Below are 144,179 nucleotides of genomic sequence, written 5' to 3' on the forward strand. Positions count from 1 at the left end.
AAAATGATGTATTTTTTCTGTGTTTTTTCCTATTATAGATTCACTGAAAAAGAATGAAATAAAACATGGAGTCTTCTAAACTGGAATATGTTTTGTGGGCCATAGTTAAAAGGAAAAAGAAGACAGAAGGAAATGAGAGAACAGGAGTATAATGCCTGTCAAGAATTTTCTATTTTTGTGATATGTCTAAACTCGTGACATAATATAACCCATGATTTACAGTAATACCTTACTGATATCTGTGGAAGGAGAAGACAGTTACTGTAGACCTTTCTTGAAAATAACTTTTATTCTAATAACTTTAGCTCTTAACATATTTTAAGTTTAACTGGACACCATATTTTTATGTGTTTTTTTTGTTTGTTTTTTTCCTCTTTTTAGTCCCAGAGTTAAAAACTTTGTGTGGCTTTGCTTTAACTGACAAGCTGTTTCTGATAGATGGCCATCAGCTGCACATGGAATATTGACTTAAACCTCTGAAATGGTTACTGTGACAGAGTTGAATGGAATGCCATGACTTCAGAGCAATACTTTGCTTTGCACCCATCATATCCTTAAATATTTAAGTGTAAATAGTGCAACTCTAAAATCTAAAAAATAATGGCATGGGTGAAATTCTTAAGAAAACCTGGGGGTAACCTTGGAAAAGTTTATCAGCCTGGAAGTATATTGTCCCTGGCCCCCACAAAAGGCTTATTAAATGAACCAGGACAAAACAGCTGCTTTCTTAATAGTGCTGTTCAGGTAAGAAAATACTGTCTTTTAATTGGAGTTATTAAACAGTTCTAGTTTTGTAGCAGCTTACATGGTCATAGTAAAGAAAGTGCTCGCTTGGAAATGCTGTTTTTTACCATTTGTATTGCAGTATGTGTATTTTACAGAAAAATACATCATGCTTTTCAGTAGTTTGAATTTGGTTCTTAGTTCATTAAACTGTTTAATGATGCTATATGAGACAGTATAGCTTAGTTGAAAATGACTTTCCTGAACAAGAGATGGCTATTATAGAAACAAGAAGACTGTGTGGAAGTAGTTTTATTTGGCATTTGATTTTAAAGAATTGATTGTGAATGATAAATACTTATAGTTCTGCAAAAGGTGACAGTTTAAAAAAAGCATTTTGTTTTGCTTGCATGAATCAACACTAGCAAGAAAACGTTCATGTTTGAAAGCTTGCTCTTATGACTTTAAAACTTACTGCTTGAATTTTAAAGCTAATGTTTCTGTCAAATATAGTAAGCATTTTTATTACTTGGCAAAGCTTATAAGATGCTTCTTAAAGCGGGGCAGCCAGTACTACTATTATATTGAATAGCATATGATTTTTATTAAAATATTATTTTTTTTAGAATTAGCACACAAATCTGTGGGTTTTGGGTATATCAGAAGATGCAGATGTAGCTGAAAGCCTGTATTGCAGTCTTAGGAAAGTTTATGGGATGGGTAGAATATGAAATACACTTGATACCAAAGAAGTATGAGTTAGGATTCTTTTTACAGTTTAAATGCGTGTATATTACAGAGTTACTTCTTGAACATATATCTGCTTACACAATGTTCTTTTTTACATGAACTGTAAATGAAAATGTTGCCTCTTTAGATCTCTGAAGTATATTTTAATAGTATGATGGTGGTAGCACAAAAAAATTGAGCTTTTACAAGCCTTACTTATGACTGGGAATATGGGAATCTAATTAATTCTGTGACAGAGAAATGCTAACCTTTCAAGTTTTGCCTGTGGGTCAGAATATCAGCTGCAGTTTAATTTATAGTATAGGGTTTTTTTAATCTAAAAAGGTAAATTTTCAAATATTTTAAGATTTCTAGGATGTGCAAAAAAAGGGCGCAGAACAATATATCGTGTTGTAATGCTTTTTTTGCCCTGATTGAGAATTGTACAGAATTATTTGCCAAACTGGCAGAAGGCTTAATAGATAGATAGACTTTCTAAAAACCTGTAAGTCTTAGAAATGGTATACATTTAAATATAGATATATATACACACTTACGCACACCCCGTGTAACTATGGTGTGTATATATATTATGTTTAAAGCAAAAACAAACAGTGGATTCTGTAGAATGAATTTGCTGTTTTACATTGAATGGGAACAGCATGACCTATATTCTGTTTTAGTTTTACTGTTTTCCCTTAGGGTGCCCTAAAATTAAACTGTAAGTCATTTTTAGCTATAGTTTTAGACAATCCTACTCCTTCGCAACCTACTGCTGTTTATCAAACGGTGGCTGATAGGCTTCCTCCTTGTAAAAGGGCAGTCACAATTCCTCCTTGTGCTCCTTTCTTTTCTGTCCTTTTCTCCTCTGTTTAACCTTCAGAACTGAGGTTCTGACATTCATTTTCTAATATATCCTAATTCATTTTAGCATTTATATTTATAGATAGGATTTTTATTTTTCTGGATTTACAGCTGTTGTATTACTAGGCCTTTTGAAAACTGATTTGGGGGTTTGTTTTCTCTCTTTCTTTCTTTTTTTCTTTTTTAATGTGGTGACTATTTGAACTACTGCACTGGTTGTGTACCTAAGACAGTGGATACTGGAAGCAGTATACTGCAGCCAAACTGACATTACCTTTATATAAGGTAGTTAACACAAGGTAGAAACTCAAAATTGATAAAGCAGGAGTGGATTATTTTGATTTGTGAAAAACAAATATAATTCAACAATCATTGTAGTAAGAGAGCATGAGTATAGTGCAGGTTTAAGCTGCAATATTGTTCTCATTTTGCCTAGCAGTTCAATTCCCATGTCTTCATCTTTTTCATTTGAATGAAAGCACAGAGGAGGGAGGGAGGGGTAAAAATGAGGTAGAATCCATAGCCTTCTTTCTGTTTTAATTCCATAAAAAGAATATTACAACCTCTGCATGCAATTTAGCTTGCTGCTTGTTTCATTAAGAGTACTTCAACTTTTTCCACCCAAAACCCATTATTTTGAAGAAATTAAAAATGAGATCCACGTTTAATGAGTGGTGAATGCAAACCTTCCACTTTTGCCTCCACAATTTGCGAGACTAATAGAAAAGGACTGTCATTCTTGTAGTAATCATGGTGCTTATGTTGTACATGTTATGTGAAAATAAAAAAAATCAAAATTCTACTGTATGTTGTGGTGTTAAACTTTGAGAACCTTCAGAACACAGTCCTTATATTCTATGCAAATTTATTTTTATAGGTGTTATGGCAACTTGATATATTTCGGCGGAGTTTAAGAGGTTTAACTGGACACGTGTGTCAGGGAGATGCTTGCATATTTTGTGCTTTAAAGGTAAATAATGAATAATAATTTTCAGATAAGTCTTCATGTATTTTTCCTGTAAAGATCCTACAAAATGAAGAAAAAATAATTTTACTGAAAACTGATACTTTTTATATCCTGATCGTTCCTATGTCTGGGTGACTCTAAATGATTCTTCTAATAAAAAAAATATTTTCAGATTTGTAGACGTTTAACAGATACTTGGAAAAACTTTCTTCTGTTTGCAAGGTGCGCAAATTTTACAATCTGATTCTTTAAACCTAAAACTTTTGTATGTAATAAGACAGTGTAACCTATTTGAAAATTTCTAGCTAGCCTCTTAAAATTTTTTTTGCTTTTCTTTGCATGCATATATTTTTGCTCTTTCCTATAGTGTTTGCATACAGCTCTTCTATAACAACATTTCTGACTGATCAGGTCTCAATACATTTTTTTTTTACTCAATACTTTTTTTTTTTTTTACTCAGTAGCTGATGGTAACTGTACTGAACTTAATTGTTCAGCTTGTTAGTAGTGAAAGGTACCACAGCTACTGGAAAATTAAAGAAAGCTGGTAACACTTCAGTGTTTGAAAATATGTCAAATCTACGTGTCTTAACTAGTGCATAAACCTTGCACTTCAAACAGTTCTGTAACTCCTCTGAGTTCTGTAAATGTTGAATTCTGTTAGCTTCTTACTGCTTTTACTGCACTGTTATTTGGCTGCCTGCAGTTACTGGGTAAGTAACTGTAAACAAGAGATATCTGTATAAGTAATAAAAATCCCAGTGAAAAACATGTGTGGGGTTATTTTTAAGTAATATGCACTTTTGCTTTCAGCGAAATTTGACAATAAAGCCACTCCTGGGATTCCAATACAGGACTGTAGATTATATAGTCAAATACTGTAGTAGATAGTCATAAACAGAACTGAGAATCACTCCTCTGGAGATGGAAAAGCAATTCACTGATGAAGTCTTTTTTGACTATGCTACATTGTAGGCAAGGATAAGCCAAATGCTTGTCAGGTGTTGCCACTTAGAGTTTATTTGTGCTATTTGCAGAGTTTCACAGACCAAAACATTTTACTGAGTGAGCATTTTGAGACAAGACCTGTTTTCAGTGATAATTATTTAATCTTTCAGGGGGTGTATAATCTATGTACTATGTGCAGTTCTTTCAGCCATTCTGAGAATTTGCCGTGGTTGCAATATAGCATAGCTGTTTTAGAGTGGGGAAGATGATGACTGCAAGTTGGGTGCTGCAAATAAGTTGTTGATAATTATGTTTACAGATATGGAAGGGTTTTCTACAAAGTGTGTTGGTAGTGTATGAGGAGAAGGGAGAGGGCAAAAGAAAGGATTAATATAAAAGGCAAATGGGAACTTACTATATTCTGGCAGTTCTGAGGATTTTTTTTTTCCCCCATAGTTTTTTTTATAAGATACCACTTTATTTCTTTTGTCTGGTTAAAATTGTTAATTTCAAAGAGCCAACATGACAAAGTAGGTTGTGGTACAACTACATGTATTCAAACCAACTTCCAGAGGCTCTTATTTCAACCTCTTCATAAGCTCTTGACTCTGCAGAACTCATTGGGGCTTTTTGTTTCACCAGTGTCTTGATGCACTTTGTGTTGTTCTGTGTGCTAAGCTGCACATTTGTTCTTGTTAGTACATAAAGTCCTGTATCTCAGGCATACCTCTGTTTTCAGGTGTAATCTTGTGTCTATCTTGGGATGGTAGTTCTTGTTCTTGGAATCTTGTTTGTGTGCATATTCACGTACGTATCTGATGTCAGAATGTAGAGTAACCTTTGTGGTCTGTTCCTTTTGATTTGACCCATGTTACATGTGAGGTTGTGGTCATAGAGTCTTGTTCAATGCTACATTGGAACTGCCTTTCAGAAAGATAGAGGTATTGAAGGGTGACAATTGCTGGACTGTATGTTTTGCACTACATCCTCTTAGTGACTTTCCTGTCTAATAGCTCATTGGTGAAATCACTGTAATCGCCTCAAGGTGTTCAGAAACATGAAGAAGGTATGCTGATGGTTTCTTGTAATTGAACCTGTTGAAAGGTGAAATAATGAACTGTTCCACTCCAGTGGTGCACTTATGCACACCAGTTACATTTTTTTTTTCTTTCAAGCCAAACATACCACTTGCTGTACTCTAACACCCTGTCCTCCTTCCTGTGCTAATTGAGGATCTACTACAAAGTCAGATAGGTTTTGCATTGCTTCAAGTCACCTCCTAAAGCAACACACTAGCTTTAGCTGCTTCATAAAGCTGCTGTAATTTAGGACTTGTGATTTTCTTTATTCTTTCAAATATTTATTCTTGAGGGTTGTATTATTCCTGTGATGCATCTTCTTGTGCAGTATGTTTAAATGGCTCACCTGGTATTTTGAATTGCCCTGACTGTCAGGTTTTTCTGTTCTGATACTGCTTCTTATCAGTATTCTTGGGAATGCATTGCTGCCTGTTCCATAATTGGCTAGAAATGAACTGGCCACTGATTTAATAGTATAGTGGCAAACATTATAACTGCATGGCTGGCAGTCTGTGTATTGAACCAGAAACACTGCAGTTAACTTATTTGGAATTATCTGTCCTTAATCGTTATGTATACTACTGGTTTTGCTTTCTTGGATTATTAGAGATACTGGTTCAGTGATTCTGCTTGTTCTGTGTTCAGAACCTGCGATATTTTGATTTTTCCCGCAGTGTACCCCATTATCTCTTTTTTTGATTTTGTTCTGTGAGTTAAGTGTTCTTTTCTTCTCGGAATATCCCTAGAGCAGGACTTGGAGAAGTGCAGGTTGCTAAAATGAGTACATATCTGCATAACTCTGCTTATCTGCACCTTTTTTTTTTTTAGCTGAACATGTAATGCTCTGTTGCATACCAAAAAAAAAAAAAAAAAAGCTAGCAGCCAGAATGAGACTTGTTAAATATTTCAAAGCAGAGTTCACTTGTTTAGTAGATAATTATTATTAGATTACTATTAGATAATTACTATTAGATTAGACTTATTTTTTAATGTTTATACTGAGATACTGGCTGTAACTTTTATCAGTAGTTCCCATGAGAGGGAAGTTTAAACATTTGATAGTCACTTATACTGGTATGCATCGTGGTAAAACACTACTTTCTGTTAGCACTGAAACTTTGCATATCTGTTGTTTCTTTGTTTCCTCTGTCCAAAAGAATTTGTTACTTAGGACTATGTAAAGAATGAATACCCTCATTTATATTTTACATGATTCCTCTTGATTTGCTTTTTTGTCTGTATTTCTCTTTATTTTTCTCTAAAGTTTGTGACTTCAGAAAGTTCTTGACAATGGAATTCATCCTTTAACCTCTTCAAACTTTCTTTCATTCATTTAATAGCTTTTAACTTTGAGTTCTGTTAAAACTGACCTCTCCTACTTGCTAAATAATGAGGTCACTTGCCAACATACCTCTCTGCCAAAATGAAGTAGCCTGTCTGTCCTGAGAAAGGAAGAAAAAAAATCAAATGCAATTTATTTTAATGTTCTGGAGCTGCAGATATTGACCTGTTCTCTTGTCTTGCTGCAGGTTCAATAGATTCAACATTCTATATAACTTATAGGAAGCTTTTTTGCATATCTATCATTTCAATAAAGATACATTCAATTTGAAGTAGTAATATAAATGTTGTGTCATTTAATGAATGATAGATATAATACCTCTCAGATTAGTTTAACATGCCCTATGAAGTGCACACTATCTGTAAGGAGAAGATACTTATGCATGAGTGGCTATTCCAGTGGCTAGATTTTAAAAGCTACATAATTACAAACTGTGGCTTGTGCTGCTTCTGTGAGCTGAATTCAATCGCTTGCATTTTTATATACTTCTATGTTTTTTTTCTACTGGATTGAGGTTCAGTTTGGTAACCTTTTTATAATGGAACAAGTAACAATGACAACACAGAACTTGAGTAACTTTGGGAGAAATTAATCTATTTATACACATTTTATGTATTTGCTGTTTGGGCATGCTACATAAGAACTGATGTATTTGAATATAACAATAGTGTCTAGCCAAGTGGCTAATGAAGCTAGGTAACCATATTTCTTCCTAGGCAATTTTTTCACAATTTCAACACAGTCGAGAGAAAGCACTCCCATCAGATAATATGAGACATGCCCTGGCAGAAAGTTTTAAGGATGAACAGCGTTTTCAGCTTGGATTCATGGATGATGCAGCAGAGTGCTTTGTGAGTATTCTTTGTGATAGCCAAGTAAAGTCATGCTAGTTTTGTGCCAAGAATGGCAAGCTGGGCCATTGTTTTGGTAGCTCCAGCCTCACAGGTGGGATACAAGTGATGTAATACTGTTGGTCTTACTGGCGTTGGTTTATGGGGATATAGATATATGGAAAAGTGTTTGGCAGCATGGGATGGAGTAATCTTGTGTTTGCTCCATACTTTCCTCCCTAGATCTGTAGCTCAGGCAGAAGGATATGTGAAACATCTCTATAGGTCAGTGAGGATGAGTTATTAATTGCTCCCAAAAGTTTTTTGATGGAGAGAAGGGTTATCTTCTCTGGGAAAAGAGTAATCTATAAGTTTGCATATTTAGTGTACCCCTCCAAGTATTCTCTCATCACATACTGAAAGATGTTTTATTGCAACTAGTCACCTTCTCTTCACTCTCTTCTGAAGAAGCCTCTAGTAAGAATTCCATTTTCTTATCTGAGAATGAATGAGTACTGGATTTTGAGGATCTTGCCTCTTGCTACAATGGCTTTCTGCTCTTACTAGGAGTCTTACTGAAAAACACGAACTGTCAATATGGATATAAAAGAATATTCAAGATAAAATAGAGCTTGGGTAAAGAAGCTTTTCTAGGAAGCCCTGCATTCAACCCTTTAGATTTAGACAATGAAAATTTTTCACCTTAAAGAAATTCAATGTCATTCTCCAGAGACAGTTTTGAGAGCCAGAAAATATGGTTGTTACTTTGATTACTTTTAGCTTTGGACATCCTCTGCAAAAGACCAACAAATGAATACTTGCCTGATGCATTTTCAAATAGGTGGGTCGATACAGTCAAGGTCTCCTCAGAGGTGGCATCCTCAGTTCTCACAGACAGCTTAATGGACTGCAGTCACCAAAGAGAATCTCTGATTAGTGCTCCATCTTACCAGAATGTGTTTGGACCTCTGAAGGAATCAGCTTCCTAAATTACCTGAGTAGATGCACTTCTTCCAACTACCTCTGGCATTTTTGATAAAAGAGAACAATTGGCCATGCTGATTAAGGGAGCCAGACTGATGACAATCATAGTACTATTTAGAAAAGAGTTTTAGTTTTAAAAAGTGAGACTTGGGATGGGATCAGGCATGTGCTATTTCTGAGCTTTTTCCAGGCCTCTGTCAGCAGTACTCCGATCCAAAGAATTTTTCAGGAATTGCATGCAATGTGATTAATATCCTGTCTTGCTATAATAACTCTATTTCTTTTTTCCTTGAAAATTCATTTCCTTTGAAGGAGAACGCACTCCAGAAGAACAGTTGGATAACTTTTGTCTAGTGCTGTTTTGCTGATGTTTGGAAACCTTTAGGTGAAGAGAATTCACACTCACTTCACTGTGAATAGAGACAGAATTAAATATGTTTTTAGCTTATAGGTGGCCCTTTTGGAGCAAAGGTAAACAGTTGCTGGAGTATTAGACTGTAGTGTTGATTGTGGATTCTGACTTCATCAGTTCACTTCATATTATTTCTATTTAGGAAAATATCCTTGAGAGGATTCATTTTCACCTAGTGCCAAACAGTGAAACAGATATGTGCACTTCAAAATCCTGTATCGCTCATCAGAAGTTTGCTATGACGCTGTATGAACAGGTCAGACATTTATTTCATTGCTTTAACAGATAACTTATTTTTGCTGTCATGAGTAAATAAAAACTAATGAATTTTATTTTTGTAGTGTGTATGTCGCAGTTGTGGAGCATCATCAGACCCATTGCCTTTTACGGAGTTTGTGCGTTATATTTCTACCACAGCCCTGTGGTAAGAGCTTTTAATCTCCTTTCCATCTCATTTTTCTGTGTACACCCTCCCAGTAATAATCAAAACGTGCCAGGCAAATTCTGCAAATGTTAACATGAATCACTTAATTTTTGCTTGTTAAAACGTGCTTTGAGATTCTGTTCAAAAATAACATTTGGATTTCAAAAGCAAGTTATCGAGCTTGACAAAAAGAATATGCATTGCTGCTGTTTCATATTGTCTCTGAATTTTTTCCTTTTAGTCATAAGATATAGTTGAGAGTTAGCTGAAATCTGTTTACTCTGAAGAGTTATCTACAGAGAATTTATTCCCATTTCTTTTTTACAGTAATGAAGTAGACAGAATGATGGAAAGGCATGAACGTCTCAAGCCAGAAATGTTTGCAGAATTGCTGCAAGCAGCAAATACTTCTGATGACTACAGAAAGTGTCCTGTAAGTAAACAAAGACGTTGCATTACTCTGGTTAAGATACAAGGGAGGATCATCCAGGATATTAAATCAGGCTTAAATTATTCCCCTAAAAGAAGGAGAACCAGCGGCTACTTCAGTGCAGTCTAGCTTAGGGTAGGAAAGCCCTTAAATTTTTATTCTATGCTCCCGATAGGGATAAACTCTGTATTGTAGGTGCAAGGAGCCAGTTAGAAAATCAGGGTATTAGATCCTTGCTTTATTCTTCACTCTATGTCAAATGTATAGCTAGTTGTCTTTGATTAATCTGAATAGGTGCATTGTCTGAGTGAAACTGCTTTAGTTCTTATATACTGTAGGAGCAACAACTTGACAAAATAGTCTTCCATTGGAATAATATTGTGCATATATTGACAAAAATAGTCTCTTTCAGGTGGTGATTATGCTTCATCCCTTTCTTCCTTAAACAGTTCCATTTTGAATACTCATAGTTTAGGAAACATAGAAAAGTACACAAGAAAGTACAGAAATAAGCTTAAATGATGAAAATGGTGTGTGGGGGGGACAAAATAAAAATTGTAATAGTGACTTACAGTTTTTAGAGATTTCTATTTTAAGATGATTATTGGACATAGAAGTTTAGCTGTCATCTTCATCAGTGTTTTATGGTATTTATATAAAAAAGTGATGAGGAATGTTACCTTTGAATTGTTAGCAGCAAACAGAATTAAATTTCAGAACTGGAAGTTATGGAATTATTTTGTTCTATTTTTTTTTCTAGTAACTCAACTTTGAATTTCCAGGGTTTTTGCATTTTTTTTTTTTTTTTACCCTCTACTTCTTTTCTTTTCTTCTAGAGTAACTGTGGTCAAAAAATAAAAATTCGTCGTGTTCTTATGAATTGCCCTGAGATTGTCACAATTGGTTTAGTCTGGGATTCAGAACACTCTGACCTGACAGAAGAGGTTATGCGGAATCTGGCAACACAACTTTATCTTCCTGGGGTATCTGACCTAAAACTAAATGAATGAACTGCTTATTCTAGAATTTCATTATATGTTTCTAAAAAAAAAAAAAATTAACTTCAAAGCTTGTCTGCTTCTGGTTTCCTTTACAATGTAATTCCTGATGTAGTTTTTGTGAGAGAAAAAAATAGTGTTGGTCTGAGACCTAATTACAGAGGTGAACGTAGGTGAGTTTCTGGTTGAAAATCTAGGAGTGTCTTGTTCAATTTCAAATTTGTGGAATTATTCTTGAGAATTATTGTTTTGCCCTATTAACCATGTGAATATAAATGTTGTAATAGACCTAATAAGTGCAAAAATCATTATTTAATTCATTAAAAATTATATAACGCAAGAGGATATTTAATACCAACTGCCTTGGTGAAATTCCAATAGTAGTTCTAAATGTTAATGCTAAGTGTTTTACACATATTTGAAATTACGTAATCATTTTTACAGCTCTTCTATAGGGTTACAGATGAAAATGCCAAAAACAGTGAACTTTTTCTTGTGGGAATGATTTGCTACACAAGCCGACATTACTGTGCCTTTGCCTTTCACACCAAGAGTTGCAAGTGGGTGCTGTTTGATGATGCTAACGTAAAAGAGGTAAATTTTGTTTTTACTGCTACCAGATCTTTACTTTCCTAGAATGCATTCTTCTGACACTAAACTTGAATCAAATAAATATCATTATTTTCATAAGTCTTTATTTTCATTAATCAGTTTTTACAAATCAATTTTAGAACTGAATGCACCACTTTTCTATTCTCCAAATGCTGGACGTTTTTGATTGTTAGTATAGTTCTTGTTTACTTTTGAATTTGTATTCTTCTTTAGGAAAAAGAAGAAAAAAAAAAAAAGATTATTGATGGCTATATTCATAGTGTTGGTGTTCTGATTGCTAACCTGTAAATGTTGGTGCTGGCTTCTTGCCACAAGTTACATATACTCATGGGCTAGAGTGTTAAATTTTAATGTAGTTTTTGGAATTAGGCATTCAGTACCTGTAGCTTATTAAATTATTTTTTCCTTAATTAGATTCAATGATTTTGATGGAAATAGAATTTTTTTTTCTTAGATTGGAACAAAATGGAAAGATGTGGTCTCCAAGTGTATCCGATGTCACTTTCAGCCATTGTTGCTATTTTATGCTAACCCAGATGGCACAGCTGTATCTCCAGAAGATGCCCCAAAGCAGATTATTCACTGGTCTCAATACAAAGCAGCAGGAGGAAATGGGGAGGACTTAGGTAATGAAGTTTTTTTGTCTTTAAATTTTAACAACACAATCTCAATTATATTTATAAAATGTGAATTTTAAAGGAGGAGTAACACATTAGCTGCCTAGCTCTTAAATGTCTTTTTCAATAATTGTCTAAAATGTCTCAAAAGATTAATGTGTATATCTAATATTAGAATTTTCTGTTTTGCATCTGATAAGGAAATACAAATTGAGGCATATGGGTCATGGGGGAAAAAATTATCTTCTGTTGTAGATTGTTTGGTCATAGTTAAAGTTACATGTAAAATAGTTATTTCAGAAGAAAATCTTAGTATATTTGTATATGCAGATGTTATATCTGTACTTGTGTATTTAAAATACCCTTAAAAGTACTGTAAAACAGGTATTTTAGGTAAAACAATATAAATATATTCATATTATATCCATATTTTATATATAAAAATATTGGCATATGTGTATGTGCATATATATCCATATACACACACAGACACTAAATGCCAATTCAGAACCTAAGGAAAGATCAGGAGAAGCTGCAGGAAACTTCTTTTCTCACAGATTCTTATACTGGAGGCCTCAGCATGTAAGAATTCAGTTCTTTGGTACTATAGTTTCTACTGCTTTCTCTTTTTAACAATAACATACACATAAAATAAAAGGCAAATTAGATTTGACCTATTCCTTTGCACATAATGAGCTGCAATTGGATGTAGGCTGCTTCAGGGAAGAAGGAATTAAAGTTATCCCATTGCAGTCTACCATTATAAATATGGCAGTCTTTTCATATATTTGAACTTAGATGTTGGGAACCTTAAATTAGGAAGCCTTTCATTTCTGAAGGTAGATATTCCTTTGATAGGATTTGAAAAGCATTCTGCTCCTAAACCAGACCCCACGAAAGAGAATGGAATTGGAGACACTGCTAATCAAAAGAGTAATAAAAAACTTCAGCCAAATAATACAGCATTCAGTAGAAGCCATATTCAAGCTAGTGGTGGTAGAGGTCCGGGTATGTACCTTTTTTACTTTTATTTATTTTTTTCCTCCAAATACATGGCTTATTATGAAGTAATTTCAGTCAATAGCTTTTCAGACCTGTCCTAACCTTCAGACTAGAATTATTTCTAAAGGAATAATTCCATCACTGATTTTAATGCATCTGTGAATAGCAACTAATGGTTAAGTAATGTCTGTTGTGCAGTATTAACTTTTCTGTTATACGTCTATACTTCTTTTTAACTGTCCCTTATTATTCCTGTACTAAAGTGGTTCTCAAGATTTTGGTCCATTTCACAAACATCACCATGCCTTCTAATTATATTGTCAATTAAAATATATGTTAAAAAGTTGATTTGGTCCTGTGATGCATGTGGTGTGGCTCTGTGGATCATTAGCTATTTGAGGAACACTGTTTACCACCAGTATTGTGATAGGCACTGTTATTTTTAGTCCTGTAATTTAACTGACTTTTATTTTATTTTTGGAAAGAATAGTAAATAAGTTATGCTTTATACCTATTTAAAAATCCATTCTATCTGTAAATTAAATTTCCAAGTGAAGCAAGCTGTAAAAAGTCCTATGAGGAGTGACTTCTGTGTTACTTGCCTGTGCCTCTGCTCCGAGCTCCTCATACTGTTTAAGATGAGAGATGGTGGTTCCTTTTGAGAGATCTATTTCTCTTCTTTTTTTAGTGCTGAATTCCTGAGAATGCTCAGCTTGATAGCTCTCTTTTTTGATGAGATGAAGACCCAGAAATGGTACTGGGAAATGGAGTCACTCTTAAAAACAACAAATCACTTCACTACTTTCTTAAAAATAAAACTTCACGTTTAGACAAGATTAAACGTGGATTCATTTCTTTTTTCAGTATGATTCCCAAAACTTGATGTAAATAGTATATGGTTTGAGCATTCAAGCTTAATAACTAAGATGAGTTTGCAAGATGTGCATTTGTAAGACAGGTTTGACTTACTGCTACTTTGGTTGCTTTTAATAGGTATCTTTAATGGACCGCTTGCAGATGTCTATGCACTTATATCTATAATATACACCTTACCTTGGCTTAGGAATCTGTGGTATATAATTTTGTAGTCTTTTTAAGAAATATTAATATTAAAATCTAAATTTTATGGTACATAAATATAATTGTGTTTTGATCATGACTTTTTAATAATAAATTTTGACAAATGAAATACTTTTTTGCAGCTAAGTTAGGTTACAGTGATCAAAAGGACAGGCTAAAGGACATATCCAGAGAGTGTGCTCAGAAAGCTGCTGATATGAAAAACTTCTCATCTTTACGAAAAGATGGAGACAGAGGACTGAGAAAAGAATCTGGGAGACAAAGAGGTACGTTTTAAAAATATGAATGGAGAATCAATGGGTTGAATAGGTTTTTAGCCTCAACTTTAGCTGTGTTAATTTTTTTCTCTTTTTAAGAGAAAAGGTCATAACATTAAAGTTTCTTATTGTTCAATATTCTGAAATAAATACCGATTTTTGTTGAGTTTGAGATAGCATAAGAAAAATATGTAGGATAATGATATCAAAGTTAAATATTAACAAGAAGTTTAATGGAGCTTTTTTTTCCCCCCCCCTTGTAAGATTTGATTGGGGAAGATCGTTCCAATTTTAAGTCAGGGTCTCCTCCAGTTGAAAATGGACTTAGACAATATACTAATCAGCGCATATACAACAGCCAGGGAAGAGGACCTTATAAGCATGACAGTGCACCTCACCAAGCCAAGCTTTCTGTGCAAGTGCTAGGATCGAATAAAACAGAAGCTTTTCCTGCTGGGGAGAAGGTGATGATCAGGACCCGGCCTGATGGTGTCACTGGCTATGATACAGACAGCAGCCAAGACTCTAGGGACAAAGGAAGTAGCAGCAGCAGCAGAAGCAGAAGTAAAGGTTGGAAACCCATGCGGGAGACACTAAATGTAGACAGCATTTTCAGTGAGACTGAGAAGAAGCAGCATAGCCCAAAACATAAAGCAAATCCAAACTGTAAATCTAAGCATGAAAGAGAGCGGAGCTTTAACCATTGGCTGAAAGAGAACCAACTCCAGAAAGGTTTAATGACTATATATGAAGATGAAACAAAACAAGATACAGGAAGTCGAAGCTCTTTGGATTCAGAGGGAAAAGGGAATGCTGAAAAAGTCAAAGGATTTACAGAGAGAAAAATCCATGGTGATAACTGGCAAATGCAGAGGACAGAATCTGGATATGAAAGCAGTGATTATGTCAGCAATGGATCTGCAAATCTGGACTCACCTGTTATTGAGGGAATCTGCCCAGCAGATGTCAAGAACGTTAAAGAAAGCATTTCCTGCAGGTAATGCTAATGCTCTTAAGAACTTGCATAGATTGTCTTAATGGAGAAGTATGCTGTTCTAATCTTCATGTGGTGTTTCAATTGCAGTTGAGATGATGTGCTTTTGGAACTTTCTGTTCTTTAGGTCTTTTATGTAGAAAACTAGCAACATATCTAGAAATACAGGTGCAGACAGTTTTGTTTTAATTTTACCTGCACTCTGAGGCTGCAACACTATTTAGTTCTGTTGGAAGGCATTGAGCCACATTATTATGGCACTGAGCCAGAACTACTAAATCCTGCTGAGGAGTGGGATGTGTTAATTTGGAGTAATTGCTGCACTACTTTAGTTAAAAAATTTTTTAGGCTGTAGGTAACTTGGCATCTGTAATGGAATACTGCTGACTGTACAAATCATACGGGTGTATCCTGGAAAAGGCTAAAAAAGGTTCCTGGAATATATGAAGTTATATTGGTAAAGTGCAAATTTCGTTGATATAAAATCCTGCATAATTGCTCTAAATTTTATGTCTGTTAAAGTTGTATTGACAGGTCCCTGATGGAAAAATGGGTATGTTAGTAGATGAATCATATATATTGTTACTAGTCATCGTTCTGGAATTTAGATTTCTAGAATGTCTCGGGTATATATTGATCACTTGATAATACATTGAGTGAGATGTTTGAAATAAATCTTTGCTGAAAAGTGTAGTGTAAAATTTAAAAAAACTGAGCAAAAAATGCAAGTAGTAGACAAATTTTATTAAACTTCTTAAACTGCTATACTCTGTAATAACAAATATAAAGGTATCAGCCTTCCAGCTGCTGTTTTCTGCATTGTGTGTTAAATTGTATACAGAATTTAGTTCTTAATAGAATCTGTACTTCTTCTGAATCTTGTTCAAGATTTAAAAAGCACATTTATTAGACCAAGCTGAGTCACAAGTCATTGCTAGGTTTGAGCAAACTTTTGGACATATATTTTCACCTAAAGATTTTATTTTATTTTATTTTTTAACTGGGGAAGAGAGTAGCAAATACCAGGAGTGAAATGCTCTGAGTTCTCTAAGTGGACATGCAGTTTTTAAAATGTATTCATAAAATATATAGCAAGTTATCAAAGCAAAATATTCATTTAAAGCATTCATAATACAGATTCTGGGTGAAATGAGATGTCTCTGATTTACTTTGGAGCTGTGAGCAAGCAAAATTAATAATTTGCTTAGTTCTTATTTTCCAAGGGAATTATTTTATTTGGTATCTAGAAGCATAAATAAGGACGTAAAAATGGCTATACTGTGGTAAGATCGAAGGTTCATCTAGCCTGCATTTGGCCAGTACCAGTAGCTGGTAGCAGCTGCTTATGGAAAGAGTAAAGCAGGCAACAGATAAGAATTGTATTTCCTGGGTGTATTCTCCCAACCTGTGCTATTCAGCTGCTCTATGGACTTTCTGAACTGAAGGTTGTGCCTTATGGTACATGCTTAAAATGTATGGAGGTATGTGTTTAAAATACGCTTTGTACTCCATGCCTTTATGTCTTGCTCTCCCCCCACCCCTGATCCTTTCCCCTCCAACCAACTGAACAAAACCTCACCATACAGAAACCCCATGGGCTGCTTTTGAATACTAATACAAGCATGTATAAATCCATTCTGAGCCTCGTTTATGCTTTCAGTGTCTACAGTCTCCTCTAACAGTGATTTCCAATTTAACTATGCCTCATGTAGGGAAGGCACTTTTTTTTTTTTAAAATGTCTGATAAATAACTTAATGGGATGCCCAAGTGCTGCTTGTATGTTATTGTATGAGAGAGAACCTGGTAGGTTTAAGTAACTTAGTTCATTAAGAATCTACTTTCACTATGGCTTAAAAATTTTTCAAGTTAGGAAAAAAAGCCATTCTTTATCAAAATACAAGTGACTTCTTGGACCATTCAGTTTCGGAAGGATGTTACGTGATTGACTGTTGGAGTTGACTGACAATACCTGCTAGTTTCCTTCCAGCTGGTTAGACTTTAGTCTCATAAAAATAAAAGAATATAAATGAATTGCTTGCAAGTTCTTTTAGAAGGTGGAGAAATGACTTAGTTTTTTGTTTTCTGTTAGGTTGTTTCTCCCTTCTTCCTGGTTCTTTCAGTATTTTTCTTATTTTCCTGTCCTTTCAATAAGAGACGTTGTAAAATTGTCACTGTGTAACTCTGACCCTGCCTTATCCTTGGAGAAGGCAGGAACTGACAGGGTGTTTGTCAGCTGCTTATCTGGATTGGTAACGCACATTTCTTGCTTAACTAAAACAGAAAGATTTATTAAAATGAAAAGATTTACTAAACCTACTGGGTTTATTTTACTCGAGTCTACTACTGTAACCTTCCAGCATGAGTTTGAGAAAAAGCTTTTAAATGAAAATTCATGTAACAGGGTGTGAATGAAAGACACAGTGTCAGTCACAGCTTACAGGAATGATGTGTTGCAACAAGCGGTAATAATGAGTAGCTAAATGCCAAACTAGGAGAATGGATAGCAAGCTAAAATGTTAGCTAACAGGTTTCAGGTACTTAAGATATTGATACTGATGAGATTTTTGCATTTTTAGAAAACTTAGGCTTGTCATAGTCAGATACTGCTGTATGTTTAACCCCAAGATATTCAGGGTGTAAACTATTAGCACTGAAAAATGCGTTTGTTTTGGACATGGGTGGTACTGATGATAAATTGGAAACCATGTGTACTGCATGGATGATAGTATTTTGCTGCATTTAAGGGTGGGGGGGAGGGAATGGAAGGGAAAATTTTCAAATAAATGGAATTGGATGCCTAATGCTATCTGTGCCTTTAGAAAATCACTTTTTTATTTTAAAACTGTCATGTTTTCTTGGTTTTCTCTGTTAGTAAGCACTTTTTGAAATTCTTATGCTTTTGGTTTTTTTTTAAATGAGAAAAAGTACAGTTGGCAGTTCTTTCTCATAGGCAGTACGTTATTTTTTGTGTTAACTTTGGTCTTTATTAAGCAGAGTGATATGATACTAAAAGGTGAGTTTTCTTGATCTTATGTGCTGTGTATTAGGCATTTTGCTGTTACACTGGGTAGGGCTGCCAGTCTCCAGACTAAACTGAGAACATCAGCTTCACAAGCTCTGTTTTTCTCTTGCCCACATTAAAGAATTCAGCTGATCCTAAACTTTTGTGTTTCAGCACAGCCTGCCACATGTGGAAGCTGTGTTAAAAATATTCAAGGACTACCCCACTATCTTATCTCACATATAGTGCATGTTTTAGCAAAAAGTGTGATAGAATGATGAGAAGGAAGGCCAAATTTTCACGTAGAAAGGCAAAGTTGGTCTTTTTAAAGCTTGTCGTATTGTATGCATGTTTGTGATCATGTATCGATAATTTAAGCCTTCAAATTGCATGTGTGCTTATTTTACAGCGACCAGAGCTTGTCAACTAAGAAAGCTGAAAATGTGTTACATTCTGTATCCCAGCAGAGCAGAAACTTTTATGGTAAGAACTTTAATCTATATAAAGAACAAGAAATTTTCTTAAAAAAAAAAAAAAATTTTTTTAGGTGTATCAAAATTTTAATACTAATGTATTAATACCACACAAGAGATGGACATATTTCTGACTGGCCTTTTATTTTATAATCTTGGTCCATAAATTTATGTCATGATGATATTTCATAAAATCTTAACGTTGCTGCTATTTTTTACAAGCAACAGCCAAATATTTTTGAAGTTAAACAATCTCTATTTAGGTGAATCAGAGCAGAATCTGCATAGAATTGGTGGCTCTTCTGGGCACAGTATTAGTTTTGATGCACATTTTGCGGTAGAGATGTCTTTCTTGCAGACTGCATAGCCTGTGCGTTCTGTCTTTTTAGAATGGTAAAGAAAATCTTTTGGTTTTTTTTTTCTCTCTTCACAGTAAATTCCAAATTTTGTTCTTGTTCACATCTTTTTAACCTTTGTGATGAGTTCGACTGATGAATAAAGACAGAAATAAAGATGGTATTGATGTCCCCGCTTGGTGTATTTTGATGGAAATGTGAAGGAGCAGCAGTTCAATAACCACATCATTCTTTTCAGGGGTACTTAAAGCATTCTGTTCCACAAAGCTCCATCACTTATTTGGGGTTTTCTTTCTTTCTTTTAGGGAGAATGTACACTGTAAATGGATTCCTAGCTATCTACTGTGATAGATAGGTTCCCAAACAGAGGTTTTTTTAGTGCTCCACCGTCATGGAAATAAAATTGTGTTACGACAGTAGCAGCAACAGTAGCTCCTACTTCTGCTCTTTGTCATGAATATGCACGGTGGAGGCTTAGCTGTTTTTAGCACCTCCTTTCACACTGCAGCGGCAGTGCTTGGCCCTGGGTTGAGCTACGTAAAAGTGGTCTCCCAAACATCTGTACTACTACATCTAGCACGAAAGTGACAGGTTGGCAATTTTTGTAACACTTTGATATATTGTATTTCAGTATGTAAAATGTAAGTATAGTTTTTAGAGATCTTAGCTGCTTTTCATTTGTCTTTATGAATTAAGCTTTAGGTAATCAGGGTACAATGTTTCTTCCTGCCCCAGAGCAAACTCTGTTGGTGTGCTTTGTTACGCAGTATTTGCTTTTACAACTAATAGAACGGTTTGTCCTTTCTTGTGCGTTTTATATACCACCAGCTCCTTGTTAAGTGGCCCAATACTTGCCTACTACTGACTGACTGAGGTTCTCTGTATAAGAACTGGAAACGGTATTGTTCATCATATTAGTGATTTTGGCTGACCCTATCCTGACATAAAGCATTCAGTGTAATTCATTTTCATTGCCCTCTCAGGGCCTTTTCTTTTTAATCCAACACAAATGATTAAATGTAAATCTCCATTTTTGTTGCAAGTGTTCTGCTTTTAGAACACGTTTCTCACTTTCTAATGATGATTTTTAGCAAGAGTGTGTTTTCAGAAAGAAACCTCTTCCCCCCCCCCCCCCCCAAACCCACTGGAACACACCCCTTGCATTCATTCCACTGTGCTTCCCCACAAAAACATTTCTGTGAGTTTTTTTTGGTACATACTAAGAAAGATTTTTAATAATGTCTGGGTAGAGTGTGGTACCATTTCTTTTCTTTTAAGAGATGAAACAGTATCAGGAAGAAACACTTGCAATAAGGAAATTTGCTTCCTTTTCCATATTAATATGTCTGCTAGATTGTTATAAATTTGACAAATGCCTCAGCATATAAATATTACAGGTCAGCAAAAGGCCAGCCAAAATTGCTATCCACTGTTGTTGAAACAATAGAATGGTGCTTGTACAAAGAGTCTCAATAAATATTGGACCACTTCCCCAGGAAGTGCTTGATTTTTATAGATATCATACATCTTTTCAAATAGTGTACAGTATAGCTTTTTCCTAAGACTTTAATTCTGTGGTGTTTTTTTTCCATATTTCTGTTATCTTTTCTGTCCTTATTCCATTTTTTTTGGTTGTAGAAAGAGAACTAATTTGTTGTTTGTTTATTTTTATAACAAACCCCCCCCACCCCAAACCTTTTGAAGTCTGGTGTTTTTTGGAATGCAAAGATCTGTTTTTCCTTGATATTTAATCTGCTATAGTTCTGTACTGTATGGTATTTAGCATATCAATGAAAAAAAAAACATTTAGATAGCAAAAAGAAAAAAAAACCCTAGTGAATACATATTAAGGACTGCCAGAATAAAAAAAAATAGGTAATTTCAAACAATATTTGACCTTAGTAATGAGTATTCTGTGGAGTTTACCGTGTGATGGACTCAATTATAATTAAAAGTTTCACCATGCATCATACATACTTCTTCAAAAATGTGTTGATTCCAAGTGATCCTTAGATTTATCATAAAACATTACCATAATGATTGTCATAAAAGGATGATAAAATCCCATCTATTCAGTAATACCAATTCAGTACTAAGTTCTGAGTAGTTTCATAGCAAAAACATATGTATCATAAATCAAATGTGAAGTTCTCAAGTTTTTGCATATTTTGGAAAGTCATACTTTTAGTGCAAATGACTAATGGGCTTAGTGTATACTGTTACAACTGAAAAGATAGTGAAGAATTTGATCAGCTCACATGTATGTAGGGTTAAAGACTTATTTAGACTCAGTTATTTGGCTGTCTAGAAAGTGTATCAAGGCACCTTTAGGAAGGATGGAAGTAGTCATTTAGGGCTAGCAGCTTGATTACCTTATGCCATATCTCTGCGTAGTATGAACAAGACATGAACTGTTAGGTAAATACCATATAGGTTCCTAGAAAATGGTACTTTAAGAAAGAAATATCCAGACCTCTCCTGAGAGAGAGGAATGGAATATAAGAAATCATTGTTAGCTCCTGACAGGGACTTGAAAAAAAAATTTTTTTTTCTGGCTTTTTCTCTCTCCTTTTCATATGGAAACAATGTTGAACTTCTAGTAGTGCCCATGATTTTTATTACTGTGCTTTAACAGTTCCTGATTTTAATAGAAGCTGAATAAGCTACTGCTCAGTAGCTGAGGAATTGTGTCCTTAACTCACGAAAGTAAGCTTATTGTTGTATTATAAGGATAGTAACATTGGATCATGCAGTGGTTATGCAGATCAAATGACTGCTTCCCTGAGTGGTAATAAACAATAGATTACTGTAGTTCTAGAACAGGTGGCCTGTATGGCCATTTTCTAACTTGTGTGATCAATTTTGGCATGAAAATGTAGATATTAGGCAAGCAAATATGGTATCCTTAATTTATATTAACAAGTAGCTGTTTATGAAGTTTGAGCTTGATGAACCTTGGAGATTAAAATCTTTGTTTATAAAGAGCACATGGCATGAACAGTGCAAGGGCAAGATTTTCCTCCTGTTTAAAAAAAAAGGCAATATAACAAACCTGTCTGTTCAGTGATCTCTAAAAAGGATGTACTCAGAGCCTTAATTTAAAAAATTTTCCCCTGTGGATGGAAAGAAACAAATGTCTTGCATTTGCAAAGCAGTGTTCATAACATTGGAAACCCAGAGGTTTTCCCATTAGTAATTATTCAGCTCAATAGCATGAGACAATTCCAGTTGAATTCTGGAATCTTTCTAAAGCTCTGGTGAATATGTAAAAAAATAAATAAATAAATCCAAATTGCCTTTACTTCTTGGTCTCTTCAAAAACAAACAAACAAAACCCCCCAAACCCATAAACAAACCATAATTCTGAAAAAGAGAGAACTCCATTTTTTCAGGGAGACCTTACATTTACAATCTAATAATTTAAAATAATAGGCAAGAATGCTTATTTCTCTAACAAAATCCAGTTGTTAACCTTTATGGTGCAGCAAATGTATATGACTGTCTTGTTCAAAGAACAGAGTAATTCTTCAAATTTGATTTACTTGACATATGAAATAGGAACAAAAAATGCCTTTCTGAAGTGTCTTTAGATGATAGATTTACTGTTATTCTAGACAAGCATAGCTAAAGAATAAAGCAAGCAGGCTGATGAGCCTGATCTGCTAAAAGTCACTTCTCAAAAAATCGCATGAAGGATAGGAGGTGAGAAATGGTTTGGTGATGCTTAATCCTGACAAACCAGAGGACAACACAAATCTACCCATGACCCTGCAACCCCTTAAAATAATTCTGGCAGTGTTTACAAGACATGTAGGGATCTGCTTTAATGAAATGATTTAAATTGTGTCAAGAAAACTTCATGTTAATGGGGAGAGCATAGCCTCCCTACACACACCTCTGCTAGTGTTAGCAATGCACAGAAACACAAGTGCAGAAATTTGAATAAATTGTGGAAACAAAACTTATGGCCTTGCCATATGTTAGCTTTCCCCTTGAGAGAGTGTGGAGGAAAACTGCTCTGGATTTGAAGAAGAAAGGAAGCAAAATATTCTCTGCATGCTGTTAAGCTTTGTGAAATGAATTTCTTTGCTCCCTATCTCTTCTGCCCTGTGAATAGGGAGAAGAGTGCGATATAAATTTGGCTGAAACAGGGAGAAAAGAAATATTAGATCTTAGTCCTCAAAGGAAAAGAGGACAATATGTGATGGATAAAAGATTATAACTAATATGGTGGTTTTATAATTTCAGCTTTAGTCAGCTAACCTACAGCTGTTTGAAAAATACTTTATTTGCACCCATTAACAAATAGTCTCAAATCCTTTGCTTTATAGTCCTATAGCTATAGGAAGAAATAGTTGCTAGTTCCTTAGGCACCGATGGTGTTGCCTGGAAAATGTAATAGAGGAATGTAGAAATCAATATTAAGCCAATAGAAATGTAATTGAGAGGGGAGAAGTTTTGTTTTAAAACAAACAAAAAAGCCCCCTAAACTTTCAAGGTTTCCAACTACAGTCAAGTTAGCCCACGCAGATCGAAATTTAAAGCACTCTCGCTTTTGTAATTCACTTTGTGAACGTGAGAAGCTTGAAACAAATCGTGCAAAAGTTAAGGTTCAGGTTTTAAAACAAAGACCTGATAAACTTTATAAGAAAGGTGCTGCAGAGATCAGGATGAAAGGAGGCTAATAGTTGATATTCTTTGGTAGCAGTTGCTTTACTTAAACTAACACACACATGCAAGCACACAGAGAAACAGTGGAACTTTGGCTTTTGATTTTGTCCAGATGCTTAAAGCAAAAGAAAATCCATGAATTAATATACAAGAACTGCTTTACCTCTGAATATTGCTCCAGAAGGCGTGGGTTTTTTGTTTTTGTGTTTTCCCTGAATATTCCAGTTTGGACAAGTTGTAATGTGTTTACCTTCTAGGCTAGGACTGCTTTTTTTACCACATTCCCAAAGCCTTGCTCCAAATAGGTTCTTCTGCCCCTTCAATTAAATACAGAAAAATATCTGTGTTCAGGGAGAGAAATTTATTACAGTACCTGTTACATAAGTATTACTTCTTGTTTTCTTACTGGCATTAAAAAAGCGTCAGGCAATCAAAACTGCAGGAAGCATGCAGCTAAAACACAGTAAAAAGGAAATAATCTTTTTTATGTACAGAGGTTGGGCTTTGTAGGATTTTGCAAGTATTTTGTATTCCTAAATGCAATCATTAGAGGAGAGCTTGTCTGTCTTACCTGTTGGCTATAAAACAGCTATTCATCTTTTGAAAATCTCCATTGGCTATTCAGATGTGAAAATATATGTTTATAAACCTTAAAAGGAGGCTGGTTTGTATTTGAGAAACCAAAGTTACCTGTAACTTATTGGTAAGCTTTTTATGATCAGTTGATAAGGATGTCAAGTCTCCAGCTGAACTCGGTGCTAGTCCCCCATATTCACATCTGCAAAGAACCTAGAGCCAAAATTCCCAGCAGAGTCTGTCTCTGGTTTTAACCATGCATGGATCTCATGTCAGCAGAAGAGAAAATAACACATCTATTTTTAAGTTAGCTGGAATTCTGAAGGCACAAACCACCTGGTATCACTGAGCAGCTTTGGTTGAATGCCTGCCAACCTCCCGCGGAAGTAATGGCTCACTAACCTTTGCTGCCTCCTCCTGTCCGATTTATGATACTGCCCCCTGGAAGGTTTGATCCATTCGATTCAGGCTCAGTTCCTGAGGGGTTTGGCTTGGAACGCTTATCACATCGGTCATTTTGTGGAATTAAAGAGCAGTTGTATGGGCAATTTTTTGGTGTGTGTGTGGTGTGTGGGTTTTTTTTTTTTTTTTTGGTAGAAATGCTCTTGTATAAGAAAAATTGATGTATTCAAACTTTGCAAGTTAAAACCTTAACTTCAGACACTGTTAATGGAGAAAATAATGTAACTAATTCCATTCCTTCCAGGTTAGCTACGTGACCCTTGTCAGTGTCATGTGGACTCTTTCAGTAACCATGTTTTCTTATTCATTGTAGAGTTGTGGTATCGTTTACCATGCTGGAATAACAAGACTTTTTGGTTGAAGGAAAGCCTCGTCGAAGGCTTTCTCTCTTGAACTGTAGGCCCTTCTAGCCTTTATAATCTCTTTTCTGTGTCAAAGATGTAGTTGCTTTAGTCCTTTATCAACTAAAGGTTAGAGCAGATATCGTCACTCAAAGTTTTAGTTAATTTTTTTTTGTTGTTTTTTCGACATGTATGTTCACATAGCACTTTTTTCCACAACTTTATTCAAACTTGGGAATTAAAACAAAAAAGTGTATTTTACATTGGTAAGATTACATCATTTAGAATAGATCCAAACCATTTGTAGCTTTTGTTGATGAAAGTTTGAGGGCAGTGTATGTAATCCCACTGGAAATTGGCAAAATTAATACCATCTGCTGAACCAGAAATCATTCCACTAGGATTCAGGCGAATATATGCCTCTGTTTGTGACACTAATTTTTGTTGTTCTCAAATAAGCAAAGTAGCTATATAAAGCTAGTCCATGCATTTACAAAATCAGTTTTCTTTTGAAAGGCTTCGAAGCGGGTCACTGATTATAATGGTCCAATCATTGCATCAGGAAGAATTCTAATATCTATCTCTAAACAAACAGACTTCTCGCTTTCTTTTCGCAAACTTTCTTCTCGCTTGCCATGAGAGTTTTATTCTTCATGGTGTCCACATAGATTGCATTATGCTTACTTTATATTTACTGTTAATAATAAGCTGCATAGTTCAGAAATTCTGTATCTTCAGAGAAAGATTCTTTGGTTTTGTCCTTGAATAGAAAGGGCTTGCAGAGCGTGAGTGTAATACGGCAGCCCCAGGCGCTCTTGCATCATGTGTCTAGGGCACAGGCCCGCTGAGAGTGCTCTCTGCTGGCTCAACATCTCTAAGAACAGCACAGTTACTGTAAGAGATATAACAGTTCTTTGGTGTTTTATTTTCAACCTGTTTCAAGGATTGCATAATGCATTTCTTAAAACTAAAGAAGTCCTTACAGTATTCATGCTGTTTCATTAGTATTAAATCATGTAAAATTGGAAGAATTAATATATTTATTTATTTTGTAGTCTAGGATATTTATTTTGTGATTTTGGATATTTAAATAAATGTGCTTTTGTAAAAACCTGCTTTTGAAAAGTGTGCTTTTAATTTGATGCAATGTTAAAAAGATCTTAAATGCATTTACAGGACTTCAAAATTGTTTTCAGGTTACACTTGTGAAATATTGAACATTTCCTCCCAATTATTTTGAATGGTTATAAGATCTAATTTAATGTGGAGGATTTTCTTCAAAATGCTTATTTTAACTATGTCAGATATTGACAAGAATTAAGTGTCCTATGTTGTGGTGCTTTGTTTGTTTGTGTAACTTGGGAGAAATCTCAGAGAAGGAGTTCCTCTTACTTTGTTTTTTTTTTTTTCCAGCCCCAGACTTGAGGAAAGACCAGATAAATTCAGAAGTTAACTATAGACCTCATGTTAATTTCCCAACAGAATTACATTTGCAGATGCCCAGTCCTCCAGTAAAGAGGTAACTAATAATGGTGTTAATTTACTATGTTATATTTTTAAGAATATATTAAATTCTAATATGTGATAGTAATCATTATTAAGTACATCAAAGTAAAAGAATTAAATATTTTGATAGATGATGCCTTTTATGTTTTACATAACTAGTATGGCTAAAAGTTTTCCTTTTGGAAAATGGTTGGAGTTTTGATGCTTAGTCAGTGGAACTAAATAACTTTTTGTAGTTTTAAACCATCTCATCTGAGCAAAGGACCCTAATATTTTTCTGTTTTGCATTTATATGATGTAACAGGTAGTGGTTAGCCAAATTAGTCATTGAAAAGTTTGGCTGGAAAGAGTGAAAACAATAACTTCTGCTTAGAAGCTGCTGTTGTATACCTATGTTTTCTAATTCGAACTGTAAGTGCCCAGTACTTCCTAAAAATCAAGAACTTAAAAGCAAGTTGAACATCCAAAGGTAACATCTAATACTTTTTAAAATGGATATATCAGACTGAGTCCCAGGGATGGGACAAGAATGGAGTTTGTATTTGATGTAGTCCTGAATTTCGAGGGCATTTATCTTTCCTTACAGAAATTGAATCTCTTGAATTGTTCTTTTTTGGGCACCCTAAATTTCAAATGAAAGAAAACTTGAAGTGATTTGATACAACCTCTAGCCAAATGGCTATATGTTAAAGCAGTTCTCTAGTCAACTACAGAATATTTAGACAGTGTTACTACAGCTGTCATTATAAAAGATACTTGAGTTATATGTGCTTTTTAATTTTTTTTAATAGTTTTACAGCTGCTTACCTCAATAACTATGTGTTTTTGTATTTTAGAGCTGAAAGGCCTGAGACTAATAGGAAACTTTTCCCATCATCAACTGTACAGCCAGTTCTTAAAGACCATATTAAGACAGAAAGTAGGAACAAGGCAAATGAACAAAATTCTTCGGAGTGGCTTAATCCAGACAAGTTTGAGAAGATGAATGTGTCGGTATATTGTGCTGATAGTGTACCTCACCCTTATACAGAAAACATCTGTGGAAGGAGGCTGATCAGCAATGACTTTCACTCCTCTTCTCAGCTGCAGCCTCATCCCGCAAGAACTTTTGGGCCGAAGCTCAGCTTGTCGCCTTTGGTGCCCCAGAACCTGTTGGAACTGCCTGCGGTGCTGCCCCCTCCTGGTGAGCACCCTGGGCACCCGCTCCGAAGGGTAGATGTGCATTGGGTGCCCGAAGCAGTTTACCAGAATCTTCCTCCCCCTTTACCTCCAAAGAAATATCCTCTGAATATTTCACCAGGATCAGAAAATAACTCAACAGCAGATGTAAAATTGACAGAAGTCTTGCAAAATAATCTTGGAAAGCAAACAGGTACACCTTTAAAATTTGCCGCAGAAACAAATGTATTTACAAACGAACAAAGGTTTAAAGAGCCATTTCAAGGGAATGAGCTGTTTGTTCATAAAACAGATTCTCCACCTAGTTTATCAGTTAATGACTTTTGGACTGTGTCTGAAAACTTTCTAAAGAAAGGATCTTGTCATGCGGGACCAAGTGCTAGCTATGCAGATGCAAATGACAGTGTATCTCTAACGACTTACTTTTCAGTAGACAGTTGTATGACTGACACATATAGGATGAAATATCATCAGCGACCCAAGCTGTATTTTACAGACAGTGGAGGCTTTCACAAAGAAAAGCATCCACCATCAACTGGAGCAGAACTGAGTGCTACCTACCATGCTACTCTTGGGCCCGGTCATCCCACATCTGAGCAAAGATACAAGGCAAATGTAGAAGGCATACACTGCAGTAGATAGATTAAAAACAATCTGGATCTGACTGTTGCATTTCATATAGTCTATATATGGACAGGAACCTTGAATCTGCATAAGCAAGGTACAGGCACCTTGGTACCTACTTAGGAGTTATGACTGTTTCAATGAATATGCAAGTAGAAGAGAACAGAGGAGAAGAGGTGCTAAGCTTCTGGTTCTTTGATTTGTTACTCTGGTTGCCTTAATGTTTACCTCCATTATTTGGCTTTGTCTTTTACAATTTATATTGTAAATGGTCCCTTTGGGTTATATGTATCTTATGGCATTGGGATCAACTAGATGTTACTAATTTTTAAAGAGGATTTAAATATTTGCAGTTTAAAGAGTGTTCCATCAGACTGTGGACACTAAACATTACCTGCAAATGCTTAGACTAACAAAAAGGATAAGCATACTACCATATATGATGCAGTAAATATAGTTATAACAGAGCAGTATTTTTCCTGGTAGGCAACAGGAGCTGTTACTCATTTTTTCAACTGACTTCTGTGAGAGTCTGTGCTTTCATGAACCTTTAAGTGTCTTTAATACTAGTTTACCCAGAGGATTTATAACTTGGTATTTAAAAAGCCTTAATAATAATTCTTTTAGAACTGTTCTGGTTTGCAAGTGTTAGGTAAGATTTTAAAGGGAATTCAAATAAATCACAGTAGTAGACTATCCTATTAATATACCTGTGTTTGTATACATTTTTAAACATACATTTATCAGATTTGTTCACCCTATAAGTTATCTACTTTAACTTACTAAAACTCAATTTAACCACAAGTTGATGTGGCAGAATAGGATGCTAATTTTAAAATATGGAAGTATCATGCAACTGTCAAAGACGCATTTTGTAAGGTCTTAGGTATATAATTACTCTTCGGTTCAGACTGATTCTCTAGTTGCATGCAAAGTCAACATTGCTTATTTATTAAACTTCATATCTTTTTTCAGCTTGACATCTTGAGCTAAGTTTAAGGGATCAGACATTCTGATTTTACTGACATAAACCTTTTTCCCCTTCAGAGCAGTTCTGCAAATGGTAAATAGCATCTTACTAGATCAGGCTGAACCTGCAGCCGTTCTGACTGCGGTGTCTGAGGTGGCATGAGAAGTAGAGGTTCCTCTCTTTCTCTGCTCTAGCACTCTGCCCTGCAATTTTGGCAGCTCAAGCATTTACCATGCCTTTTGCAAACCTGATTTATTTCACTAATAGGCAAGAAGATTATCTGACTTTTATGTGGTTAGTAAGTTAAATCCGTTCACAGAAATATGTAGTGATTGCTTAGGCCCAGCATGTGGCCCAGAGTGGGGAGGAAGAAAGAAGGGGGAACAGGATTTCACCCTCATGGCAGCTGTGTTTGAAATGACCCACCATGTCTTGTGGTATCAGAGACATAGACAGGCCTAGAATTCTGTTGCAGTGTCTCATACTGTTGAACAATGTACGCTTTAGAAGTAATGTTAGCAAACCCTGACACTATCTGAAAAGGCTGAATTTTGCAATTATTCATATTAGAGTGTTAAATTAAAATTTGGGCGGTGCTGATTACATCTATACATAAATGCCTTTTAGTTATGAAACTAAGGCAAGAAGGTTAATTATGCACGATAAACACTCCTGCTTATGCTTGCACTGTTGGTCAGAAAGGCTTTCATATGTTTATGTATCTTATGAGAGTTTTAGCGCTTCAACCAAATGTTGACAACTGTTTTAGTGTGATTATCCAAGGTATACATTTAAACAGTAGTTTTGGTTACTGTGTTAAGATCAATTTTTTTAACTACTTGTAACTTATAGCAAAACCGGAACATGATATATGCAACAAACCGGGTATCTCAGATTAATACACTTATTTCTACCTTCTTGCTCAAAATTTCTTGTAGCACTTAAAAAAACAAAAAAACAAACCCCTGGAATTTGTAGTGCAAATAATTCTGCATGTTTTGATATGTTTGCTAGTAAATGGCAACTTAAGAAAATTATCCTTTCGTAAGAACTCAGTTGAATAGAGAAGAAGAATCTTGAATATGTAAGAATTTGGAAGATTCCTAAATATTTTTGGAAGAGATTTGAAAACTTGTTTAAAAAAAAAAAGAAAAAAAGAAAAAATCTAGTTTATCCACAGCAATGTTACATAGCTTTACTTAACTGGCTATGTATATTATCTTCTAATACTTGTGTAAAAATGAAGATTAGTATTGGAATTTGTAAATAATGTATAATTTGTAAAATGTTTGCAAAAATCCTGTATTTGAAATGACAGTATTTTTATGTATAAACAGCACAGCAACAACTCTGAATGATGAGGTCAGAAGTTATTTTTAAACATGCATAGCAATGTTAATACTTCTGTACAATGAGCAATATGAATGCCTATTACTGATACCAATGATTCTGGTTTCCAGTAAGCACAACTGGTAAACTTACTGATTTTTAAAGTAGCTGCAGTAATTCAGATGTACTTCAGTCTCCTTGCTTTGCTTGAAAAAAATCTTGCTAGACAACTTCTTGTGACCTGTGTTTACCAGGTATTTAATTATAACAGTATATAGACAGCTATTTGAAACACCTTTGTTTTTATATATGACTCTGCACTCCATGTATGTATGTAATATTTGCTAACAAATATGTGATAACTTGTTTTGACTTACCTAGGGTGCCTATTTATTTTTTTTATAAATGTCCCCTTCTGGCTATAGATTTGTATAAGAGCCTAGACAATTTTTGTAACAGTAAATACATTTAACAAGTCTTGTAATTAATATATTTTTCAGTCTTTAGAATTATTTTCTTGCAAAGTTCTGCTTGTTCAAACTATGAGATAAAATTTAAAATATCTGTCTCTTGTGCTTTCTTTGTACTCTTACATTTTTCTAAAAAATCCTCGATTTCTAGAATTATGTTTTGATGCACTGACAGATAATACTGCTAGTAATGATTGAAACTTTTGAAGAGACGGTGGCCCAGTTATCTTATTTGAACAGTAAAATTCAGCTATTCAGCTAAGATGTATTCTTAGCTCTTTGTCGCCTTTACAAAGGAGAAATGGAGCAATATTATAGTGCCTTCCTAATATGTCGTTCCCTTGAGATACACTATAAAAACTTTTGTTGGGGGGAAAAAAACAGAACTACGTATGAGTGATAGCAGTCAGAAATATGAGCATTCTTGTACTTCTTTTTGTAATGACTTCATTTGAAAAACTGTTTTTTCTAAATGTGAGAATGCGATCAATCACAGCTCAGCTTTTTTAGCATTATGCATCAGTGGTTTCATCAGTGTTCCTGACTCCTTTTTCATATGACCCAGTGGTCCTGATCCTAAGTACTAGCAGATCAAGGCATCTCAGCTCTTAGAAAAGGCTTAAACTTATTTCTGAACATACAGGTCTGATAACATGACGACAGAACTCTTCAATTAACAGTGCTTTTCTTTTTAACAATGAAAGAAAAATAAAGGGAAAGAATGAAAGCTCTCTGTAATAAAGCATGCCCACTTTTGCATCCTGAATCCTCTTTAACTTGGTAACAGCCTTTTTTCATGTAATGTGTTAGAGGAGACTGAAACACCCTACTGCTTCAAATTCTCTGTCATCCAGTCACAATTTATTTATTCCTGAAAGCCATATGAATTGTCCTTCTCAGGGTTGGAGAGCAATAGTCACAAGGGGAAAAAATATTGAAGACAACTGAACTGCCTTCGTCCTTAGCTGAGGACAATCTTTCCTAAAACTTTATCAGGTAAAAGAAAGCTAAGTAAGGACCTGGAGTAAGCTTTTTCTTTTCCCTAGAATGTAAGATATTCCTTTATTCAACATTATTTTGAAAGTCTCAGTATCATTGTTATCTTCTATTATCATTATATGACAACCATATCAATTTTGAAGGGGCATCTGGAAATTGAAGCTTACCCCTGTCTACTTAATAGTCATTTATGAAAGATTAAATGGAAGAGGTGCTTATAACCTGCCAATTTACAGAAGAAGGCCCTTCCCATAAGCACGTTCCTTCACTGTTTATAGCAGAGAAATCAGAACTTGCTTTATTTAAATCACTAAGATATTTGAGGACATTGGGCTACTACTGTTAGATGTTGGCATATTTCAAAAGGCATGGTATCTGCTGAAGCACTCTGTACTCATGTGCTCTGCCGTAAAAAGAGAGAAAGGTAAAACAGAAAACCATAGGGGTAGCAACAAAATCTCATGATTAACTTCTTGCAGGTAAAGCAGTAGGAGTAAGTTTGGTCCATAGAGAAAAAGGTCCAAGTTGCAACTTCAATCTACACAAGAGCCGTTTTTTACTCTCAGCCACTCTACAGTCTGTTTTTCAGTTGATTTTATTCAAATAGCATGTATTTCCATTTACACTTAACAAATCTTTGGACACTAATTGCAAAAGCATAGTCAAGCTGTCTTATATTACCTTAAGGCACAGTTTAGAGCACAGAGAAAAAACAGGATACAGATGCCCCTAAAAACCTAAACAATATCACTTGTGATACATCCAGGGATATGTTGTGATTAACACATACATAAATATGTAAATATAGTCTTTTGCATTCAGATTCAAGTTAAGTCATGGTCCCAGTTGTTCATACTGCACAACTAGCCCTCCTCTTCCACTCCCGGTTTTCATAAGGTGCATCATGGTGATGAGGCAGTGGCTCTATAAAGAACAAAAAGTCTGCTTACTTTTGCAGTTATATACAGTCCTCTGGAAGATATTAAAAACATGAAAGAAATATCAAGCATGGGTTCAGATCTAAGAGTAGTTACTATAAATTTTCTTTAAAAAAAAAAAAAAAAGGTTGCTAGCTATCTGGAATTAGCTTTAAATTTCTTCAGCGGTCTCTGGCACACACACACACACCTGCTTGGAGCGCTTCAGGGTTTTATTATCGTGCACACTTTATTACTGCTGCTCTTCCCGCGTAGCAAGGACTAAGAGCACACAGGAAACCGGACGGTTTTGAGGGCCGCCGCGTCCGAGCCGTCCGGGTGGAACCGCCACACCCGTTGTTTCGGAGCAAGCGGAGCAGAGGCGGCCTCGGGCGCGCCGGGCCTTTCCGCGGCGGGGCTGCCGGGCCGCGCCAGGCAAGGAGCAACTCCAGGCTGCCCCCGGCCTCCGCCAGGAGCAGCAGCTCTTCTCCTTCGCCCGCCGCCAGCCCCGCTGCCCGCCCGCCTCAGCGCCGCGCCCCGGCCCCGCCGCCGCTGACCTGCGCCCGCGCCCTCAGGGCAGCAGGTAGACGAACGCCAACAGCGCCAGGTCGAAGAGGACGAAGAGCCACAGGTCCAGCCAGTACGACTGCCCCGACAGCGACAGCGGCCGGCTGCCGCCCGCAGTCGCGGCCGCCGCCGCGCCCCTCTGCTGCAGTTCCTGCGGCCGCCGCGCCGCCGCCTCCATGTTCCCTGCCGGGCGCGCAGCGCAGGCCCGCCGCTGCCGGGGGTCGCGCCACGGACCGGCGCCGCCCGACCGCGCAGGCGCCAACCGCCTCTCCGCGCCGGCAGCCAATGAGAGCGGAGCGCACGTACTGCCCCCCCTTCCCCGCCCTTGCGCAAACGCCCCCGCGGCCCACGAGCGTCACGTGACGCGATGCCCCGCCCCGCCCTGGGAATGGCCGTTGGTGACCGTTGGTGCCCGCTGCTTCCCCTGCTGTGCAGTTGGCAGCGCTGTTGCTGCCGCTACTTTCCTGACTGGCTGCCGCCGCAGTCGTCCCGTCTCCGTTGCCTGGGGCGGTGATGGCGCAGTTTGGGTTCTCCTCACGAGCCTGCCGCAAAAACCCGCGTCGGGCGAGCGGCCTCGTCACCTGTGGCAGAGGGCGGCCTTCCCGCCGTGAAGGAGCGTGCCCTGTGTCGTGTAGGCGGGCAGTGCGCTGAGGAGCTGGTGGCGAGGACGGGCCCAAGTAGTTTTGTGGCAGAGCTTGGCTGATGTGTGGTAAAGATATGCCCTACGGACTCAGGCAGGGGCCTCCACTTCCACTGCTAGTTTTGAGAGGAAGCCGAAGCTTTTGGAGACTGTGTGAGCCTGTCTGAGCTGGTGACTGGCATTACTGTGGTAGTACCCGGGTGCCAGTGCTTGCTGCTCCCTGCTGCTCCTTGGGCACTTGGCCAGGTGAGACAAGGGTATGGGGAAAGGCAGCTGGTCAGTCCTTTCAAATCATGTTGGCCTTGTTAAGAAACTGTATTACGACTTTTAAGGAAATAAACATTTACAAAGACTTTTTCCTGATGCAGCTTCTTGGAGAGCAGATGATCTCCTTGAGAAAACTGAAGTAACATCTAGGAAATGTTTGTGCAAAGATATTTAGGGATCTTAAAATAGTTTTAAGCTATCTTCCTATGCTTGTAAGCTTAATGGACTTTCTACACCCTAAAGAGCTATAGAGTAATTTGTGTAAGCTGTGAGCTTTATTTATATCTGTATGGGGCTCAGCTGATGAGCTAAAGAAATTAAGCTGCATAGCCTGATGTTGTAGTTCAGATATACTACCCTTACCTGGCTAGGTGTGGCATGCTTAGTCCAGCCAGCTCTGTCAGTATTCAAAGGAGTGTAATTATTTTTGTGTCCTGAATAAAGAGTTCCTCACTATAGCTATTAACGCTTTGTGTCATCATACTGGGAGACAAAGCAGTACTTCTGCAGATAGCAGGTGAGAAGTGTCTGATCAGTTTAGCATCTTATAAGCATGCATTTAGGGATAATTATTTTCCTTCAGTCAATAGTACCATTACAAATAAATATGGACTTTAATTTACATTACAGAATTTTTGAGGAATAATAATATTATTAATATTTCCCCCCTTACACCCAAATATACTTCTTTTAATGATCTCATTTGAGCAAAAGGAGTTGTGGATTGCAGTTTTCTCAAGGTAAACTATTTCCTCTTAGATTGCAAAGTGATGTAATTCTGAAAACAATAGGAAACAGAAGTCTCTTAGTCAAATTTACCACACTGTCTCATTCACCTTTTAATATAATGATCCTACTGGTTCATTTGCCAAAGTGTTCCACTGCCAGAGTTGTACCCTTCCCCCCAACACTTATTGCTGATTCTAGCTCAAATATTAGAGACTGGGTCTTTAAAGATTTTTTTTCTCTTTTTTCAAGTATATTCAAAACAGCTGCTGACCATGTCTGTCTGCAATATTTGCAGTTGTTAAATATTTTCCAGGTCGTATCTTTGAATTTTTTTTATATCACATTACTTTTCAGTTCATGGTCTTGTATGTAATCCAAAATTTACTAGAATAATTTCTCAAGTATTTGACAGAAAAAAAGCCTATTAATTATGCCTTCCTATTGCAGCCAATCAGTCAAACAGATCCAGTAATCTAGATCAAAATAACCAGGAAAAAATATATGTTATGCTGCAGGTGTGGTAGAGATAAGTGTATTGATACAAGGCATGGGGTAGAGTTTGGCTTTCTGAACCAGAAGGGTGTGAGACTGTTACAGAGTCAGCATACTCAGGGAAGAAATAGAGAACACATTCAGAAACATAATACAGCTTTCTTTCCAGCCAGTAAAGTCCCTAAGGAAATAAAATGGCTTCCTCCAATTTCCTGAAACCTTTGAGGCATAATCATTAATATATTTCTCTAAAATTTAGAAGCAATAGTGACATACAGCTGATAATGAAGGTCAAATTCTGTAATAGAAATTTAATGGTTAGGGCCTCTGTTTTACAGCTTAGTCTACTTCTTGTATGCATATAGCCTTAGTGAAAGAAGCTGTCACGGAGCTTATTGCAAGCTGTTATTCTTCTTATTCCTCTTTAAAGGCTTTAGTATCTAAAGAAAACAACCTAGAGATGCACAGAATTTGGTAGTATTTTAGTTTCAGATTTAGGACTTTTTTGTTTCTTTCACAGTTTGTTTTCCCATTTTACATCTCTCTACTGAAGTGAAGTACTGTTTAAAGTAATCTTTTCTTCTTTGTGATGTGGTATATCTGTCCACTGAAAGAAGATTGTGTAAAATATCTACACAGGAAACTGTATGCAACCAATATTTGGAAGGGAAAAAACGATTTATAATGAAGGATGATGTGTGCTAATCCTAATTTGAACATTTTTTGATTCACAAGAGCATTTTGCCAGTAGAGGGAGCTATGAGACTCTGAAGACAACAAAAGTGTAGGCTAGAGAAATATAGAAGTAACTGAAGAAAAAAATATTTTGTTTTTCTTTTTTCTTTGTTTATGCCCAGGAAAAAGACAGTCAAAGAGAGCCAAGAAAATAATAGAATAAATTCTGTGAGGTATTTAAAAAAGCCATTAAAGTCATGATTTAAATGTGCCTGTTCAGAAAAGATATTTGAAATTGGGATCTATAATAGCATATGTATAAGCACATGGCAGAAGATTATCTAGCCACGTGCTGTCATCAGGCAATTCTGTGATGAAGTGCTGTGAGACATTACAGATAAGGCTGCATTCATATTTTGGGTTAAACTTCAAGGCTGTCCTCAGGTCCACACAGTATTTTTGACCCTTCAGCAAAGCTCTTAGGTGAATCAGTCTTTTGTTTGTTTGTTTTCTAACTATGACAGTAGAAACATGGGTGCAAAATCCTCAGAAGCCAAGAAAAGAGTATCAGGGAATATTTACTGAAGAACAAGAGTTCCTGCAGCATGCAAGTATGTTCCATGCATGTATCAGAAAGGATGCAGGGCTGGGAAGTAAGCTGCCCCGTAGACATAGGGACAGAACTAGATTACCACCATGAGGCATGATTACAGGGACGCAGCACGTCTAAACTAATGCTGACCCTCAAAAGATGAATCATTATTACCTCAACCCTTAGGAAACGATGTGGCTCAAGGGAAGTGAGGCTGAGTTAAAATCAACACGTACAGACTGGACAACATGAGCAGAACATTATGCATATTTATCACTTGTGAGAAACACTGGTATTTGAAGTCAACTTAGTCTAAAGTCATTCTTTATCTTTTTAAGATACCTTCAATATTTTTATTCATGTTCTATACATACAGTAATCTTAGAGACTTGAGTGTTTTCAGGGTTCTTTATGGTTTTACGATCCTTATTGCACAATAATACGCAGAGAAGCCTTCTATCAACATAAGTATTATGGTAGGAAACCAAGTTGCCATTTGAGAATTAGTCCAAAAATTTCCATCTGTAGAAAATAGTCTCTGCAGCCCTTAACAGTATGGCACTCAGAGAGGTAGGGCTTGGTACTAATAACATTTCAGTACTTGTAGCTAATTGTAATTGATGTTGTGTAATCAAGGCAAAAGACTAAATGTAAGGAACTGGCCTATGTTTTCATCAGGGTAAGTAATCACAACTTTGTGCTGTGAGGGAGTGAAAGGAAATAAAAGCAGAGGATATGTAGAAAAAAAAATTTTTTTTAATTGGATTTTGTTTCTGGTCCTGTTCTGGATGAAGTATTTAGCCCCTTTTGAAGATTCTCTTGGCTTCAACTCCCTCGTATATATAGGTCTGTTAAGAAATTAAGGGGAAAAATCAGTAACTGCTATTACAAAAACTTATTTCACAGATTCTTTTGAGAGATAGTTAATAGTGGTTGATTAATTGGGACAGGTGGCCCTGTGGGGACCTATAGACTAGTAGTAAGGGCTCTGAGGAGAGGAACTTAAGAAAAGGCATAAATAGGCATAATAGGCATAAATTCTCTATACAAACATTTGTATCACCACTGGAAAACTTTGGGGGGCTTGTAAAAAAAAAAAAAAAGAAAGAAAGAAAGAAAAAAAAGGTTCAAATGGCATATTCCTAGTACCATTATTTAACAAGCTTCATGTATGTGACTGCTTTTATTAAAATTATGAAGAAAGACTGAAGGGTTAGACTGTATGTTTTTGGTATCTCAAATCTCACACCTGTCCATGGAATTTTTTTCAGAAGCTTGTCATCAGATAGTGGAGAGGATCTTAAAACATTAGAGTTCACTTTCTGCCTTTACCACAGAGCTGTGGAGTAGTTGCTTTTTGTCTCAAGCTCCCTCCCTTCGTCTCCCCCAACTCCCAACCCCAAACCTAAGTTAAAAGGGCCTCTATCAGCTGTTAAGTGTAGTACACGGATGCTGCCATAGTAAGACTTTGATAAGGCAGACACTTGGAAAAGGGCCTTCAGTCAGAATGTGCATGTGTGTAGTATGATAGCTTCTATTCACAGAGTTCAGAATGCATTGGTAAGATACAGTTCACATTGGTAGGAAAACATAAAAATCACATCTTGCCAATTTTATTTTAAAGTTTTAAATTTTGATAGATTACTATGAGAATTTTAACTAAAGGTAGGTTATTTGAAGAAAGTATTTCCTTTTTCTGGAACAGCTTTGAAAATGTTTCAGTTCATTATAGTTTTAAGTTGCACATAAGTGATTGCTTAACTCACCTGAACAAGTTCATCACCTATGATTTCTCTGAATGCCGTGAGTGTTTTTCCATTATCTTTTCTAGCAAATGTTCCTACAAGTTTATTTCCTTCCATATTCCACGAGCCCTATGATGGAAAAAAAAAAAAACTTTTCTAATAAAGATGACACTGATCTCGCATAAAGACTGCATCGATGTATAAAAGTAGGAAGAGATTGAAAGGATATGATGCTTTTTTTTGACATTGTCAGAAATGCTGTAAAAATGTAAATATTTGATAAAACTATGTCTAACTTATTTAATTGCATGTTAGTCAAGCTAGTAGTTTTTTATTTTTAGTGCTCAGTACACCATATTTTAATGAATTGTGTCAATACCAAAAAAGTAATTTCTTACAAATACCCATTCTTTGCTCTAGGTCATGTCTTACAAGCAGTATAATTGCAATGCATGGGTTTCAGCACGTGAAAGTTGCTGGATAATCTGCTTTTTGAGCACTGTGTCTAGCCCTGAGCTTCATGTTACAATGTAGTTCCATTAACAGTTGAGACTAACTTGTGTTTTTCTATATAAGCTGCAAACATATCTGGGCAGTCAGACCTTAAAAGACCTTAGAAGTTAAATTTATGTTAAAAACTAGAAAGACAAATCATTCATCTTAAATCTGTTCTTCATAAAGTTATTATCATATGAAAAAGTCTCTTACGGTAAGTTCAGTCCCATCAGCCAGGCTGTACTCAAAATTGACTCCCAGAGTGAATTCAATTTGTATGGAACGGAAGTTACTTGATTCTTTGACAGTAAATTTGTTTCCATCTTGTTGAATAACGATCTTCAGATCATCATGGGCTCCTAACTTCCTTTTCAATACGTTAACACCTAGAAAAATCAATTAACATCAATTAGAAAAATACTTTAGAGCGTCATATTTGTATCTTTTTCAGTGGCTTCTGTATGGGCAAGTGAGCTTATCTCAGTACTTTGGCCCAGATTTTATTTTTCTTCACCTTTTCATGAAGCCATTTTCATCAGTACAGATTTGAAACAAAACAGTATCCAACTGTTATGTTTATATCTCTATTACACTCAGTTTGTACAAGTTTAAAGTAAGCATTAAGATGTTAAAATGTCTTGAATCCTGTGTTCTTAGACAGTTAAGGTTAGTGATTTCCTTTTTTTGAAATTTTTAAACCCGTTTATATCATGTCATCAAAAATAATATTCCTGCTGTAGAATTTTCCTTAAATTTTATCATTCATACTCTTGGAGCCTTTTCCAGACAAATGTAGACTTAAAGATTCCTCCCTCTGCCTGACACCGTATGTAAATGTGAAACAACTCCACTGGAGTTAGTTAAGTTACTTTGGATAAACATAATGTAGTGGAAGTCAGAACCTTTCCCAGTAGCTTATTTTCTTCCCTAAGGAGAAAAAATAGAATATTTTGAAAATAAATACAGGATACTGCCCAAGAGCAGAACATCAGACAGAAAATTGACAGGATAGGCAGAAGGTAGTTCATAGGCAGATAGAGTTTGTGGTTAGTAATAGTGGTATTATCCTTTTAGAAGGGATTGGAAAAGTAAGGCTTACCCATTGCCTCCATGAACTTTTCATAGTTTTCATTTCTGTCTACTTTCCAAGTACCGTTAAATGCCATGTTTTTGTCTGAAGGAGGACTTCCCTGAAGTAGCAGAGCTTTGCTAAGACAATTTATGAACTGGCTTATCTTGAAAGCAATTTACAAGATGATGTGGCTGGCTAAAGCTCAAGTGGTGTGCTGATCTTTTCAAGGTTAAGTTTACTGTAGTTTAATCAAATGTCCAGTTGTAACCACCCTGCCCACTGAATCTCTCCCTTCTTGCCAGCAAATCATGACAATATCATTCTTTTTTTTTTTTTTTTTTTAGCATGGCTAATACATTCATCGTATCATATTTGAGTTGTAGTAAAAATCAGCTGCTGAGTGAAGGTAATAATTACACTCAGAAAATTTATTGACATTTTCTGTCTCTTTGTTGTATGGAACTTTATGCTCTAGGAGAGTCTTTATACTACTGGAGAATATATATTTACTCAGCAAACCAAACACAAACCTCTACTTTGTCTCTTACAATTTGTTGTAGAAACCTGTTCTACTCTAAGTAATAAGCATAGGACAGAGGATTTACTGAGTGCCTGCAGGTTGTTTCAGAGAACTGTTCGCTTGCTTCTTGCCTAGTGCTGAGCTATGAAAACTGTGATGATCTGTATTCATTCCTGCTCTTTAATAGTTTAAATAGTTCTAAGCAGTTTCTTCAAGTTTTCTATATCATAACATACTTGGTGAATGTGATGTGCATACACCTGTTCCTACAGCAGAAAAAGATGTGCAGCTAAGTGAATTTATCTGATGTTGTTGGTGTGGTCCCCGATTTATCTCCTTCAAGAATAATGCAGAACAAGAGCCTACCCTCAGTTAGCTTTTGTGAATACATCATCTTCTCCCCAAAATGATGCTACTTGAAACTGAGCTTATCTATTGAGCCAGCTTCTGTCCGTACCAAATTTGGGATCATAATTACTCTATTCAAGTGCACAGCACCAGCTATGCTCTCTATTAGATTTAAAATAATGTAGATCTTGAATGTCAAGTCGGATTTTGCTTCATGTGCAGGTTGTAAGTTGTGCCAATGAATTTTATCAATGTCTCTTGTTTTCATAATGTATTACATGTAGGATTCCAGCCTAGAAGATGAGGTTTTATTGGAAGTGTAACTATGAATTTAGAACTTTGCTAGCGATAGCGGGATAGTGTGACTTTTCACTCAGTCAGCTTCATTTTGTGATCAGTAATAATCCAGCCAACAGACTGGAGAAGAAAAATAGCTTGACAAGTATCTCTCACCTGTTGTATTTATTTATTTATTTATTTTTAAAGCCAGAGTATTGATTCCTATTGTTACAAGTGATGTGGGGAAAAGCATCGTACTCGCAGCCAAAATAGGGTGCTAGAAGCTGTTCATGTCTCAGAAATAATTTTTTCCAGACCCTTTGGTCTCCTAAAACATAGGATTAGGTGCAAACTAGTCTGTGGCAGTTGTGAACACCTCATTTTCCAACCACAGCTATACCAGTTCAAGAAGCTTCTCCCTGCAATACCTTGCCTCTCTACCAGAGGTTATCTCAGATCTGCCAATGGAGCTGCTTTTATGAGCGTTCCCTAATCCATTTCAATTGAAGTGAGCCATCTGCTCTTACACAGTGGCTGTTTCTAGCTTGGGATTTTGCCTAAACTGTGTGGGGAAGAGGGGAGAATATGAAGAATCTCACTTGCCAAATGAACAGTTCCTGAGAGGGCAGAGTAGTGGCCCCCAGTACAGGGCAGCGTTAAACATGTTGAAGCGCTAACCTGGTGAGCTAGTGCAGCTGGGAGAGAGCAGGGATCCACAGTCAAGTTCCTTTTCACTGTAGGAAGCTTTACCCATGAGTCACAAGGATTGGGGTTGTGGACATATGTTCTCTTTAGACTGCAGTTTATCCCCAAGCTTTCCAAGTTCAAGTTACTGTAGTTCCCCTCCCTCAAAGCTGCAGTCTTTCAGTCTGAGAAATGCCTTTTCCCTCTAGGGCTAGGAAGAGGCAGACTCTGTCACTCTTCCTATACTAGATACATATTCTTTCCTTTTTCTTCTGCCTCTTATGTTCTTGTCTTTCAGGATAAAGAAGCCTGTCAAATGGAAGGCTTCCAGGCTGTTTACTCTTTCTTTAGTGGAGGTGGTGAGAGAAGTACCTCAAAACATCTATATAACACCAGCATTTAGGTCTCATTATATAGTTTTTACATGCAGTTTCTGCCCACATTTTCATGCAGTTTTTTTTAATCACTTAGACCTACACAAAAGTTCCAAAATAATCTTTGCAAAGAAGTAGGCATAATTTGTGGTAGGAAAAATTATCTTGTCTTTATCGTTAAAATACTAGAATTCTGTAATCATGATCTTGTATGCAGGACAAAATTGAAGTACTTCATCTCACTCTGAACTGGAGCAGCGTATGGTGCAAGCAAGACACATGATTTAGGGAAATATATCCCTGCTAGCATACTTGCCTTGTAATCTGAACTGGATAAAAATCAGCCAACTGTAAGATGGAAGGTGTGTAGTTGTATTAGCATGGTGCTGAATCTGAACTCCGTGTCTCAAAAGGCATCATAGCTTATGTCTAGTGCTGTGCTAATCACGGATACCTATTTTACTGTTCAGCCAGTTTAGAAAATGGGCAAAATGAGTTTCTTTTTTTTAACCTGATTATCTCTTTTTTTATTGCATTGGAGCATCCCTTGACCCTTTGTAGTTATCATTGCCTATGTATATTTTATACGTATGCAATATATCTATAAATAAAAATACCTGATATCTGGTTATAGTTCATGCAACTTATTGTTGATTAGCAGTTAATTATCAACTCTGCTTTCTTCATAGTCTTTGCAGAAGTGTTCCTTCTGTCAGTGGTGTAATGCAACTTTTGAACCATTTTTGTGGAATCCAGTAGAAAAGTGAGGCTGTGCAACAGTTCAAATATTATAGAAGTAGAAGAATATCTGTAATGTATGCATATGTATAATATAAAGTATTTTCATATGCAAAGAATCCTGTTTGGATTTTTTTTTTTTAACTGACAGCTACTTTGAAAATACTCTGTTTGAATAATGGAAGTAGCCCTTTAGTTCACATTATTTCAGAGGTATATGAAATCTAACAAGTAGGCAGAAAAATTACCATTTATTTTGAGCATTTCAAGAGAGTTTTCTACTTTTTAGGTGGGCTCTGCATTCTCTCCAAGTACTTGCTGATTCATTTGATTTAAGAAATGTTAAAATGTCTAACATAATATTTATATATTTAAACAAAATTAATGTTACTGGTTATTCTCCTTAATTTACATCCATTTCATCTTCTTTAATTCTGAAAAAATAACTCACAGTAGTGGTGCCCCACAGTTTAGACATGAATTTCTACATCAAACTTAACCAGTAATTTTTCTGAACATTAAAAAAGGAGAAGGGTCTTCTGTAAAGGGTCATAACTATCTGGGACTTCTGTGCTTATCAGGTATACTTTTCTTCTCACAACTTGCCTCTTCCCCCATTGTGGTCCTTTGATCTCTCTCAGAAGTGTAGCTAACTAGCCAACTCCAAACTCCAAACTCCTTCACCATGGGAACAGCAAGTAGCTGGGACCTGAATTTTGTATTTCAGCTTGTTGCTCCATTTCTGTCCTATTTTCCTTACCTTGTGCTTCTTGTCACTGGATATGAATCCTCAGGATGCTGTTCAGATCAGCCCCACAGATCTGTCAGTTAAGTAAGAATCTCCACAGATGGTCAATATTTATGAATTACATAATTATGAATTATGATTATGAATTTATAATTGTACAATTACATTACATTCTCTTCATTAGTGTAGCACTAACAGCATAAAGAAATATTCTTTCTCTGAGATCTGGTGAAACGTCAGCAACAGAACAAGCAGCTGTATTTTTTCCTCTCTCACAGTTTATATGAATTGTTTAGGAATATTAGCACACTAAAATCTGACTTCAGTTTTCTTCCATGTAAAAATCTTACTATATACACCTTATTCAAAGTTCTTTGAGTTCCATATAAAAGCTGTTTTCCAGTTAGCTCTGCTTCTAAAGTTATGATTAAAATTGTTTTTATAGATTTTTTACGTTTGAATATTCCACAAGCTTTCTCCTTTTTCTACGTAGTCTTTCCTTGCACAGTTTTCACAACTACAGTTTTTGTTTAGATGATGCATTGAAAAACCTGTTTTCTAGCATTGCTGGTTGCATGGAAATCATGAAGGTGGTGATTTTTGGCTTAATGGCTTTTTTCATGGTTTGTTCTTCAAGTTGTCAGTTTCAGAATACTAGGAATAGGCCGCAAAACATCTTAACTTTGAAGTTTGATCTTTGAATGAGGTGAATGAATATAAATTATTAACTTTTATGGTCATGCTAATCTCATCATGCCAATCTCTGATAGTCAACAACATATCACATCAGCCTGTACTGTGAAAATTAATTGACAATGAGATTCCAAAGATCAGGGTGACAAAAATGCTTTTGCAGTGGGTTACATTCTTCTATCCCATTTATTGTTTTGTGGCTTGTCTTCTAGTTGTTCAGCCTAAAATTAGGTAGGACAGTAGAGAAATCATGGAATGATAATTGGCTCAAGGCCAGCATAAACATATTACACTTATATATAATTTATATAATGATATGTATAAGATATGTGAATCATGTTAAAACCATGCAGATTAACTGGTTTCTGTCAGGAAGTTGTGAACTGAATTGGCAGCACTTATGCATGTGTTCTACTGGATGATTCTTCTGGGTATCTTAGCATAGATTGTAAAGAGATTTGGGTACATTTAAGTGCATCTGGTTTCCTTATCATTAAGTTTTACCATACATTTAAATGACAATACTCATATTTATATGGAAATGCCAATTAGTTCGTTCTTTTCTCCTCTTATACCTGTGTTACTTTCTGTTGGCTCACTATTTTATTTCATGAATTAAAATTAAAGCACCTAAGATGTGCGCTAACTTGCAGATTTAGCAGGTGTAGTATGAAATGTACTAAACACAATGGAAATGGGGTCTGAAATCAAAGCCCTGTAACTCAGTAAAACACCCCAGATAGTTCATTGTTTTAGGATATGTCTGCATGGTCTCGCATCAGTAAGCCAGCTCTAGTATAACTATAGGTGGCCTATAAACAAGGAGCTTGGTTTAGCCCAACTAATGCCATCTCTTGGATAAATAATTTCAAAGTACATATTGCAATTGGATGTTGTATTGCAGCAGGATTAGATCATGCTCAAGCTAGCTTTTGTCCCACCCCAGCTGCATGTTTACTAAATTCCCCCCCCCTTTTTTTTTTTTTGTTCAGGAAGAATCTCCTGGCTGCTGTTGATAATGCAATCTGTTCATCACGAAGGTTCAACATTTGAAGATTACTTGGAAATTTTCTGTATAGAATCCATTTGTCTGATTAGTTAGTAGTCTGCTCTGGATCTTAAAGCTTACACTCATGCATCTGTATATGCAATTTTTAATTTGTTTGTAATGGTAGTGATCCATGTTTTGAGCATTGATTATTGGAGAGAACTGAAGAGCATGAGCCAATAAACTCCAGATTAAAAAGTCTAGAGGCAAAATGCAGGAGTTTCTTAAAGCTGTACCAGCTCTGGTATTTGCTTCATCCATTGGTTCATCCTAAAATGAGTCCTAGAATTACCAGGAATAGTTGAATATGGCCTAGCTGCAATGAAGAGGGGGTGGTATTGACCCGTTGCTAATATAAATACAGTGTGCTATTCCATTAAAGGTTATGTGAATCTCTGAGCATTAGTGCCACGTGTCACATATAGTTTGATATGTCAGTTGACCTGTAGGGCTTTGTGTCAAGTTTATCTAGTCGCTAAGATATTTAAATGTATGTCTTACCACTCTTTTTCTGTATTTTCTAGGCAGATAATAACAGGTAAATTTAGGAAAGCAGTTTCTTTTTGTTTAGAATAGGTGTGATCAAAGATGAATTTGAGTTATAGTTCAAGAAGCTAATGATGTACAGTATTGAAAGTCTTAATCTGTCTTTTCATTTTCTCCAAAATTTGAACTGGACTTTTAGTTTGTTTCAACATAGGTATTTGCTGATCATACACTATGCTCTTTGTTATGATATAGCTTCAAACTTCTCCAAAGGTTATTGTGATTATCTGGATTAGAGAGTCTAATCTGATCTCATCCGTAACATGGTGACTTTTGCTGAGCTCAGGAAATAAAGAGAGCCTTCCATGGTTCCGATAATTAAATATTTAATTATCTAAGAGGAAGAGAAGGCTTCAATACAAAACATTGTTTTCTTCGCGTCTTATGTAAAAGAACTAGGACCCAGATCTTGGTACTGCTTCCGGCTCAGAAACAGACTTTCTGTGTGACCGTAATCGAATTAATCCCTCTATTTATCTGTAAAATGAAGATAACACTTCTTTTTCATGAAAAGTTGCTGTGATCATAAAATCATTCATGGCAGTGACTTAACTACTACAAGGAAGGGTTCAAAGAAATGTTTGTATGTGAATGTATCATGTGTAACCTACTGGTATGAGTTAACCATGTATTTTACTCCCTGTTTTTTCTTAAAGATCTTGTGTTAGACAACTAAACATTGTTTGTTCAAGGAGATATTCTGGTGTACTGTATGTATGTACTATGGTACACATTCTGGTGTACTATAAAATAAATATTTTTCTACAGCACTGTACTTCAAAATTTGATGTTAAACAAAAGAAACCCATGTAAAGATAAAAGTACAGATTTATTACCCCTTATGAACCATTGGGTGGGCAGGAGCAGACTATGGCTGAATTGATTATCCTGGTATTTCAGCAGGAAAGGATTTTATCTTGATAGTACTGATTCAGAACAGAAAATAATACAGCTGTTTGGAAAACAGCTTAATATCTCAAAAATGTAAAAAAAAATCCATCTCAAATAAAATAGAGCTTTGGAATATGGGGGGAAAAACAGGCAGCCAGGTATTTCAAAATATTCTGAATTGAAAACAGTGAAGTGAAAATTTACTGTATTTAAAAATTGTGATATCTTTCAACTGAAATTGAAGTTCTAAAGTTATGGTTCTGTAAGAGCTGAGAAGTGCTACTTACCTCTCAAAGCTGAAAAATTCAGTGGCTGTCTGACTGCATAGATCATTGAGGATCCTAAAGCTCAAGAGACACTGTGGCAAACTCATACATCTGAATTGTTTTCTAAAAATCGTAAAGTGTGAGATTTCAGAGGAATATGAAATGCATGTCAGCAGATGCTGTTACCACTATCATTAAAAATATGTCTGGAGGAAGGGGCCATTGTCTTTTCCATTTGTGAAGGAGTCATGGTAGTTGTGCAAGATGTGAAAGATGGTATAATATTCTTTTTCACTTTTTCAAGAAAAAACACTCTACTTCAAGGTTATATTCTTTTCTGGGGTAGGTAAGGAACATATTCCAATACTCCTGGTAAAAACTGTGCTGCCTCTCAGAAAAGATTTCAAATATTTAGTAGTCCAGTGAAGAGCAAGAAGCATGACTAGGCTGGTGAGTGATGTGGAAAGCTTGTAGTCCCAACGGCACGTAGATACCTGATATATGTATATGTACATAGACAGTTGTTCAGTTGCACTCACAAATTGCAGTTGGTTTTGGGCAAACAGTGCTCATGTTTTGTGCTGGACTAAATCTGGCCCTTCATAACTTTTTGAATAGGACTGTTGTTTGTCAGGGACATACATACTTGTTGGTTTTGCCTACAGCTAAAAGAAATCAGGCCAGAAGTGCTGCTGCAGAGAACTTAACAGGCAAAGAACAGGAAGTGCCAAAAAGCCCGCTGGTCTGGATTCACTTTTAGGATTAGCAGTTTACACAAGGTGTGGCTTTATTGTCAAAAACAAGTTTTTCACACTTTTGTTTGAAGTCACTGGGTTGACTTTTTAAATCTATCTTATATGCTATTGCCCCAGAAATTGATACTTGGAGGCAGAGAATGAGGATGGATGTTGACCAGTTTTATTCACACAGCATCTTTATAACAGTTGTATTTACTAGTTCTTCTTGTGCAATAAATAGCCTGGTTTCTGACAATTCCTGATAAGTGTAGCTGTAGTGCTCCCTAGTGGTTAATAGGAGTGAATTATTTTATTTTTTGCCTCTTTTTGACAAAAAATACCATACCACTGACAGTGCTTATGTTAGGAGTATCTTGATATCAATAGTGAAGTTCTTCTCAGCAGAAGGACCTAGAGAAGTTGTTAATATATGCAATAAATAAAATATACATTTATAGAAGCAATTATTTGAATCAAGGACCAATGCAATGTTGAATTTGATCATTTGATTATCAGATAATCATTGATTATTGATTCAACCTCAATAATATTAACAAAAAGTAAAATTTAATTGACTTTTTTTTTTATTTTACAAATCATGAAAACAGTACAAAGAGAAGAATGAGAAAATAAGTAACTAAGCAGCAGTTTGACCACAGAAAATAACCTAACTCTGTTCTCTATTAACTGTACAGTAAGGAGGACAAATGATTCTCATAAGTAATGTAAATAGTTTTACTAAAGAGTTGTGGGACAGCAACAAGCAAGATCATAACATTCAGAAGACCTTAATACTACTAAAAAGCAGAACATAATATACAGAGTAACCCCATCAACCTAGTACAAAAATACTGTGCCCAGAAACTATATATTTGTTCAAATATTTTTAAAAGATAAAAGAATACAAATAGACAAACTCAGTGGCTAGTGACTGCAATTAAGATTTTTATTAAACTATAATAGAAGTGTATATTAAAACTATTTACAGTGCATTTCACACTACATTCTTTAAGAGACACGTGTGTCTGCCATGTGAATACATAGAGGGCTCAAATTCTAACTTCAGTTACATCTGTAAGGTACCTTGGACATCAGCAGGAAGAGCTGAATACAGTAAAGAATAGGTGAAGCAGGTGTTACCAAGGGTAAGAGTTTGGTCCCTCTTTATATGTATAGGCAAAAAAGGTAGATTTGACCCATTCCTTCACTTTCTATACAGCTCAATCCAACTCCCACTGAGGTAAATGGAATTATTTAATTAACTTCAAATGGGCATTTAAGCATACCCTAGGCCCTGGCATGACAAGCTCATGCTGTGGTAGTTAGTGGAAACTAGCTATTAAATAGCATTGTCACATTAGTATACATTTACAAACAGTGGTACTTAGATCTGAGTTTCTCTATGGAAATGTACTTCTTTATGTGGAAGATAAACTTTCCCATGCAATTTTCGTTCGTCTAGCAATGACAAAGACAAAATATCTTGATGTCACAATTTTCTATATTAAGCAAGTGTCACTAATTACCAGGCTAGACTCTGTGATGTTTCTTGTTCCTATAAAATCCAAACTGAAATTCCAGCCCTCATTATTTCTCATACTCTGGGCAAACTCAGATTTTTATTCAAGCTCCAAAATTCAAGCTTATCTTTCAAACTAGTGCATGTCCCTGAAGAAGCTCTCTGGTGTTGTATTATAGAGTAGGCAGCTGTAAAATAAAGCTGAATCCCTGTGGATTGTAAACTGCATGTGATTTGACATGAAGAAGAACCTACAGTGTCACAGAGACAAGATTCCTAACTAAAGCTAATGTAAAACTTTGCCTTGAAGATTAGGTCTCAATAAAACCCTTACAAGTGTATGAATTTATTTTGATTCAGGCGTTTTTTCCATCAGCACTCTCCATTATGATTCTCATGCATAACTCGAGGGGCCCAAACCAGATCTCTCAAGCAACACCTCCTGATTTTAAAGGGTTATACATTTCTCTATAATGGATTGAAATAATCAGTTACCCTGTAATTTTGAAAAAATTTTAGATATGAATTAGACACTGCTCTGAAACCAGCAGTTTATGCCAGTGCAAGATAAAATGGGTTGGAATGGAGTTCAAAAATTTACCTTTATATGTACCCAATTGGCAGAGGGCAATACATAAAATCAGGCTGCAATCCTCTCTTCTAAGGAGAGATCAGCTAGAAATCAATGGAATACTTTATTCACTTTTATCCCTAGCTCACTTGTACTTGCATTCTGTGCAGATCTGAGAGTGATCCACTCTTAACTACTAATCAAAGATCAATAGTATCTCCACAATCTAGATTACAAATAAGACATTATTAAAGACTGATGGTTTATTTTTCCCTCCTTTCTTTTACTGTGAGATAATAGAAAACCTATACATTCTACAGCTAATATTAGATGAGTGACTAACTTGTTGGAAAAGAAGTGCTATCTACACATTAAGAGCCTCACTGTTATTTTTAATTAGAAGAACTAGGGTCAATCAACAATTTTTTAGATGTTAATATATATGCCAAGTTATTTTTTCAAAAGAGGAACAAAAATAGAAACAAAAGTGTACTCTAAGCACTAAACTGTGCTGTGGAGTGACTTCATAGGAAAATATGTGCGTGTCTGAGAACAAATAGGATCCTAACCTAGATGTCTTTATTGAGAAAAATATTAAAAAGATATTGGGACAAATTCTGCACCCAAAAACTTCAATATCAAGTTTTACAATAGCTTTAGTGCAATTAAAACTGAACTAACAAATTGATAAACTCCATTTCAGCTTATATCTTGCACAGTCCTTGCTGATTTCTTTATCTGGGCAATATGAATTAGGGTAGAATATGTCTGAGACCTGACTAAAATAATTGGATACACAACTCATGATGAAATTAATGACAGCTGCATGGCTATAATCCAGTAGCTGGGTTTGAAAATGTTGAGCTCTGAACGCAATGAATTTCAGGCAGAGAACAGCCTGCTATTTTTCATATTGTCACCTATATACATTATAAAATGTAAGAACAATTTTCTGCACAAAGTCCTCACAAAAGCCATGAGACAAAACCAGCACCCTTTGATTTTGTCTTCAGGCAGACTGAAACACCATATAAATAACTTGATCATTGTCTGAATTTTCATGGAGTATAGCAAACTATGCTTTTAAGGTCCTTAAACCAGTAGTTTAAAAGATTTAGTTTTGTAGAAATATATACAAATACAGGTGTTTTAAAACAACATTTAAATGGTATATTTACTACAATCTATATTTTTATATTTGTGCTGATCTTTGTAGTGGAAGAAATTCTGTGGGTTAAATGTGTAAAGATGTGTACCTAAATATATGCACATGCTGTATGACTGTCTACATTTTAAGTGGAACTTTGAAAAAATGCAACCTGTTATGTTTGTTTTTCTCAAGTCAAAGGTATGAATCCAGCACTCCTTTGTAACACTTACAAGTTTATATCATAATAAAGCTATGCTGAACACGCAATATAGCAGAGAAATATAAATACTGGGATCTTAATGTAAATGATATGTCACTATATTGTAACATTACTATAGTTAATTTGCTGTGTTGTTACCATGAATTACTAGTCTCAGCTGTACTAGCAGAATACACCTTTATATACATATACTTTGTTCAGATCATATTAAATATATATCTTACCAGTTGACTTAGTTAATGATTATATTTCAGTGTCTGAAGCATCCAAGGAAAAGAAAGAAAATACAAGGACTATGCAAATCCTGAAGCAAAATTTCCTGTTTATCAAAAAGGAACGGAAAACTTTTAGGGTGGACCACTATAGTTTTTTTGCATATATAGGATGTATATTATATAAATATACATACATTGTACTGTGTATGCATATAAATACACATATGGAGTACTACATAAGAGTGCCCCTGGAATTCTTAATTATTACAGCATTCCATAACTTTTTGGAAAATCTGAAAAAAATAGCTATTACTATAAATACTTTCATAGAAAAATGTTTTCAAATTCATCTGCACTAATATATTATTGGTAGTCATTAGGGAAATTTCAGATAGGATTTGATCAGTGACAAATAAACTAGGTTGGCAGAAATGCTGCAGACCATAAGAATATCTTTTTCTACATTTTTAAGAAATTCTATTATGGAACTCAGTATTGTGGAATATTTTGAAACATTTGCTCCATCTTTTAATAACTTCTGGTACCTTTTATCTAAATAGAGACTGATAAAAAGAGGTTGTTTTCACTGTCTTTCTGACCAGCTGCTATAGGTGGGATTAATAATTTCCTGGGAAGAAGAATTTTTTGCTGTTTTCAACTAGAATTTTCTGGATTACCATGATACAAATAAATTTCTGTACTTCAAAGTACAATCCCAAATGTATAGGTTTTGCCTAAAATTATTGCCAATTTTAATTAAAAATTCATTGTTAAGAGATTTAAAAACTTAACATTTTTTGTTGGTGCATGCACCAAAGTTGCATCCATACTACTAACCAGTGTTATACTGCTGACGTTAATCTCCTAATCCTGTCTACGCAGAGCTCTCTTAGGCTAGCATGTTTTGGATTTGTCTTATGTGTATATTTTCTTCAAATGCTTCCCAGTGATCAATTCAAAACAATTTTTATTCGTCATCTTCATTTAAATAAAAAGTCAATTCCTTTTTTTCCTGCTGTAAGTTAATTGGTTTCTTTCTTTTTTAATACTTGTTAATGTCTTCTATACAAATAGTAAGTTCCTGGAGTATTCTCAGCTATTTTTGTTTTCAGTCTTCCTTCTTCCTTCAAGACTTGGTGATTAATAATTGTTGACATTAACTAGTGCTAAAAATGATTTCTAAAAATTGTTATCATAAAACTTTCTGAAATCTCAAGCAGTTCTTCGAAGTGGTCATAGTCATTTCATAATAGCACTGGCCTAAAGAATCAGCATCACTAACGATCACCACAAGTATGCCATTCCTGGGTGGTTCTGAATCAGATTCTCATCTCTTGCTCTTCCAGTCACATTCTCTTCTACTTTTCCTGCCCTTGCTTCTGTTGGTTATGATGATGTTAAATTTATCTTCAGAATGAAGATAAAGCCAGCATACAAAACTGATCTTGTTTAGTTTCCATTCCTCTGTTTGCTTCTTGTAGCCTTCTATGGGAAGCATTCTTCCAAGGCAGCCTGTCAGTTATGTTGAGTTGTGACTTTTCATCACTTGTTAAGCAGATATCCCCATCCATGGATAATTACAACACTTCAACCATGAAACGCATAATAAACCCCCACTGCCTAGCAATTTGCAGGGTTTTTTAAAACTTTCCCAAATGTAAGACATTTTATTGAGACATTCTTCTAATACAAAAAAGCTACTGGGTAAACAAATTCTGGGGCTTTTCCATTTCAAAGCTCCATTCTGTCTCTTGAAAGAGGTTAGCATAGTATATGCTGGATTAGGCTCCCCAGAGTTAGTTAGTCCCAAACCTTCCTCTAAACCTCTGGGAAGAGAATGGACAGCACTGCTCATTATTTATATTACCTAACACAACAAGACTGAAAGAGGAAAAAAGGTGCGAAATGCAGTAGTCTAACATACTGGCCACACATGATCACTAAACAACTATATACATCTCTAAAGTAATAGGCTCTCAAGGACAGTCAAGTAACTGCACTCGTACCATCTTGTAGAACAGGGTAGCATAAACTAACTCTGCAGATCTTTTTTCCATCTCATTCAGGTGAAATAGAAGAAATATACAATCTTTATATAACTTTGGCATATACATGGTCATGCTATGTTTTAAAATGTGGAAAAATAATACAGCAGTGGCAAAACATAAGCCAAATCCATACAGTGTTTAGCAAAATGCAGCACTCCCCAATTACTTTGTCTTCTATGTGAACTTAAGCTTGTGGTTGTCAAATCAGCATCTCAGTTCCGTTTGGCTTGATTGCTTTCTCCATTAATCAGATTTTTTTCTTGTTGTTCAGCTAAGGACTGCCATTTCTGCCTATTTTTTCTACAGCCATCCAGTAAGGGGTAGCAGGCCTCTGATACGTGTGTTAGGGCCTGAAATAAATTAAGAACATGGAAGACAGGTTATATTTAGCAACCAAATAAGTGTTCTTACAGATGACTGTTAGAGAAACCAGAATGACTGAAGTACAAAGTGTATCTATACTTGAAATTGAACTTGTATTTGGAACTTACTTCAAGGAACACTTCCTGTTGCAGGTCAAATACGAACACAGTTACCTGGCATGTGTAGATCAGACTAAATGGCTGTGTCCATTTAGCACATCATACGTAAGGGCAGAAGGAGCTGGGATAATGGTTTATCATGTGCAAGCGACCTATTCAGGATTCCTAGCAAAGTACTATACATGGACTTTGTTTGCAAGCCCTCCCTTTGTATATATGGCAAGGTTTATCATAAGGATGACCTTGGAATGGTCATCAGATACATACAGAGCAGTTATATCCAATGTGACTGTATTCAGTGATGCAGAACAGTTCTCCAAGGAATATTTGAACTCAAGACAATTAGCACCTGATAGATGAATTACATTTAACACTTTGTGCTCTTGGGAACAGCTCAAGTCACTCTCAAATATTTTTCATTTCTTGATGTGGTTGTGTTACTACAGCAGTGTAAAGGAAAAGTGGATTATGGTATTTAAGCACGGAACTGTAAAATTAAAGAAAAGAATTCATAAGCATTTTTGTATATTTTTCCTTCGTGATGGAAGTGATGAACATGTATCCTCACATTATAAAGACACTTAGCCCTTACTTGCCTAAGTGGTTTTGTAGACTTTTGGAATGAAGTAGCCCTGCTCAAAAGTGTGAAGTGAGAGCTTAATAATTTGGATGGTGCTGAACAGACAACAGGATATGGGCAAGAGTATTTCAGCCCACTGATTCTATAAAATCTCTTATAACTTAGAAAAATGTTACATAGGGACTCTACTGAATCATAAAGTATGTGGTATAAATCTTCATAGTTTCTTTTGGATTTATAGGCTGCTTCATTAGTTCCAGTAAACTTGATTGAATTTTTCTTGATCTTTACCATTATAAGAAGAATGGGGCTCTCAAATATCTCTGGGATATTCCTGTTTTATTTATTTGAATACATCTAAACAGCATTTAAATAAGCTGAACGGTACACTTTATTTCCAATAAAAAATGAAGAGAGTGAAACACACTTTTGTTTTTTCAGATTTCTGAATTTAAAGGGAAGATGTATGTAGACCATTCAGCTTAATTGCACTGGTCATAAGCCACAAAACTGCTTCAGTTCATCTGGATTTGAATTACTCTGAATAAAATGGTAAGTTAGTTACTTGCAGTGCCACCCTGGGCACTTATCTCTTGTTCCATTGTGTGTTAAATTCCTACTGACTGGATGAAAACCCATAAAAAACTCAGTTAGTGAAAAGGTTGTAGTTACAAGCCTGTTCATTGTTTGCTTTTATAGCATTAGAATATTGGAGAGTTGACTGTGTGCTTGTTCATTTTCAAAGTAACATTGAATGAAATAGTTTATATATTTAACCATCTATTACCCATTGAAGAAAAAAAAAATGCATAAGCAGGTGCTGTCCCCTACCTGTACTCCAGTCAGAATAAACAAACACTGGATCAGCTCAAAACATAGCCTTTCCTTGGATTTACCAGTACTGTTACCTTAAATGGTAAGTACCACCACATATTTTGGTCTAGAGTTTTTTCTGCCTGATGGTTTCTGTCATTTCCTCACAGGCTCCCTGTTCTCTTTAGTCCTCTCTGCTCCTACAGATAAGTCATCCTCACCTCCCAGGTTAGGACACGTCTGCTAACATACTCTGAGCCTATATAAAGTCACAGATACTGCTACACCCTGCTACATGCTGTTTCAGTTCAGGTGAGACTTTGAGACAGGATGACAAATGAGAGTGCTACACTGAAAGCTTAAGAGGAGAAATGATCTGAACCAAAAGGTACTTCCTAGAGGCCCGTTAGTGGGTGCAACATCCCTGGTCACAGAGGAGGGAAAAGATTGTAAACATTTCTCAGTAGTTTTGGCTGCTAACCAGGAATGGACTTGTATGCTCTGTGGCATAACAAAGCTGCAGTTTTAAAGCAGGGGCACGGTAGTTAGAAGTTACTCTCACACTTTATTTCCTTGCAAAATCGTACCAGGGCTAGGCACAATCTGGGCTAGTATCATCTGGTAACTGTTGATGTGAGATGCAGGGCATATTTCAGAGTAAATAATTGAAGACTTTCTGGTCTTTTTCTAAATGGAAAGGTAAAGCTTTCCTGTAACAAAAAAAAGTATAGAAGTTTCTGGAGCTGTGGCCCCTGAAACCTGTTTAGGTTTTCTGTTCAGAGAATTTTCTGTTCCTAAGGTCTGTACCTTTGCACAGCTATTCAGTCTTCTTTCAATGGCCTGCCTCCTACTGGAGAGAGCTTTCTGAGGCTTCCCAGCAAAGGCTGCCGTATTTTCCTGACAAGCAGTTTCTCCAGCACAGAAAGATACAAGTTTTAGGGGAAGCAGCTAGCAGCTCCCTCTCTTTCCTCTACCCTTGTTTCCTTCCAGCTAGTAGATGTGGATTCTTTTTAGAAGGATTTACTGTGGAAGAGGGCAAAATCTGAGCAATCATCTTGTTCCTACCTCCCACTGGAAGATTCCTAGAAGTAGCCCATCTGTTCCTCACCTTTCAAATCTCAGTTCTTGTAGAAAGCATGCTACAATCTCAGGCTTTCACCCTAGTGCTTTGCTGGTTTAAACGATTAGAAACTATTATGTTTTGTTTCACACTGTATCTGACTGAGTACCTGCTTAGGGCAGTTTGCAACTAAGATGAAAAACATTTCCAGTTCTGTCACACATTTTTTGTGTGTGACAAGAGAGAGGGAGAAAAAAGGGATGGGGAATTTTAAGCTCAGGTGAATTTCCTATATATAGCATATCACTTTTTGCATGACAAATTCAGAATGCTTTAAAATTCATATAAGAACAGTCTTTATCAGTACAGTAGATGGATACTATTCTTTTCATTGTTAGCAAAGCATTAGATATTTGTGACTTTCCCTAAAGGTCATAGCAGCTCACTGGCAGAATCAAGAATATAACCCAGGGATCTAACACCTGGTTCCCAGAACACAGCATTTATCACCTGGTTTAAAAATATATATGTATAACAAAAGACATTAATCAGAGGAACATGTCATTAACGGTAAATACTAAAATAACCACATCCATGAAACATATGTAATATATAACAAAGTAATTTGTCTTTTTTAGCTAAGGAACTACAACAAACTTGATTCTAATTTTAAATCTGCAGTTATTAAAGGCTACAGTGAGCAGTTCTGGTTTTAGATATTTGCAGTCCTTTTTTATGTACCCTACCTCATACAGCTGTAAACAAACAGCATCTATGAATCCAACCTGCATGCTGGGAATTTTATTTTTCTTCTCTCTGTTCATTAGATCCTGCAAATAAAAAGTAAATAAGCTCTATGTTTAAATACATTAAATAAAAAGAGAATTCAAGAGAAGGCTGGAATTACACAGGAGCAGCTTAAAAAGCACAGTAAACTCAGCATAGCAGGGTATCAGTATGTGTGTTATGCTGGTAATTTGACTGCATGACAGGCCTTCAGATCTTGTCTTTGGACTGGCAGAGCCCAAATAGCCAGAGGAATAAACAAACTTACCTGCTTAGGATAGGTCACAAATGGGCACCAATCTAGAAATGTATTTCCTAGACAATTCTGCAGTACTGACTTGGAGGAAATAATGCTGTCTGTTCTTTTGGCTCGAAGAGAATGAGACAGTGTTGGTGTTTGTGAACCACAGAAGAAAAGTGACTACCAGGAAGACAGGGAAGGAGTTGGTTCTGTGTTCTGGTCACTGGCAGAAAAGCTGGCTTTTGAAAAGTGTGTTAACTCCTGTTTGTAGGAGTCATTTTGAAAGAGGTGATTCTGTGTGATTCTCTCACTTACTGTTGGTTCTATGTTGAGTTCTTTCCGCTCTTTATCTCCTTGGTCAAAGAACTCTGTAGCTACAAGCTCAGCAATCTGTAAGAAATTTCACACATTGAGAGCTATAAAAGTTTAATTGCTACCTATGATTGAAACAGTTTTCCTGTGTGGAGCTTCTGGCCTGTATGATGAAGACAATGTATCATAAGAATATATATATGAAGTATAAATACTTCATGTATTGTCTCATGTCTATGCATAATACTGTGGACTTGTGTAAACCCTACTACCAAAGCTTACTTTATGTATTAGTTAAATCTCAAAATAATCCTGCAAGGTCCTGATGTACAAATTAAAACATATAAATGTTAAGGACTGTGTTTTAAATCTAGAACTAAGAGCAATGATTTTCAAAAGTCACTAATGATTTTAATTTATTACTTTCTGGATAGTCTACCTGTGAAATCTGATCTCTTGCACTTAAAAAACATTAGGCACCTGCTGTTTGAAAAATCATTTCTGCTTAGGATATATCAAATTTGGAGCTGCTATAATGAGACTCTTCAGCTTAACAGTTAGCTTTTAGAATTCTTCATCACACAACTGTGCAGAAAAAAGTGCACTTGCATGTGCTGATACTTATTCTGACAGTACAAGCAAAATGAATAAAATGGCTGGAATATTAGCTTGTAACAGCTGGCATGATAAACACAGACAAAGGTCAGCTGATCCTAAGTAGTGTTGACTGTCTTGTGATAACACAGAAATGTTCAAAATAACAAAAAGCATCCTAATGTACTTTCAGGTTACTGCTTAACAGGATGACATAGCTAAATGCACAGATCCTGCTGCAAAGACTTGAGAAAATCTTCAACCCCCATTTAGCTCTTTGAATGATTGCTTCCCAAGGCTCTGCATTCCACCAATGCCTTTACAGTGAGGGACGCTAGATGGAAGAAGCAGAAGCTATTATGTAAAGCTTATATTTAGAAAAACTTTAAATTAAGCATATACCCGTTGCTGAACTGGCCATGGTTTGGTTATGGCTGATAAATCACAAGCAGTCATCAGCATTGCTCTGTAGAAAAAAAGAAAGAAATCCATGAATTATTGTACGGTGAAACTTACGTAGCCATCAGGTCAAGTGATTAGTAAATAGAATATTCAATTTCAAGGAAAATCAAAGTCAGAAAAAATGTGAAATTAAAGCAGAGTCATGAAGATGTCCAAGGTCTGATAATGTGATAGACTTTCACCTGTGTGAAATGAGCCCACAGATATGACAAATCTGGACAAGCTCATTTGATGGATTCACATGAAATGAAATGAAACAGTTCATTTTCTACTGGACAGATATCACATTTATTTGCTTCTGTCATTAACAGTGACTGCCATCTTTGTTGACAGTTCCAGTATGAGGGCCAATGACTGATTTTTAAAGGCACTGAATTTGAAATAGGGTAGCTTGCCTTTCTGAAACAACCTAAGTAAGCCTGCTTTTATGTAGCTATGCAATACAAGATGTGTCTCTATTCTTAATCTTTTTTTTTTTTTCCACCGTCAGAAATGAATCTACTTCAAAACAAACAGCCTGTCCTGAATCTTTAGACTATTGGTTTCAGCAGTTCAGTACTTAAGAACAGCATATCCACAGCAAAAGAACAACAGGGTACCTAGGCAGGAGTCCTATGCTCTTTAGGAAGAATAGAAATGCTTATGTAACTTCACATGCTACTTACCCAAGTTTATTATACATGCTACAGAGTTAGACCCAGGAACTCATTCAGTGACGAATGTCACCTCTGCCAGTTTGTACAGGCCCAGAGTATACAGATCTGCTGGTTTTACTGAAATTCACAGCGGTGTGGCATGGAAAATATGGTGCTTAATATTAATCAGCTTTTTAATCATCCGCATTTACTTACAAAAATAGCTCCTTCTGCATAGGATCTTCCCAATTAAATTGCTTCTTCCTTAGAAGTTCAAAAAACTCTCCCCTCCTCCTTTAAAATAAGTAAAAAACAAGAAAAGTTTTTACAGCATGCTGACACAATCTAAACATCCAACAAAGACTGTCCAGCCAAACTTGCTTCTAACTTACTTTATATATAGTGCTAGGTCTGTGGCAAGAATGGCTTGTTTTATCATTTTCAGTGTGGCCTTGTATTCTTCAATGGAAAGGCTGCTGAGAATCTGATTTCCCTTTACAGAAAACAAAACCAGTGTTAACAATAAAATGGGCAACAGCTCACCAATATGCTAAAATCTCTCTTACATGCTGAATCATTCTTATTTGTTTACTAGTATCTGTTGTTATGCTTTTATCCTGCTACCTTTTGCAGATTCCCCAATTAAAAAATAAAAACTCCAGTGTTCTTGAGTAATGGCAGACAGCCCTGCAGCAGCAGTCTCAAAACTGACTGTATTACAAAATGAAACTGCAGACAGAGCAATGTCAAAGCCTGTTAATTTCATCCACCATAAATAAATTTGCTGCTAGCCATATCCTAGCATTTCTTTCCTTTCTTTCCCCTCCTGAAGTACAGGAACTGTAACAGATTCTCATACCTGCTTATAAATCTCATGTAAATTAAAGTATTTTTCTTTTATTAAGCAACATAAATAACAAACTATTACAAAAAAAGATAAGATCAGCAGCCCACTGTGAAATCAAAGCATTATGGAGCTGGTGGGGTGGCAATTTGCCTTTGCTTTTTTCCGTATTTTCCTGTCTGAATAAGAGAGAATCACTTACAACATTAAGGACAGCAAAACTATCAAACCTGTGATAGGAAATGAACAGTGAAAATATACTGCTTTGAAATGATTGTGCATGCTGAATAACTGGTCTTAAAATTAATTAATAATATAAGAGAAGAAGAATGTGGTTTTATTTGCGTATTTAGCTAACTTAGGTTTGGCTTCACTTTGGACTGTCAACATTAGCAGTGTTTGGTTTGGTCTCATCAGGACTGCTTTGTGTATGTGTAGGCCGGAATGTTTTTTTGAAATGAAAGCAAGGACACGGGTTTGTATGGTGGTTCATAAGAGGTCATGAAAATGGCAGCAAAGCGTTTTGTTTCCTTTGGTTCAAGGAAGCAGGTACTCAAAAGGATATTAGTGAAGCTTCCCTTATCAGGCAACACTTGGAAAGGTTTGGTGGCACTCAGAAATGGAACTGTAATTTCAAAAGTCCTGCATTTGCTTTCTTTACCCAAAAAGGAATAAAGTTCATTTAGGAATGTATAAGGGTGGGAATCTATCCAAAAGCTAAAAATAAAGGAAGTGAAACAGGGAACAGCTTCCTTCAGTATGCACAAAAAAGAGGCACTCACTGGACTATTCAGGATCATAAGGCATTGATCGAAATGGTGATGCTCCATGATTGAGTGGCAATACAGTTGAGCCAGTGGATGTTCACTTCTGAGGAGCAGAAAAAAACCCACATATCATATTGAAAAATCAAATTAAATATATTACTCACCCAGAACTAATTTCCCATCTAATGTCCTTGGTATTAACTCACCCCTCCAAACACTTGTTCCTAACCAGTTCCTTTCCGCCTACTCCTGTGTAACTGGCCAAACAGAATGAATACATTTGGGAGGATGCAGGGGGAGAACAGATACAAAGACAAGGCTGCTACTTTGTCAGACCACTGACAACTCTAATTTTTTACCTTCTGTTACCTGTAGAGACCAGCAGCACACAAGGAGTGAGAAAATAATACAAAAATTTTAAAGAGTAAAAGTTCTTGTTTAAAAAAGGAAAGGTAACAAGAAAAGTTCCTTCGTAAGCAGAAGTTGTTAAGCGGCAATTTGTGTGTGCGTGTGTGACATTTTAGACATGTGCCTAGCCTATTAGTCAGCTCAGCTACTAAGCGTGCAAGTAATAAGGCAGACCTAATCCAAAGCCAACTGATATCAATGGAAAACCTTCTGCTGACCTCAGTGGGCTTTGTTGCGGGGGCCAAAGAATTATCAGATTATTTCCTATTGTGCTACTAAGCGATAATGCATTCGTCACCACTCTCTTCATGACCAAACTACTCCAATATCATTACCTTCCCTCTGCCCAGTGCAAAATCCAAAGGGAAACAGGATGTCAGTTGTACTACAGGCAGTGAAAAACAGCAGTGAAAAAAAAGCCAACTGCAGGAATGCAGAATGTAAAGCTATCTGAGTTTATAACACAGAATTTACTGTTTTGAGTAGCTTTAGACAGAATACAGAAGCTCCTCCTCTCTGAGGATTTCTACGTTTCCTTCCCTTCCTCATTGCATAATAAGGTTCTTAGCTTCTGCTGCTTTATCTTCATTTTCAACCCCTGTTCCCACAATGCTTATCTCATCTCTTTAACTGAATTGGGATCTTGGAAGTCTGTTTCACTGCTGATCCTGAATCTAGTACTGTAATTATAACCTGACCTATAAATGTTTAATCATGTGAGAAATCCTTTTTTAGCATACAGTTCCATGGGACTTTTTATATGGTTAAGGATCATTCACATGAATAAGTGATTGCAGGATTGGGTCCCTATGTGAGTGACTGCACACAGAGACTCATATAAATGACAGAAGAGGAGACTCCAGGGATTTAAACAGCACAAAAATGAGAGAAAGATGGAAAGACAAACAAAAATGCGGAAAGGAAGATTAAAGGATGCAAGCCCCTGAGGATTATGGGCTGGCTGCCCAGCACCTCCTCTGAGACTACTGCAAAAGTAGTATAGCACAAATAACCCTGTGTGTTTCTGTAAGGAAAGAAATTGTAAGATGGTGCCAGCACATCCAGGGTGAAATTCCCATTGAGTTAAATGGGATGCGTACTATGTCCTAAAGTTCATCCTGATTGAACAGAGAAATACGTGAGAAAAATCTTAGCTTATCTTCCCAAGTACTGCACCAAACTAGGGCTTGCTCAGTACTCACAGACTCTGTTTGGGAAGTCACCAGTGCCGGAAATAAACTCAGGTTTCTATTTCTGTAGTACCTAGCATTTCTCTTAAGCCGCCACGCTAGGCCAAAGGACACCATTGCTTTCTGAACATAGTGGTTTGGTTATACAGTTTTCATATGCTGTGCTTGCTGTCTTTACACATTGTTTTGGAAGAAAAACAAAACAAAAACCCTGCATATCTACCAAAAGACCTTAAAACAGACCATTTCCTGTAATTTCTGCTACCAAGACAGTTTTAATTTTTGAAGCCCTGTTGCTTAAGAAAAGAATCATGTGACAAATATCCATTCTCCCTGCTTCCAAGTAAGAAACAGAAGGGATCCATTCCTGGAAAAATAACTTTTCATTTAGATTTAAATGAGGGATTTTAAAAACAAGATTCATGGAACTGTTTGTATTGAAAAAGAATTACTAAGCTGTAATCATCTCTACTTCACAGCATGTATGAATGTTAGGTTTTGCTGTCTATGACACTTTCCCAGGACATTTTTGAGAGGAGATGACGCATCTCCAGATGTTTTCCAGGAAATTTATTTTTAAATAAATAAAGCAGAAAATAGCTAACTGGTTCAAATTGTTGCAAGGCTGCAAGTTACTGGATTCCCCTATTAGGGAACTAGAAAAAGGTCACTTTCAATCTCCTTTTTTTTTCTTTTTTTTTTTTGCTTTACACATTAGACTTAGTGTTATTCTGAAGATAAAACTATTAATAATATATCTGAAAGGCAGGAATTTATCCTGCTTCAGCTTACTGAATACTTCCAGTATTCTCTGCCTCAAACAATCTTTTTCTCCCCTAGTATCTTACTTTACACACAGCAAGAACAGCAGACCACTTCTTCCAGAGGTAGCTTCAAAACCACTCTCCAGCTCTGCCAGAAAGAGATACAAGTATATGTTTCTGGGTGTCTTTTCCCCATTTCTGGTAAGATCAGGACACACTGCAATATCACAGTAGTTACATTATAGCCATGTTTATGTTAAGCTGTTTATTTAATCAAAGAATCATATACTTTTATATGTGGAATTCTTTGAAGTGAACTAAATTCCCTGAAAAACACATTTTGGGCAGAACTGAAACTATTAATAAATTCTAAAAAACCCCAAGTATTTTTAGCTAAAAATTAAAATAGGGGGAAGATTTCATAACAGTTGAAATGCTTCATTTTGGTAACTTGAAAAGTATTTTGTTTAGTAAAAAAGAAAAATGTTTTGTTTCAAGTTTTTAAAATATATTTTGTCTTTTTGCTTTGCTTTTGCTGCTCTTGAAGTTAAAAGGGAAGAGTACAGATAATCCCAAATCAGTGCAAAACAGTCATACCTTTTTAATGTGATTTTAAATACGTATATTATCCAAAGCAATTTCAAATTCATGGAAATTCATGGCTAAATTATGAGTAAATCAATCAGAGCTCCACATGATACGAGACCCGTTGTATCATTGCTGCAAATCCCAACTCTGTGCTGGCTCAGACCAGATGGCAAACAGGTAGCTGGGCAGTGAACAACTGGTGAAAAGCTGCATGTTTTCTCCTATGTGAAGTCCCTTAGGAGCTGCGACCTTTCGCTACCTCTGTATGGGAAATGGGGAAAGGGACATCTTGAACAGGTGCCGGGAGATGTTGCCCCTGCACAGTCTGCCGAGAGTCTGCTTCACCTGCCATCAGTAGTTAGTCAGCTCAGTGAGGTTATACATCTTTGCTTTGTACTGCTTAAATATTTCTGACTGTTCTTGCGCTTACTGCTTTGCCAAAGCCTGCTCCTTTGTACAGCCTCACACTGTCAAATCGATGAGGCTGTACTTCATTTAGCTGATTTTGGTATTCATTTGCTTTTATTTAACTTCTCCTCTCTGACTTACTTACCTTTGTATGTAAGAGTTGTTCACTCCTCTGTGATCCAAATCATGGCTTAGAGCTGCTATCAGCAAAGCAAGTGTTTCTAAGTCAGTCAGTTTGCTCTATAAGGGTAATACAAGTGAATTAGCTTTGCATTAGGAATTTATTTTGCACACAGTATATTATACCTGCTATCTTTACCACATAGCTGATAACAATTCTAGCCCAAAGAGGACAAGGACATACAATTTTGTGTTAAGAATAAAGAGTTATCTTTTAAGTTGTGATGCATAGTAATAATACCTCTCCATAGGCCTCAAAGCAGTTTACAGAGGGAAGTAATATCCTCTAGCCCTATATTACAGATGAGGAAATTGATCCAGAAGAGGAGGAAATGACTTGCAAAATGTCACCTGGCAGGGAAGAGACAGCATCAGGATTTTTTTTTTAATTCTGGCCCTTGAGTGTTAGCTCAGTTCCTCTATTATTTTAAAGGAGTTATGCTACATTCCCTGAATTGGTGTAAGAATCCATTACACAAGTGTCCTCAGTATAATCAGAAGAGAAAAAAGTCACACTCTTCATTGATCATTGGGCAAATAAATTAACAGAAGCTTAAAAAACATTAAAAAAACCCAAAAACAATATCTGACTCATTATTAACAGTTTACTAATAGAGCGCCAACAAGGATTAGTCTGCCAATAAACGGGAGGAGAGGTTACAGTTTCTCCTTCATGACTATATCATATCCTTAATATTGATTAAGAGTATTTTATAGATATTTTATTTAAATCTGGCCAGTAAGAAGCAGAGGCTGGGCAAAGCTGCAGTATTCATATAGTATTTTTTTAATGGGAGGAGAATAGCAGGCACAACAGTCAGGACAGAAATTTGAAGAACAGCTGGTGACAGCACAGCCACGGGGGGGGTTTACCCTGCATACAATCAAATCCAAATTTTCTTTAAGAGGTTACAACTTCTGTGGAGTTGTATCTGCTTTCCAGATAATGAATCCTGTCCTTTGTGTAGTCAAAAGACAAATCATTTTGGAAATGGCTGATCTTAAGTTTCTTGAAGGGAATTTGAGTCCCAATGCTTTCTTTTCCTCCTGGACCAGAGAAAAATGAGAGACTTATGTTCAGTGCAGTTTCTGACTCCAGAATCTAGGCCACGAAAATCAGTGGAGTGAATCCAATGTAGTTAGGAATGAAACAATTTATGAAAATCGCAGTGGGGACTGACAGGATTCCAAAAATAGCAAGTGACCAAGTTATCAGAATCATCTGAGATTGCTAGACTACACACACAGCAAAACTGCTGTGCCCATTTCTTTTCAGTATAAAAGGATCCTAAATGTGAATATCTTTGTCTTTTCCAGGCTCTTTTTTTTTTTTTTTTTTTTAAGTGAGGAAAGAAATGCCTCTTCATTATTGGTATTGGTCTTCGCTCTACAAATAGGATTTATTTATCCTCTCATAAGAGATTACTCATAAGAGGATAAAATAGGATAAAGAGATTTACTCATAAGAGTAAAATAGGATAAACCAACTAATATCAACTGTCTCGAATCAAACTGAAGAAAAATGTTAATTCCGAATAAGCAGAAACATTTTGTTTTCTTCAAGAAAATTAAAAAAAAAAGTTGGGGAAAAATCTTGAACAAATTTTTCATATTTTGGGGGTTATCTAACTCTTCAGTATTTGTAATAAAGAATCATTAAGTTGTTTTTGAAATAATAATTTGACTTAAATGGAAGGTTGAAACATTGTTCAAAAGCATTGAAATGAACACTTTTTTACTTCCAAAAAGTGTTCTATTATTTGTCTAAGGCTGTACCCAGCTCTGTTTCTGAATCTAATGAATATTATGAGGAAATGTCTTGAAATAGGGCCAGTCCTTTTCTTCTACACCTTCTTGACTTACAGCATAAGCATTAACTTTAAAAAAGGACATAATCAAGTGCCTTATTTGAGATATTCCCATTGGGAGTATCCATCTGATCATTCCCAGAGGATTTGACTGAACCCAAGTATATAATATGATAACAATTTAACAAACCAAGCACTTAAAGCCAGAAGTCTTCAGCAGAAATACTTTGATTTTACTAGTGAGACTGCAGAATGATTGATACATATCTTACTGCCATCACAATCAAACTATGCATCATTACAGCATTTGTTTAGCCAGAAGGTTCTTAACATAGAAACAGCAAAATGTACCTGAATTTTACCAGATTTTAAAGCAGCAAACATGCACTGGGCCGTATTAAAGGCATGTCTCCAATTGTGATAAGCAACATTTTTCCGATAATTTTTCTTTACACTTAAAATCCATCTGCAGAGAACCTTTAAGAAACAGTATTATGTTGTTAACTGCAAAATATGTTATTTTTTAATTTTTTTTTAAGAAACACACTTCTTTTTCCAAACCCATCTTGAAAATTTTCTCTCTTAAGGGAAAAATTTCCTTTTACTTCAGTTAAGTTCAAATACGACAAAACTGTGAACATGGATAAGAAGAATATGGTTACCGTCACTAATTTAGCCTCTTCAGTAAGTAACATGGGTGGCTGTGGTTTTTATTACTGAGGGCTAAATGTTAGTGTCAGATGCACTGCTCTTGATCCAGAAACTGAGTTATGTTGAGCTACCTGGGAGGAAAAAATTGCTTGTTTGTAACCATGTATTTCATAGAGGTAATTAATTCTTGAATTACAGAGATCTCTTAAGAGCTGTTTTGAAAATGGACATGTATTTTTTCACTCAGATCAGCTTGTCAAAAGACAAGCAGAATTGGACTTTGGAAAGCAAATAAGTATGATATAAAGGTACTAATTACTATATTGCAGGGTAGTATCTTTTTTTTTTTTTTTTTTATGTAGGAGGAAAATATGTCCTGGCTGCTTTACACAACAGAATTACAAATTGTGGCTTATACTTTAGTTTTACAAAAGTGAAAGTTATAAAGGCCAGATAGTATTTTGATGTATACTGGAACAGATCTCTTAGCTTAAATGGATACATCATACTGTTTTATGTTATATGCTCTCTGAGCATCTAGTTTGTTTAAGAAAATTTTTGGTATTCCTAGTGAAAAAGTCATGTTTATACTGACAGGAAAGGAAGTCTAATATCCATCCATCCACACAGAAGATTCTGTGTAGACAAAAGCAGCAGTATTCTGTGTCTTTCTACTGTTAAAAAGGAGTATGCTGCTACTGCCGCTGTTTTTTAGCTCTGTTAAGGAAAGAGGAAAGTGTAGCTTCAAAACTGTTAATGCTCTATTGTTTCTATTGAAACATGTAATTATGTGTCTATTGTCACAGTGTTATTTTGTTGTTGCAAATCTATTAGGATTACTCTATTAGGAAGCAGAAGTCCACCCATTTCTGGGCTACCTATCACCATAACTCTCTATTCAAGCATATCCCTTAAGGAAGTAAAAGTTCTTGGCATTACTGCAAAATTAAAACTTTTGCACTGCGGTATTCAAGAGATCAGCCTAGATAATATAATACTGCTGTCTGCCCTTAAGCTTTACTAATCTAAATGGATATATAAACTGATCTAGAAATGAAATACCTTTTTCTCCTTACTAGTTTGCCTGCCTATTGGGTCCTCCAAATTAGTCCTGCATTTTGATAATGAATTTCAGAGGTTTTATTGAAGAATACCTAAAGCAAAACTAAATCATTTAAAAATGAAGATGTATGCAAACAGAAATCGTATGTGCTGGCTGGAAGAGGCCTAAGAGATCATCTAGTCTACCTCCAGGCTCAAAGGCAAAATAAGAATACTTATTTAACTCACCTCTGACAAAGATGTATCTAAAACTAGGTCTATTGGCAAAAACCTCTAATGGAAATTCCACAGCCCGCATAAGTAATCCGTTTCAGTCCTTACTATCTCCGTAACTACAAAAGTCCTTCTAATATCTAATCTAATCATTTTGGGGGGGAAAAACTATGATAATTATATCTTTTCCTACCTTTGGTGGACACAGAGAACAATCTATATAACTGTCCTCTTTACAGCAATCTTTCACTTACTGAAAAGTTGCTATCACCTCCCTCCTCAGTATTGTATTTTCTAGAGAAAATCAACCTAATTAATTTAACTTTTCTCCAATCCTACATTATTGTTTCTCTCCCCACAATTTTTGTAATTAATTTTTCTCTTCATTTAAGTGTGGTACTCCAAACTCTGTCTCATCAAAGATGAGCTGTGAAATAATTTCTCCATGGGCCTTATATACCATTCCTCTGTTAATAAAGAATGAAATTTGCCCTTTTTTGCTACTATGGCACATTATTGACTTAGTTTCGGATCAACAGTAGCCCTGAAATGTTTTTCTCTATTACTATTGCCTATTGTTTTGTTTACCATTTTGAATTTATGCATTTGATTTTTTCCTAAGTTTTATTCATTTATTCTTGCTGATTCTGAAATACTTTTATACATTTTCAAGCTCATTGAATTTTAACAAAGTCCTTTACCTCCACTCTCCAAGTTTCCTCAATGCATTTTTTAGTCCATCATCCAAGTTATTAATTATTCAGTAGAACTGGTCTCAGGAGAAACCCCAGTACTGCCACTGGAAATCCTTTCTTAGTTTGCCAACTACCCTTTAATACAGGTTTTCAGTTAGTTGTGCATCCACTGTAGGCTTATTTCATTATTCTCCTGATAGTTGTCTCATTATGTGAAATAACATGTGACAGCATTCATACCTCATGCTTCATTTGGAAATTTTGCACCAGGTTGAGGTCTGTGAACATTCGAATTGTACACAGTGTTGTTTCAAAATCTGATAGCTCAAAATCACTGAAGTTGAAGTCAGTTAGGTTGAGAGATTGTGCAGATGGTACTACAGCAGCCTAGAGAAGAATAAGAGAACAACACTTAGCACTGGAAAAGATAACATAACCACAGAGAGAGTAGCGTAATATTAAATTTTACCTTCATATTATGCTGAAATCTGGTGATTTTTCTTTTGATTTATCTTTCTTTAACCTTTCTTGTTTAACATTACCTTATTTGCTTCTTAGAATTAACATACACTTTTTCGTAACTCAGGCAAACCAGTCTGTTACCTAAATCACCTAACACAAACTGTAACCAAGAATACATGTGAAGTTACAGATCTGAGAAATAAGACAGTGAAATTATATGTTTGTTTTTATGGATGTACAGAAGTCAAAATCTGTAACTGCTGGCATTTTTCTAAAAACAGGAAGGAAAGGCATGTCTGTAGCTAGAACAAAGAGTATCTAACAGCATCCACATCCAGCATTATTGTACTCGGAGCCTGTCCATAGGCAGAGCTGTTTATACAATTGAGATCTTGAGGTAGTAACATCTTTTAACATGAAGAGATTCCACAAAGCAAAGAAAGATTTCAGGCAACATTTGCTGTAATAGTAATAGCACTTCCATAGCATTTGACATATGAAGATTCAAAGTACTTCACAGTCAGTAATGAAGTCTTGAGAAAAATAATAAAGGATCAGTGTTTTCTTTTGTGGGACATGCACCACGAATGAAATAACATAGGGGTCATGCTGAAGTATAAGCTAGCCTCTGTTCTTGAGGAAGAAAGCAAAGGGGTAAGAATGAAAAAAATTAAGTTGTTGAAAATTATGTTACAAAGTAAAACAAACTAGAAAAGGGTAGAAGACAACTATTTTCATGAAAGGCAAGCCAGTTAGAGTCTGGATGGCATAAGGGAAGTTTTGAGTAATGAAGATGATGGAATGTGATACTAAGGAAAAAAATTAAGTTTTCTAAAGGAAAGAATAATGCCAAAATGAGCAATTTTAAGAATGGTCATTGAATTAGGTATTTTGTTCATAAATGCACGCAGAAATCAAATTGTCAATGAGTTTGTATCTGTACTGCTATATAAAAAAGTACAGGGTTCACTCTCTAATGATGAGGCCAAATGGCACAAACTGCTTTCAACTCTATATTGCAGTTGGTCTGTGGTTTGCTTTGGGCTCCATGTGGTGCCCTGTTGTCCTAAGATACCATTATTATTTTATATGCATGTTTTCTTTTTCAGCTCAAATTATCTGAAATAATTTGATTGTTCTATTAAAAGCTCAGAGTGATTGTTTCATAGCATGAAAATAAAGGTACGCGTTTCATGTCCTGGGATGTGATGTGAGGATATGTGGCTATAATCTGAGGGTACAAAACCCAGACTAGGCTAGAGGGAGCCAAATCTGGTGCAGTCTCATCTATGCTGCCTATTGAGGATGGCCTGTGTTATGTGCTTTGATACTGCCTTAGAAAGTGTTGGTTGATATGGCCAAGATTGTGCTAGGAAGCGTGTGATCAGTTAAGCAGTAGGAGTGATCACTGGTGCCATGCTGGATTTACCATGGTTCTGTTGTATACAGCAGTAAAGATGCAGCCACAGAGATTAAGACAAGCACCGAAGAGAAAGCATTAGAGATGAGGAGTGTGTTGTAGCATGTCAGTGCCTCTGTATCAGTGAGCAGCAGCACGTCAGGACTGAGGTTCAAAATGTGTGTGATGCTAACTGTGCCAGAACTGGTAAACACTAATCCCAATCTGGTACATGATCAGTAGTCTCGCGCCTTGTTCTGTGGCACCTTGCCTTGTCCAGTCCTGTCCCACTGTGCACTACCCAGCTCGTGGTCCCCTATGTCTGCCTTCCTCTCCATCCCTCTTGTTGTCCTTACCACAGTGACGATGCTATTCGCCCAGCACCTCCACTTCAGCAGAGAGAACTGGAGGGAGTGGGCGCAGGCTACACTTTGAACTATGCTTGAAATCATAGCTGTAGTTACTCCTAAAACAGTGGTTTCTAAACACAGAATTATACATGAGCAGAACAGGACACTGCACAGAAAAGTAACCACAAAAATGAAAACAATCATAGAATTAACAATTAAATACAGAATTTCTGTGAAAAGCCATAAAGCTGCACCCATACTGTGGAAGCCTGAAATGTACAAAAGATATAAAAAGTACAAAATTCAGACTTAAAAATACTGAATGATTTTGAGTTGACACTAATATTGCATCAATCGGTACTGTCACTTTAATTCTCGAGAATGATAGTATCTATTTGTATTTCTGTTTTTCCTGTAATTACAGCTCTCTGGCCAAACTGTATCTCTCATTGTTGGCCTTGTAATATCTTGCTTTTGCATGACATATTGATCTAACTCAGTAACTGATCAGTTTAGGCTTCACTATAACTTTTATTTCTGAAAATACGATGCCTAACATGCAGAGGCACATATAGGTAAAGGACTGTTCCATGTATTAATGAAGTATTTCTAAAGTAATAGTAAAAAATTCAATTACCGCTGTTACCTGCAGCTCCCTCGTTTCCTCCTCAGCAGCAGAAGCATGGTACGAGAGAACCTGCACGAAGAGAAAAAGAACCCTTAGTACAAACAAAATTGCAAGATCATAAAAAGTAGGGGCTTATTTTTTCTAAAGCAGAAGTTGCAGTTTGCAGCTGCAGTCCTGCAATGCATTGCACTTGCTGAAACCTAGTGTCCATGCAGGGCCCATACTGGTTTTAAGGGAGCTTTCTAAAGGCATCTGGGGAGATATCTGCAGCTTTTACAAATCTCACAAAGTCTTCTTGAGTTAACTAGGCCAAGAAAATGTAAATAGTTTCTATAAATGAACAAAGAACTCTGATTTTCTCTTTGGAAAGTTTTCATGCCCCACTTTCAAAGACAAATAATTCAAGGAACAGCTATAATTATGGGCCTGACATTGTTGCCATAATAATCCTTTCAGGGGTTTATTCAGACATAAAAGAGTTTTGCCCTAGCTGAAACTTGGCAGAAAAGTCTGAAAGAAAATATGTTTATTTTAAATTAACAAAATAAACTCATATTTTTTAGCTGTGAGAATGAACAGGACATTAAAATGTTCTGAAGTTCTTTTTAGCATACATGCAACTAAAAGAATAACTATTTTATGAAGAAACCATTTTACATGTTAATCTACAGTCTTTTTCTCATTTTGGAATTTGTATGTATGGACTTCCATATTATCTGTGAAGTGTTATAGCAGGAGAATTGCTAATTTGTCATGTAAAGTAAACAAACAGCTCATCTCTTTTAAAGCACTGAAATTATTTTGACAATAATTTTACCACCTTTTCATATGACTAAATACAAGTTTATTTGGGAGTTTTAATGTTTCTTTTGGAGGCTACAGGGTACATAATTCACATTTTAGGAATTCTGTAAACACTCTGTTTATATAATGAATGTTAGGCGATCCAAAGTCTACAAAGTTTTCACTTTCAGCTTCAAGTTATCACCTCTGAGTAATTCAGCTTCTTAGCCTAAAACCCTCTTCAGCCATTAAACTTAACAGTAACCAGTTCAAAGAGGGAGACCAGGTGATGTTCATCTTGATATGGTTTGAAGAAGTCTGAGGAAATTGCAGAAAACCTACAATAATGCTGCCCTTACTCCACAAACAGGACTGAGCCTAAATCATCACAGAAAACCTCAGACAAGAAAAGGAAGCCCCTAATCCCCCAAAACATTTCCTCTTCCGATGCGACAGAACAAACAAGCGATGTTGCCAACGTGTAGCCTTGCGTAGAGGAAAAGATGCATTTAGGTTCACCACTAAATACAAGAAAGTTAAAATACAATACCAAATAAAATAGTATGCAGGCAAATATGGAAACAAGCAGAAAAATATAGTATTCCTGTGCAGCTCATGGGGCCAAATGCTGATCTCATGTTAGAGAACAATTTCTGTTCAGTATTCAAGTGAGTAGCGGCAGTTATGTGTAGAACAGACAGGGTATGGCGAAAATTAGAATCTGTATTGTGCCAATTAAAGACCACCTAGATTTTGAGCTCACCTCTAATGTCACCATCTGCTTGGCCATTGCTCTTTCTACAGCTTCATACATCTGTGTATTCTGGATTCCCAAGCCACAAAAGATGACAAATGCTTCCAGGAACTGTTCATCATTTCTGTTGAAAGCCTTGATTTTGCCTGAGTTTTCTTCCATCTTATTCACCAGCTGACAAACCCCTAACCAGGATACCGAAATTAAAAGAAGTAATATAGAGAATTGCCAAACTATCTCCTTATTGTATGGAACATCAACAGAAAAATTAAGTTTAAGACTCTGTTTAGCCTGCAGTACAAATCAACAGTATACGTAAAAGTGACAAATGAGAATGCTATAGAATCCACCCCACATTTTTTTTAGAATTATTTCACTGTATTACAGAACAAATACTTAAAACACTATATATTGTTTAGTAGACTCAAAAATATTTATAAAACAGAAATGTTGGGCTTTACGGACTTGATTATCTTGCAGAATTCTAGGGTAGTTTTCATCCTGACTTTTATTATTAATTGTATTCTAGATTGATTTAATCCCTGAAGACAATTTGTCCTTTGGAGGCTAATTAAATTTTTGTAACCATGCCAGAAGAACATTTATGAAAGTCAGAACAGTGGTACACAGAGTTTTCACTTCCTTATTTGAGTCAGTACCGGATTTTTTTTTTTCAAAATGAACTAAACAGAAAATACTGAAGTGGAGGCTCAAAGTTCAAGTGTACTTGCTGATTCTATGAAGATGCGATTGAATTACAGCCTGCTCCAAAGTCTACTAGTCATGGAAAAGCCTCCAACTGAATTCAGCTTGATAGCACCAAACTTGTTGATGTTTGCATTTCTTTATTTTATGCTAATATTTCATAATGATTCTGTTCAGTACCAGAATTTTCTGTGCATGTGCCATTGAGGGGTCCGACATATAACTTCTACCAATCCTTGCTTCAGCTAAAGTCCCTGGTACCATTTAAGCAAAGGAGAATTCACATATGTACCTCACCTGAGCTTTCCCTAATGGATGGCAGTTTCTGCTAAGAAATCAGAATGTGAATTAAAGCAACTGCATTGCAAGTATAGAATGCCTTTGGGCAGAACTGCTGTGCGGATGATTGTTATCTTAAATCCAACGTTTTTTTCCCGACTTTCCACATTTTTGAGGAAAAAAGCTAACATTTTCCTGGTCAACTGCAAATAATTATCCCAGTGAAAATCATAGTTTCATTTGCTATAAATTGCTATTACTTATCAATTTGTACACTGTATGTATTTTACGAAGAACATTTTGCAGTAGAAATAGTAATCTATTAAATATATATTTAACCCATAAAAATGAAAGGGAAGATAACTATTTAGTATGATGTTTCCAGAATATTATTACTAGTTTTCATGTTTTCTTGTTTCAGCAAGATTTACATAGGCATACATGAACAGAATCTGAATGCTTGCCTTTGGTACTTACAGCTTGCCATCATAAGGTCAGGGAGGCCAGATTTACTCTCTGCTTATGGATAAGGAATTATAACAAATACTTTTTTACATCAGTACCAACAGCGAACATATTCAGCAGCTACTATAAGGTCTTGTCAGGGCTAATGATTTTTTACATGAAAGTATTTCTACCATTTTAGCACTCTACATTTGTTGACTAAAATAGCCCTTCAAGTGTTTCATTAAAGGAAAAAAAGTCTGTGAGGGATCACGTTTGTGTCTTCCCTGTTAACAGAATGTAGAAGTCTTAGGGGAAAAATGCTGCACACATGAAAACTGTGTTTTCAGAAGAATATTGGCCTTGTATGTACAAGCTTTAATGTGAAAATATAAGAACACTACCCTGTTTCCAGGGTAGTTCCAGGGAAGTTCTGGGGGGGTTGGGAACTTATTTTAATATCAGATTCTGCTTGAAAGAGATCAACTGTAGCTGTAAACTGTTGGGGCAGGGACTGAGATATCTGAGTATTGCAAACAGGATTCTCAGCTTCAATGGACTGAGACTACTAGATAATTCAATGATAGTAAAAATACATAATTTTAGGGAAAAAGAATTCACTGAGAACAAGATTAACTTTTTCCTGGGAAAAAGAAGCTGACTTATTAAACTCTATAGGGCAGTTTCATGAAACTCACTTTCAGATCTCTGTTTAGTCCTATTTATGAAATTACAATTATTTCCATAGCAACTGTGGCGTAATAAACACAAGATTTAAGATTCAGCAGAATAAGGCACAAGAGCAAATGAATTCTTAAAAGACACAGCTTTTGGGTGTATGTAAATTTCTCTTAAAAATGAAGATAACTAGAGTAAATATACTATGTAATATATAAGAAAAATACTCTTTAATTGAAACATTTTTCAAAAGCTTCCCCAAACCATCAAGGGGTCCATAGCTCAGAATTAAAGAATCCCAAAATTCTTTTATTGGGACACACTTACAAAACCACAGAAAGATTCTATAAAGTTTTCACCAAATACCTGAAAAATGCTCAAGTCAGGAGAATAAAAAAGTTTTTTTCATCTCTCTTGCCACTAAAATTTGCTTGGTTGTGTTGTGGACAGCTTCTCCCCCCACCATCTGCTCCACCTCCACTCCCCAAATTCTGGTCTCAGGAATACTAATTTTAAAAATAAAAAAGGAGACCTATAATTTTCTTGAATAGTATACAGTACACTAAAGGAACTTCTAGGTATTGCCCCAAGACAACTTCTTGCCCTATTAAAGATCTGAACATTAGGTGGGCTATGGAACCTTAAGAGATTTCAAAGAGTATTTCCCAATGAGAATTACTCAGATTTGAAAAGCCCACATAAATGGATAGCCTAACTGAAATGTTCGGTTTGAACTTCCACAGCATATGATACCCCTATAAGAGATCAGATGCAACTGTTTTATCAGTAGCTAACAACATAATGAAATATCTCTAGCTAAAGCTCCAACAGTTCAATCTTCATCTTGGTCTTCTGGGTCTGGTAGAATATTTAAAGGAAAGTAATAAAAGATCTCATTGAAGAAGCCTGGTATCAAAGGAAACTTCACAGAACTACATTAGGTAGCAATGTCTGTCTGCTTTGGGCGTTGAAAAAAAATCTGTCTTCATGGAAAAGGGGCCTCATATTTACTACAGACATTGATTAGGCAGTATTGCCATATTTCTCAAGGTTAATTACTTGAAGACTTGTAAAAAATGCATCCTTGGAACTCTGAAACATTTCCTTGCCAAATTTCATAAAGAGGAGGATATTGAACTCAAGCTCCTATCTGGAAATCAGTACATTATATGTTCTATTTGCTTGTGGAACTTACTGATGCCAGGAAACCAGACTTTAAATTCTATTCCTCTTAGGACAGGGAAGTCCTGGTAATTTTCAAAACTATCATCATCCCATTGTCTAAGGTGAATCTGAAACCCAGCAGAAGTCTTACAACTCATTAAGCTTATTCCCTGAAGTGTTGTTAGGACCAGATCCTCAAAACTCTTTAGGTGTATGCTTATCTTTGAGGATCCAGACCACAGCCACCTAAATATTTTTAGGGAATTAAAGAGAACTAGGCTTCCAAGTCTCCATAAGGCTCTAGGCCTTTGTGGACCTAAGTGATGTCAAATTACTTCTGAAATTTTTACCCCAGGAATCCAGTGGTAGTATAGCCACTCTTTAATGTAGAAGAAAAACAGTCCTAGAAAGAGCAGAAGAGACACTGTAGAAGGTATTTACACTGGGTAACTTTAGGGACCTAATCTAGTGTCTTAAAACAGGATTGTAGGCTCCCCATATAATCCACAGATAGAAGCAGGCACCTCCAAAGGACAATTCACAGCACCAGAAGGGAACATCACTTAGTCTTCTAATGTATGTGTGTTTTTGCAGCCAAGTCTCATTTGAGGAAAGTGGCAATGTCCGTGCAGTTCAGCTTGCCTTCCCCAGTGCAAGACTTCCAGGCTGCCACCACTGTTCCCTTAAAGCCCAGCACTACAGACAGCTCAGGCCTGGAGAGCTTATTTACTGGCATACATTTTTTCTGTCTTTTACTGCCTTTTAAAAGACCTGCACAAACAAGAGTGAGATCTGACCCTCTGAACAGGAAACAATGAAAATAATTTTACTTACAGAACATTATCGAATGCAAAGAAGCTACAAAAACAGAGAAATATCACAGGGGTGTTGTAGACGGTAATATGGTAGGGAAGCAATTTACAATCAAGGTTGCAGTGGTCTTAGTTGAAAGCACGATAATTAAGGATCTTTTCCCATGCTTTTAGATTCCATGTTGCCAAGGTTTTACTATGGAGCATGTAGCATGCTATGTCTATGAAATGTACAAATGTTTTTTTGTAAAGTTACCCACCTATCACCTTATTCTTTTTCCCGTTTTTGATTGGTGTACACAGCAAACTCTTTATGTTTTGGCTTACATTTTCTGCATTGTCATTCTGTTAAACAAACAAAAAAATATAGTTACAATTTTACAGACAAGTTTAGTTCAAGTGCCTAAAGTGAAAAAACTGCAGAGCTGAGATCTAAAACTGTTCTTGGTTTACACACTCTTTTTTTAAAGCAACCATGTTTTCAGAGAGTTTGCACATCTTTGGCTGGTCAGTATAATAAACATTGTATTTGATACAAGCTTTGATGAATAATAATACAGATGATCATAATCATTCAGTAGGAGTTTACAGTGATTTGTGTCCATGTGCTAATTTGATAATAGATTCTTTCATTAGAAGGTAGCACTTCCATGAAAATGACAGTTGTGCACACTTGCAGTATGCCACTGTAAGGAACAGATGTCATAAAAGAAGAGTAGCTACCTGGCATTATGCTAATCATGTATTTAATGATACTAAAATTTTCAGCAGCCCTTTTGGTTTGTTTGAGATTCCTTGATTAAAGAGATCCTTAATCCACCATGGCCATGAAATATGCCTTAGTGGAGACCAAAGTTATGATCCAAAGCATGACTAGTTTTCTAAAAAGGTCAACATTTCTGCAGTCTTTTCTTTGCTGTCAGTTTATCTCAACGCATGACTGCGTTGACAAAGCAAAAGGCTCTTGTTTGGAATGACTCTCAAGATATTTCTTCTATTTCAGAATGTCTTCAAATAGTCATCTATTTCTTTATTGATGTAATACAGTACATCCATCTGATTCTGTTTGTTCTTTCACTCTTGCAATTAAGATAGCTTTGGGCTTCATACTGTAAAGTGCTGAGTTCTCAGTTCCTGTGTTGCTCAGTCCTTCATAGAATCTCACTCCAGAACAGCAGTGAAACCTTGCACAGAGAAAAAGGGAAGCAACACAGCTCACCGGTGTGAGCCTGCCCCTCCTTTCCACTTACTGAAACAATCACACTGAACATCATACTTCCTGACCTTCCCGTTGTGCAACTCAGAATAAAGAGTTTCGTAAAAACTTATCTATCTGCTCCCATAATACCTCCTCCTTCCTCTTATTACCCTCTACCTGAGCCCCTCCAGCTAAGAGGCTTAAATATAATGAGAAGAGCAGATATTTTTCTAGTTTCTGCATTGAGAGAAAAATAGTTACAAGTTTGTTTTTTGTTGACAATGACTTTAAAAGGCATCATGACTTTAGTCTGAATCTTGCCAAGTGACCTTCCCTCCTAACTCTCCCGTATCTGTCCGTGTGCTCACTCGCACACCATACCAAAAGCTGACACCACTTGATGAAGCGTGAAGCATAAGCTGCCAAAGAAATGTGAAGTTGTTCCTTCTTCAAAACAGCAAAGAGTCTGCATCCATAACATTAATCTTTGCCAGAACAAGACGGAAAGGATGGAATGAACAGGAAGGAACTTCTGAGACCTTCCCAACAACCACAATAAACTACAGAGGGTTACTTTGAAAACCTCCAGCTGCTCTTCACTCAGATGCTTTCCTTAGAACATACTGCTACCTCTCAACCTTGTAGCGTGTATTTATTGACAAACAAATGTTAGGCTTTTTTAATAAAGGCTGTAGGGAGAAAACCCTCTCCTGGTCACCTTGCTCACTCTGAGTATCGTATCATTTGCACAGTGATAATGAACTTCATTGAAAAAACTCTGCCTTCCAATTAACACAACAGGAATAATGAGGGGAAAGCAAAAAAGATTGGAGAGAAAAAAACGGAAAAATGTTTTCCATTTCTGAATTTCAAACCTAAGTGTATTTTACTTACTGTCCAGGGAAATCTTCTATCTTTGCAGACATCTGGGATGTTGAGGGGCTCCATTGTATTCTTGACATATTCAGCATACATATAATTGATTTTGTTTGTATCATAGTCCCTGAAAGATAGAACATTCCTATTACATGCATCATATGACAATGGTTCATATCATTATGCAAAGTAGGTAATTGTAAAAAATTTTCCTGTATAAAGCCAAGAAAGATATAATCAATATCTATATAATGGCGCTGATTTCAAATCCTGTCTCTTAATCCAGCTGCCATCAGCATTCCATCACAAAACTGCTACGTCATTTATATGCCACACCATTTCTTTAACTTTCTAAAATGTTAAAGAAGTCAGAAACACCAAACTTAAGAAACAAACAAATCAGTAGAGCTTATGTAGATGAAGGATAATGAATGAACAAAAGGGTACATAGTGAAATAAACAGAACCTTTTAAAAATAATATTCCTTCACAAATCTGGCACACTTGAAAAATCACTACCGGGTAAAATTCACTGAATGTAGCTGGTAACATTGTGAATTTTCTGATTCTAAGTTCATTTCAAATGTGTTCTCAAAGCAAATTTACAATCAATTGCATGGGGATCGTATTATTGAAATAGAATTTCTGATTTTTCAAATCAGGACATAAAAAATCATTACAAAATCAATCATTTCTCTCCTAATTTTATAGCCATGATTTATTTAATTAAGGCATTTCAATTCTATTGACCTCTTTGCCTGTTTTGGAGGAGGGCACATGTCTCAACATGTGCTTATTCCCATCAAGTCTCTGCAGTTTCCCTCTGATACTGGATTTGACTTTAGTTATCCTTCTGCTGTAAGTGCATATCCAGGGGATGTTCGCAGTACTGGGGGAAGGGAATTGTTCTTTCTTTATTTAACTCGGTTATACATGGCGACACCCCACAATTCTGAAAACCCATCTGATTTGGGGTTTGATTCAGGGTCCTTGATTATATAATCAGCCAAAAATTTTATCTTGTAAGTAATACTTCCCATCTAATCTGTGTCATTATACTTCTGTCTCCCCAAACCCGTGACCTTAGAACATAGCAGAAGTTTAACTCCAATGGCTGAATCACAGTACAGTCCTTAGTATATGGCAGCATGTAACTGTGCTCTCTGTGCTGAACAAGATTCAGATACTCAATTAAGTCTCCAGCATTCCCTCCCTATCAGTTATGAGAAATAATTTATTAATGGCCCATGCAAGCAGTAAATTAGATTTGGAGTGCATTAACTAGTAAGCCTGAAAGGAATAATGAATAGAAAGGGTAAATTCTGTCACTTTTCCATTCCCATAGTATAGAGGAGGAAGTAAACAGGAAATTTCCCTTTACCCTGTGATTTTACTATCCTTTTATACCTCTGTACTTTCTGATTGTCTAAGATCATAATAGAGCTCAACAGTTTTTACTTGCTTATGCCACACTCCTTGGACTTAATTTTCAAATATGTGTGGTTAAATTTCCCATAAGAAACGTTCACTGCAAAAAAGGTCCAATGGATACAAAAATCTCCATTTTCTTTCTGGACACTACACATGCAGTAGTGCATTTTATATGCAACTATGTCTCACTCTTTCGACATTATTTGAAACAACAGCTTTTAATGACAGAAAAAGGTAATGGAGACATTCATTTTCAAAATTTAAATACAGAGGTTCAGACTAAATATGGAAACTATTTAATTTGAGTATTTGAATCCAACTATTTCTAACTCTTTCCCTTCCTCCCAGTTGAAATTCTTGATGGCTTCTTGAAGACAACTGAAAGTTAGAACTTCAGGACTTTATTCTTGAATCAGTCAGTCATGTTCTTTGACTCAGTTTCCCTATCTATAAAATGAGAATAATGCTTATCCTTCATTATAACGTACTTTACAAAATTTTGATAAAAGTCATAAATAGAAAGTATTAATACCCTGATTAATATCTACTAAAGTGGATGTGTCTACTTTACAATAGACAGCAGTCTACACAGATTTCTTAGAGATCAATTCTAGACAAGCCCACAAAATAAATTTTTACTTTTCACTTTTTATACATCTCCATAGCTTAGTCTGAAATGCAACTACTATTTTATTGTTAGATCTTCTCCAAGCTGTGATCTTAAAGATAATTAGGCAAATATGTAATTTCAGATATATGACAAGCCACTAATTTGTTCAGTATTCAATATTTGTTCAGTCTATATTGATACCAGTGTTTCAGATCTTTTCAAGTTCAGATCTGTATTTTATAAGCTCTTTATAGCAAGGATGTTTATTTGTGCATTTGCACAATACCTAATGCAAAGGGGCTGACCACTTGTCTGGAGGTTTTGAGTACTGGTTTACTGCATTATTATTTTTATTAACAACAGCAAGAGTAAAATAACATGCTAAATGAGAAGGCTGTTATTCAAAGCATATAACCAGAGCTCAAAATTCACCCAGGAGTCTTAGATTATAAATTATTATGAACAAATGCTAATACAGCAGTAAGAAAACACGGAAGTCTTAAACCCAAAATAATTTTCTGTATCTTAAATTTAGCCCCAAGATTTATTTTGCTATACCAGATTATTTTTATCATCTAAAACCTTGCTCAAGAATCTGCCTGGAAGTCCATTCTATCTAAATATCACACTGGTAATGTTTTTGTAAGGGCTCTAAAACTGATGCTTGACATTAGGTATGTGAAATAAAGGGAGTACCTAATCATATAGGGTTGCTTGGTTAACAAACGGCTTCCCTTCTCACTACTGGAAGCTCTTCCATGACACAGTCAAAGCAGGGCAGTACATGAGCAGTGGAGTGAAAGAGAGGGAGTTTTTCCTCTCTGTTCCAATTTCTTGAAAATAAAGTTACATTACTATGTTGCATTTTCCATTTTGCCTGGTTTGTAGTGAAGGGAGCATCAGGAGTTGCTGGAAGTATGCTGGGTGCTTTTACTTTCTTTCTTCAGGAAAAAAAAAGTGTGTGTTTTTTAAACTGTTTTGTGTTACCACAATCTAATACAGTTAATTAAAAAGAAGAAAAAAAGAGATAATTACGTAAGTTAAAATTACAGTATAAAAACCAGAACTACAAAACTAAGATTTTTATAGGTACTGAGACCTGCCAAAGAGAAGAGAATACACCTTATTCTCCTATTCTGCTCTCAGTGTGATCTTTTTAAGGCAATAGAAGTTGTATACGTATATTTCAGGGCAAAACCTGCTCCACAGCAAATAGTAATAATACATGGTACTTGGAAAAAATAATTTTTTTTTCACAAGAAAGGACCTTAAAACCCTAATTTCTTCAACATTCTCCTGTGACGAACCAAAGTTTGAATACATTGTTTTACCTCTTCAGGTTTTCAGCTGAATCTTCTAATTCCTCAGATTCCATGTGAAACACACTAGAAAATGAATCCTGAAATACAAAGAGGATTTTTTCAATATAGGGGTGTGGCTGTAACAAGTTATAGTAGTAGTCATGAAAAAAAAAAAAGCCTGTTGTGATTATCTACACCTAATCTGTAATAAGAGCAAGTATAAAATTATTTAACTGCATTTCACATCTACCATCAATAGATCAGGATCCCACCACAAAAATATCTTAAAATACATCTTTAAATATCATTGAAGTCTCTTGAATCTCTACTTACTGATCATTCACTCTGAGAAGAAATGCCAGCATTTACAAGCTGTGCCAAATTTACCTGTTAGCACAGAACTTCCATATTTTATCATTCATCCAATTCCAGAACAGGAGTGCATAACGTCTGCTTTACTTGGACAGGCTGGGACATCAAAGGCTTTTAAACTTATTGACAGGTCTCTTTGTTGCTTTTCACATAGCTTTTTTTTTTTTTTTTAATATTTGAGAAGCCTAAATATAGAAAGAAATTAGATTCTCTCTGGACTAGAGATTCAAACTACAGACTGGAAACTAGGTTCTGGAGCTTAGCTAACCTGCACAGGCTGCGTGAATACAAAAATTATGTAAATTCCTCTTCTGTATTCTTGTGACGCAGGAGTGTGCACTTGTGTGCTGGAGTGACTCTCCTACACTGAGTGATGTGATGATGGCAGATAAACACAAGTGAAGACAAGGGCTACGTCTGTGCTACAGGACCTGCAAATACTACCTCACTTCCAGATCTTAGTACACCCATACCCATAAAGAGTAGTAAAAGTAAAACTAGGAATGCCGGTACAAGACTGAGGCACACAATATTCTGCTTGTCATTCTGCAGCCTATTTTCAATAGGAAAGAAATGCAGGTGGGCAGATTGGAAAGGAGCTGTGCTTTGCTCCAGTGAGCCAGGATCTTGGGACACTCCATGATCCTGTTTAGGTACCTTGTTTAGATACTCCCTGCGTAGATACGCACAAGAAAGAAAAAATGCAGTCAAGAGTGATTCTGCACAGCAAGTAAAGGCCACATTGTTTTCCTTCCAGCCTTTTCTGTTTTTCCTTCCTACATCAGCAGCCAAGAAAATGAATTACGAAAGAGTTCTACATTCAAGATCTATGCCATAAGAGAACCACAATGCCAACTGGAGGAGTGGGGGGAGCCATGTGGAGAACTTAAAGTCAACACCTAACCTGAGTGATTCTCTAAAAGCAAAGGCAACAGAACATACTCTGGGTGTGAAATGCTACTGAATCAGAATGGAGGAAGCCCATACTGGTCCCAGGAATAAGCACTTCTGTCTTTAAATAAAAAACATACTCACAGTACAATCTTCATCCACTATAAAAATGGTACACCTCTGCACTTGCATGAAGGATATTATAGTGGCAGCTATCTTCTTCAAAATTACTTCCAAAGACTGCTGCTCTTCAAAAATCAGGCTGGCAAGATCAAGAAGCACCTGGAAATAAAAGCCCTTTGTGACAATCTGACTAATTGTGATGTAAGCAATAATTATAATTACTAGTTTCTTTGATTCTTCCCTTCTTCCCTAAATCAAGGAAGCCAACATGTACTCGCGTGGCAAAAATTAAGTTTTGGCTATCATACGAACTGCAAGGTAACACTCATTAATAGCCAGTATGACACCTTTGATGGAAGAAATAGCATAGGTAGCTGTCTGATGTTTCCAGTGAAAGAGACAGAATAGATTTAGGTACTAATAGTTCAGTGAGCTAAGGAATTCATCAAACAAAACCTGTGAAATCCAGACAGCACACAGTAATTTGCCCTTAGCAAACCTAATAGTTTCCAATGGCTCATGTGCGTATTTTGAAAATACCAAAAATGATACTTAAATTACTTAAAACTTTTGAGGACAATTATTATCTGTTGCAATTCTAGGAGATCCTAATGAACAACTTTGGTGAAAATACCATTAAGATGCAGTTTGCCATATTAAAAAGCTGCTGCTGAGGGACTTCTCAGCTGCGATCAAATTATATTCCCTTCTTCCCCACAAGAAGCATGGAATCAATTTGAAAACATTATCCAAATTTCTACCAATTTACTAACACTGATAGTCACTTGGTAACTCAAACCTACCAGAGAATTTTAAAACAACTGCTGCCTAGTTATTTCTCCAAAACCTTTTCATACTGAGTTTGGCAGATATATTCTACCCTTAAAGGCCATATTCTACCCATAAATAACCTATCAGTAATATAGACAGAAGCAAAATACAACTACATTAATCAGTAGGAGATTTAGTTTTGTATCCTATCACTACTGAAAATATTATAAGTGACTTTACAAGTATAGGAGACCAAATGAGCAATCTGTAGAATATGCTGTTCTGTAAAGTTAATACTATCTGAAATTTCTGGAGTACTTAAGCCTCCAGCTGTATAATATATACAATGAGCCACAGGATAACTTCAGGCAATATCTAGTATATTGGGATGGAATTAACTTACTGATACTTTGCTTTACCTTCTTCCCCTTCACAGTCTACTTCTCACAAACTGGAATGTGCCCAGCCACTTCTCAGTGCAGTTAGTTAGTACTTTTATCAGAGATACACAGGATTCAAGCAGAGTAATTAAAAACAGCCAAGGAATAACTACCGTACAAGAAATATCAGGAGCAGGTACTAATTACTGCCTAACTGCCATAATTTCTGTATTCTTGGGACAAACCTGTTGACCATACCTGGTTACGTCTGTTTTCAAGCAAAGATGTCTCATACAACTGAGCGTTGTGAAGAACAATGCCACAAAATGCCAGATAAGCAGCAAAATCCTGAAGACAAACATCAACATCTAGTGAAGATAATGTTTTACAGCACCTTAACTCTATTCAAAGACAAGCTACTGCAATTTTTTCTTGTTTAAGTATTGATTCATATTTTAAATTTATTTTTGGTCATCACACATTCAGGATTTTTCAGTTAGACTTAATGTATTGCTGACATTTCCTCAAGAATCTCTTCTCCCTTTTTAAACTCATGATCTTCATAGTTTATCCTGATAAAAGTATGAGTGGAATAAGAAGCAACGGAGAGGAATCAACTCATTATGCAACAACACAAATTTTACCTAGAAGAACTGAATTTAGACAATCTCTTGGAAATTCAATCTCTTAGTATAAATAAAATTCTGCTAACATAGCAAAGCCACAAGTTCTTTCCTGTTTGGAATGGGATTAATTCTGATATCCTGCAGATATTCATTAGGTATTCTGTTTTAAAGGGGGAAGTTTTAAAAGGGAAAGGGTAAATACTGATTTGTAGGCAGTTTCTTCAGCCTGAGTCCAGCCTCTCTTGCTGTGCCAGTCCAAATGTGAAGTCTGGCAATGTTTGGAAAGCAACTGCAGTGTGAGAGTTAGGAATTAAGGTGCTTTCTGCACTTTGGTTATTTCATATATGTTTTGTTTATAATTTATCCAAATACTTTTTAAAAATTACTAGGCAAATTTTAATATTCAAAATATGTATTGTTGGGGATGCCAAGAGACTTAAAATCACTTCATAAAAAATGTATATTAAAAGCTATGAAACTGATTTACAGTTCATTTCAGTAGAGTAAGCCTGTGTTTCAGTGATGTATGAGAGATACCATGCTGATCCAGAAATTAAACTGTTTCATATCTGCATTTCTCATGACCTCATAAAGTAGGAAATTTACAATGTTACCAGTAATTTTTATGTTTTCCAGAGGTGTTTAATCTGTGGTAGCTTCTAACTTTCTAAATAGTATGAAAAATAAAAAGAAAGCCACCCCCCTTCCTCTGTAAGAATAGAACAGAGATATTAACGTTCATCTTTTATACCTTTTCATCTTGTTCAGTGAAAGTCCCACCAATTCCAGATTTTTTATTGATAGCTTGAGCCACACCAACAACCTGTGGTATTCAAAATAGAGTAATTAGATAATTTTTAGGAGTCTGTCTCTGGATTCTATTTATAGACATATTTATAGAAGACAATAAATCATCATTACAGGCATATTTTTGTTTGACTTTTGGAAAAGAGAAGATATTTAAACATGTTTTTTCAAATTTATTCATACTTCAAATTGCAAATGAACCTGAAATATCAAAAAAAAAAAAAAAAAAAGTAAGTCTGGGATGTTCTTGAGAAGAGGGATTGATTTCATCTAAAATTTATTCTACAGTCTAGAACAATCATCTCCCAGAAGGGCAGCAACGGTTTATGCTTCTGCAATCATAAGCCAGACAATGCAACAGCTCTTGCTAATGTCCCCTGCTTTGGGGTGTACAAAATGCCCTTCCTGCTAGGTCTGACAAAGTTTCCATAACACAGCCTGCTTACGGGAGCTCAGCACAGGGTCCAGAGTTGGGCTCTAGCAATCTTTCTGTATTGTGTGAAACCAATTGCATATGATTTTTCAGCAGGATGGAAATTCTATACACAGGTTCTGTTCTGACAGACTCAAGTTTATTACTCAAACTAAGGATTTTTTTAAAGGTAGGCTTTTACTAAAACCACAGTAATCCAACACTGAGAAGAGATATTTTATTATGCTTCAGCTGACCTCTTGCCATGGTATGCCGACATCTCACTATTTTTAATTATTTTACCTTCAGGAAGGAATTCAGGAGGCAGGAAAGAAGCATGCAGGTAAAAAAGTTAAAGGGTAAAAAAATGGTTCACAGGTCCTGCAGGATACCTGTGATGGGTCTAAGAAGCAAACTCATATGCTCTGATCAACATTAGTAGCTTTTTCATTAGATGGTTCTTTCGGCACCTGCCACACTGCTGAAATCCTAACTTTCAATGTTAGGCTGGCTATGTATTAAGATGACCAGCCAACTGGCATCATAAAATAAGGCTGCCCACTTAACTAAATCAGTGCACAGATGGTACCAAGGAGTGTTCACCTGAACTAGAAAAAAATCTACTATTATTTTTGAAATAATTATAAAGACATCAACAACTCCATTTACTATTACAATGACTTTCTCTGTTGGATGGTCTCCTTTTGCATTTGAGGGGAAGAAAATAGAATCAAACATTAATGCAAGCCAGATTACACACTGAGTCTTATTCTTACAAAGTTCTGACTAAATTATGTTAAATCCCTAGCTGATGCTTTTTAGTATGAAAATAATCTGTGATAAACCATGATGTCCAGTTTCTAGACATAATTTTATGAATTGTGAGATTAAAACAGGATTTCTTACAAAGCAGAAAACAATCCTGGAAGGACAGTCAATTAAAGTCCAAACTTCTGGTGTTTTTGTAACTTCATACACAGAGGATAGTTAGCCAGTAAATGTGATTTCTTGATACAGGATGTTGGTTTAGATTTAAAAGAAATGTAAAATGAATGTGAGAGAACAACACAGCTGTTTAAGCACGATGTTTTTGTTACTGCCAATCTGTGGAGTTCAATTCTGCATGCTGGTGAGACCTCCCAGGAAACCATCTGCCTCGCAAACAGCAAAAACCCCTTGCTAGATAAAAGTGGCATTGAAATCTTTGCTTAGTACTGATTCCAGTGTAATTCTGAAGTTTGGGGAGAAAGGAAATTGGATGGTTGCTTTGGACTTTCTCCATCCTCTTGTGACTAGTTTTAAGACTTGCATTTTATATACACAACACATTTTTTGGGGGGGAGTGAGGGGAAACTTGGATCTGTTTCAGAGCCCAAGGAAAACAAGAGAATTTAAAGAGACCTTCACAGGAGCCACTGTGAAGATAGAGAACATATCTTAAAAAAAATTCATTCACTGGGATAGTATTTCTCTAGATCTCCACTGCAGTTATTCAAGCTATCTGTGTGCTGGCTATGACCATTCCATCCTGTAAACTAGGTTAAACTTCTTCTGGATCCTGCACTTATGCTTATACTTACTGCACTTATCCTTGTGCTTACATTTTTATATTCTTCCAAGTCATAAATTTAACCTTGTAATTTCATAGCATACTAAAATTAGAAGGGATTGAGAAGGAGATAGGGCAAACGGGTTAAATTCAGTTGGGATACTCCTGACTTTCACTATAAATAAGGTGAAAATGAAGGTTTTCAAACTCAAATACTTTGTCATTCCATTAAAAAGCTTATTTATTTTTATTATTATACTATTTATTATTACCAGTTACTCCTGTCTTCTATTTAATCAAATTGTTACTATGATAAATGTTTCTCTCTGTTGGAAAAACATCTCCTAGATTATTGGATTTCAAGGCCCTAGCTTTTGCCTAGTAGAATTCAGTATGTTTCCACTCCTTTTGAGACAACTTTGCAAATTACTAATTTGACTTTAGGCTTAAGAGAATTGGAGAAAGTACAGTTTTCTTGACTTGTCAAGGCAGAAGACCTCTTATAACTGTTAATGAATAATGACAAGTTTCTGTAAGTGACAGCAATAATGGGAGCTATAAAGCAGTGAACTCAACTCCATTTTATGAGTGTGGATGATAAGGGTACCAAAAGGAGATGACCTCCTGAGGAAGGTGCCAAGTGGAGGATGGGGGCTCTGCCTAGCTCCATCCCAGGTGCTGCTACCCACAACTGAAGCTCAGTTTGTGGCATGAGGCTGAGCAGCTCCTAGCAGCGCCTGGGATGGAGTTAGGCAGAGCTGAGAGGGACGGGTAGCAGCAGAGCAGGAGGTAAGGGAAGGAGGCTGGAATCTGAGAGGAGCTGGAGGTCACTCACTGAAACCCTACACTTCATTACAATTAGACCAGTTACATCTATTTAAATGGCTGGGTCTCATCTACTGCTAAGCCAATAAATCCACAGTGTAGTAAGCTCAGAGGCTAGAAATTACTAACCCAGATGAAGACCCCTTAGTTGAGTACAATAATATGAAAGGCTATGTGGTAAGAGGCCCTAAAGTATACATAAAGCTTTCGATTCTTTTCAGAATTTTTGGCACGTTTGCAACAAACCATTGATAAAGCTGCAAGGAGCTTGCATCGTTTGAGACTCAAGTAGGGTAATACCAGTGAAAGGTATAAAGAACAGTATTTTTCGTCTTTTTTTTTGGATTAACAATATCAGAAGAAAAACTGTGGTGTGCATGTATAAAATGCCATACTTAACTGTTAATCACTACATTTATAATTGCTAAATTGAAGAAGGGCTTAGAAATAGCTTTATTTTTGTAATGGAAAAGACAATTTACAATCTCTCACATGAGCCTTCCCAAAATATTGGTGTTACAAGTAAGGTCATTGTTTTGCAGCATGAACCACTCGGGCTAAAAAACGTCTATTTGAAATAAAGCTTGACTATCAGGTCCATTCCATACAACCCAGTTCTTCCTACAGTCAAACTCTCGTTAACTTAAGTGAGAAGTATTTCTTATCCAGTGAACATTCTTACTGTAATAACAACGTACAATTTGGGTCATATGCTTTGGCAGTAGACTTCAAATAGTAAGCAAATTCATTAAGCAGTTTATATGCTTTTATGTTAACCTACGTGTGCAGAGACTAATGGCTAGGCCTTTTCTCATACTGTTGTCTGTCTTCTGTTTTTTGGTTTGTTTTTTTTTAAGCTTTGAACCATTGTGAGCTCAGACAATTTAAATGAGGTCGGAGGCTCTTTAAGGCTTCCAAAAGGTGAGCACTTTCGTCTTGTGTAAACACTTCCCCTCCATGAGAGGAAAGCTTGTGGCGATTAAAAAAGCTATGAGGAAACAGTAAAAAGGCCATATTAATACAGCAAAGAGACTATTTAGCTTCCCTTCATTAGCACTGCCGCTTTCTGACATTAACAAAGGTGTGCATACCAAGGGAAATGATCATTTTTGAATCCAATAAAAGGCTTTAACGGAAGGGGGAGGGAGGAATGAGAATTAAACTATTGAAAATCCATTGTTTTCCTGATGATGGTAAAACTTTTATGCAGATGACAACCCTTTTTTCTTAGGTTCAGTGACATGCTAAGCTTTTAAAGACATCTAAGTGCTATGTGTTATTTCTTCATATAAAATTAACTGTTTTGGAAATTACACTGGTCCAAATTCTGACCTCATTTATATCAGTGCTAATTCCAGTGAACTTCACTAAATTCTGCATAATCTGGTATAGAGACAGTAATGAGAAAAACCTCAGACGGGTATTATTTAGCCATTGGAGTCTTGCCTGCAACCAGGTAATTAGGGGAAGATGTAGAAAACTCAAGAGGATCTGTTCCTGTTACTGAAGTAATTATGTAACTAGGACAGACATAAATCATAGGGTGGTATTTTAGGTCATGGAGAACGTAGGCCTGCATTTTAGAGAATTCTAAGCACGGTATGAACCCAAATCCTCATTTTTAGAACTTAACATAAACAAATCTGAAATCACAATAGGCCTCATCTGCAGCTGAGAAGTTTTGTTTGCACAGCAGAAAATTTGAATCAAGGGCGACCGTAACTCCTGTGAGCTCAGCAGTACAGGAAACTTTCTTGGATAGCAGGTGCATTAAAAGTGTGAAATCTTTGTGGCAACAAAGATGATGCATTTACATATCTGAGATAAAGCAGATTCTCTGTAAACCTTGAAGAACGCTGTAAAAAGTGACAGTCCACCCAAACACTTACTAATGAAAGCACTGCTGCAGTCTAATAAAAGTTTGTCTTTTTTTTTTTTCTTTTAAGAACTGTAGTCACTTAGGCACAATATTTTGCCTTTCCTTAATTCTTTAACAAGCAGGCAATGTGTGAATCTTGTTGAAAGCTGAGTCCTATAGCCATAAAGCAAAAATACTTATGTTTTGATTTCTTGTCACTCTCTTAATATGCCTACAGAATTATCCTACATATCTCTTGGTCACCTAAGGCAAAACTAGTAGGCAAGAAAGGGGTTAAAAATAGCCATGAAAGGGGGTGACAGCTAGAAACAGGTAAGGAAGAATTCAGGACTGAAGGCAACCAAGACTAAGGGAGTGTAAGGACTGACATAATTAGTATCTCCTTATACTAAAATACCTATAAGTTTATGGCCAAATCCCTAAAATAGCCAGTGACCTGCTGTGCTGAATGTTACTCACTCTCTTTTCATGAACCCTACACCCAGTCTTACTCCGTAGGTAGGAGGGAAGATACCACAAGGTTATATATATACCCCAGTTCCGTGCAGCTCCTAACAAGATCCTTTATCCAGATTTGATGTATTGGAAGTGCATAAGGGGTGGGTGGAAAGGGACAAGCTGTAGGTAAAGGACCGTAGTCCTTGGTCCAGCTTCCTTTAAAGTCAGCAGAAAAGTTCTGCTTGAATCAGAAACCAAACACTTTGTCAGTTACCATCCAGTTCACATAAGACAGGCATACCACAAATACGAAAAGCAATTCTGATAATGGAAATTGTTCATTTTCTTATTATCAGTCCCCCAAAAGAGGGTAAAAAGTTATTGAGCCTAGAAACTGAGCCACCATCTATACCTGTTCCACCATGTCAAAACACAGCTCTCCTAGTAGTACTCTCTCTGGCAACACAGGCAATCTGCCAGTGCTGCTAGTTGTTCTGTAACCTTTCTTCTTCAGCTGTATCAGTTATCCCATTTAATAAAGCCTGATCCACATTACAAAGAGAGATTTCTTCTAATTATCAGAGGCCTTTATTTTTACTATTTTCTTGCAATAACTGACTCCTACGTCTAAAAGTAGCAGGTGACCTGCAGTGTTTCCCTATAGATGATGGCTGTGCTCTGACTTTTATCTGGATTGTTTCTTGCTGCATTTTTTGTACGTTAAGATTACAAGCCTAAATCTGTGAAAGCTATTCCAGCTCTACAGGCAGCTAGTGCCCTTTTTTGTTGTTTTTTCCTTTAGACTTCGGAATATGATTTGCTTCCTGAGAAGGTTTTATGAGTCTGTAAAACTAGCACCCAAAGAAAAATGAGACATTAATCCAAAGAATGATCACAGGAAGAGGAAAACTTAACTTTTATCATGTTTTAAAGGTGCAAAAATATCCAAATGAGAGGACAGGCTGAGTGGTTTGAGACTTATTCTGCTCTCCTGCTCTTGTGGAGCCTTGGTTCAGGCTCATAAAATTATCCTATAGGGACAGATCTGTATTTACAGACTTTGATTTTTAATCAATCAACTTTCACATCCTCTTCTAATATTCATGCTGAAACTATACTACACAATTCCTAGCAGTCTAGTTACTACAACACGTCTCAGCATAAGCTGAAAATCCTCCCAAGAAGCAAATTATTTAGTCCATATTGATCTCCATAATCCTGCAGCAAGACTGCTACTGGAACTTAGTTTGTTTAAAATTAGCTTGGCTGTATCTACCCTTTACTGCAGTCGCTTTGATGTGTTAAACAAAGTTTTCACTGGGGGAGAAAAGAACTTACCCAGCTGGCTGACAGTACCATGCCTGGTTAACTTTTATAAAATAAAGTTCAGCAAGATACTTAAAAAAACACTTCTGACTTGTTGGGAAGAGCTTCCCAGTGACACGAGATATGGCAGGTTAAAATCAAAAATAAATGAACCAAACAATTGGAGTGAGCGTTGCCAGAATGAAACATTTAGCTAGCCAATTAGAAGGAAGTTCAATCTTACTTAATTAGGGTCAGTATTTAATAGAGATGAAACGAAAATAGGATTTAATGGAAATTATTTTGTGCAGTCAAAAGAAAAAATATAGACATAACAGAAAATTATGTCATTTCCACAGACATTCTAGGCCAACTATGCTGACTGTACAAATCAGGGACTGTCTTTTCCACAGATACTCTAAATCATTTACTAAAGTAATGATTAGAAAACTAATCTCTGCTGAGATTTGTATCAGTTCTGGATAACTCCTCAAGTTGGTTTAAACTAAGGACATCCATTCACTATTCAGTTCTGTCAGAATTTTTTCATAATGACTGTTTATAAAGGTCTACAAAACCAGATGGAGAAATCCTCAAGGGTGATAATTATTTACAACAGCTTCTGTAGTCCTTTTTTTGGGTCTCTGAATCCAAGACCAAACAAAATCAGAAGAAAATGCCACTGCATTTACTCACTTTATTATAGGAACTCTAGTAGGCAAATCAGTAGCATTTGGAGCTTCTGAAAATTAAAGGCTTAAAGCACACCACATTAAGGAATGAAAAGCTTCTTTTTGAGATGCACAGTGGAGATTAAAATTCTAAACTGCCACAAACTTAGGGCTTCTGCAGCTGGTGTTAAAAATCCTGATTTCTGAAAAAAGAAACTGTAGCACTGAAATGGCTAGCATTAATAGCTACAGCTAAAGCCTGTGACCAGCAAAACCAGTTTCCTCTTGTAAAAGAAATAACCATGGTAACTCTGTGGTAAGAGCTGGCTAATACTAACTTTTCACTGGTGTTTTTAGTACTACTGAGGAAAAAAATTAAGTCTGCTTTGAAGGTTTTGGTGTGTTTCTGTTATACACATTGATAATCAGAGTAGCAGTCATAGCGATGTCTAGTTATACAATTATCTGCTGTTACAGAAGAGAAAAATCTTTCAGGAGCAAAATGAAATCTTTCCTATGGCTTCACACTTACAATATGATAATTCTAAATACGTGAATAGCTTGAAATGATCTCACTTACAGCCTTTTTGTTTTTCTTTTTAAGCAGAGTAAAATTCAGATTACTTGAGGCCTTTCTTCTTCCTTGTTTTCTTTACTAGTCATAAACATCAAATGTTATAGTCTAACATGCCAGTAAGCAGCATATAGCAATACTTTTGGCATAAGAAGTGATGGACAGAATTTTAGAGATTGTGCATCAGTGGCTTACAGATATCAGAACTTTCTCCAAAGCCCCTGAAGGTAGATGCACATCTTGGTCAGTTTACATTTGTAATTTTTCATGGCAAAATGAGGACTCTTTACAAAGCTAGCACTGTAAAGTCTCTATAATCTGAGCTTGAAGAATATAATCAGAATTTTCTGGATCTAAAATGTGACATTTCTACAGACTCAGTCAGAACAGGTAAAGCAGGAGACTGAGAAAAGTTCTTGTACTATTAAATGAACATGTTTCCATTCTTCATGTGCATCTGTGAAGTGAAGAAGTAAAGTACTCTTTTATTACACTTCTTTTTTCTTGGTAAGATTGCTGATAGTTCCTGGGTCCCTTTTATGAGATCTTCTGTGGAACAAACTGTGGGTTTTTTTTCTTCTTCTATGGAATTTTTTATTAATTGTTATTTTTAAGTGGGACTTCGGTTGCTCACATTCCTCACAGAAATGGGAAAAACATCTACTGGAAAAATCTCCATGCTCCAGCAGGCCCAGAGGATTTAATAATCATCATGAGATTTTCTTCATCTCCATTGCTGACTCTTTTGTTTTAAAGAATAGTACCAATACAAAACAAACAAAAAATAAAACAGTTGCTTCTCTTTCTCAGTGTTTATTTTTGGAGAACTTCCAGATACAGATACAGAAGAATGATCTTTTGACTGTGATTGCTGATATCCTGGCTAAGGCGACATTCACTAGCCTCAATACTACTTGAGGGGCTTTGGGGCTGTTTTTCTTAATGGGGGAGGAGCCAGCACTCTATTTTTTTAAACAGAAAAAGCAGCAGAAAGCAGATGGCAAATTAAGGACTGATTCACTGACTCCAACATCTGTCCAGAAACATGTCAGAAAAGCATTATGGTGAGAGTGATGAAAACCTTCTGGTAGAGCCTTTAAAATCAGAAAAATTTTAAAAGTGCCATTCTTTCCTATAAGAAATTTTATAGTTCAGCTGCTCCGATTTATTGCATATAAGAGTGAGTGTAACACTGCCCTCAAGCTTCAGGTTGGTTGAAGTTTTCAAAATAAACAAATACCTGCTTCATTTCCACTTCCTGATGCACTTAGGAGTAGGAACCTAGCTGAAGATACGGCCAATTGCAGGTTTATTCAGCCTGCAAGTCACGGTGTATTTGACCAACAGACTACAGCTGTTATTTCTCCCCCACCTACCATCAGGACATGGTGAGAAGTAAGCACTTAAATGCTCCCTAGCCAACAGGATTTTGTAATTCATTTCTGATCCAAATTACATAGAGCACAGTGTTTTTTCCATTCTACAAAAAGAAAAGGGATGGCTTGGGTGAAACAAAGCTTTGCATCAGCTTTTTTTTCCATGGAGCACTGCTCTCTGACAGTGCTTCTGACAACGTCTGATTTGCTGATTGGCTGGCCCAGGGCCAGCAGTGGCTGCTGCTGGTTAGAAAGGGGAATGACTTTGCAGTGAGTTGGGACTTGGAGAGGAGGACTAAAAGCATCGTCTCTAAGGTAGTGGATTGCAAATTTCAAGTACTATCCTTGGAAAAACTGGAAAATATTTTTAACCAATATTAGCAGTAGATTAGGATGAGAAACCCTGCCTGATGATCTGGGTCAGCTAGAGTAAGATTCACCACATCAAATAATTCGAGAGTTAAATCAGTATATTTAATGAGTAAAGGTTTAGTGCAGTGGGAGTCAAGGTGACACACTCCATAAGAGGAGTAAACAATGGAAGAGCAAGATGAACAAGGTATGATGTCTTCAAATCAATCTTGGCAGCATTTCTTTTTGGATTTTGAACTTTCTGGGAGCAAATTATAAATCCTTTGAAAAATTAAGGAATTGCAGGAGAGAAAATCTCTGTCTAAAAAGCTCTGATGCAGTCTGATAAGACTTATGCTGTGCAAGCATTAGAACGGGTGATGTGGCTAAATGGTGCTCTTTTCAGTATGGAGGGGAAAAAAAAAAAAGGAAAAATAGTGGAAATCTCCCTAAGTAAATAGCAAACTTTTCTTTCCATTCCATTTTTTTCATTGACTTAATTGAATTCACTTTTGAATTACTCAGTGCAAGAAAAAAGCACAAGTCCATAATAAAAAACTCTCCTTATTGCAAGAGTATCAGACATGAAGGAAGAACTTGCGTGAGTAGCAGCATAGGTGGGAGATCTGCACTAGAGTGCAAAGAACAGATTCACATCATTTTAAATTAGGAGTGATCTGCCTTAAAGTTATATGACTTTTCTGAATCACATTAGCACTATATGTGTTTTTAAATGCCTGATGTTAAGCACTTAACATGCTTCTTAATTTATTAGTTGGCTAACAGAATGTGAAAAAGAGTCTTTTAGATGGTGGTAAAAACTGATTTGTATCATCTGAAGATAAAAATCTAGATATAATCTAAGCCAAAGTAAAGTAACTCTTTATTGCAATTGGAGTGTGCACTGAACTAGCCCAGCAGAAGTGCAGCAAACTTGGATGGTGACAGAGACCAGGTGCAGGACCTGGGAATGGCACTTGTGCAGTTAAACACGTGCATTCTGCTTCTGCATCTGGGGTTAAACTCTTCTTGACAGCTCCATTTGGCTTATGTTACTGAACTAGATAAGATAAAAATTCAAGCAATCATAAGCATACAGTCTTTTAAAAGGGGATGGTTTTATACTCTAATGACTGACAACTAATAAAATTTTAATGAGTTAGCAAAGCTGGAAACACTATTATATAAAGGGATGCAGATACTGCAACTTACCTCTTCCCTGTGATTTTTTATTGGCATACACAGAATACTCTGAGTCTTATAGCCGGTGATCTGGTCAACTTCTGCATTGAATCTTGGATCCTGATACAGGAGAAAAATATAATTAACTAACTACTTGCTTAAAGATGCATTCTTTTTCTTTCCTGATCTAAAGACTAAAAAAGTTGTAATATTTAACTGTTACCCAGGATAACAGCAGTTCCATTACTAAGTAACAACTATATAAAGTCATTACTATCAGCATGTTTTTCAAGAAGAAAAAAATACCATTTATGTGGAACATGAGTGCCTGTGGATAAATACCACTGTCAGAAAGAAAAAAAATACCCTTAGGAAAAGCCTTTTTGAGCCCAGACCATCACTATATTAAATTTATATACAAAATAACCACATTCAGTGTAGCTTTTATTTTCAAGAGGAAATTACAGAAATATACTGAAACACATACAGTCACAGAGAAACAAGGTTTCATGACTGTGGTTAATATTTTTGATTATAGTGGAGATTTTGTTTCTGTTTTTCAACTGGATATTGATATAAAACTCTGATTTTTTTTTTTAATCTCACTAAAATGAAACAGACTATTTTTAAAGACTGTTGTTCTTTCTCCAGCAGTTGATTTCAAATTCAGCATGATGGTCCCAATTCAAGAAAGAACTTTTAAAATATAAGGACAGGTGATACCCTGCTGGAAACATGTGCTTAACAAGTGTTTTTGAGCCAGTAAATAAGTGTTTATGGAAAATTAAAACATATCCAATCATACCCCTCTTTGTTACTCTTGAAAATTACAACTTGGTAATGTCACCCATCTGTGTAAACATGCTCAGATTAATGAAGAAATGATCAATCATAAGTGGTAGTTTTCAGCTCTCTATGCTTTGATTAATCAGTTAATAAATTAATCAAGTAAGTAATTCAGGAAAATTTCCATAATCCCTAAATTCAAAGCACAAAATCAGCATGTTAGAAAAACCTAGAACAAAGAGATGTAATCCTTTCCCATTGCTGGATTGTATTTCTTTGTCTAGCCTTGTCTTAAATTATTCAAAAAGCTGAGTATCACTTCATTTGGGAGACTCCTATACAGTTCAAACATTCATCCTGTTTTTCTTCATTCAGATCCTACTGCCTTAGGAATGATAAAATTCTCTGAAGTGTTTTCAGTCATGGGGCTGCAGTTTTGCAGATAATTATTCATACTCACAATTTTGGTACAGAAGTATCCTGGTTCTTGATACAAGCAGAAATGTAAACATTTAAGTGTCCAAAGCTGGAAATGCAAATACTGGCGTGCACAAAACTGGTTAAGACTGGGCTGAAAACATGACTGCTAATGTCAACTTACATCATTTTTCTTGATGCTACCATTCCTCTAGCATTAGTCATAGGTAAATGTGTCTGTATATGCATGTGTATATAATACATGTATTATAATAGAAATTTGGGGTCTGGTTTGCATATTCACTAGTACAAATCAACGTAGCTCCAAATACGTGTATTAAAATGGCAAGGTTACATCAGCTGATAATACGAGTTTTTTTCCTAGTGTCAAAAATTACTCAAGATACATTTTCTTGGTTTACCTCATAAGCGTTCTTGATGTTCAGAGGCTGGCCTATAGCTGCTACGTGACCCACAATGCCCTTGTTCCACTCCAGGCGAATGCAGTTGTTTGAAGCTTCTTCCAGGGTGGAGCCTTCTGCCACATCAAACAGCCTGCTTACAAGAAACTTCTCGTTAGAGCTGTCCTCACAGACCAAGAACAGGGAATAACGATCAGCTGCTATAAGCTCATGGATATGTAGGAAAATTTTGTGGCAAAGCGCTGTGACATCCAAATGACTAGAAATATCTTTCACAAGTTCTAAGAGTCTTGAGCACTGATCCCCTGCGCTGGTCCCAATCCGTGGAGATTGCAGAGGCATCTGTTCCTTCTTTTCAGAGTCAGAGAGGAAGCTCACTGCTCCTACTGAGTCCTTGACAAAAATGGGCCTTAAGGGTCTGTCAAATTCAGAAGCAGAGATTTTCCTCGCTGGAGTCCCAGCGTTGGTGGTCTCAGCACAGGCAGGCTGGTGACAAGAGCAGGATTCACTCTGGGTCTTGGTTCCCTCCTTGCAGACTGGGATGGTGTGAACTCTCTCAGCAAACCATGCATTAACCATTTCTCTGTAAAACAAAATGAAAGATAGTAAGTGTTGTAAGCTAGAAATCATAAGGAACCAATAAATGTATAAAGATGACACTACCAAGAGGATAACTTTCAACCTTTTCACACCGAGTGCACCTTTAGTGCTTTTCTGTACCAATGTTCTTCAGTTTTAGCCAGCACTAAGTCAAGGTTAAGCAGTAATGTTTTATGCCCCACAAAAAAGGAAACTATTTCTGCTCAGAGGAAATAACTAAATAGTGCAGGGGATGACTGCTTAGGTGGCATCTTTTAGAGTATAAAAGATCAAAAGTTTACACCATAATTTTCTGCTTGGAAAGTTCTGGTCCTCCCATTCCTAAGATGTAGAACTCTTTAGATAAGATAAACAAACTTTCTGTTTTAATCCTATTTTTCCAGACCATTTCTCCATTTTTAAAAGATCATTTTGAACTTTAATTCCGTCAAAGCCACCTGAAACCCCTCCTATTTTTATGTTGTCTGTAAACTATTTTTTAAGTTAACTTTCCCCATGTCCTCTCAGCGTTAATGAAGAATGCTGGTTTTAGACTCAAAGTACAGAAGTTTTGCTTAAAAACTATCAGAAGGAAACATTCTGATTCAAACCCCTTCAAAATAATGAAAACACAGGCTGTTTTCATGCATCTCTCTCATTTCCTTCCAGATGAAACTCATTGCCTACTTCAACCCAAAATATGGCATATCCCCAAAATGACATTTTTGATGAGTTTGCTATTAAACAAAAAATGTCACCCATCTCTGGTATTTAACTGTTTCTGAAATGAGCTAAGCGCTGTACTGACAGACCTAATACATCCTTCCTAAATACAGCTTTTCTGAATTATCCATAAGCAAATACATTATCAGTAACATTAATGTACTTTTCCTTATCACTCTAATATTTTCATGTCCAAAATCTTTCAACATGGGGCTTTTTATTTCATATATTCAGTGAAGAATCTTCCTTACAGCACATGATCAGCTCTCAGATGTTTTTTCTCAATTACATAAAGTATAGGCTTATGAACAGCAAAAATCCTATTAAGAAGTCTGATCTTTTGGAAACGTCTCATGGTGGTCATGTTTTAAATTTGGTATATTTTTTATTTGCTCAACAGATGACAGAAATTTCAAGAGTGAAGCTGAATGAAACCATGGAAATTAATCAGGTTAGTCAGCCAGTGATCGGTTACATGCATTAGTGTATGTTGAATACGAAGAACGCGGTACATAGCCTTCTTTGCTTTTTACAGAATGGCTTCAACTGTGTTGTAGAATGCAGTGGTGCGGGTGGTTGCTGCAAATGATTAACTGCTAACCAAAAGTAAAGTAACTGATTGAAATCCACAGATATTATTTCTATTAACAGCAATACACAATATGAAAAAAAGGTATTTGTCTTCCATTAGGAAGGTTTGAAAGAGTTTCTCAGATTTTGCAATCATGTATGATTTGGAGGCCTCAACCGTAGGCAAACATAGTGTGAAAAATTAAATATCACAGATTTATAAAATAATGCAAGTGTAACGGGAGCACCTGGGCAAGAGAAAGACATGATATTACTGCACACATTCCACTTTGGTGTGAACTACCTGGTAGTTTTTTTCCCCTTAAAACTGTGTTTGACTGAGGTAACTCTCACTCAATACAGCACTGTAGAATGAAATTCTTGTCTTCTTCACACTGATGCAACTCCAAATAAATAGGTGATAGAATATTCTTTACTTTGGACTCTGTCTGCTTACTATGTTCCTGATCATGCAGAACCTTACAAACATGGTTAATACCATTCATAGTCTTACTGATCTTCAAGGCTGAATGGCCAGTGTAGTCATATAGGACATTTGTGAATCTTCTGATGATCAGGGTCTTGAGTTGTTAAGGCTGTTTGTCCAAAAGCACTGAATTAAATGTTGGATGCAGTTAAGGCAGAGGGATTTTTGCTTCTGAGTTCCACAGAGGTAGGATTTCATTCCATGTTTTCACATTTTCCATGAAGCTCCTGGAACACTTCTTGCTGTACCAATAATATATCTCAATCAACATCTATGATAAATTCCCCAGCAATCTTAAGCTAGTCCAATTACTGGAAACATGGTGCCAGAGAACACAATGAAATTCCATTGTTATTCGGAAAGAGTTTTCATTCATTGCTTAGCTACTTATTTTTAAGGAAAGTAAACTCTGCTTTTTAAGTATATTAATAGCTCCCAATGTCCTTCTTTATTACAGCAGTAATATATATATATATTTGTTAAGAATCACTTCATCCCAATATTTCATGCAGTGAAGAAACAAAAGGAACAATTAATATATTATTAAGACTCCGATTTTAACAGGATTTCTTTGTAGTACTTTAAAGCATAGATATAAGAATGTGGGAGGTGTGACTTTGTATTACTGAAATACATAATATTATACTTTGACTGGAACAGTATCATCACCTTTGCAAAAGCTGTTTCAGTGAGAGTCAAAATAAGAAGTTAATTTGATGACATTTTAAAATTTCATTTTAATTGTAGGAGAAAACAATTAAAATTAGTGATGAAAATGACTAAAAAATCTTTAAGAAACTTAAACAGGTTAAAGTACAAAATTTGAATGTAAACACATCATGAGTTTTGAAATCAGTGCTGATAACTCTTGCAATAGTGTATGTTGTGTAATATTTGGGGTTTTTTTTAATCTAATCTCCTGAAGAGAAGTAATTGGTAATTTTAATTTTTTTCTAAACAAAATTTAGTATCTAGCACTAAGGCTGCAGAGAACCACCTAAAAATGTGAGTCAGGTGCATTTTAAGCCTCAGACACAGGAAAGTAAATAGAGAATAATCAACATTTTTTAAAAAAGGCTCATGACTTGAGTCAGTTTCATGATTGCCTGTGCTGGCTTGATTTTTGAACACTCAGGACTGGCATTATTGTAAAATAAGATTTAGACATGACAGTAAGAACTAGTATCAGATGGAACAGTCTTTTTAAACTAGTCAGTGATTAGGTGTAGGAAGCTGTGTACTTTGTCTAGGCATGTTTGAAAATGCACACGTGTAAAGCTGTACTTACTTGCTGAGTGACAGCAATTTTTACAGGAAGTTGATTCTCTGCTTATTTGTGCTTGAGGGAAAAAGATAGAAAATGCTACCATTTTGGCTAGCTGTGTTTTCCAGTGAAGTTACATGGGTAGATGTGTTGATGTAAGATACAGGGCAGAGAAAGAATCAGGTACCCATTGTGGATAAAGCAAAAGCTAAAGCAGAAATTTGGTTTATCAGTTGAAACCTGTCATTTTATTTAAAGTGTCATGTCACGTGCCCCAGCCTTAATAGTGGAATAGTAATAATCAGTAAGAACAATGTATTCTGTATTCTAATACCAGTTCTCACACTGTGGTGATGAGATAATTTGCTTTTACCTCCTTGGCTGTTTACTGTGTAAAATAAGCATTTTAATGCTTCTCTAACTTACGGAGATTGTTGAGGGGTGTGGGACATAACTGTAAAACCTCTCCCATGAAAGTAACCACATTTCTTTAATAAGGACTGACTATGTATTAGGCATCTGCATTATTTATAAAGCACTTCAACATTGAACAGAACTTTATATTATGCTATGTTACTTTCCTTGTAGAGCTGTACAATTATGAGGAACATTCCTCTCCCCCTTAATGTCTTTTAGATGGCAGTCCAATAACTTGCCAACAGCCTGCGATTCTCAAAAAGCTGTGTACATTAGTAACAACAAAAAAATCCTCAACTATACTGTTTAAAGCATGTTCTTCAACTTCAAACCATTTAGGCATTTCAGTTTAGGCAACAGTAAAGTTGTTCACATTTAGCTGGAATAAGAACAGTTTTCACTGACCTTTACTGCACGCCTCTTCTAACAAGGAAACTATTCAGCTCCTTTTACTTGCACAGTTGTATACATGAGTGGAAAAACTAGCATTTCACATTAACTGAAATGTAAAATAGTATTCTAAATCCATTTAAACTATATCAGAGAAGGTCTTGACATGTGTTTGCTTGTTGATATTCCATCCTATTTAACAAAGTTTGACAAGAAGAGTATTCTTACAAACATGACTTATTTTCTCAGCACAGAATTAGTCCAATACCAGACACATATTGAACCGCAAGTGATATTACTGAAAATTAGTAACAAGCGCTATGCATGAAAGGGCTACATTAAGGAACAAATACTTGTAACTATTTAGATGAGTAGTCTTCAGTGAGCATTGGTATTGTCAAGAGCTGATGGTAAGGACCAGACCCTTGCTGTAAGAGAGAGACTGTTAAAGTAAGTTTAGGAGTTATAGGAGTGTATTAAACAGGAACAAATACTGATCCATACTGATCTACATGTATAGTTCAAACCAATACTATGTTTCCATCCCAGTATAGCCTTTCAATCACTGTGTCTTGAGGAGTTATAGCCATGTGTGTCTGTTCCTCATGTGCTGCATACATCCTTTACTATTTACTTATTTACTATAAGCCTCTGCTTGAGAAAGCCATAATTTATCCCAGAAGTCATCAACAGAAATAGCTGACCGTGAATTAACCTTTTTATAGGCTTTTACATTAGCCAAATCCAGTCTTTCCTCTATAAAATGCAGAACTTCAAAGGAAACTGAGAATAGTGACTGCTGAATTTGGCAGGTGACCTCATCAGCAGATGATAAAATGGGAGAGGAATTTTGGAGAGTTGGGGATGGGAAAGGGATGAAAGTACAATGGAAGATAAAACATTTGAACAAAACAAAAATGATTATGTGATTCTTCCCTCTCTAATCACTTGTATACAGCTACACATTTATTATCTGCATTACATTAGAACTCAGAAACTTCAGAGGATTTAAATTTTTTGAACCTAATTTGTTAAATACAGCACAGAAAGTAGAATTGTCCCTGGAGCAAGAAGTTTTCAATATGAATAGGCAACAAAAATAGAAATCAGTGGGTGAGAAAACAGATGCAGAGAAGACACATGGCTTGAGCCAGCTCATGCTAGACCTGAACAGAATCACAGCTTGCTTTATTTCCTGTGCTTTACCTATCAAACCATGCTGACCTGACACTAATTACTGTTACTGGGAATACTAAATAATTTCTTTAACCCATCTTCATTGTGCTTATTTTCAAAATACACAGCATACTGATCTTCTCAAAAGATTAGTGAAGATGTTTAATGAGTTGCAGACAAATTATGATTGCCTTGCTAACACATGTAACTATGCTACATAGTAAGGCCACATCAATGCGACCATTCACCAAGATATTTTTAGACAAAACATGCAAAAGCAGAGCACAAAATGAATACTAAGATGTGGCTAGGGTAGTATACTGTATCTTATTCATCTTGCCCGAAGAAGATGCATAATAATTACTGTGCCACAGAAGCAGTCAGTAATGAGTGGATTTCAGTGAAACAACAAATAATTCCCAATATATTTTCTTTGCTGCTGAAACATCTTTCATATCTACAACATGCAGGGTTTTAATGAGCATTTTGCAGCATCAGTTGTGTAGAATGTTTTGCTAATTTTTCATTCAAACCAGCAGTTACTGCTAATACACTTCAGGGGAGGCATTTGACCCAAACTTGCTACTACGGAATGCCAGCTTTCGAGTGGCTGTGTTCCTGCAGCCTCATCCTGCAAGTCAACGATGTTTCAAGCCAACTGTTTTCTCAACTGCCTTCCTTAAAATAACCACTAGATGTCTACAACTTCTTTCCTAGGCCTTGACATAATTTAGACATAGAAATCATTTAAAGGGTTAGCAACAACTTGAGATCTAGCCAATTTTAACAAATGAGTTTGAAAGTCACTTGGATATTAACCTTGCCTTCTCATTTTCTTTCCAGTACTTCCTATTTTATAGTGATGTTTTAAATGTTTTGTCTCCCTTCTTGCTATGTGAAAGATTTAAATAAACTATATAAGGCCTCATTAGATGGAAATAGTAAGAAAGACTATATACAAAGTCCTATTAAATGAACTCAAAAAGTAAATTGACAAAGACTGTTTTCCTTAAATTGTTTTCCTTAAACCCTTCCAGGCTGTAGTTACTTGAGATGCTATTTCTAATAGTGGTAGGCAAATGGTTTTTGAACACAAAGTATGACTTAAAGTTGGTGTCCATTTTGGGGCACAACTCAGTCAAACATATAAACATACATTTAACTGTAAACATACAAGCAGACCAATTGACTTCTATTTGAATCCAGCTCTAAATGAAAAACTTTAATTCTTGATTCAAACCATGATTACAAAAGAGTGAAATTAACAACTTTCTAGAACTATGTATTCATATAAATCTTGTCTTATGCTACTATTATTTTAAAATAGGAGACAGAGGTTGATTTATTATTTGAAACAAAAGTATTAGAAATGGGGGGCTTGCACTAACTGGTTATTCTTCGCCATTTTCAAGGGTTTTTTAGCAACCAAACTGTAAGCCTAACTTTTCACAAGAATAGCTATCCCTCCCTTGAAGGGACTTTCTATTCACAGTACAAAGAAAGACAAAATAAAACCTCGGGGATATGAAGGTCAAATTCTAAAACATGACCTTTTATTTCTCCTCCAAATGTTTACTTCTTGTTCCAGGCTCAAAATCTTAAAAATAACTGTGGACCCAATCATTTCTTTGTGGAAAGCAATGACACTTTTGCTGGTGCCTTTGCTGAAAGAGGATTAAGAGTTAAGTTCACACCTGTCTGGAGGCCTAGGATAAGTCTTACGCACCACTTCAGTTTCAATTAAATTCCCGAAATAGGGCTTAAATAGGACCTAAGTGGTGCAGAGGCTTTGGGCTGGCCCTCTGTCACGGGGTGAGTTCACCGTAATGCACAAATAAATGGGAAAATATATATCTTTTACTAAGCAAATATATTTTGTGGCTATATTTTCAGTGCCAGACCTAATGTGAAATTACAACCATTGAGTCATTCACAAGGACCCTTTGAGGAGGGCTTATTTTCTGGCATTTTGCAAATACCTCCTTTTGTATTTAATGCTTTTTTTTTTTTTTTTAAGTAAATCGTATAAATCATGTAAATTTTATATATATTTTTGTCAGTAAAGAAAAGAAAGACTTGTACTGTGATTTTAATAATTATATTTGTTCATGACAAAAGCAAAAACTTCCTTTTTTAATAATGAAATTGAAAATACGTTGTAGCATGTTTGCTTGAGTCAAGAATGTACTGTATAAAATTGCTTTGTTTGTAACACTTGATCATATATTCCCACACAATTCAGTTTTAATCTAGCATTCAGATGAGCCTGCAGTGCATTATAATATTCAGACATACTTTCTTTGGTCTGAAGGCATACTAGGTGATATATCATGAGTTTTTATCCTCGTGCAAACAGCTAGAACAATGTCTATACACTGTGGAAGTCTCACTTCAGCTTCAAAATAAGATTGATGTGGTATTCTTATTTTACATATATAGTCTTTGTCCTAATCCTGTGTAATCATGTGAATGTCCTCCTCATTTAAGCAACTAGTAATTGTGATGATTCTTCAACAGCAGCCCAACAAAAAACTTCCATGAACTTCTACAATTTAAAAATAAAAGTGTGAAACTTTTTTGTCTCTCACAAAGGCAATGAATACCTCAGCTCCACCTTTTTTCCCCCCTTACCCGTAACTTAGGCCCTGTTCTCTAAAGTCTTGCCATTAACAGCAATAGGAATGGAAATAAGATTTCAGATGCCTTTTGGCATTATCACAAGTACTATAGTACCATACTAAAGTTATCCTGAAACAAAAGAAGGCAAAAGAGCTGTTAACTGTTAAAGTAGTTCACCCCATCTTTTTTCCCTTTCCTCTAAAGATTACCGGTTGCATTTTAATCAGTGTTGTGCATGCCTGTTTGTTTCTTTATTACCTAAGGCAAACAGTAAGTGGTAAAAGCATGTTCTCCTGTGGCTGCTCACTACCAAGGGTGCACTAGTTTATAGCCAGGAAATCAGGTTATGGCTGTTTGGGAATTAAAGATGTAAATTGTTATATAGTGATTTCTTATTGTTCCCTGAAGTGTCAATCTCTTCAGTCTGCAGTAACTGTTTTTTTTAGACATTGTTCCCAAAATATTTAGGCACAGACCTAACTTTACTTCCAAGAGTAGATGCCAAAAATATGCATTTACAACTTTATTAATGTCGGTAACATTCCTTACTTTCCTAAATGCTTTTTGAATCAGGATTTTAAAGTATTTTGAGATGATCTTAATACTTTGCACAGTTACTGAGAAAGGAATAAGGATGTGGAGACTATTTATGAGTGAGACAGCCACGGAGATCATTAAATGTACAAGAAAATACTTTCCAATATTTTCATTGAAATGAACCTTTTTATTCTTTCTCAGAAAAGCCCTGTAAGCATCTAATAAAAATATATAAGTGGAAGAAAATATTCAGAGCCCTGCATTAACACCACTTCTCCTGGTGGTTTTCAAGCCATGTTCCAAAGGATCAGTGAGTCCTCTAAGCGGTTCACAAACTTAGAAAAGAAAGTCCATTTTCAGCATATTTAAACAATTTGCATAGGATTCTGTGCCTCCACTGGAAAATTGTTAGGGGCCCTTCAATCATACAAGTTTAAAAAAAAACACTGCCTACTTACCAAGGTCACATTAGGGGTGACTATGGCTCATACCTGTATATTTTTAGGATTAGTATTTTTTCATATGGCAGTAACATTTTTATGAAAAATAAATATCCAAAGCATATTTCAAAGTAGAAAATTTTAAATAGTTCTATGTTTGATAATCTGAATTTTCACACACTTGCTCCAAAAATGCCCTAATTTCCTTTCAATCAGGAAAATAATTAAGCACACAAATATTACCAAACAAAACAATGACATAATGCATAGGACAGATCATATTTATGAAGTTAAACATCAGATAGCTCAAAATGAAAGACATTTTCCGAAAGCCCTCTAGACACGGAGATTAGAAGGCAAATGTCCTCAGCAACTTGATACTACAGGCAGCACATTACAAACTGATTGTCCACCAACCATCAATAAGAGTAAAGCTATAAATTTAATCAATACATTCAAATTGTGCAATCTCTGAATGCCAGCTAAAGTACAGTTTCCTAGTGAATGCCACTTCGGGAATCCTCAGTGAAGCGCCATGAAGTACCATGCTATTGGGAACATTTATTTTTCCAAAAACAACTCCACCTTAATTCATTTGTAAATGTTTCCCAGCCATGCTTAATAAGCCAAGATGTATTTATAATAAATAACGCTCTTTCCAGTGAGACCCATACAAGACTTGGTTTAACAATTTGCATCTATCATGCTGTACATTTAGGAAACCAGAGAAACAGTGTCTGGAACAATGCAGTTGCCTCTGAGAGCAGAGTTTTTACTTCTACTGTTTCAGTAGTTTGCTGCCTGCGTGTGCAAAGAGCACAAAAAGAGAATCACATCTGTATTTTTAATGGACAAGCAGGTCAAATACAGAACAGAAGTATTCCATAGACGGTTACAGTAAGCATGTAGTTTGAATGTGACAGTGATTTTTTTTTTTTTTAAGGAATATAAAAAGATAAAACTTGAGGAAGACAAAAAGGGTAGTAGATGCAGCCATAAATGCAGTACGATTTTGTGACAAGGGCTACAGGCTATGCCCTTATAACATCTAATTATACTTAATAGCTTCGGAAGAATTATAATTGTAACATCAACTACGAAGAGCCTTTAACAGCAGCATAGGTAAACACAAGACACAATATAACAGAAGAATTTGTTTACTTGAGAAACATTTCTGCTTTCTGGGAAGCCAAAGTAAGATACACAATTCTAAAACTTTGAAAGGGAAAAAATAACAAGGTGAGCCGAAATCAAGGAAGGAATAAAAGAAATAGTTTAAATTTAGTAGGAACTAGGCATTTGGGAACTCATGAACTCTTAAGTCTGCAATAACAAACCCTCCAGCCAGAAGGTTTGTCAGCCAGCAAACTGAATCACAAAGTGAACCAAATTCATCTCTGATAAAACTTCACCGAGTGTGCTTGGCCATGTATTTCCCCTTTCTTTCTCTGCACTTTGATCATACTGTAACACTTTATGGATAATGCCTATTTATATACTCCCTGTATACCTCTTGTCTCCCTGCTACAAAATAAAGTAAAAAACCTGTAACAGATTCTGTAGCTTCCTACTCAAGGGATCACAATTTATTCACATTCTGTAAGGAGGCATGAATTTAAAGCAATTCATCTGGATTTACATGTTTGCAGGATTGCAGCCTTGCACTCTACAGGTGGAAGTCAATTCACCATAGCTTTATCACAGAATTTATCAGTCCACCTAGTCACCAAAGACTTGAAGAAGGCATTAATGTGGCTTGATTGCAGACATTATCAACCTCCCTCAAGGCTTTTCAGGATCAAAATATAAGGTGTAAGCTCTCTGGATATAATTATCTTTTCCAAGACATTTTAGGGGAGAGGAGAAAAGCAGATGCAGATTTATTAAATAGGAGACCTGCAGACCTCCTCAAGGATCCAGAATATTGATTGATGAGCCTATCAGCTCTGAAAGTTGTTTCACCCAGGTTATGAGAAGTAGTTAATGCAAACTAATTGTGAATAAAAAGATACTTTTTCTTTCAAAGTGTTACCCTACCAGAAGATGTTCTCTCTTTAAATGATGAAGAGATACATTAATATCAAACTGACCTATGCAAAATGGAACAAGATGATGTGACTGCCATGCTTATAAAAAAGCCAAAATCTGCAGGCATAAGACCACCCAAAGTATTTATTTTAGAAGGACTGATTAAACACCTAATTCTACAAACAATTATTCATGTGGGAATTAGCAAGAGAACTACTGTATAAAGCACTGCAAGAATTAATTAATTACAGAGAAAAGAATACCATGTGCAAATAATTTAATACCTATCATAAAATGCAACTGCTAAATTAAATTGTGATACAAAGCTCACTGCTATCAATGGAAAGGGCTTATATCATTCTATAATAAATGGTTGAGCTGTGTGATCTGTTCCTGCTCCTGTGTATGAATATTTGAAAAACAGATACAGAACCATCATTTGCCATTAACAATTATACTTAGCAATGTGAGCTGGTATATGCATCTATCCTCCATGAGCTACCAAATTAATTAACTTCCTGGTTAATTGCTTGCAAGACCTGTGAGAATTTAGGCATATTATGAAGCAAAACAAAAATGAGCAGCAGTAAATTAAGATTAGAAAACAGTTGAAACTTTTGCAAGGAATGCTGCTTTACTTGACAGAGTAAACATAATGCTAGGTAACCAAAACATGAAACAGCATAGTCTTTGTTCAGTGCATTGTTTTCATACAATGATTCAACTAAAACAAAGCATGACAAAAGTTTTAGTTTTTTTTCTTTTCAAACTCTAAAATATCACTACAATGTAAAACATTAAACCTCTTACTGAAGTACATCAGTACTTTCAAAGTGCTCAGGCTTATGAGGTATCATTTTAGTGAATAAAATTAGAATCGACACACAGTCAACTAACTCATAACTTCGTCTTTTCAAATACAGACTGACACATAAGGTATTACTACTTATATATTTATAGTTCTCTATTTAAACAGTAAGTAAAAAACAAAAACAAAGTTCCATGCAAGACAGAAGAGCAGATAGTTCCAAAACTAACGCGATGTTTCCATCACTGTAAAAACAAACAGAATTGTTGCCCAGCAAGAATTCAAACTCAACCATTTTTTTTCTGCAAAACGTTCTCTAAATGCAGAAGCGTAGCCGTCACAGAGACATGACTGACTTGTACTTTGTGAACTACTGCCTATTTCAGACCTACGCAAACACAAAACTCAGCCTCAGCATTAAAGAAAAAAGACTAACCAAACCTCTCCATAGGGAAAACAAATCTGACACAGCGGTTACTATTAATTACTATTCATATTTGTTCAATACTACTTCCAGTTTCCAAAGGAAGTGTGGCAAGCTGAACTAATAAAATGCTACTTCTCAAAGCTGCTAACACCCTATTTCCTGGGCAAACTAGCTACCCTTCAGTTACGTACCATGCACTAGTGTTCTGTAGAATATCAGTTAACTACTTCCATCAGTTACACCTATGCAGTCTTTTTTTTTTTAATCAACATTTTTAAAGACATTTTAAAATACATTTTTATTACTTTTTTGTTAAATGAACCTAAGGAAGAAGCAGAAGAAGGAAGGGGACCGCATGACAGATGGTCACAAGAAAGCAGGTGACCCCTGAAGCTTCCTAGCTTGCTGCGAGTCAATTATTAATGGGGATTTATCTTCTTACCGCCCCATCCCATGCAGAGAGGAACAGCAGCAAAACTCATTCAAAATGCATCCATCCCTGCTAAGTGACTTGGGAAAGAAGTAAATCAGCAGCGATGAGCAGATGGTGCAAGCAGCTCGCGAGCAGGAGAGAAGCAAGCCCGCGGAGATGGTGTGTCCAAGGAACAAACCGCAAGACTTACTAACTCGAGCTCTCCACTAAGATAAACCGTGGGAGCCGCAGATCGCCTGTGCTCTGCATCCCCACTGCTTTGTTTATCGGAAAATATTCAAAATGGAAACCTGACTCCACTTCTAAAAATAGCTGAATTTACTCGGTTCAACTTTAAGTCCCACTGCTGAAGTGTGGCAACGGTGAGCAAATACCTCGTCTTATCTCCAAAAGGCAGCATGTCAAGCTAGGTGAAAAAGCCCAGACGAGTTCTTCTGGTCGTTACATTAGGTCTTTGCAAAAGTCAAAAAAAAAAAAAAAAGAGGAAAGAGGAGAGAAGCCACCCTCAAATAGCAAGAGAGGAAACGTCCCGGCTGTGCTTGCCTGCGCTGCCGTGCGCGGCGCGGCGCTGCCCCCTGCCGGCGCCTGGCCCCGCGCAGCCACTGCCCGGCGCGGCACCCGCTGCCCTGCGCTGCCCTGCGCTGCCCTGCGCTGCCCTCTGCCTGCCCCCGGCGCCGGCGGGGGGCACCGCGCAGCCCCGGTGCGCCCGGCTCCCTGCGGAGCTGCGCACACGTCCGCGGCTGCCCCGGCCCCGCTGCTCCGCCCCGGCCCGGCCCGGCCCGGCCCGGCCCGGCCCGGCCCGCCGGGCACCTCCGGGCAGGGATGCCCCGGGGCTGCACCGCCCTGCCGCGGCGTCCGCGGAAGCGGCACGGCGTCCGCGGCTGCAGCAGCCCGCTGCCCTTCACATCTGCGCTCTGGTCACGGCACCGCGAGGTGCTCGCCCGGCTGCGCGGACCCCGCTTCCCCCTCGTCGCTGGAGCTCTCGCTGCAAATGCAACAGCCACGGCGCTAGCGGCCGCTTAAGCCCTCGCAGCTGCTGCCTGAGCACTTCACGCGTTCACCCTCTCCGGCCGAGTCGCCCGTCTGGACGCTGCTGAGATGTCAAAAAGCTCACAAGCCTACAGGTCCACTAAGCTCTTTAAGAGCAGCACTTTGTTTTGAGACTACTAAGTAATGACATAATCTCCCTTTCAGCCCGAAGAGATTAGATGTTATCTGAGGCTTCGGCATATTTCTATCTAGTTTGCAGGGCTGGGAAAAAGATAGTGCCTGCTATCATGAATATTCTTGTAAAGTAGATGGACTATGTAGGCTTTAAAACAACAAGGGCAAAAAAATCCAGGGCAGCGAGATATGAGTTTGGGACAGCTTCATAAATCTGCTAGTGCACTGCACGTAAAGTTCCCGCTGCTGGGGCTGTAACTTCCCAGAAGAAAAGCCCTGCTCGGCTCGGGAAGCGTGCGGCGCGTGGAGAGCTCCGCGGGGAAGCCGCCGCGCCGCTCGCACACGAGCTCCGGCAGCAGCGAAACAAGCCGCCGCTTGTTGGTTTCAGTTTTTTCGAGGGCGGGGGCTGGGGGAATCTCTTTTTTTATTATTTATTTAAGGACAGCAAAGGGAAAAGAAGAGCGACCTTTTCCTGAAAGGATCTGTCTCCGTCCGCCGCCTGTCTGTGTCCTTACCTCGTAGCTTTCCTAACAAAGTAAGACCGGGTGAAGTCGCAGTGATCGTCCAGCCACGCTTCCACCGCTTCCTGCTCCGGCGGGGGCGGGCAGCCGCGCTCCATGCTCCGCGCCGCCCGGTCCCGCTGCCGCTCGTCGGTGGCGGTGGCGGTGGCGGTGCTTTCCCCCGCCCCGGCCTGGCGGCTAACTGGAGGCCGAGGCGCGCAGGAGACGCTCCCGCCGCCGCGCTGCTGGCGGCCGCGCCGGGAGCCAGCGCCCCCCCCGCGCCTCTGCCCCGCTCCCAGGTGTTTGCCCGGCGCGGGCGGCAGGAGGCCGCGCTCAGCCCCCGCCCGCCCCCGGCTCCGGCTCCGGCTCCGGCGCCGCGCCGCGTCTGCGGAACCTCGGCGCATCCTCCCGCAGCGGCGCGCCCGGCTCCACCTCCCGCCGCGGGCCGGGGCCGCAGCGCCGGTCCCGGCGCCGGGGGGAGCCCGCAGCCCGGGCGGCGCGGGCGGCGGCAGCGCGCAGCGCAGCGCGGCGCAGCGCGGCGCCCGCAGCCCGCAGCCCGGCCGGGGAGCGGGCGGCGGCGTCTGGGTGCGCGGCCGCGGCCGGGCGGCTCGTGTGCGCCGGGCGTGCTGCTGGGCGATCTGCGCGGGCATCCCGGAGGGGAGGAAAAAAATGGGACACTGAGGAAAAGTAGATTATTCTCCCTGAACCTGGCAACAGGATTCCCCCCCCCACACACACACACTTCACAGTTTTCAAGGTGTGGCCTGTTTCAGCCTGCTTAGAGAATGGGGTAAATCAGAGGTCCCTTTAGAGTATTTCACTGTTGGATGTGGATCTCTGATAGAACTCAGCCTTAATGTAAGTACTGTATTCTGGGGTTTGCATCCTTTGTGTCTACCGACAGGCTTTTAAATCCGTTTTAGACATTTGGTTAACACACCTGGCTTTGAAGTTGCTCCAGACTCACAGTTCCTGTTTTCTCTAACATTAGACAACCAGGTTTGAAAATTTGGATTAATGCTGAGCATCACTTTCATGTATTGTACTTCATCTATTCTCAGATATATACACACACACATTTATAATAATTTACATCTCCAATCACAAAAGACCTTATATAAAGTATAATTAATAACATGCATCCTATGTCCTCACATGCAATATCTTTGAAGCTAAGACATGAATGACAAATAGCAGCATGTTTCTGTGGAAAGGGACATACAGGGTCTTCAGAATGATTCTCCTCATTGATCAAATGAAAAATATCATAGATGTATGTAATGCTTTCTGCGTCCCTTAATCCCCTGCAGTATATGCAAGGTGGTGAGCTTTAGGTAAAGCAGACATCCCTGCACACTTTTCAGTTTTTTTGCGGTGTGTATAGAGACTCTGCTCCTGCTCCTGGCAGGAGAGGGGGGATTCTGCAGTGTGAGCAGAGGCAATGGCAGGAGCTTCACAGCAAAGGGATTAAGAGCCTGTCCACAAGCTTGGGGGAAAAGTTTTCTCCTCCATTGTCCTTGTGTAACATCTGTGCATAAACCTCACTTGCTTGGGCATGTGTGTCTTTTGGCTCTAAGAATTTCTCTGTGATATGAGGCACATAAAAAGGGAAGTTTTACATGAACATAATTCTGTTATGAAGCGAATCTCAGCAGAAATGTGCATGATGACCAAAGAGCAAAATGGGAAGATAAAGTATAAACCAGTAAGACATGTTGCAGGAGTAAAGCCACTAATCAAGGCAAAGAGAAATCTTTCAACAGAGAAATTCAGAATGCTCAAGCGAACCACATCATAAACAGACAACATGACAATAAATGAAGTTGATGTTCAGTGTCAAAACCTGGAAAGTATTGTGTGTTAGAAGAAAAGAAAATAAACCAGTCACGTAACTCATAGACCTCCAAATTAACTGTTTCATTTCAGGGAAGGAGTTTTGAGGCTATACTAGACATGGCAATAACAGCTTCTGTGCTAGACACATCAGTTGGAAAATAACATTATATTAGAATGCATAAGAAATATAACAGATATGCAAAATATGCAATTATAAAATGCAGATTTTATAAATATGTAAAATGCCTTTCCCTGGATGGTCTCATGTGGTATGCTGAGGACACTAGTGCTCATCCCTCTCAAAAAGTTACTGCAGAATTATCAGGGGAGCTCTAGAGAGGAAAAACAAGAATGACCAAGAGCATGGAAAAATCTGTTCTGTAAAGAGACAGAAAGAGATTGTATACACAAGGATGAATACAAATGTATAATTTAATGACTGGTATTTAAGGAGCAGGATAGGATCTTCTCTGTCTCATAGGAGAATAACAAGGTAACGGTCAATGAAATTATGTCAGGTCCAATACATACTGTCTCATTTCATATAATTAGGAGTAGCACTAATAGGAATTAACATTTCTACTATAGTAACATTCAGTAAGCCCCAGTCAAGAACAGATATGTACTGTACTGAGCACTGTAAAATGTAGTATTAAATACTAGGCTAGGCGAGAAGTAAGCGTACGACATCCCTGTACTTCCCTGTACATGCCACAAGGCACCTGAATGCTAGGGCGAAGCTGCCTGTACTGTGAATGGCCGCCCAGGCTGGGAGAGTATACACACGATAGTTTATCAAAGCGGGGGGGAGTTGTGCAGTGCACCAGCACTGTGTGCTTTGCCCAGGGTTGACAGCAAAGTCATTATTTAGCCTATAGATAAGAATCACTAAAACCAGTGCAGAGGATTATCTTCCCGTGAACTCAATGGTAGAGCATCAGTTCAAAAGACTGCTGTCCAAGCGAAGAATAGCATAGTCTTTCCCAAAAGAAACATGAATGGAACAGTTGGGGGAAAAAAAGGGATACTTTCTCTGTATCCTATGAATTTCCATGAATAATAATGAACATGCTGTTTTGATTTTTAAGGTGACAGGAGGGGATGAGGACCAAACATAACAAAGAAGTGAATGCTAAAAGTGGAAAAAGCCTTCCATAATTTTGGCTTGCAAAGCACTCTGAAAAAGCTCCATGTATCTTAGCTCACACCCAGGTTTCCAGTTTGATTCCAGAGCTCAGATGATAGAATTGATGTGCAGTAGCTGTAAACTTGAAAAGGATTTGTGGTAATGATGTACAAATAAATAAGTCCAGTTCAAATTTAAAAGCTATTTGTGGCAAAGCAGGATGCTTGAGAGCTCAGTATAGAAGCCAGAATGCTTTTCCAGCAAAAGGCCACTCTGTAGCAGGACTGTTTGATAGTAAAGCTTTTTAGTTGAAGTCTTCATTTGTATGCTCTACAAACATTGTAATGTACGGAGAGAAGAATGTGGGGGTTTTTGTATGTCCAAGGCACATAAAGTAGAGATGCTGCTAACTCATGATCATTAGTAAGAACAAATATGGAAATACACAGTCAGAGAAAAAGTATTTATTTATGTGATATTTTATGCTCAAAGACAGCCTATATTTACTTAAAATAAATATAGGTTTATTTGAAATAGTAATTCATTTCTATATGGTTTCCCTTTAAAAGAGAAGAAAATAAGATTTCAAATGTGACCATGGCTGACTTTTTGTCTGACTTACTCATTTAGACGAATTGGGGCAGCATTTAGCACTGCTAAGGAGTGGGAATTGGCTGTCTTTCTACCATCCCTTAAATCTGGAAAACAGTTGGTCCATTTTGGCTCCTAAAACAAGTTTAGGGCCGCACTATATTGCCAGTGAGACTAGAATATGGTAAGGTAGAGAAAACTATTCTGGTTCTTTAGCCAGCAATTAGCCAGCAATTTTATACACACATGCAAACATGCACACAGTGGAAGAATCCTAATGTTAGTAAAGCACGTTTCCATTTCCTTTCCATCGTTTGAGTTACAGAAAGAGGGTGAAATACCAACCAAAATCTGATTCATTTAAAATCTAATTATTACTTTAGTGACAAAAATACTAAATCATGAGAATGTCTTATGAGTTTATTCTCTCAGTCCTGTCCAAATAATTACTGGAAACGCTTCCCAAATAAAAACAGTTTTGCATAGCTGCTCCCTCATTGCATAACCTGCCTTCTCCTTTGGGATAGCATTTCATATGTCCTACAGGAAGCCATGTAAAATAGTAGCTTCCTCCTATTTTGATTTGAATGTGATTGAGCATTTGCTTCAGTCAAACTACCATGCAACATTATTATTAACCTCAGGAAAACAGCAGCTTTTCGAAGTTGTTTGTAATACACAGACATTTCTCTGGAAAATACTGTCCAACTTCATCTCCTGAAAAATGTAATTTAGAATTTGAGTTTAGCATATTAGCATTTAATATGTTGGTTGGCCAGTAATGCTCAAATTTTAACCTTTTCTTTCTATCGGAAGTCTCGGGATAAATTTGAAGATTGTTACCATGTCTCTCTCCCTGTCCTTCTCAGTCTTCTCTCCTTTAAGCTAAATAGTGCCAGTTCTTTTGATGCTTCCCCTAGGTCATGTTTTCTAGCCCTCTGATCATTCTTACTCACTTCGGACTTTTCACAGATTGCTTTTGTCAGTCTTGTGTCGCACCAGGCTAGGATCAAGTAATCCAATTGAATGCTTATCAGTACTGAATAAAGTGGAAGGGTTATTTTGTGAACCTTGCAAGCTATATTACTGCTTACACAGTCCTCCTTGGGTACAATTTTTGGCAATAGCCTGCTATTGTTGAGCCACGTGGTGATCCACTGTACTCTCTAATCCATTTTCCTAAATAGTTGCCATCTGGTGAGGCATTCCCTGTGCACCTGCTTACTTCCGCCTTCAAGTTTCTTGCACGTGAACCTTTTCAATTTCATCCTGTGCTTCACAGTCCATTTCTCCAGCTTATCAAGATCACTTTGAATTCTGTCCCTGTCCTGCTGTGTATCCTCGGCCCCACCAAGCTTACTGTCATCTACAAATTTGCCGAAGGGCACAGACCTGGCCTGCGGTTTGGTATGATGTAGGAAGGTGAAGTTGTAGGTGGACTTGTCAGCATGATTTCTGATTTAGTTAGCAAGAGTTTCTGGTGTCTACGTGCCAGAACCACATCTTCACTGAACAAGCAGACACAGCCCTCAACGAAACAGGGAGATTATGCCATGATTAGGTCAAGTGGGATGACAGAAAATGCAATGCATTGCCTGGTTCAGATGGAAAGGCTACAATCCCTTGTACATATATGCCCATGCAATCGCTTTCCATTTGCACCCAGCAGGCACTTCTGGGCTTCTGACATGTTGAAAATTGAAGCTGTGATCAACCTGTTCTGTCTTTTAGCACATATGCATTTGGCAAAGTTTAAATAGGAAGTAAGTAGGAAAGCAGGAAATTTGTGCAGGCCAGATTTCATTTTAGGCCTTTCTAAATGTATAACTAACCCCTTTTCACTGACATGATACATAGCTTATTTATAACCAGCTTTTTAGCAACAACTGGCTAGTTAGTTATTTTTTATTAGCAGGTGTGCCTACTAGTACTTTTATTAATAATTGTGATTGCGAATGTATGTTTGTTTTGCATTTAGACTTACAGATAATTAGGAATCCAAAATATAAAGTTTTTTTCTTCTGATTATAGTTGTTGGGGGAAGGAGACTCAACATGAAAATAACAAAGTGGTGGTCTCTATAAATCAAAGATCAGTCAGGTGTTTTTCAAGCATATATCCTTGCAACTTGAACCGTGCTGTTTTAGGATTGTATCGCCTGCTCAAACATATATGAGGAAGAGAATCCTGACTCCACTGAAGTCAGTAGAATAGATTTTATCCGTGTCAATGAATCCAGAATTTTATTCAATTCAGAGCTTCAATCTCACTTGCCATGCGCAACTGACTGTTACAAAGAGTTGCCCCAATGTGTAGGTAAAGGTGTCTTTCTTACCACCGTGCAGCTGTATGATATTCTTCTCTTTCTTTCATGTTTATTAAACTAATGCTGCTTCATTCAAGGTTTTGCAGCAACCATATGTCTTTACCTGCAGAACAGAGCAAGATACATATCAAAATCCCTTCAGGATCTGACTAACATAGTCATTATGGACAGTAAAATGTACAGCTTGGTGTTTTCTGCTGTATTTGCATAACATAGCATGCCATAATTGGAATGTGGGAACATACCCATTCAGGGGAAAACAGGAAGTAAGTCCGCAGTACTTTTAAAATATATTACTCTGATGGTGTTCTTATCATGTTTTCCCAAATATCAGGCCATGGAACCTTACCCAGCAATTTAGCATTAATGCAAGATATTGGAAAGACATCTGTTTTTATATAGGGGCTTGAATCTACCACATCCCTGAGTAGGTTATTCACTCAGTTAATTTTCCTTGCTGCTAAATATTTCTACTGTTTTACCTTTGCATTTATCTGTCTTCAGTAGTAGGGAAGTAGCATGTTACGCTTTTTTCCTGCTAGGTTAAAAAGCTATCTGCTATCCAATTTATGTATTCCTAGACCATATTTCTCTCTTAAGTTTCTCATATATTAACCTAATAACAGGAGTTTCTTCATACTCTGTCTGATCACAAATATTAGCATAGTGCCAGACCCTGCTTTGCTGGAGATGCTGTTATTGGCACATATTCCCACTAATGGTCTCTCTGAAGCCACAAAGAGCCACAAAGAGCAGTAATAGCACCAATGATTCCTACCAGATATCCCCCATCTTGCACAATAAGAATAACCTTTGCCTGCTACTCATACTGTTGCTCTGAGAACTCGTGTCAACTTGGGCTGTTATTACCATTTATTTCTTTTAAGAGTCACTGCTTTTCAGAACTTCGAAGATCTTTGTCTTCTCTGTGTTAAAACATAGGCCAGACCTTACTAAGGGATCTTAGTTGGTCTATGTTAATAGCCTGTCCTTACCATTATTTATCACTCTATAACTTTTTGTCATTGGTAGCTTTTTCCAGCAATAATTTTATATTTTTGTTCGGATCATTTAGTATGGTTTAGATCCATTTAGTGTGGACCACACTGATACTATACATTGCTGGTTTTTACCAAAAATGCTGTAAAGTGAGCCAAGGTCCCACAAAAATCATACAGATGTTTCCTTTATCAAACAAATATATCATCTTATGGGAAAAGAGAAGTTTTTTTTCTGACAGAACCCATTTTTTATCTAACTGTGTTGACTGGCGTTAATTGTGCTATCATCCTTTAATTGTACACTGAATGCTTCCTGTACCAGCCTTTCCATCAGTTTTCCTGACATTGATGTCAGGCTAAATGATCTGCAATTTCCTTATTAAATAACAGAACAGTGCTTGCTTCTCCTGTCTTCTGCAGCTTGCCTGGGATTTCAAGACACAGTTTTACTAGTTTGGTTCTTTTTAATTTCTTCTTACTGAGTTTTAGGGTTGTTAAACAGGTATTATTCTACTTCCTGGCATTTTGGAGTCTTAGAAGTGACCATATGAATCTCTACTTTCACAGAGCACATGAGGAATATTTTAGTGGCATAGGGCTGGTCAAGCTTTTTAGTACTGCTTGTTATTATCAATATGAAATCTTCATAAACCAGGATGTAACATTCACAGAGGTGTATATGCAGTTGATTTCATCTCTTTTCATCTCACCATAGAGAGTAAAACACCTGTTCAATCATTGCACTGGAAACTCTGTGAAGCATCTGCTATACACTGCCTAAAGTGCCCAGAAAATTTGTATCACAGTGCAGTCTCACTACAAATAGGAATAAGAAATAAATTTGGCTACTGCCAGAGTTTTAAAGCATTTTCTGAATTTAAAATTATACTATTTCATTGACATTATTTACTTAAAGTAATAGGAGACTTGATCTTGCCGAGATCCCAAAGTCATTAAACTGTTGAAAATTTCCTAGTGATCTATGTGGAAGACATTTTTGAAAGATGAAGTGTTCCTTTGACCAAACTTGCACTGTACTTAGATGAATAAATTAACTTTTTAACTCATTAGGAGTAAACATACTTTAGTAAAACAGTGGTCTGATTTACTTATGAGTAAAAACATTGTGTGCTATATGCATCACTGATTCTGGAATAATAATTATGAATAAAAATCATGACTATACTTCCTAAAGACCACAACTGGAATCAGGACTTCTTTGTATGAAAGCTGTACCACAAATATATCTCTTGCTTGGGTGGGTGCATCATCAAATATGCACATATTTTTTTCACTTATGGAAGAGTTAGGGGGAATGGAGGTTTGGACCCAATCCAATACAGAGCCTACAAGTAAATACACAATGTATCACTGAATTATTATGCAGTGGGCATAAAAATTGTTTTCAGGCTATTTTAGGAATGCACAGATATATTTTGGTAATTAAATGAAGTGTTAATTTGTGGTTCTGAAAGATTGGCTTTCAATTTATCAGCCCCATAGCAACGAAAATTAAACAGTAAACAACACGAATAGAGAGATTACTTATGCATAAGGTTGAAATTATAACCTAAAAGTATAGCCACAAAATCTTCACTGTTCTGAAGAAGCAAAGAAAATGTGTAAGAGATTAGTTTGTAACTAGGGCTAACTGCAGCACTGCTAAATGAATATATTGGGCTTACATGGCATTTTAATTATACTCAAGAACAAAATGTACGAGAACAGTCAGATTGGAAAGAGGTTGTTACACATGAATGTATGTCTATTTCTGGATCCCATTTGATTTTCTTGGAGGGCATGCCATACTCGGGATCCTTCCATTTTCTCCTTCAGTTTTCATGCCCATCCCTCAAGACATCTGTGGTGTAGACATTTGTTCAGCCAAGGGAGTCTGAATGAGTCTATTCACAGCCTACCATTGCTGATCTCAAATCAGCTGCAATCTGATGAAGAGGTGTTCCCACAGTGGCTGTTCGTGCTGCCTCATCATTTTTTTAAGCTCTGGCTGACCTGAGAATCTAGAGCCTACAAAACCTTTTGATATTAGGTTACTAGTTTTCTATCTCATAAATAAAAATAGGAAACTATTTTAGAGCAAATCAGTGAAGTGGGTCTTTAGGCTCTCCCACCAAATAGCTTGGGGTGAGCACCAGCCTGTCTTCCCGAAGATGTGAAACTGAGATGCACATGCTTGGCTCTGTGTATTTCTCAGGAAAATAGAGAGCGATCTCAGAGCCACCAGGTCCAGATTGTCATGGCTATCTTTTCCCGCCTGGCATTCCTGTTCTCAGATCGCTGGTTACATGTCAGCACTGGCAGATTGCACACTGTTGGATTGCTGAGGCAGGGCTTGTCTCAGGCCATGGCCATGTGTTTCTGCAGCATTTAGCATAGTCAGACCTTCACGTGCTGCTGTAAAACCAATACAAATGACAAAGTAAAACGATTTCTGTTGGAACCCAAATGCCATTTGTATCTCTTAAAAGCTTTTCTATTAATTAGTCCTCCCATTAAATCTGTGAAGACGGCACTAGTTGTCACTAGTCCTATACTACAGATGGCTATGCCAAAGTGGAAAGCTTATGTGATTTGACTACTTATGCGATTTTCTGGCTACAGAAAAAGTTTCTGTCATAGCTAAAATTACCGCAGATGAGTCACTTGCTTTTGGTATTGTGTTTAATCTGCTAAACCTCTGGAGAGCTGATTTCTAATCTGTGTTTTCTATAGCAGTAGTGGTTAGACAGCTGCCTCTGACAGCTTACACCAAGTACTAGGAGAGAGGGTGAGAGTGTTGGCAGCACTGTGTGTCGCAGGCGGCAAGCGGCACTGCCTGGTTCACGAGTGTGGCAGACCTGAGCTCAGGTTTCTGCTCCCAAACAGATGATGTGGGTATCACATACCTCACTGGTGACTGCCTGAACTGCTGCCCTGTTGGCCTGTGGCCTAGGAGAAACTCAGCCCTAAAAACTCATGAACCTGGCTAGCTCCTCAGCTGGGCCAGGTTCATAGGTATACTCTGAGGAAGCTTAGTAGTATGCAGTTTTAGAGTATAACAGGGATTTAGGACATCAGTGTGAATGTAGGTGATTCTGTTCATGTTTTTAAGCAGATGGTTAGATGCCTTGGGACTTTAAATGCCTGTAGTGCCATATGTAGATACTCCTGGAAGCCTCAGCAATGCACTAACCAGCTAAATGTGGCAGGGCTACCTGGGATTTTTCACTTAAAAATTTGGGCCTATATTTACTTTGGTAGACCGTGAAAACTTGAGCTGTATCTTTCATCTTTCAAAAGCAAAAAAGCATCGTATCCAATACAGGAGATAAGTACCTGCATGTTAGGTGTTGTGGTGCCCCACTTTTAGGCCTTCAGTGTGGATTTTAGCCCTGGGGTAGAATGAGACTGTGTGAAAACAAAGCTGCCAGAAAAAACTAGATACACCGGGACAGTGATATGGAAATACGTGTATATGTCTGCTAAGCTGTTGTTTGTTCCAGTTTGGAATACCAAGGAGACTCTTCATAAGCCTAAAACTACTTCCAGCTATGTGCAAGCTACTGCCCGTGTCTGACATTCCTTCTTTCTGTCTGCAAAGTCTGGTCTCTTTTTAGAAACCTGAAGAAAAAGCATTTCATTTTTACTTGAACCATCCAGAGTGAAAAGGTTATGTGGAAACAAAAGTTCATGTGGTTGCTGTGCTCTCGCTGCTCCAATAACATTATGAGCACCCCTGAAAAAATGCAATGTGACACAGCATGGGACTGCCTGCAAGGACAGCTGAGTCCGGCAGTGCTTGCAGGCTAAGGTCTAGCTAATCAGTTCATCTTACATGGAACACATACATATCCTATGCTATTTGTCTCCTTTCCATAGGGACTGGATGACAGAGGTGCAAAATGGACTGAAAAGTAGGATTTTTTTTGTACGTGATACCTGGCCTTTATTTGTCATTTTGTTTTTCTCTATTAGTGATCTAGAAGAGTGATTTTCTGTGTTTAGTAAGAATTTTATGCTATCTAGAGGACCGAGTAAGCAATACAGATACAGTAAGAGTAACATAAAAGCATATGGAGAAAAATATTGCAATAGTGACTTCAAATACACACACGCGCACACACACACACACACACATATATAAACAAACACACACATACATACAGACTTCAGATTCATTTATACTGTGATCTGAATTTGCAGTATGTATGTTTTGACTATAACTTCCTAAATCTGTTTTTCCTTTGACAGCTGACTTTACAGTTCTTAGAGAAAAAAATTGCAGCTGATTAAATTTGGATTATGTATTTACAGGAAAAGGGCTACTGTAGGCCCACCTGATCCATATCTCTTCCTCAGGCCTTACTTTAAGCTCCTGAAAACACAGGATAAATCAGGAAATATTTGCCACTACATGTTGTTTTGGTGTAAAGGAAATCCAACATGTTACTGATAATTTGACCAAAATAGTTCTTTTGATAAATTTATGGCATCTATCAATCTGCTGTTTTAGTGTCTTTTAAACGTGAATTAATTTATCTTCCTAGCATTTCTGTCTGAGGGAATATCTTTTTGTTAGCTTACAGCAGATAAAACTGAAACATAGCTATTCCTATTAGTTAGTTACTTACTGTCTGACTCTTAATTTCTTGATCTCAGTCTGTATATGAATAAAAATACCATCTTATTTTACTAGTTATAATAAGCTTGGGGAGATTACAGAGCACTGAGTTGTATCAAAGGAAAAACAGCAAAAGGAAGAAAACCAATAAATCGGTCTTCCTGACGGTTCTGAATTTTTAGTGAAGTTGAAAGATTTATTTTATATGGACCAATTCTCAGTTTAATTGATGCATGAAGTTTAATATTACTATTAGGAAAAACAAATTTTGCCATTGCTGTAATTTTGTAATTCTATTGATTGCTATAGTATGACTAAAAGGATACGTATAATAAAAATTTCTATATACACAAAAGAAACAGGAATTGGAATTCAGTAATACTTATAGTTCCTAATAATGGAAGAAAGCAAAGAAGTTTAAGTTGCTCTTAAACTTGTCAGTGAAGTTGAAAGTGAATGCTGCAAGTGCCCCTCAGTGCTCTCCAGTCATAAAAACTATTAGAATGTGGATTTTAGCACAGATGTAACCTAACTGAGCGCTGAGTTGAACTGTACACAATGCCGTTGTTTTCATTTGCTGACACTCCTTACTCGCTGCATCTGTGCCTGAAGGTTCAGGCTGGTTTTCACTCGATGGGGCTCAAGGCAATAGGACAATGTAGTCACTTCATGTCTCAGTGGCAAAGTTTCAGATCAAAGCAACCTCTCACATCCAAAAATAAAGTTTATTTCATTTTTCCAGGATTCTTGCTGTTTCTGAAGAGCTCAGCTTATGAATAGTAATGTAAAATCATTTCTGAAGCTCTTACTGCAAGTGAAAAGAAGATTGAGTGAAATGTCTTTTAGTTTGTGAGTTTATCTATCTGTCTCTTGGTATATTTCTCAGTTCCTTTAATTCTGGGATCCTTCAAGTCCGCTAGCCAGTATCAGGCAAATTTGATAGAAGGATAAAGATGAAATAGTGTGAATATTTCAAAAAATAAGAACCTCATTGGAGAGAGAGCCTCTGTTAATGCCCCTGTTGAGAGACAGAGGAGGTCAGGCTTATTAGAGACCAAAGTTTCCACCCAGCAGCAAGCTTTACGTATTACCCAGTGCTGGAGCTTTTGTTAAGAGTTCTGCTTTAGTAAGATCCCAGATAATCGTTAGACAGCAAGGTCTCTGCTGCGTGGATTCATTGCTGTCTGCAGCTTTAGTATAATTCAGTTAAGAATCAGTCAGTCACAAAATACAAATGCAAAGAAAACACAGCTTCGTTTGCTCTGGTGCTCCCAGAACAAACAGGTTTCCTACTTCAAGATAGAAAGTACCTGTTCTTTAGCTTCTTTGCCTCTGCTAAGGGTGAGCTCAAACATTTCTTACTCACTATTTCAAAACAAAGTATATAGATATCCTAACTTTCCTTTTCCCTCTCATTTTTAGTTCCTTTCTGGAAGGAATCAGAGAGCTATGCCTCCCCCTGTTTCCTACAACCATATAAACATCCTTCCAACTTTGCAACCAAGACTAAGGTGCTTTCCTGGTATCTCTGGTGTTCTTACCATGTTTCATCACGTGTCCTTGCTTCATTAGCAATGCCAGTACTATCCTACTTGTATTTGTGCTCTTATCATCACCAGGGCTTGAAAATATCTTACACTGTAGTGCAGAAGCACCATATCCTCTCTTATTTGAATCTCCCTCAGAAAACTCTTCTTTCATAGCATTTAGAAATACAAGTTTATATCAGTAGAGTGCCATCAGTATCTGAACATAATATTGCTAGCCTTTTGAATCTCACAGTATACTGCTCACAGATACTGTGCTGCTTAGACTGTGAGGTCCTGGGGACACGGACTGGGCCTTTGTGTTTTGTACATAGTGTTGTTTTTGTTCTCTGACTGAATGACTTGACCTTTAAAAAGCAACTCTGAGCCTGCCAAAATGCATTTTATTTAATCAAGAATCTAATTCAGAGATAGCAAATCTCTGTTACAGGCCTGAAGTTCACTCTGTATACTATTCATGCAAACACATTTTGCGCACAAGAGTGTTCATGAAGCTCAAATAAAAAAAGCTGTAAACACAGAAGAAAAAACCTTCTAAAGGATGAGAAATGCTTTTCTTAATATTTACTTTTTTTATTGCTGACAAAAAAAGGCGATTTGTATTCAGGTTAATCTGTTTCTATTCCAAAAAATGAGAAAAATATAACTGGTATTTTATTCCTCAGTAGGGCAGATTAGTCACCAAGCTGAACATAACACAATGAAACAAAACAATTTAAAGAAACTCTTTAAGGGTAAAAACATTTCTGTAATCAACAATAATGTTCCCTTTAGTACAGGACATTATTGATCACAAGAAAGCTGGTTGTACTGCAGGCCTTACTGGTTTTCACTGCCTACAAAGGAGAATAGAAACATTCTGCATTGGTCCTTGGGTGCTAACACAGGAAGGTGGCTTTGTAATCTGAGCTGGCTGGCTGACCCTGGCAAACTATCAGACTGTAAGCTCATTGCCTAAAGCAATTATTAAAAAATCAGTGCTGGGAGGAGTACTAGCTGTTTCATTAGTGTTCATCAGATTAAAGAAGTGAAATAGCCAAAGCAATACGAGCAGTGTGCAAAAGCAGAGGAGTGAAAGCAAAAAACGCTTCTGAAGCATGCCATGGCCTCTGCCTGGCAGTGCATCCTAGCTCTCCCTTCCAGTTCCTGCTGTCCCGCAGCTGGCAGGGTGTGAGCTCTGTGGGCAGGCAGGCGGCATCAGTCATACAGCTGTGCTGTCTGCAGCACAGGCGCCTTCACTTGCACGCAGTAGCTTCTAGCCAGCTTCCAGAGTTTTGGCAGAAACATTCACAGATGTTTGACAAACACAGATGCGACAGAAATTCATTGAAAAGGGATAGAAATTTAATGCATGGAGTTGTCTTACTGTTGTCTTTATCAGACTCTCAAGTCCATCCTCATATTCTCTGTGGATCTGGTAGAAAGTGATTAATCTATATCGAATTAAAATCTTTTCATGAAAGTTACCTATGCCAGAAGTTAAGGAAAGAAGCCCTTTGTACTTCATTTGTCTGTAAGACTTTTTAAGTGCCCATGAAAGGCACTGGCTTGTTACTGTTGGGGCTGAGGTCCTCATCCACAGAGCATGGTGTATGACTCTCTTCAAACAACATTGTAAATGCGCCTGAACTTAGATTTACTAGTCCTAGATAGATCTCTCTACCTATTCATCTCCCTTAGCTCACTTAGGATACTGCACTTTTGCCAATAATGAAAGTAGTAATGACTTTCTTATGTTAACACTGTCTACTGGAAAGTGACTGGAATAAAACCCCTTCACTTCTCACACCCTGCCGAACAACCTCTGGGTGAATCGTGGGCTTAATTACTACTAACTAGAAAGTTTCACTGAAAGAAGAAAGTTGGAGGCAGCACATACATGCTGCCCACGTAAGCGTGCGTTCTCCTGTTAGCTGTGGTTTAACTCGCGCGCTGTGCGTGGCCTCTGGCTCCAGAGTGCGTTGCTGCCCTGGGGCCTCTCAGAGGCCTAGCGGCCGCCTGAGGCTGCCGCAGCGTCCTCCCGGGCCTCCGAACACCAAACGTTTGCTGTGCTCGACTAAACTGCCATATCAAGAGCCTTTATCTCAGCGCAGTTCCACCGAATACCATCGTCTCCCCAGGCCTTGTCAGCACTTACGTGTAAATGGTTGGAAAGTTACTCGGGATTAATGCCAGTAGCAGAGAGCGCAGGATTTAGGCCAAAGACTTTTCTGATTACTCTTAGAGACTAAACCTGTCCCTGTGGAAGTCAGTAGAAACTGAGGTGGCCTGAGTGTACATTTATAGGAAAAAGAAAAAAACCCAAACAAACCAGTGGTAGACAACAAGTATTTTAACAAGAGAATCTAATTTTTTTCCTTTGCACCACGTTATGCAATGTACAGTAAGCACTGTATTTGCTGGCAAAGAAGGGGAGTCTGGGGAATCTATTCATTTTCCCCCACATTTAAACAAACACTTTCTCATAACCATGACCAGAAAGGAAGCAAAAGTACTTAGCAAACTTATATTAAGTGTTCTAACTCAATGTTTATATTTTGTTCCTGAAAAATATGGTGACTGTATTAATAGCATAGTAGCATTCAGCTCCTGCAGTCTGATGTGGGAGAAGGCTTAGTGAATATTTTTAACCTTGTATGGAAACTTAATTTTGTTTTCGAAATACCTGCAGCTCAGTACAGTCTGAGGCATTCTGAAGCAAAAATTGCGGCCTTCAAAGAAAATTCGTATGACTCCCACAGGCTAATCATGTCTGGGAGAAAAAAGCTAGTAGTGTCCAGAGATAAGACTCCCTCTGAAGAAACCTAACACTTCCCCTAACTTCCTTATATTTTGGTAATGTGATTTTAAGAGAGAGGTCTGTAAACACCAAGGATAGTTCTGTACAAAGATGACTTCTTTCATCCAGAAACTGTCTTAGATTAATTCCAGATTGCCGTTAGTAGCTAAGATTTTACAGTTTTGCATTTGCTGGATAAAACTGTGATTTAACTTATTAATCTGGAAGCTTCTGAAGGTAAACACCAGTATTAATGAAATTGTAATCTACTCCCATAAGTCTGTATTTTCAGATATTGTGCCAGAAAATCTTATTGTGGGAAATGTAAAGCAGATTTTAAATGTGAGACTGAAGAGAAAGTTTGGTCTTTTGAGGCAAAAATGTTTGAATTGTTTATTTTTTATTCTCACCTCATTCATTTTGAACATTTCATGTTACAGTTCACTTGTGTGTAATAAACTACCTTTACTAGTTAAGGATAAACTGTAGCTTCCAAATGCAAACTCCAAAGCAAAAGGAAAAATAATGAAGAACAATTGCTACATTTTAAGAACACATCTGAAAGATTTGAATGAAAGATTTTTATTTCTTTCAAGACCTTATCACACTAATGGACCCCCTGTCACAGAAGGGATAAGTCATAAACAGCATTGCATGCCAGATCTTATATTTTTAGTGAACAGTGTTGTCACTGTGTGGCTTGGTTTTCCTCAGGAAATTCTCTACATCATTTGCAGAGTTGGAACAAAATGTTTTGCTTTTAATTATTAGCTGCCATGTAATAAATGGGATTAAGAACTGATGATAAAGGGAGGAATTGTGAAAGATAGGTATTTGATAGCAAGGAGTGGTTTCTGCAGTTTCAGAGCTGGAGCACTGGTGGTGGTTTTGGAACAATCAAAACGTTATCTGATGTATAAGTCCAAATTTTACAGCCCAATTTGTGTATGCAAAACTGGGCTGAATAATTCTTTAGGAAAAGCTTGTACATTTGAAAATCCAGATATTTTTCCTATTGATTGTCAGTAGTAGTTTTGTTATATTCAAAATCTCATTGGTTAGAAGTCTGTGCTCAGTTTTAGGACCTCTCTCCCCTTTGTGAACAGAACACATTGTGTCACATCTCTCTGGTAATATGATGGTAGGATATGGTAGGATATGACGCGTGGATTCTTGTCCATCATTAACCTTGCAAAATGCATTATTGCAGTAGAAACGCCACGGGCTTAGGATGAGAAATGGCTGTAGTGACACCTGCAAGTATTTTTGCCATCCACTGGACAGTCATTCTTGTCACTACTGCCCAGTTTCAGCTAAATTAATTTGAGAACACAGTCACTCTTTATGCAGTGGGTCAAATTCTTCTCCATTCCTTGTGCTTCTGTATGTTTTGAGTGACTCATTTTTCTAGGGTTTATCTGGGTTTACGCCAAAGTGATGGAAAGTAGAAACTGATTCAGAATGGCATTTTGTCCTCTTTGGGAGATTTGCGCCTAGAGCACTATTTCAGTCAGAAGAGTCAGGAAATGTCAAGTCTGTGTGATGATAATGTGTTTATTTCACCTTGGTAGTTTTGCTTTAAATGCTGTTGATATTTTTCTTTACGCTAAGAGATTCAGCTTTTTCTAAAATAATATTTTTAGCACTTATGTCCCATTGTAGTTTACTGAAAGGGTTCCAGCTGGTCTCTGTCCCCAGTGCCGTTACAGGAGTACTTAGTACTGTACTACCTCTATTAGTCTGAATATGTCTGGGTGACCCATGTACAGGGTGAGCTGTATTAGCCCTGTGAACAATGCAACCACACAGGAAGTGCAGTGATGTCTAGTAAAAGAGCTTAGTATAGATTTAGGTTCTGTATATGATCAAATGAAGTTAATAGGTAGCTTCTGGATTCAAAAATATTTGTTCTGATGCTTTATGGGCCTGATCCTCCTTACCCTGTCTTATTATCCATAACTCTGAGCTTAATTCAGATTTGCTTTGGTAAGGAGAGGAGATTCAGGTCATTTTTGCTCAGAAATAACAAGTATAAAATGGAAAACAATAAAGGGTCCTGACAATTATTTTTTGGCGAATTCTGACTTCCCATTAGAAGCAAACACACATGCTTTTTTCAAAATGAGGCAGATGTCTCTGCATGTCCATAGCTTGGGAAGACACAGATGGACTCATGTTTTGAGAAAAAACAACAGGCAGTCAGTCTGGAGAGGAAAAACAGTCTTTGATATTTTGTGGCTGTTACTTTTTGGTACAGCCATGCAAACACAGTCAGCCATGACATAACAAGGATAGCAGGGTACTACTGTGCAAGTCTTTCACCTGGTATTTTCACAGCTGCCAGTACAGGTCTTAGAGTCTGCTCTGAAATGCAAGCCTGAGAGCTCCGAGAGAAGGCAGCGGGCATCAGGCCAGGCTGTGGCATGACCTGGCCCTCCAGCCCTTCCAACGCTGCTCTGCTGTGATATTGTGGGGCAGTGCTCAGGCACAGCCAGATGTGTGCTGCGGGGGGGGACATGGCTGGGAGAGGATCGTTCTCCCTCAGCCTGCCCTTTTGTTCGTGTTGTCTTGTTAATTTCCATCTCTTGGGAAGCCAAAGCCAGGGATAAAAGATAGGGAGTATCTTAGTGGCTCAGGCACTCAGTTTCACCGATAAGGCTCCCAACAACACAATTTCTTCCCATATTACAGGTAGGATGTTAGCTGTGCTTCCATCTGATCTGCCATTTTTGTCTAATTGGCTAATTTTTAGTGGCTTGGTATAGAAAGGAACATATCTCAAGATTGACAGGCATCTATGCCTATCAATTTCCATACCTATCGATAGCTATTGATACCTCTTGATATCTATCTATATCAATCCCTATCGATAGGCATTGATTCCTCTTGATCTCGACAGGCATCTATAGCTTTTGGTCTCAGACCTAGTTTGCTCTCAGTAGGCACCAATAACTATAAACATTGACTGTTCACAATATCAAGAGGCCTCAGTGAGCATCGATTTCCAGACATATTGCAAGGGAACGACATCTGCAGATATCAAGCCCTATCCATAGGAATCAATACCTCTCAATCTTGAGAGGCGTTGCTGCCTACCAATTTCTGTACCAATCAGTAGGGATCAATATTGATAGGCATGAATACCTCTCGATATCAACAGGCATCTATACCTTCAACTGTCAGATCAACTTTGCTTTCAGCAGGCATTAATGACTATCAACATTGATAACTCTCAATATCGACAGGTATCGCTGCATATTGATGTCTGGACCTATTGATAGGGAACGATATTGACAGGCATCCATGCTAACACGATAAGTATGAGCCTCTGAACCACACTCGTATCCCAGAGGCAAAAGTTGTCCTGGAACCAATCTTGCTGTAGCGCCGCATTTCCTTTGGCATTCCCTTTGTAGCCCCGCTCCCCATGGGGCTGTAGGCTTTCTCTCTCTCTTAACCCTAACCCTAACCCTAACCCTAACTCTAATTCTCCATGTAATCTCAGGTAGGTCTCAAGGCTGTGGCCACCAGGCCTAGTGCTGCCTTAAAGGTAAAAGCTGTCCTGGAACCAGTCTTGCTGTAGCACCGCATTTCCTTTGTCATGTCCTTTGCAGCACCACTCCCCATGGGACTGTAGGCTTTGTCTCTCTCTTAACCCTAACCCTAACCCTAACCCTAATTCTCCGCATAATCTCTGGCGGGTCCTGAGCCCAGCAGCACCATTCAAGGCCCAGAGGCAAAAGTTGTCCTGGGAGCAATGCTGGTGTAGGCCCGCGTTTCCTTTGACATGCCCTTTGTAGCCCCGCTCCCCATGGGGCTGTAGACTTTGTCTCTCTCTTAATCCTAATCCTAACCATAACCCTAACCCTAACCCTAATTCTCCATGTAATCTCAGGTGGGTCCTGAAGCTGAGGCCACCAGGCCTAGTGGTGCCTTAAAGGTAAAAGCTGTCATGTGAGCAATGTTGGTGCAGCCCCACATTTCCTTCTGCATGGCTCTTCTAGTCCTGCTCCCCTTGGAGCTCTAGGCTTTGTCTCTCTCTTAGCCCTAACGCTAACCCTAACCCTAACCCTAATTCTCCGCATAATCTCCGGCTGGTCCTGAGCCCAGCAGCACCATTCAAGGCCCAGAGGCAAAAGTTGTCCTGAGAGCAATGCTGGGGTAGGCCCGCGTTTCCTTTGTCATGCCCTTTGTAGCCCCCCTCCCCATGGGGCTGTAGGCTTTGTCTGTCTCTTAATCCTAACCCTAACCCTAACCCTAACCCTAATTCTCAGTGTACTCTCAGGTGGGTCCTGAAGGTGAGGCCACCAGGCCTATTGCTGGTTTAAAGGCAAAACTTGGCCTGAGACCAATATTGATGCATCCCCACATTTTCTTTGGTGTACCCTTTGTAGCCCCACTCCCCCTGGTGCTGTAGGCTTTCTTTCTCCCTTAACCCTAATTTTAACCTTAATTCTGCACCTCATCTCAGGCAGGGCCTTTAGTTCAGCCCACCATCCCCATTCATAGCCTAAATCAAAATGTTGTCCTCTGTTTCTTGCCTTGTTTACTGATTTGTGATAACTTTTTACCATTCCTAATTGTTTTTATAACTAATTTATTGTTATAACTAATTATTGATTTATTTTTAGACATAAATGAAGTGCCTCACTGAAATAGTTCATAATTTAGAAGTTCACGTTGGCAATAATTTAAATAAATTTTTTTTGATTCAGATTACTTAGCTAGAAAAGAGGTATAAAATATGAATCTTATTTTACTAAGGCATTGTGAGACTTCACTGATTAACATTTCTACAATTGTTTAAATAAAAGGTACTATATCTTGTCAAAGTATTATTAAGGAGACATGGAGAAAAATACGGTCAATTCTGAAAATATATTCAGAAACCCATATGGAGAAGGTCACTGAACATAGACTGAAAAGTCCAGCATGCAATGCAGCCTTTTAATCTAACTGAATTTGGCCAGAAGATACACTATATATATGTCAGATCTATTTGCTCAAATGCTACATTTCACTTTTGTTCTGAACTAAAGCATTTGTCTCTGATTTTTAATCATCATTATTCCACATACTGATATTTAAGTCATTTGATATATGAAACTATGTTAGTGACCAGCAGTGGAGAAAGTTGCCAATTTATCTTTTCTGAGAGATCATCTAGGAAACAGCAAACTGTCAAACTGGGGTCTATTCCCACTGCTGAAGTAAGCAGGAATGTACTGCCTGCTTTTGCATTTCAGGCCAGGACAATTAAAAGTCCAGCATCCATCTATGGATCATGTAGGAAGGAGTTTTGTCTCCTTCATTAATTTCCTTTACTGTTGGTTTCACCATACAATACTCTGAGTTTGTTAGTATAAAAGAGTATAACGAAGATCAAAGAAAAAGAGAAAGGATTTTGGTCTCTATCGGTTATAAACAACAGGAGAAGAGAGGCTGCTACTTCATCACTGGGGTCTCTGCTGATGGATGCTGTCACCTGTGATCCCTGGAATATTTCTTAAGTCTTTTATCCAAACACACTGGAAAAACTCATACATATATCAAAAATTTTCATACACTGCCATGAAATACTCAGTTATTAGGCAGACTTCAGACTCCTTTTACCACTACACGATTAAAATTGTCACTTTGGAACTTGTCTTCTATAAAAAGGAAAAAACTATAATTCTTTCCAGGAATTTCATCAAAAAAAGTCTTCAGGGAGAATTTTCTTTTCAGGAAAAAACACCCACTTAAAAAAGGCTCCACACTGCAGAGAGTCAGCATCTGTTTCCACAGCAGTTACTGCAAGCAGTGCCAAATCCTGGTGAATGCTCTTAGGTATCTTGTTTGGCAAGGTAGACATTATTTAGCTTTGGTTATGTCAACTGTAGCCAATAAAGTAATCATCATTACTTAATGCTCTGAAGCTCCCAAGGTTTCAAGATTAGGGAGAGTTACTGGGAAATAGCTGCAGAGGTCAGACATTCACCAAGTGACAGTCTCAAGTGCAGGACAAACTGTAGCCACCTGCATGTCAAATAGATTTCCTTCTTCTAAAAGAGGAGGCAGTAAACTCCACTAATGCTTTATCAGAGAACAATGTGGATCAGAGTACCTTAGTCTTCCTTCAATGTTTTAAGGGCTTTTTATGGTATGCCAGATCATATTCTTAGCAGACAAGAAGACTGTGCCTTTGCTTGTCGCATGGTTCTCATTGTCCTGAGCAGTCACTTCAGATTGAAATGATTTCCCCTGAAAAATGGGTTGATAATTCACACGCATGAAAGTGGTAGCTTGAACTGAAGCATTCAGCCCTAATAAAATGGTTAATGATCTGAAATAATTCAGTGGGATATGCTTTATCACATGCAGTGTTGTAGAGGACACTTTCCTGACTTATTTCACAGCCTGGATGCAGGACTTGTTTCTGTCAGCCAGTTGTTTAGTGAGGCTGCTGAGTTGTGTCCTGCAGCTAAACTGAGTGATAATGCCCCCCTGCCCAGATTAACGAGAGTTTCTCAGCATCACTTATCCTTCCTCCAGCAGAGGTTACTGATCCCTAAAAGTTTTTGCCCATAGCTATTCATGAAATTTGTGCCAAACGCCATTCATTTAGGGGGAAAAAAACCACAATCCAAACTACTATTACTAATATTTAAATTAACCTGGATTATTTTGAAAGACCTGTGTTAGGGACTGACTATCTGTGAAATTACACCAACAAATTTAAGAAGATGGTAATCTAGAAGTGTAATGGCAACAGACTTTATCTGGGACGTAAGGCTTCACTGAAACCACATGTAGCCAGAAAAAAGAACAATTAAATTCACCCTGCTAAGAAAGCTTTCTGAGAAGCATGGTAGTAATATAGCCAAGGGAGAGTGAGACAAATGAGCTTGCACTGACGTTGGCACTACTAAACATATGGTCTTCAGCAGCTGAGGTGCTGTGGTCAGAATGAGCTCAATTATGTCTGTGCTGCACTACAGTGGGCAGAGCAGACAGAAACAGAATCACATTGCGGTGTCTGTGTTTGAGGGCTAGGTCTCACAGCATCAAAGTATTTGACACTTTAGTCCAGATGTGCACACTGGGAATTGTCACATATTCTTGTTTTGAACTGGCAAAGAGATCCAAGGCTCTCTTTCAGTGACACAGAAAACAACTTTCAAGAAGGACACAGAAGTACGTGAATCTTGCTTCAAATGCTGCTGTAGTTTACATGATAATTTAAGCTTCAGCATATTCTGTTGTGCAGTGCACTGGGTTGGAAGTCAGTAGAGCTGGTTTCTAATGTTTCAGCTCTTTGAGCTTATTTCTCCTCCTACCTCTAGTCTGCCCCTGAGAGCTAACAATCTAAATTTACAAGAAAGACAGCCTTATATTACAGATGTTGCAAAATACAATGGGAACATGTCACTTGCAATCTCCAAGTGCTATTGTAATACATACTGTGAATAATATTAAATATTTCCTATAGAGGTAACTTTTCAATTTTATAGTTAGAATAGAGATGCAAGTGTGGAGTTCAGCTGTTTGGATGAACACATTTTTGGGGCTTTATAACTGCTAGTCTTTTTAAAACTGTATGAGTATCTGTGAATTTGCAGGCATTCCAAATAATGTGCTTTATTCTTTCAAGGTGTGTATGTATGTGTGTTCATGGATGTAATTGTCAAATATGTACAAAACCCTACCTACAAGCCTTGCCTCTGTGCATGTATAGGGAAACAGAGAGACACTTCCATAAATTATAATAAAATGTACAAATTGTATAGAAAATGTCAAGCATTTTAAAATATTGAGTGAAAAGTTCTGCAAGTACTAGATACAAATTGACTTTGAACTCCGAGATTCCAAAGAAACATATTTTTGTCTCTAGACTTCTAGAAGCTGTTACAGTTCCCCACTAATTAACTCTTAATTCTCAGAGCTGTGTTTATCTTTGGTTCATCTGTCCTAGTTTAGCATCCTTTTCTGTCACTAGTCCCTGAGTTTGGTTTTCACGTCAGGCATTCTTTTGGGGGCTCTCAGCTCATCAGTCTCTTGAGGGCTGAATTTGGAAAGCATTGCATCAATTGTTATGATTAACTGCCTTTAGAGTACATTGTAGCAGTGTGTTAAATGATGAATTTCCCACAGTTCCCAAAGTTCTTCCCTGAAGATTTACTCCCTGCTTTAGAATAAGGCACGTGCTCTGCTATCTGTTCAGTCAAATGAAAAAAGGAACAACTTTAATCAAAAGCCAGAAGAGGAACTAAAGAGGAGTTATCTAGTCAGATAATTTGGACCTCTTTAAAAATTGACTCAGTGCAGTAAAGTTGTAGTAATTTTGCAGTGCAGTAATTTTGTTTTCATCCAGACATTAAAAATATTAATAAGAAGTCACTTGAATTATGAACAGTACCAAGTGTTCAAACAGCTCAACTGTAAATTTCTTTTGGCAAAATTCCAGATGCTCAGTTTAGTCTTACAGAAAAGATCTGTGCTGCTATTGCAAATCCTTTGTTTTAGTACCAGAAAAAGAAAAGCAGAAGGCTGTACCCAGCCATTCTGCTTTGGGGCAGAAGCTGAAAGATCAAGAAGCACTCCTGATGTGATCTTCAAAAATAACAAAAAAGAAATAGGCTACTGGATAAGGTCAGGAGTAATGAGAGGTAAGTTATTTCATAACTAATTTGGATATCTTCCACAACTTGTCTAGAGGAAAATGGAAAATGATATAATTCTGAAAAGATAGCAGGGAAAGCAGAGAGAGCAAATTATTCTAATGAAAGCTTTTGTAGGGAAAGCCTTTCATTACATCTGTTCAAAATGTGCAGAAGGGCAAATTAACAAGTGTAAATACATTTTGTTTTTTTCTTTGAAGCTATGCCCAGTGTCACTTGTGCTTCATTTGTTCAAGTAAGGAGGAATACAGTGATACAATACCAGATGGTGTTTGCTGTTATTGGATGACAGATGTTCTCTTATCCTTGAGGTTGTGCAGTTAAGTGTTAGGCATTTATAGCTAGGTTATGCAAAATACTGAGCATCCGCAACTCCCATTAACCGCAAGGGCAGCTGGAGGGTCTCAGTACCTCCCAGGAGGTGCAGAGCACTTAGGAGTTAGGGACCTTATTAGCTGAACTCTTCACCTAAGCACTTGTTTTGGGGAAGTCCTGATACCAGTGCCACTGAAATCAGTGGAGCTGAAGTGTCAGGATCACTTTAAATGGACTCTTTAGGCATGACATCAAAGGTCTTATCCTCTTCTCAGGAAACTGATGAAATGCCAAGGAATTTTATGTCTGAAATCAACCTCACTGAATCAACCATCACTTTATTGATGCAGTTATGTGAATGTAATAGTCTGACTAAATGATAATCTTACTGAAACACACATGTATACATTGCACAGAGGTAATAAACAAAGATAAGATAATCTTAGTGTTGCAGTGCAAAACACTGAGTAAAAACTAAACAGTTCCATGCTGCTGTAATACATAAGTATTGGGCAAGCCTGCCAGCCATCCCTGTATCCTAAGTGCTTCATGAGTATGACCATCTTAGAATTATCCAAGAGTTTTTTTTTTCCTTTAAATAATGTTTCTTTTAACATGACAACCAGCAATTATGAATTTGTTAATATGAACCCTGAGATGAAATTGGCAAATGTGTGAAAGTCAAAGGCAGATCTGGAGTGAGTTTGTTCAAGGGAAATTCAGACACTGAGTGTGCATATGAATAATAAATGCACTACACAAAATGGGGCTCTGGAGATCACATTCATTTAACACAGGCGCTCAAAACCAGGATCACACTGAGAAAGGTCTGTTAAAGTTCTTGTTCCCAGATGTTGTGATCTTAGTTTGAGATCAGTCATTTCTAATTTCTGGGAATGGTGGAGATCTACACATTTTCTTGACAACGGTTAAAGTTTTGACGCCTTTAGAAATTTGGGAGCTATTCTAATTCGAGGTAGACTCTCAAAATAGAGGCATACAACTTTAGTGAATACTTCTGAAGGTGTTGGCTCTTTTGTGTTGTATTAAAGCACAGTGCCACATCCCAGGGTTATGGAGTAAATTCCGTTTTTATTTAAAATTAGCAAGAAAGAAAAGCAGTCTGATGGTCTAAGTACTGATTGGTACCAATATGTATAAAAATTTTGGAGGTAACCTGGGGGCAATTGAGTCTTACATGTATTCTTGATAAATTGAATGAAACTAGTTATAAACAAAGTAGCTACCCAGAAAATTATTATAAGGTGGAATATGGTAACCTATTTAGGTTAGCCCCGACTAAAGAGGACTATAAGGAATGTCAGTCATCTAAGCAACCTCAGTAAATGGGTAATGCAATAGCAAATAATACTCATTTGTTGATTAATGCAAGTAATATATGTTGAAAGGAAAAAAAATGTAAGTGACTTCTGGAAATTTATGAGTTTTAAATTGACTTTATTAGCACAAGAAGAAGACCTGGATGTCACTGTAGAAAATTCATAGAAAATGTCTGCTGAACACACAGCTGAAACCAAAATAAGAACACAACCTAAGGATGTATAAAAAATAAAAGTCCAGACAGAATGTTTGTCTCAACATTGAGTGCCATATGCTTAAAAATAACTTCAGACTGGAGGAATTTTATGCAAATATATATTGATAAATAGAATTGCTTTGTAAGCACGTGGTACCAGGATTTACCAGGCAAATGTCTAGCCCTGCCTCTGACTATTTTGATGGCCATATGTAGCAACTTGAACGCACGTGTAGGTAGATGTCTTTTTAGAGTCAGAAAAAGTACTCTGTAGCTTGGTTACCTGTTTGTACCCTGTCATTTCCAATCACTGTGTCTCTGTGGCTTCTGTCACATCGAACTTACAACTCTTCTGCTGCTCCTCACAGTATTCTCACGTATCATTCATATTATGGATGCTTGAACCACAGGCAATTAATTGCTGTAAACTGCCAGTAGAGCTGTGAATTGTAACGCACGCAGTCCTTGGGACTCCTGCCTAACTTTCAGGAACTGCTGACACCATTGCAATCCAGCCTCCCTATTGTAGAGTTCTCTTGAACGTCATTGCTGCGATAGCCATGTCATGCATCCTAAGTGCCATGCAAGAAACTCCTTATTTAATGATGCAGTAAAAAAAAAAACTTCTTAGCAGTTGTTAGAAAAGTTTCGCTGTGGTCTTATACTGGTTATCAATTTAAAGTTAGTAAGAAACTAATCACTTTGTTAGCTTTAGACTAGTTTTGTATTCCAGTCATCCGTTCTTAACTTCTTGGTGCTACTGGATACTCCAAATGGATATAGTTATAGAGCAGTGCTAACATAATTTAAGAAAGTATACCGAGGTGTTCATTCATCCTTCCTTAAAGAGTTTCTAGATTCCTGCTGCAGCTGACCTTCTGCAAATAGGAACAGGACACAGTGACTTCAAAGCTGATCTATTTTTCTTCTGGGTAACAGAGTATGCTACCAAGTTTATATAGCACACATTAGAAGTCTCTTTTCAATAGTTAATTCCTATATTATTTCATTTTGTATTTCAGTGTTACAAGTATGATGATTCTTTCATATAAAATTGTAATTTGATTTCATTTGGTGGTTCCCTCCATTCTGAAATGCAGATTTTTCTTTGTAGCATATGTAATAACATTATTTTCAAAAATTTCATCTTTGAGGAATTGCTGCTTTTAAAAAAAGTGAATATCTTATAGCAGCTCCCTCTAAATTCTTCTCTTTTTTAAACAATGCTGTATTTTTATGTAAGCAATAAGCATGCCAGACACTTGCATGAAAAATATGATGTGTATAGTGGACTTGATTTATTTCTTGACATAACAACATAAATTGAAAAAACACAGCAGTTTTTCGGAATTAAGTTATGACATAAAACAGACTACTTATGTCAAGAGAAGGAGACAATTTGGAATTAAAAACAGAGAACTGAGGCCTGGCTGCATAGTTCATGCAAATCAATGTGAATTGTATAAAAGTATGAAAGTGACCTGCTGTGTTTGTGTGACAAAGTGCAGAGCAGTGTGATTCCAGGGCAGATTACACTAACGGTATGGAGCTGTGCTTCATTGTGGAGGAACTTAATACTAAATCTAGTAAGCATGCAAAAAACATTGTTCACAAAAGCACTGGGTGTGAAAATCCCTGATCGCCTTCTGTGACCCGGTAGGGCCTAGGGCAGTATTCAGTGGCAGGGCTCAGTTTCTTGCCTGAGTTATCTGCAAAGGGAGCAGATCAGTTACTTCATGACTTCAGCAGGCACTGGTAGGAATTACAGTTTGCTGTTAAAAAAGGCATATTGTCTGCCTGAAATTACGACATAGTTTCAAGGCGACCAGGCTGAGGTGAAATAAATATTTGAGGTTCAGTCCACTTTAGGCACTTTGCCCAAAATAATAGATGATAGTTAAGAATTATATTTGGTTTCCATATACCCATCCAAATGCATTCCACTTGGCAGCTTGACAAAATAGTCAGTTTGTACAATTTTAGGCTATTAAAATCAGAGGTCACCTACAGTGTAACTTTCCAAACATTAGGCTAATTATTACTACCCTGTGTCTTTAAAGGGCTTTGTTCCATGTCAAGACTCTGACACTTTAGCATAAATACCATAATTCTCCTCCCCTAGCATCCCTCTCTTCCTCCACCCCAACCCACACACAAAGTGGCATTTAAATAAGACTCTTCACACTGTGTCATAAATATTAATGACGTGAAACTCAGGGCTTGGCATTTTTCATTAATGGCCCTCTTCATCACTGTTTCATATCTGGATTGCAGCCAGCCCCTATGTAACTGGCTGAGATTTTTTTTAAACAATGTTAATATTGAAACCAAACAAAATGCTGAGATAATTTTTTGCAAATCAAGATTGTTGGCAAACCCTCTTCCCACATTGCATGCTTGGGATTTGGCATGACTTCTTGAACAATACCCATGTTGGCTTCGCGTAGCTTGACCTTGTAAAGATGGTTTATGCCTTTGAGCTATTCCCTACAATACCTCCAAATGAGCTGTGGATGGAAATTTGACAAAAAACTTGGGCTGTTTTTGAAAAAAATTAGTATGTTTTTCTCTATACTCCATCTTTTCTAGTCATCTCAATAGAAAAACTAATGCCACTGTTCATAATATAAGAAAAATTCTTTCTTAGTTCCTGTGGTTGCTTGCATCATTTCTGTCCTTTCCGTTTGAGCCGTACCAATTATTTGAAGCTGTAAAGTACATGACAGACTCATTTTTGGAGATACTTATAACAGTGCTCAAGATTCAATTTTCTGTCTTCTGCCTATCTGAATGAAGTGCATGCAGCTCAGTCTCCTGAACCTCATTGACGACTCAGTCCTACAAGACGCTGAGCCTTCTTAACAGTCTGCCAAACATTGACACACTTCCTTCAAGTGTGGCTGTTCTTGCACTTCATTGTTTATCTGAATAAGGACTGGAATGTTCTTATCTCATAGGCTTGAGCCTTGATGTTTCTAGATCCTCACTGAGAAGCTGGCGTTTCAGTAAAGCAATTAGTTCTAAAGAGAACAATAATAATTTGACTCTTGCCTTTAGTAAAAAAGTGAAAGTAGAAGGAAGAGAAGCAGAAACATATGCTGGACTTGTTGAAATTAAACATATTTTGGAGTGCAGCATATGTCGTGACCCTCAGTGCTTTGAATTAAGTACGATAAAGAGCACACCAAAACCACAGAATCACAGGGCTGGAAGGAACATGAAGAAGTCACCTAGTCCATCTGTTGCACCAAGGCAAAAGCAGCAAGCTTTGAGTCAGTCATAAAAGATGCTTGTCAGCTGCCTTGAAGTCTTCAATATGGATACACAACACCTCAGTCAAGCTCTTCCACTGCTTCATGGTCCTTTCATTATAAGTTTTTCCTGAATATGTAATTTGAATCTTTTTGCTGCAATTTCAGCCTGTTATTTCTTCTGTAGACAAACAATGTAGCCTTCTACATGTCTGAAAGACTGTTATCAAGCCTTCCCTCAGTCCATTGGGCTAGAAATACCACTTCTTCCAGTATTTTATTATAATTCATATTTTATAGACCTTTTATCATTTTTATTGCTGTCTTTGGGGCTGTCTGTGACTGGTTTATAAGTTTCTTAAGTGTGGTCTCTGACCTAGGCACAATAATCCAGTTGCAGCCTTATCAGTGCTGAGTC

At 37.1% G+C, this 144,179-nt stretch overlaps 3 protein-coding genes and 1 long non-coding RNA gene across 10 annotated transcripts; 1 reads left to right on the plus strand and 3 right to left on the minus strand.

The window, feature by feature from the left end:
* The first annotated feature begins 582 nt into the window (after positions 1-582).
* Positions 583-31,345, plus strand: USP53 (ubiquitin specific peptidase 53). The gene is made up of 15 exons (XM_013951864.2): positions 583-744; positions 3,194-3,286; positions 7,369-7,503; positions 9,021-9,134; positions 9,220-9,302; positions 9,630-9,735; positions 10,569-10,715; positions 11,175-11,324; positions 11,797-11,968; positions 12,818-12,967; positions 14,164-14,307; positions 14,563-15,295; positions 18,704-18,777; positions 26,587-26,692; positions 27,516-31,345. Exons 1-15 carry the CDS (start codon positions 601-603, stop codon positions 28,498-28,500), a joined length of 3,336 nt encoding a protein of 1,111 aa, XP_013807318.2. The 5' UTR covers positions 583-600; the 3' UTR covers positions 28,501-31,345.
* A 1,482-nt stretch (positions 31,346-32,827) lies between these two features.
* On the minus strand, positions 32,828-34,000 carry LOC106491948 (uncharacterized). Its single transcript, XR_010884250.1, has 2 exons — positions 33,725-34,000; positions 32,828-33,174 (listed from the first exon to the last, which is right to left on the minus strand). It is a non-coding gene; the product is annotated as an uncharacterized lncRNA (long non-coding RNA).
* A 3,867-nt stretch (positions 34,001-37,867) lies between these two features.
* Positions 37,868-40,646, minus strand: FABP2 (fatty acid binding protein 2). Its single transcript, XM_013951621.1, has 4 exons — positions 40,469-40,646; positions 39,583-39,755; positions 38,896-39,003; positions 37,868-37,977 (listed from the first exon to the last, which is right to left on the minus strand). Exons 1-4 carry the CDS (start codon positions 40,533-40,535, stop codon positions 37,927-37,929), a joined length of 399 nt encoding a protein of 132 aa, XP_013807075.1. The 5' UTR covers positions 40,536-40,646; the 3' UTR covers positions 37,868-37,926.
* Positions 40,647-48,874: 8,228 nt separating this feature from the next.
* On the minus strand, positions 48,875-114,394 carry PDE5A (phosphodiesterase 5A). 7 transcript variants are annotated; one of them, XM_067297653.1, is made up of 22 exons: positions 112,380-112,679; positions 104,055-104,231; positions 99,610-100,192; positions 98,015-98,104; positions 87,367-87,438; positions 86,248-86,337; positions 84,860-84,997; positions 83,483-83,550; positions 80,130-80,238; positions 78,298-78,382; positions 73,965-74,140; positions 72,428-72,487; positions 69,820-69,966; positions 67,310-67,435; positions 65,116-65,210; positions 61,628-61,715; positions 60,394-60,494; positions 60,218-60,295; positions 59,307-59,370; positions 58,314-58,388; positions 57,718-57,801; positions 48,875-54,386 (listed from the first exon to the last, which is right to left on the minus strand). In XM_067297653.1, the coding sequence occupies exons 3-22, from the start codon at positions 100,186-100,188 to the stop codon at positions 54,249-54,251; spliced, it is 2,463 nt and encodes an 820-aa protein (XP_067153754.1). In that variant the 5' UTR covers positions 100,189-100,192; positions 104,055-104,231; positions 112,380-112,679; the 3' UTR covers positions 48,875-54,248. The 7 variants fall into 7 exon arrangements, with proteins under 7 accessions (XP_067153754.1, XP_067153751.1, XP_013807106.2 ...); XM_067297650.1 differs by lacking the exons at positions 104,055-104,231; positions 112,380-112,679 and adding an exon at positions 114,187-114,394 and having other exon boundaries at positions 72,437-72,487; XM_013951652.2 differs by lacking the exons at positions 104,055-104,231; positions 112,380-112,679 and adding an exon at positions 114,187-114,393.
* Between the last annotated feature and the right edge of the window lie 29,785 nt (positions 114,395-144,179).

The sequence above is a fragment of the Apteryx mantelli genome, chromosome 5 (assembly GCF_036417845.1).
Source record: "Apteryx mantelli isolate bAptMan1 chromosome 5, bAptMan1.hap1, whole genome shotgun sequence".
NCBI classification, from domain to species: domain Eukaryota; kingdom Metazoa; phylum Chordata; class Aves; order Apterygiformes; family Apterygidae; genus Apteryx; species Apteryx mantelli.

Bases quoted from the DNA above. Each gene is read 5' to 3' on its own strand.
- USP53 (XM_013951864.2), top strand. From the start codon at position 601: ATGGCATGGGTGAAATTCTTAAGAAAACCTGGGGGTAACCTTGGAAAA. The intron at 9,736-10,568 runs GTAAGTAAACAA...CTTTTCTTCTAG, and splicing joins ATGACTACAGAAAGTGTCCT to AGTAACTGTGGTCAAAAAAT. The intron at 12,968-14,163 runs GTATGTACCTTT...ACTTTTTTGCAG, and splicing joins TAGTGGTGGTAGAGGTCCGG to CTAAGTTAGGTTACAGTGAT.
- FABP2 (XM_013951621.1), bottom strand. From the start codon at position 40,535: ATGGCATTTAACGGTACTTGGAAAGTAGACAGAAATGAAAACTATGAA. The intron at 39,756-40,468 runs GTAAGCCTTACT...TGATTTTTCTAG, and splicing joins AAAGTTCATGGAGGCAATGG to GTGTTAACGTATTGAAAAGG. The intron at 39,004-39,582 runs GTAAGAGACTTT...TTTCCATCATAG, and splicing joins CTGATGGGACTGAACTTACC to GGCTCGTGGAATATGGAAGG.
- PDE5A (XM_013951652.2), bottom strand. From the start codon at position 114,290: ATGGAGCGCGGCTGCCCGCCCCCGCCGGAGCAGGAAGCGGTGGAAGCG. The intron at 98,105-99,609 runs GTAAACCAAGAA...CTCCTGTATCAG, and splicing joins ACATCAAGAACGCTTATGAG to GATCCAAGATTCAATGCAGA. The intron at 74,141-78,297 runs GTGGGTAACTTT...TATCCTGGTTAG, and splicing joins GAAAAAGAATAAGGTGATAG to GGGTTTGTCAGCTGGTGAAT.